The 115884-nt window shown below is 38.6% G+C and overlaps 5 protein-coding genes and 1 long non-coding RNA gene across 14 annotated transcripts; 5 read left to right on the forward strand and 1 right to left on the reverse strand.

Moving 5' to 3' along the window:
• Positions 1–21608: 21608 nt before the first annotated feature.
• On the forward strand, positions 21609–23778 carry LOC309492994 (uncharacterized protein; the record flags this gene model as incomplete). Its single annotated transcript, XM_082162045.1, has 1 exon — positions 21609–23778. The coding sequence occupies exon 1, from the start codon at positions 22165–22167 to the stop codon at positions 23776–23778; it is 1614 nt and encodes a 537-aa protein (XP_082018171.1). The 5' UTR covers positions 21609–22164.
• A 12687-nt stretch (positions 23779–36465) lies between these two features.
• LOC309500466 (uncharacterized protein) lies at positions 36466–53120 on the forward strand. Of its 4 annotated transcripts, none has more exons than XM_082172073.1 (5): positions 36466–36590; positions 42616–42944; positions 43440–44778; positions 52373–52469; positions 52756–53120. In XM_082172073.1, exons 2-4 carry the CDS (start codon positions 42887–42889, stop codon positions 52440–52442), a joined length of 1467 nt encoding a protein of 488 aa, XP_082028199.1. In that variant the 5' UTR covers positions 36466–36590; positions 42616–42886; the 3' UTR covers positions 52443–52469; positions 52756–53120. The 4 variants fall into 4 exon arrangements, with proteins under 4 accessions (XP_082028199.1, XP_082028201.1, XP_082028198.1 ...); XM_082172072.1 differs by lacking the exon at positions 36466–36590 and having other exon boundaries at positions 42611–42720; positions 42805–42944; XM_082172075.1 differs by lacking the exon at positions 42616–42944.
• A 9085-nt stretch (positions 53121–62205) lies between these two features.
• LOC309501272 (uncharacterized protein) lies at positions 62206–95564 on the forward strand. 2 transcript variants are annotated; one of them, XM_082173310.1, is made up of 6 exons: positions 62206–62702; positions 63094–63267; positions 66010–66319; positions 92991–93017; positions 93106–93245; positions 94058–95564. In XM_082173310.1, exons 5-6 carry the CDS (start codon positions 93188–93190, stop codon positions 95215–95217), a joined length of 1218 nt encoding a protein of 405 aa, XP_082029436.1. In that variant the 5' UTR covers positions 62206–62702; positions 63094–63267; positions 66010–66319; positions 92991–93017; positions 93106–93187; the 3' UTR covers positions 95218–95564. The 2 variants fall into 2 exon arrangements, 1 of the variants encoding a protein (XP_082029436.1); XR_014206836.1 differs by lacking the exons at positions 62206–62702; positions 92991–93017; positions 93106–93245; positions 94058–95564 and adding an exon at positions 66785–69088 and having other exon boundaries at positions 63079–63267.
• Positions 70088–77493, reverse strand: LOC309503197. Of its 5 annotated transcripts, none has more exons than XR_014207555.1 (5): positions 76854–77493; positions 76535–76590; positions 76230–76311; positions 75752–75882; positions 70088–70165 (listed from the first exon to the last, which is right to left on the reverse strand). It is a non-coding gene; the product is annotated as an uncharacterized lncRNA (long non-coding RNA). The 5 variants fall into 5 exon arrangements; XR_014207558.1 differs by lacking the exon at positions 70088–70165 and having other exon boundaries at positions 75574–75882; positions 76854–76922; positions 77341–77486; XR_014207556.1 differs by lacking the exon at positions 70088–70165 and having other exon boundaries at positions 75574–75882.
• On the forward strand, positions 79686–87552 carry LOC309500718 (uncharacterized protein). The gene is made up of 3 exons (XM_082172421.1): positions 79686–79791; positions 83781–85062; positions 87468–87552. The coding sequence occupies exons 1-3, from the start codon at positions 79734–79736 to the stop codon at positions 87535–87537; spliced, it is 1410 nt and encodes a 469-aa protein (XP_082028547.1). The 5' UTR covers positions 79686–79733; the 3' UTR covers positions 87538–87552.
• A 1664-nt stretch (positions 95565–97228) lies between the features above and the next one.
• On the forward strand, positions 97229–101179 carry LOC309502147 (uncharacterized protein). The gene is made up of 2 exons (XM_082174413.1): positions 97229–97486; positions 98755–101179. Exons 1-2 carry the CDS (start codon positions 97429–97431, stop codon positions 99564–99566), a joined length of 870 nt encoding a protein of 289 aa, XP_082030539.1. The 5' UTR covers positions 97229–97428; the 3' UTR covers positions 99567–101179.
• The last annotated feature ends 14705 nt before the right edge of the window (positions 101180–115884 follow it).

A 115884-nucleotide genomic window follows, 5' to 3' on the forward strand; every position in this document is an offset into this window, starting at 1 on the left:
CAGTGGGTTTCACACGTTGGATGAGTGGTGAGTACCGAGGTGTGAGGAACAGGGAGAGATGGTCTGATTGTCCAATGTGGGGGAGGGGTGTTGCTTTGTAGGCTCCAGACATGTTGGAATAAACATGGTCCAAAGTTTTGTCTCCTCTGGTGTGACAGGAGACATGTTGGTGGAATCTGGGAAGGACTGTCTTTAAATTGGAGTGGTTGAAGTCACCAGCAACAATAAAAGCAGCCTCAGGGTGTTTAGTTTGGTGTTTGCTAATGGCTGTGTAAAGTTCTTTCATAGCCAACTTAGCATTAGCATCCGGGGGGGTATACACTGCAGTGAGTATGATGGAAGTGAGCTCTCTGGGGAGATAATAAGGTCTGCATTTGACCATTAAAAACTCCACATTGGGTGAGCAGTGACTCTCGGTAGTGGCAGAGTTTATGCACCAAGCATTGTTGATATAAATGCACAAACCTCCACCTCTGGTCTTGCCGGAGTCGTCTGCTATCCTGTCGGCTCGGTGTGTGTGGCGTCCTGCTAACTCAATAGCATTGTCCGGGCAGCTGTTGTTTAGCCATGTTTCGGTGAAAATCATGACATTTGAGTCCATAATCCGTCTGTTGTTAGTGATGGAGAGCCGTATTTCGTCCATTTTGTTTGCCAGAGAACGGACATTGGCGAGGAAAATGCTGGGTAAAGGGAGCCGGTGTGGTGTTAGCTTTAGCTTAGCTCGTAGCCCTCCGCGCCTACCCCGCCTTTGTTTACGTTCTCGGCGCCGTCTGCGTGCACTTCCGCCCGGCCGGGAAGAGTGAGCAGCCTCCGATGTTCTGGAGATCTCTGGGATGAGGCGGAGATCGGCGATAAAACTATTGGAGTTTTGAGTCCAAATGTTCATAAGCTCCTGTCTGTTGTAGATCAGCAACGAACAGCAATTCGGGATGAATAATCCAGTCAAAAGTAGATAAAAAAACGCTAAAAAGCAAATTCTAGAGAGACGCTGAGCCTCGCGTTGTTCACGCGCCGCCATCTTGGATCAGAATAGAAGAACTGAGTGAAGTGAAGGAGGAGAGTGAAGAACTGAGTGAAGTGAAGGAGGAGAGTGAAGAACTGAGTGAAGTGAAGGAGGAGAGAGAAGAACTGAGTGAAGTGAAGGAGGAGAGTGAAGAACTGAGTGAAGTGAAGGAGGAGAGAGAAGAACTGAGTGAAGTGAAGGAGGAGAGAGAAGAACTGAGTGAAGTGAAGGAGGAACATCATGTCAAACCTGGAGAAAAAACTTTGAGTCGCTCAAAGACGAAAAATAAATTTTTAAAGAAAAGAAGAGCCAAGAAATCTTTCACCTGCACTCAGTGTGGAAAGAGCTTTACAAGTAAATGTAGTCTTGAGATTCACATCAGAGTTCACACTGGAGAAAAGCCTTTTAAGTGTGATCAATGTGGGAAGAGTAAGGACCACCCATTGGCCCAACAACGGTATCCAACGGCCTGGCGAAGGTTTAATGCGTGTATGTCTTTTCAGCGCTCCAGTGAAGTTAATTTAATTTCTTGGAACTTAGTTTTAGTATTACTTTAGCTCTATGCGTAATCTGACTCCAATTTCAAATGATAATCAAATTTAGATTGTGTTTCTGATTAGAAAATAATCATAAATATTGATTATGAATTAATTTTGATCTTTGATTATTCTGGGCATCTCATCATTTCAAATATTCGTTCATTACGGACCTAGTGTCGCTTTGAGACGTCACGTCGCGACTGTGCGCTCACGATCACAAACTAGCCAGTCCTGAAATAGTCAGAGGGTGCAGTGCAAGTATTTTACCCTATGCAGCCGCGCACTACAGACCCATAGGTGTAACTTATTATAATAGTCGCAGCGTACAACATGCTAAGTCAGGAGACAGTCAGAAATCAGAAGGTCTTCCAAAGATTTGCCTCATGCTCCATTCAAAGTGCCTTCAGTTTGATCTATCCTGGACAAAGATTTGCGGAAACACCAGACTGCACATTAATCTACTAAAATGAATGATTTCTAAAACTTCAGAATAATTCAAGATGTAACATTTATTTGGCAGGTAATTGTATCATGCCAATTACAGAAGTAAATGATTAAAAGCCAATTCAGAAAAATACATGACATCATTTACTCAAAGATGACTCTAAAATGAAGTAATGTTTTCCTGACAGACATACAGTGGTGTGTCAGGGCTTTCCAACAGGAAACAGACTTCTCTGTCCCCTCTCTTTAAATAACCAGACCAGAACAAAAGGGGTTATACAAATGTTGTTTAGAGTTATTTGGGCCAATCCATTTACCCCAGGGGGGTAGCACTTGGTTTCGGGAGATATCTTAGAGATATCACCCAGAGAGGAGAAACAGGATTCTCATAAGTTCTCAATCTTTCTCATTAAACCAATGACTGCAATGAAATTAAGACCATTTTACCAATCGCACTGGGACACTTAAAATGATACCAAACATGAAGAGGAAAAAACAATATATTCACAAGATACACCATATGTGTTATATAGACATTCTTAATGAACTTTCAGTGACTTAAGGGGGGATGAGTTGAAGTCAAACAAGGGGATGAGGAGATAAGTTTGGGCAGGAAGAGGTCCTGAGCTCTGTCTTTGCTATCTGCTGTCCAGGGTGCATTTTATGGCTTTATTGCAGGGTGCGTTTTGTCTTAGCAGGAAAATCAGTTCTTACACAAACAAACAAAATCTTGAGCGTCACATGAGGATCCACACTCGAGAGAAGCCATTCCTGTGTGATCATTGTGAAAAGAGATTCTCAAGCAAACAACATCTTGATGTTCACATGAGTGTTCATACTGGAGAACAATTAATGAATGAATGTAATTCTGACTTTATAAGACGCAATTCTGACTTTATATCTCACAATTCTGACTTTATAACACGCAATTGCGACTTTATTTCACGCAATTCTGACTTTATATCTCGCAATTCTGAGAAATAAAGTCAGAATTGTGAGATGTAAACTCGCAATTGTGAGATAAAAAGTAGCAAAATGTTTTATTCTGTGGGGGAAACAAGCTTCCATATGACAACATTAAAACATGGATGTAAATTATTTCATGCAATTTCTATAGCATTCTGACCACTGTAATATTACTTCAGAAAACTGTTCATTAACAATAACGAAAAACATACCCGTGATGTCCGTTAGCAAATAATGCAGTTATAATCCAAGTGTTAATATCCTGCATTTTACAGTAATATTGCCTGAAAACATCAATCCAGAGTGTCAGTCATTTTCGGCGTGCTCCTGAAGACCGTTGGGTTCCAAAATGCACATCAGGATTGGTTAGAAAAGAAAAGGCGGTGCTTAGCAGCGGGGTGATTTGAATACACAATTTAGATATCTTTAAAGTAATTTTGACTAGTCAGAATGTTAATTCCAGATATCTTCATTGGAATTCTTCCTAGTCACAAAGCTAAATGCAGATATCTCCAAAGAAAGGACTTCCTAGTCAAAAATCAGTTTTGTAGATATCTTTAAATGAGATTTGACTAGGAATAATTCCAATTTAAGATATCTCTTATTAAGTTTTGCCTAGTCAAAAATCCAATTCAAGGTATCTACAATTGTATGTGTCAATGACCGCTACTTACTCAAAACCTTTGATTGCCGCGTTTCTTTTCCCTGTGAAAAGGGCGTCATTGGCAATGCGCCAGTTAATAAGGCGCTCAGTATCTTCATCGGACCCTACAAGATAAACACGGTACTTTTTTGGCACAACATAAACCCATTAATATTACGAGACAATAAAATATAACTTTAATTAGGGTTAAACATTTGAATTCTTACACTTAAAAACTGAGGGCGCATCTCCGCTGCCATGTTTACATCACCACAAAGCTCCTCCCTCCCGCACGCAATGGGTTGTGGGCAATATTAGCCGTTAGAGTGTGCATTGATCTGCACTTCGAATGTGACGTCATCTCGTTTTATTACACATTTATTAGAACCATCTAACCAATTAGAACCATCTCCACTTCCGGAGAGTGTACGCTGTGCGTGTATGTCTGCCGCTACTCTCCGGGTTTTTACATTTTAATTTGCCTTGATTTACTTTTACTAGTTTTAAAAGTTTGTTTTAATCTTTCTCCAAATTACTATTATTATTATTATTTTATTTTTTTTGAGCTGCCGCTCGATTGCGCTTGTTGCGCGCGTTGAAGTCGTGTCTGGGACAAAACAAAGTGCTCCAAGAGCTCTGCGGCATCTTGTTACACTGTGGATCAGCAAATTGGATTTACGGATTTACATTTTGGGACCATTTTCGGAGTAGCTTCATGCATGACACCTGCTTGAGTGGATCACCGTTTTGCTGTTCATCATCGTGGAGTTGTAATCCGGTAAAAGGAGGTAATCTTCATGGACCAAGCACGGATGAATATTATTGACGGTCATTTGGATGTCTATTAGACTCAGCGCATGGTGAGTGTTTTTCTACGGAGGAACTGAATCATGACCATATTGTTGTGCGGCAGCTGGACTTTATTGACTGTTTTGGGGATTTTCGTCACTTGGAATAGTGTACGTTACCCCCTTGAAATGTCTTCACCACCAGCATTAGCGGTGTGTTAGTCAACTACACTGCTTTAGAACTCAAGCGTTTGAATGGTCGATCTGAGTCTCATCTGACGCCAAGCACTTATTCACGGTGGTTGAGTTGGGGATCACCCGACGTCTGAGATATGTTCACCGGGGCTCCCGGTCAAGTTATCCAGCTTCCACTGCAAATTCTCGGCAGATACCTGTTGTATGGTCTACAAAGCGGTATGTCCCGAGCTGTAAAAAATTACAGCGTGGTGTGAATTTTGACTCCCTCCATTTCGTACCAAAAACCTCACTTCATAAATCCTCTTTATTGAGAGAAAACGTCTCGGTTACTGATGTAACCCTCGTTCCCTGAAGGAGGGAACGGGAGACGTAACGTCGACGTGGCGACGTAATTGGGATCACTTCAGGGAGCCCTATCAACTTCGAGTGTCTACAGAACGAGCCAATGAACGTTGACGTGCGTGAATCGCGTCACGCGCCCCGCGGGTATAAACAGGAAGCGGACGCACGCACACATTGTTTTTCGCTGAGGAGCCGAGATTTGTGACGGCCATGCAGCGATGGTCAGCAACGGTGGCGACGGGACGTTACGTCTCCCGTTCCCTCCTTCAGGGAATGAGGGTTACATCAGTAACCGAGACGTTCCCTTTCAGTCGCTCACGTTCGACGTAACGTCGACGTGACGACGTAATTGGGATCCCATGGAAAACGCCACGGTTGCTGCCAAATCCAGCGCCCTGGGAAGGGAGTGGCGCAGCAAGCCGACACTAGAGCGGGAACTTCGTTGTTACCGGCTGGTTGAAGCGAGCACACAGGAAGAAACCGGCTCAACACGTAGACTATAAAACCTAGCGAACGTGTTGGGTGTCGCCCAGCCCGCAGCTCTACAGATGTCTGTCAGCGAGGCGCCATGTGCCAGCGCCCAGGAAGAAGCGACACCCCTAGTGGAGTGGGCTTTCAACCCGGACGGGCAAGGCACGCCTTGGGCTTCGTAAGCCAAGGCGATGGCATCCACTATCCAGTGGGCCATCCTCTGCTTGGAGACAGCCTTTCCCTTCTGCTGGCCTCCGTAACAGACGAAGAGCTGATCTGAGGTCCTGAGGCTTTGCGTTCTGTCCACGTACAGACACAGAGCGCGAACGGGACAGAGAAAAGCCAGGGCTGGGTCTGCCTCCTCCGAAGGCAGCGCATGCAGGTTCACTACCTGGTCCCGGAAGGGAGTGGTAGGAACCTTGGGCACGTATCCGGGCCGGGGTCTCAGAATCACGTGAGAGTTATCCGGGCCGAATTCTAGGCACGATTCGTCGACCGAAAATGCATGCAGGTCCCCTACCCTCTTGATAGAGGCCAATGCAACCAGGAGTACTGTCTTACAGGACAGGATTTTTAACTCAGCTGATTGCAAAGGCTCAAAGGGAGGTCTCTGAAGAGCCGAAAGGACCAGAGACAAATCCCAAGAGGGTATAGAGAGTGGGCGAGGAGGATTCAATCTCCTCGCTCCCCTCAGGAACCTGATGATCAGGTCATGCTTTCCCAAAGACTTACCATCAAAAGCATCGTGATGTGCGGCAATAGCGGCAACATACACTTTAAGGGTGGAGGGAGACAGCCTTCGCTCCAACCCTTCTTGCAGGAAGGAAAGCACGGCTCTGATCGAGCAAGATCGGGGGTTCTCCTCATGAGAGGAGCACCAGTCAACGAACAGGTTCCACTTCAACGCATAGAGGCGCCTCGTAGCTCTAGCGGAAGTGATGGTGTCAACTACCGCAGGGGGTAGGTCACCTAGAACCTCCGCGTCCCGTCCAGGGACCAGACATGGAGTTTCCAGAGGTCTGGACGCGGGTGCCATAGGGTGCCCCGTCTCTGAGAGAGCCGGTCCTCTCTCAGAGGGATGGGCCAGGGAGGGGCTGTCACGAAGAGCACTAGTTCCGGGAGCCAGGTCCGGTTGGGCCAATACGGCGCAACTAACAAGACCTGCTCCTCGTCCTCCCTGACTTTGCACAAGGTCTGTGCAAGAAGGCTCACTGGGGGAAACGCATACTTGCGTAGGCCCCGGGGCCAGCTGTGTGCCAGAGCATCCGAGCCGAGGGTCCCCTCGGTCAGGGAATAGAACAACTGGCAGTGAGACGTGTCCGGGGCGGCAAACAGATCTACCTGTGCGGTCCCGGAGCGCCTGAAAATCAGCTGGACCACCTGGGGATGGAGTCGCCATTCTCCCGGCAGCACCTGCTGACGTGAGAGCTCGTCGGCTGCACGGTTGAGCAGGCCCGGAATGTAAACGGAACAAAGCGACCTCAGACGCTTCTGACTCCAGAGGAGGAGATGGCGGGCGAGTTGTGACATGCGGCGGGAGCGTAGACCACCCTGGCGGTTGATGTACGCAACGGTCGCAGTGCTGTCCGTACGGACCAGTACGTGCTTGCCTAGTAGCAGCGTTTTGAAACGGCTCAGTGCAAGACGTACTGCTAACAACTCGAGGCAGTTGATGTGCCAATGCAGTTGAGGCCCCGTCCACAGACCTGAAGCTGCATGCCCGTTGTACGTGGCCCCCCAGCCGGTGGTAGAGGGATCCGTGGAGACCACAGAGTGCCTGGACACTTGTTCCAGGGGAACACCTGCCCGCAGGAACGAAGGGTCCGACCACAAGCTGAGAGTTTGGCGACAGTGCGGAGTCACTTGGACCCGGCACGAGCCGCTCTGCCACGCCCAGCTCATTGTTACAATTACACAGCAAAAGTTCTGTGACATTTTTATTTGTCTATGGTAGAAAGCAAATACTGATCCTGACATAATGACATAAAATAAATGTGGAAAATTGAGTAAAAATATAATATTCAGAAGTAAACATTATAGCTGACTTAATGTTAAGCTGACAGAGGGCCCTATTTTAACGATCTGAAACACAAGTGTCAAGCGCAAAGCGCAAGTAACTTTGTGGGCGGGTCTTGGGCGCTGTTGCTATTTTCCCGGCGGGATAAATGACTCTTGCGCCGGGCGCAAATCTAAAATGGGTTGGTCTGAAGTAGCTTCATTATTCATTAGTGTGGTTTGGGCGTAACGTGAAATAAACCAATCAGAGCGTCATCTCACATTCCCTTTAAGAGCAGGCGCACTTGTTCTATAGCGGATTCCTATTATAACGGCGGATTTGCCAGACACGCGCCAGGAGCGGTTCACAGCCGAGGAGACCGACGTTCTCGTCAGGGCCGTAAAACACAGAGAAGTGACGTTGGGGATGGAGAAACACACCCAAATTAGCTTCGGTTAAACAGGCGTATGATAATTTGGGTAAATGTGTAAGCTAGATGTATGCTTTTATAATAAACTATCTATCTATCTATTGTAATAATGTATGATTTGCAAAAATGAAAACTGCTGCTTCTGTGTAGATGAGAGAATCAAAGTGTATGCGCGTTGTGCACACGCTACATTGATTATGGCCAAGCATGCGCCCTTAAAATAGCATATAATAACATGCACAACGCGCCACTGACTTTAGACTAGTGGCGGAATTGTTTTCTAAACCTGCAAAATAGCATGAGGGAACGTTTGCGCCGGAACACGCCTCCTCTTTCGCTGAACCTCCCCCGGGAGCGCAAATGCATTTGCTAGTTTACCGACGTGCGTCTGTGGAGGGAAAAGCGCGCTGTGCGCGGGTGCAAAATAGGAATGATACATGCGTCAGTGTACAAACTCAATTGCGCTGGGTGCAAGATAGGGCCCAGAGTCTTTATATCAGAATGTTTATTTTTAAACCACAACCTTTCTTCGTGCTTCTTTTACAGATACAACCCTCTAATGGCAGAATGTTTATTTTAAACCACAACCCTCTAAAAATGATATATTTAACGATATCATTTGCATTTCTCATCCAAACAACTGCATCTCAAACTTGGCACTGCACTTACTCGTGCCCGTAGCAAGACACCTGTCAAGTTTGAAATCCCTCTGACTAACGGTTAGAGAGATATGCGGTTATATATATATATATATATATATATATATATATATATATATATATATATATATATATATATTTAGTTATACCCTCTGTTGCAGTCCACCATAGTTAATATCTGTTAATTATGTCCATTGGAATGAATGCAGAATCTGAAAGGGTTAATATATAAATGAATTGCCACTGTATTCAGTTGTTGACTATTGATTGAGTTAATGAAAATCAATATAGCATTTATGAACAAATTTGATTGACACACTACAGTATTGTATTGTTTTTCATATATAGTAAACATCTGAAATCAAGGGTTGAGTAGTGGTTGGAGAAGCAGCCAGGACAGGAGGAGGTAGTGATTATTGGTGGAGGGTGAGTCATTTTCTAAATTCTCCCAATTCCATAGGATTGGCTACAATTTTGCAGATGATTTTAGAGCTATAAACAGATGTTAACCTGTGTTACTATAATATAATGAAAACCCATGACACATTGTATGGTAATTGGAATATTTCCGGGTCTTCAGCATGCCAAAGGCCCTCTCGATCATGCATCTAGCCCTGGAATGATACCTGTGGTAGCGGGCCTCAACTGGAGAGGCAACAGGCTCACGGTAGGGGGTCATGATGGTGATGGGTGATGTCAGGCAGGGGTACCCTCCATCCCCCAGGATGCACCGGCCTTCAGGTGGGTATAACTGCCTGCTGTAAATGGCGCTGTTCTTTAGGGTCCTTGCATCATGGACAGATCCAGGAAAGCCGACACAGATGTCTAGGAACTTTCCTCTGTGGTCACATATAGCCTGGAGCTGGACTGAATGGAATAATTTTCTGTTAAAATAACAGGCTGCATTGACCGCTGGGGGCTTTATATGGATGTGGCAACCGTCAATAGATCCAACTGCCGTCCGAAAAGCAGGAGAGCCTGCAAGCCTGGCAAACCCTGCACCAACCTCCTCCAACTCTTCACCCTGAGGGAGACGCACCATCATTTTCAGTAGGCCAAGGATAGCCCTGCTGACCTTGTGCACAGTCGATTTAGGGATGCTGAGGACACAACCTTATAGGACGCAGCATGGGCCAGCCAGTACAAAAACATCACCACCTCTATGTCTTTTGACCATCCATGGTCAACCTGATAAGGCAGTGCCTCTATGAGGTTGTTTACTGATTGTCTGGTCAGGCGTAGATAGGGGCGGAGGTCAGACTCCCTGTCCAAAAACATCCTCAGGATGGGGGCCGTTGCATTCAGCTGACAGTATGGTGTGGGGTTATCAGGCTACCAAACAATAAATAAAAAGGCTCTAGTACAGTGTCATGCAAGTGTCTTTTTTATGTATTTCTTTTGATGTTTCTGTCTTAGATGTATACCTTATTATAAACCCTTATGAAAATAAACACCTTTTACTACACTAGCCATAGTTTAACCACACTGATTTATTTGTAGTAATACTGTGGCTGTACAAATGTTAACTTTATCAGTCCAACCAAAGAAACATGGTTACTACACTTTTACTATAGTAAAAGCATGGTTCATTTTCATGGGGGTATTTTTGAGTATTATACATAAGTATAAAATATGTTAAACAATAGTTATATTATGAACTTTAAATATTTTAACTCAGAAAATAAGTAGCTTTCGTTACACACATTGCACATGAACGTCAGAACCAGCCGCCTCACAAACGACCTGCGTTTGGTTGATCTACGACGACGCCCTGCTTCACTCCTCAATTTTGTAGAACACATTGTAAATGTATTGTTGAAAAAAAGATGGGAATAGTAAATAAAATTATATTGGACATATAAGAATGAATGAAATGTAAAATGTGTTCGTTTTGTGTTCGTTTGTGTGATTGTTTTATCAAGTCAGAAGTCAAAGTCAGTTTGAGATCAGTGAGGGGAATTGATATGGGAATCAGTCTCAAATAAATCAAGTGAAAATCAAATCATTCAAAAATTAAGTGCAGTGCCGCTGCTAGCCATTTTGGTGCCCTAAGCATAATTCCTTTATGATGCCCCCCGCCCCGCCCCCGAGACAAAAAACGTTTGTTTTTGCCAGTTTAACTTTTTATTACCAAACATATAACTCAATACCAATAACATAATAGCAGCTTCACAGTATAAAACTTAAGAACACTAAAAAGAGAAAGTAAAATCTTCACAGCTTTGCTGACTTTGTAAACATATGTAGAATAGCCAACACACACTACACATTTGAAAGTGCAAACTTTTCTTCCATAAATAGAATAGCAAAATAAAAAAATTATCCAAATAATTCAGACATGTTTTTTCCCAAATTCAATGTCACTTTGAATAAATTACATTTATTATACAAAATATTCAAACAAAGAATCTTATACCGGAAAAAATTATAAACATTTAAAACTGAAAGCATGGCAGCCAAGGAGTTCTCCCCCTTTATTCATTATTGATCGACTATTTGATAAATCTAATCTAATCTAATATAAAAGCATAATAGAATGAGGTACAATAATGCACACAATTCAACAGTAATGTTTTCTTTATAAAATTCACAATGACATTTTATATATATATATATATATATATATATATATATATATATATATATATATATATATATATATATGTAACAGGAATTGTTAGCCTACCATGTGCACTGCACTGACTGCTAACTAACTGTTACTGAGAAAGTATTAACCACCGTCACATCAAAATAAACCATAAACTACTGCTCAATATCTAAAGAAAGATAGTAAAGAAAGTAACAGCTAGCTGTCAGTTATTTGTAAAATAGGTAATGTTTAACAGTAAAATCTCAATTTACCTTGCACCGAAGATATAAGTTATAACATAGTTTGCTAACATTAACGTCAGCAAGTTCGAGGCGCATTACGATTAGCAGCAGCACCATGCAGCACATTTCCCGTATTTAAGAATGATTAAACATGGACTTACCTGCAAGTGATGCACGGGCATCATCTCGCAATTTCTTTTTCTTTCTTTTCTCAGATCCTGACTCCTGCTGTCTTTTAGGGGCCATTTCCAAACAAGGCGCCCGCGCGAACAACCGGCACGGACCATCCAACGGGGCAGGGGCGGTACTTTCTAGACTAGAGCAATTAAATGATCTTGTTCCCCCTTTTTTATTACATATAGATGGCTAAAATGTGCCTAATAATATTTCTATAGGCTAATGAAATAATATCGGCATTATATATATATATATATATATATATATATATATGTTTTTTTGTTCATTAGGCTATTTTTGGTGCCCCCTCAGCACTTGGTGCCCTACGCACAGCGCGTGGTGGGAGCGGCGGCGCTGATCAAGTGTCATACTGGAACAGACACGGCTAATGCTTTACATTGAGCCTATAATGAGCCACGTGAGACATTAAATTAATACTAATAAATATGAATATCGTTTTACCCTAGGAACAATAGTGCAACTCTTTGGAACATAACTATTCCCTTTCCCATAACTATTTGGAAAGTTGTATGATATTTTTCAATTTCTGTGCATATAAATATATATATATATATCAATTCTGTGCGTTACTATTTAATGATCTAACTACTTTAGTGATTAATGTAGTTATCATAAGATCAAACTATATTTAGATTAATTTGGACATTATGCTGCTGTAATTATTTATCTCTAGTGGTTGATGAAGATGAGTGTCATTGTTTTGTGTTATTGATGTTTTATGCATGTCATAGTGTGAGAAATAACAGTATTGTCTTTCAATAGAGTAGTTTTACAGGCTTTTATCATGTATCCTGACTCAAATAATGTGTTTCTAACAGCAAACACTCATAATAAAGTGAGATGATCTGCTGATGATCCTGAATGGCTTGTTGAATGAGTGTTGATAGTCTGAGGCTCATCAATATTAACAGATCTGCTGAAAACACTCTTTATTTCATGACAATAGTTCCTGTTTTCACCTCATTTATTATGCTGATGTCTTAAGATCTCCTGTAAATTGACACTTAAAGCTCATTTCATTCGTGTCAGCTAGTGTTGTAGTCAAGACCACCTAAACAGAGTCTGAGACAAGACCAAGACCAAGACTTTGAAGGGTCGAGATACTCAAGACCAAGTCAAGTCAAGACCATGACTGCGTTCGAAATTTATTTTTATTAGGAAATCCCAAAATTGTCATCTCTTGAATATGTTGTTAATTTCTTTATTCTATATCCAAATATTTTCATCCACAAGCAAAAGTGGCTAACTGCTTTGTTTTCCTGTTTTTCTTGTTGAATTTAACTCTCGTTTCAGGTCTATAAATAGCAAAAAATATTTTTTTTTAAATGTATTATAATGAATTATTTAAGAAAATATATAAGATATTCAACCTTGTAGGTTATTTGTTCCTGTGTATAAAATATCATATTATGTATGCAAACCCATGATATATATATATATATATATATATATATATATCATAACATCAGTAAGTCGACAGCCCTACCTAGAGCGGTTTTCCTCAGCATTTGTAATGTCTGCACAATTGGCAGCTGAGCGAAGATTCGCCTTTGGAGAAAACTGTTGATTTTATACTCTAAAAATTGTAAGTATCATTATTAAAAATTAACTAGTGCAAGTCCCTCACTGCATGACACACTTATGATAAAATTTGGAATATACATATGCACCTCTTTGGTCTTTACATTGAGCCAAATAAATATCATTATATTTTAGAAGTGTAATTTATGTTGCATAGAAGTGTCATTTAGTATAAAAACAAACTCAGTAACTGATATATTTTAGACTTTGGGCAGATCAGTGAAGCTCCTCCCACACCAATTGCATCACCAATGAAGCTCCTCCCACATCAGTCACATGGTCAGTGAAGGTCCTCCCACTGGAGTTCGGCAAAAAATGCTGTAAATTCCCATCAGTTACAAGTGAAGACGAGCACCAGAGCATCAGGAAGAGCTGAAATCTGCAAAGACTGAGTTTATTAAAGAGGACAGTGAGAACATGAGTGATCCAGAACCCTGCAGAATGAAACACACTGAAGATCCTGAAGAACAAAGAGGTTGGTGTTTATTCTTCATTCATTCATGATGCTGAAGAACATTCATGTTAGAAACATTCAAGCAGTTCATCACATTTAGATATGCAGTTAAACTATGAAATGGTACAGAATGTTTTTTTTTTTTTTTTTTTTTTTTTTTTTACAAATAATCAGTAAAGGGAGGTTTGAGAATTGTATATTGATTGTCAACATAAGATCAAGCTAAATACTATTTTAACTGTTTTATTTGACATTTATTTTATATCTGGTTCCCAATTTGCAACAACGTTAACTGATTTTTTTTTGTAATTTTCAACAGTTTACAAAATTACTTTTTTTAGGAATGATTAGTAAACACCAAGTTACTGATAAAGTTGTATTTGTCAAATATCATATAAGTTATTCGTAGTTATGAAGATTCTTCTTACAGTAAAGTTGATAACAGGGTTGATGAATCAACCCTGTACAGTTTGTGTAGAAACAGACAATGGATCGAGATTATTTTCTTGTCTTCCCATCATGTTTTAGAAATAGCCCAGATGATGTCACTTCATGGGTGTCGCAATTTGAAGAAATGCTAAATAATAAATAAAGGTGACTTGACTTGGTTGAGTGAAACATGTAGGACACAGATAAAGCAAATAAAAAGAGTTCATTTAAAACTAGTAAAAGCCACGGCCGCTCTACACTTTGAGCATGTAAAAATTTCTACAGACACTGCAACGGTCGTGAAATGATGTCACATTCTGCGGCAGCTTTTTTACAAACATAAATTCAACATATAACAAATAATAATAGTTTAAAAAAGAAACAATCCACTCCACTTGAATGCAAAATGTTTGTATTATTTCTCACAGGGTTATTCACTTGAGCTTGTGTTTCTGGTGTCCCACGTTCACATGCGTGTCGGTGCAAGGAAAAATCTTTTCCTTCTTTTTAGTACAATAAATATCAATCTCAAAGTTGGTGTTAAAATACGGCGGAAACACTTTACAATAAGGTTCGTTAGTTGACATTAGTTAATTACATTAGTTAGCATGACTAATAATGAACTGCACTTATACAGCATTTATTAATCTTTGTTACGTAATGTTAATTTCAACATTTACTAATACTTTATTAAAATCTTGTAAACATTAGTTAATGTACCGTGAACTGACATGAACAAACAATGAACAGCTGTATTTAGGGAGCACCTATTGTATCTGTTGGCCTTCTTCTTCTTCTTCTTCTTCTTCTTCTGACAGGGAGTCTATGGCAGCCCATAGAACCGATCGCGGTAAAGTTGTAATGGTTTGACATTCTGATAGAGGACAGTCCCAACATTAAATACACCAATTTTGGTGTGCCTAAGTCATTCCCTCTAGCGCCACCAACTGTCCAAAGTTTCACTCATTTACATTTACATTTATTCATGTAGCAGACGCTTTTATCCAAAGCGACTTACAAATGAGAACAAATAGAAACAGTTAAACTAACAGTAGGATAACGATATGCAAGTGCTATGACCCTTCTCAGTTTAATCTAAAGCAGACATTTTTGTTTTGTTTTTTTGTTATAGAACAGAATAGAATAGAGTAGTAGAGAAAGTGTTAGTATTACTGGATCAAGTGCTGTCTAAAAAGAAGCATCTTCAGCAGTTTATTGAAAGTGGCTATGGATTTAGCAGCTCTGGTTGAGTTAGGAAGATCATTCCACCAGCAGGGAACAGTCATGGTAAAGGTCCGAGAAAGATTTTGTGCCTCTTTGAGATGGCACCACAAGACGTCGTTCACTTGCAGAGCGCAAGTTCCTGGATGACATGTAAGTCTGAAGTAAAGAGTATCATATTCGTCTCGAAGTTCGTGATTCGTAATAAGATTCGTGAATATGATTCAAAATATAAAGAGTATCAAAAGTAAAGAGTATCATATAGACACTCATATTTACGCTAATAACTTTTGAACCCTAAGGCCAATCAACAAAATTCCTCTGATTTCTGAGCTCATGGCGATTCGATTGCACCCTATGACGTCATTTTCCGTCATATAAATATGTCTGCCATTTTGAATTTTCCCAAAAAGCTACTTTTTCAAACTCGTCCTAGATGGTTTGTCCGATTTGCATGAAAATTGAACCAGGTCATTTTCAGCCAGTGCTGACAAAAAGTTGTACAATTCAAATTGATTCATCAAACCGTTTTCAATAAACGCACGAACAAATTTTACGTAGCACTTGCAAAAACAGTTGTAAAGCTGTATCTCTGCAACCGTGTATCGTATTCGGACCAAACTTGCTACATGTACTCACAAGCATGACCTGAGGCTACATGCTGCGTTTCGGTGCAGCGCCACCTACTGGTCCGGAGATATTAAAAATGGCTATTTTTGTATGGCAAGCCGTTTTAACTTTTATTCATTTCCAGGATATGAATTGTTGATATCAAGAATTACATTTTTGATATCAACAATTACATTTTTTGATATCAAAAATGTAATTGTTGATATCAACAATTTAATTTTTGATATCAACAATTTAATTTTTGATATCAACAATTTAATTATTGATATCAAAAATGTAATTCTTGATATCAACAATTGAGTTCTTGATATCTTTAATTATATTTTCACTAGTGAAATGTCACCATAGGCTGCCATTCAAAATCATTTGTTGATATCAAGAATTGATTTCTTACTAGTAGAAATATAATTTTTGATATCAATAATTACATTGTTACTAGTAAAAATGTGAATTACTGATATCAATAATTCAATTGTCACTAGTTGAAATATTTATTATTGATATCAACAATTGAATTGCTACTAGTAAAAAAATCATTTTTGATATCTGAAAATGTATTTCTGATATCAATATTATTTCAGATATCTAAAATGGCTTTCGTACTAGTAACAATCACATTCATGATATCAGAAATTTACATTGTCACTAGTGAAAATGGAATTATTGATATCAAAAATGAACATTGTTTATGGCAAGCCGTTTTAACATTTAATCATTTAAACCGACTAGTCTCTATTTTCATGCTACTAGTACTTATTTTTTAGATACTAGTATCTATTCCATTAAGTACTAGTACTTATTCATTAGCTACTAGTGCTTATTCTTTAGGTACTAGTGCCTATTCTTTAGATACTAGTGCTTATTCTTTAGGTACTAGTACTTATTCAATAGATACTAGTACTTATTCATTAGATACTAGTACCTATTAAATAGATACTAGTACTTATTCATTAGATACTAGTACTTATTCATTAGATACTAGTTCTTATTTATTAGATACTAGTACTTATTCATTAGTTACTAGTACTTATTATTAGATACTAGTACTTATTCATTAGATACTAGTACCTATTAAATAGATACTAGTACTTATTCATTAGATACTAGTACTTATTCCAATAGTGACTAGTAACTATTCTTTTGTTACTAGTAACAAATAAAAAAATTTGCCATTTACTTCTATGGGGATCTGTCATTCAGATATCAACTATTCAGTTCTGACTAGTATGTATTCCAATTGTGACTAGTACATATATATTAGATACTAGTAGTTATTTATTAGGTACTAGTACTTATTTTTTAGATACTAGTATGTATTCAATAAACACTAGTACTAAGTCATTAGATACTAGTACCTATTAAATAGATACTAGTACCGATTAAATAGATACTAGTACTTATTCATTAGATACTAGTACTTATTCAATAGATTCTAGTACTTATTCATTAGATACTAGTACTTATTCATTAGATACTAGTACTTATTCATTAGATACTAGTACCTATTAATTAGATACTAGTACTTATAAATTAGCTACTAGTACTTATTCAATAGATACTAGTACCTATTTATTAGATACTAGTATTTATTCCGAATGTTACTAGTAAGATTTTTTATTTTACTAGTCACAACTGCTTTTTTACTCGTCTTATGTTATGACTAGTCAGAACGGCCACTGGATAGTTCAATTAAAAATCTTACTAGTAAAATAAAAAATCTTACTAGTAACATTTGGAATAAATACTAGTATCTAATAAATAGTTACTAGTATCTATTCAATAAGTACTAGTAGCTAATTTATAAGTACTAGTATCTAATTAATAGGTACTAGTATCTAATGAATAAGTACTAGTATCTAATGAATAAGTACTAGTATCTATTGAATAAGTACTAGTATCTAATGAATAAGTACTAGTATCTATTTCATAGGTACTAGTATCTATTTAAGAGGTACTAGTATCTAATGACTTAGTACTAGTATTTATTGAATACATACTAGTATCTAGTAATAGGTACTAGTATCTAAAAAATAAGTACTAGTACCTAATAAATAATTACTAGTATCTAATATATATGTACTAGTCACAATTGGAATACATACTAGTCAGAACTGAATAGTTGATATCTGAATGACAGATCCCCATAGAAGTCAATGGCAAATTTTTTTATTTGTTACTAGTAACAAAAGAATAGTTACTAGTCACTATTGGAATAAGTACTAGTATCTAATGAATAAGTACTAGTATCTATTTAATAGGTACTAGTATCTAATGAATAAGTACTAGTATCTAATAATAAGTACTAGTAACTAATGAATAAGTACTAGTATCTAATAAATAAGAACTAGTATCTAATGAATAAGTACTAGTATCTAATGAATAAGTACTAGTATCTATTTAATAGGTACTAGTATCTAATGAATAAGTACTAGTATCTAATGAATAAGTACTAGTATCTATTGAATAAGTACTAGTACCTAAAGAATAAGCACTAGTATCTAAAGAATAGGCACTAGTACCTAAAGAATAAACACTAGTAGCTAATGAATAAGTACTAGTACTTAATGGAATAGATACTAGTATCTAAAAAATAAGTACTAGTAGCATGAAAATAGAGACTAGTCGGTTTAAATGATTAAATGTTAAAACGGCTTGCCATACATTGTTACTAGTAGCAATTCAATTGTTGATATCAAGAATAGACATTTCAACTAGTGACAACTGAATTCTTGATATCAAAAATAAAGGTTTTTACTAGTAAGAATTGTATTTCTGATCTGTGTATTCAGAATTGTAACCAGTAAGAAATCAATTTTTGATATCTGTAATAGTTTTGTCGCCCTTAGTTTTAACATTTAAAACACATGTAGGATATGAATTGTTGATATCAAGAATTCTATTCTTGATATCAACAATTTAATTTTTGATATCAAAAATGTAATTCTTGATATCAACAATTGAGTTCTTGATATCTGTAATTATATTTTCACTAGTGAAATGTCACCATAGGCTGCCATTCAAAATCATTTGTTGATATCAAGAATTGATTTCTTACTAGTAGAAATATAATTTTTGATATCAATAATTACATTGTCACTAGTAAAAATGGTAATTACTGATATCAACAATTGAATTGCTACTAGTAAAATTTTTCATTTTGATATCTGAAAATGTATTTCTGATATCAATATAATTTCAGATATCTAAAATGTCTTTCTTACTAGTAACAATCACATTCATAATATCAGAAATTAGCATTGTCACTAGTGAAAATGGAATTCTTGATATCAAAAATGAACATTGTTACTAGTACATTTACATTTACATTTATTCATTTAGCTGACGCTTTTATACAAAGCGACTTACAATTGGTATATATGTCAGAGGTCGCACGCCTCTGGAGCAACTAGGGGTTAAGTGTCTTGCTCAGGGACACATTGGTGTCTCACAGTGGATTCGAACCCGGGTCTCTCACACCAAAGGCATGTGTCTTATCCATTGCGCCACCACCACCCACTAGTAGCAATTCAATTGTTGATATCAAGAATAGACATTTCAACTAGTGACAGTTTAATTCTTGATATCAAAAATAAAGGTTTTTACTAGTAAGAATTGTATTTCTGATCTGTGAAACTGGAATTTTAACTAGTAAGAAATCAATTCTTGATATCAACAATTGATTTTGAATGGCAGCCTATGGTGACATTTCACTAGTGAAAATACAATTACAGATATCAACAATTATAGTTTTTACTAGTTGAAATTGAATTGTTGATATCAAGAATGATCATTTTAACTAGTGAAAATGTACATGCTGATATCAAGAATTAGCATGGTTACTAGTGGAAATGTAATTTCTAATATCAAAAATAGCCATTGTTACTAGTAGAAATCTAATTCCTGATATCAATAACTATCATTTTAACTAGTGAAAATGTAGTTGTTGATATCAAGGATTCATAATTTATACATAACTTATAACTTCTGAACAGTTTGTCCAAAAATCATAAAATTGGTCTTGTTAGATTCAGGGCAACATGCCGAGTCGACTGATATCCAATTTTACCATTTGTGCCAAAATGCTGTATTTTAAGAACGCATCAATGGATTGTTACAAATCTTGGTATGGGTGATCAACACGATGCCCTGAACAAGTCTGAGAAGTTTAGAAACAGCGCCACCTAGTGGTGAATTTCTTTTTCAAAGGCTTATAACTTTGGGTGTGGTCGACTTATTTTCACGAAACTCATCTCATTAGACTCTTGAATCCTTGCCGAGTCCAACAATACCAAATATGCTAGGTTTCGCTCAGGGTTTGTGCAGCGTTGTGATTTAGCGCTTAAAAAACATTTGGCAATATCTTCGAAACTGCTAGTCTGATCGAGACGAAACCACCGTCAGAAGTTTGGAAACATAAGTCGATAGCTGAACACCAATGCCCAAATGCGCAAATATTGATAGTAAGGGGTAGTAAAATACAATCAAAGTCCGGTGTCAGTCATTTTTTACGTGTTTTTTCATATAAATGTCTATAACTCCGAAGCGAATTGAGATATTTTCACCAAAATTGACACACAGATGTATGGGCTCACTCTGAGGACACATAAAAAAAAATATGGTGCGACTGAGACTCTTGGTGGCGCTCTAATAGAACAAAACATGAAATTCGCATTGACTTCAATACAGTTTTGTGAAATAAAATGCTATACTTAACAAATGCATTGGTGTAATATTGCAAAACTAAGAATGTGCCATCAGCACCATCCCCTGAAGGTACTCAAAATATTTCAAGACAGTGCCACCTAGAGGTCAAAAGTTATAACAAAATTGTCAAAACTGCTAATAACTTTTGAATAAATCTAGCTATTGAAATGCCACTGGTCTTAGAACATAGATACCAAGTTGTCCTTATTTGTATGAACTTCCTGTCCGCCATCTTGATTTTCATTCAAAACCTACTTTTTCGAACTCCTCCTAGACCCTAGACCAAACTAGACCTCCTAGTTTGTCCGGTTTTCATTAAAATCGAATTGTATCATCTCCAGACTGTGCCGACAAAAAGTTATAGATTTCGTGTCGATAGACAAAACCGTTTTCGTATAGTGCAGCAGCAAATTTGAGGCATGATGCCAAAAGGGCTATTCAGGCTTTATCTCTGCAATGCCTTGACATATTGACACCAAACTTTGTATGTGTCATTGTCACTTCAGTCTGACCACATCACATCATTTTTGTAACTGCGCCACCTATTGGTCAAAAGTGATAATCCATTAAATCATATTTTTAATTACTGTTTCTATGATTTTTCAACCATTTTGCCTAAAATCCTTTTTTAAATGTCTTTAATTGCACATTGTTGCAGTTGGTCTGACACTTTCAGACATGTTGGCATGTCTTGTCTTATTCTGCTTGGCCCCGGTAATGGCTGCTTGCAGCTATATTTTTATTAACTAATGTTAACAAAGATGAACAAATACAGTAACAAATGGATTGTTCATGGTTAGTTCATGTTAGTTAATACTTTAACTAATATTAACTTATGAACCTTATTGTAAAGTGTTACCAATATGGTAGTATTGTTTATTTTAATGTTAATATCATGTTAGATAATTGTTTCATTTATCAAATATATGTAATAGTTCTTGCTAAAGAAACATGGGATTTGTGCCTATAATGTTTTAAAAATATTAATTGGAAGATACATTTAACTCAGTTTCAAGGACATATAATCAATTTATAAAAAGGCATCAGATTATCATAATATTTTATAACAGTTGTCTACCTTCTACTATTACATCAGGGCTCACTTTCATGTCCTTTTACTTTATATTTCTCTCTTTGAATTATTTTGATGTACTGAACATTAAATTTAATATTTTTTTCTTTGATTTCAGACCTTATGGAAGAGAGCGAGGAGAGTGAAGAACTGAGTGAAGTGGAGGAGGAACATCATGTCCAACCTGGAGAAAAAACTTTGAGTCGCTCAAAGACTAAAAAGACATTTTTAAAGAAAAGAAGAGCCAAGAAATCTTTCACCTGCACTCAGTGTGGAAAGAGCTGTACAAGTAAATGTAGTCTTGAGATTCACATCAGAGTTCACACTGGAGAGAAGCCTTTTAAGTGTGATCAATGCGGGAAGAGTTTCACAAACAAACAAAATCTTGAGCGTCACATGAGGATCCACACTCGAGAGAAGCCATTCCTGTGTGATCATTGTGAAAAGAAATTCTCAAGCAAACGACATCTTGATGTTCACATGAGTGTTCATACTGGAGAGAAGCCGCATGTATGCCATCAATGTGGGAAGAGTTTCACCTGATCAGAACACCTTAAAGGACACATGAGAATCCACACAGGACAGAAGCCATTCTCATGTGATCAATGTGAAAAGAGTTTCCCATACAAACAAAGTCTTGAGGGTCACATGAAGATCCACACCGGAGAGAAGACGTTCTCATGTGATCAATGCAGCAAAACCTTTCTTAGGGCATCAGAGCTGAAGACACACCTGAGAGTTCATACGAAGGAGAAGCCGCATTCATGTTCTGTATGTGGAAAGAGTTTTTCACGGCTGGATAGTTTACATAAACATCAGAAAATTCACACTGGTGTGAGAGAGTACATGTGCTTTGATTGTGGGAAGACTTTTACTGCAGCGAACAGTTTAAAAAAACACCAGATAATTCACACTGGAGAAAAACCTTACAAGTGTTCACACTGTGACAAGAGATTCAGTCGACCAGAACATCTGAAAACACATGAGATGATCCACACTGGAGAGAAGCCGCCCACGTGTGATCAATGTGGTAAGAGTTTTGCTTTTGAAAGTCACTTGAAGCAACACATGAGGATCCACACCGGAGAGAAGCCGTTCTCCTGTGATCAATGTGGGAAGAGTTTCTCAAGCAAACAGACTCTTGATGTTCACATGAGAGTTCATACTGGAGAGAAGCCGTTTAAGTGTGATCAATGTGGAAAAGGTTTCAGTCAATCTTCACACTTTAAAGGACACATGAGGATCCACACTGGAGAGAAGCCGTTCCCCTGTGATCAATGTGGGAAGAGTTTCTCAAGCAAACAGCATCTTGATGTTCACATGATGATCCACACTGGAGATAAGCCACATGTATGTCATCAATGTGGGAAGAGTTTTACCCAATCAAAACACCTTAAAGGACACATGATGATCCACACGGGAGAGAAGCCATTCATGTGTGATCAGTGTGAAAAGAGATTCTCCTGTAAAAGTAATCTTAATACTCACATGAGGATCCACACCGGAGAGAAGCCGTTCACATGTGATCAGTGTGGCAAAACATTTCTTTGGTCAGCAGCCCTGAAGTCACACCTGACAGTTCATACGAAGGAGAAGCCACATTCATGTTCTGTGTGTGGAAAGAGTTTTTCACTGCTGCAAACTTTACATACACATGAGAAATTTCACACTGGTGTGAGAGAGTACATGTGCTTTGAGTGTGAAAAGACTTTTACTACAGCGAGCGATTTAAAAGTGCACCAGAGAATTCACACTGGAGAAAAACCTTACAAGTGTTCACACTGTGACAAGAGATTCAATCAGTCTGCAAATCTGAAAAAACATGAAGGAATTCACACTGGAGAAAAATCCTACAAGTGTTCACACTGTGACAAGAGATTCATTCAGTCAGCACATCTGAAAACCCATGAGAGGATCCACACTGGAGAGAAACCCTACAAGTGTTCACACTGTGACAAGAGATTCATTCAGTCAGCAGATCATAAAAAACATGAGAGGATCCACATCAGAGAGAAGCCGCACAAGTGTGATCAGTGCGGAACAAGTTTCTCTTTTAAAAGTCACCTGAAGCGACACATGAAGATCCATGCAGTGGAGAAACCACATCAACAGTCTGAAATCACAGTAAGTAGTTTATTTTCATGTGCTGAGAAACAAAGTCTCTTCTGTGTAAGTTAGACACACATCACTCTATAGCCAAATCTCTCCTCTCCACCTATAGCCGGTGTGTGGTGAGCACAGGACACTTTGTTGATTGATTGATATCTATTAACTTGTGTTCAACCAACAGGAATGTGTAATTTGTCAGTTCAGATCAATGCAAAAATACCACAAATTTGCTCTCTGACAGTAGGTGGCGCTCATGTAAAGCAGAAATAAAGCACTATACAGGGCTCTAGACTGCAGGTCACATTTTGCAACTTTTTTTCCTGCCGGTGCGAGAGAGCTGCCATTTCTGCCGCATACAAGACACTTCACACGGCAAACGTGTATAATGCATGTAGCTTTATAATGCAGTGAATTGCTGTTTCTATTTTAAAGTCCATAAAAGTACATCTATCCATCATAAAATTCCTCCACACTTCTTCGGGGGGTTAATACAGGCCTCTTCAGAAGAATGTCAAATACACATAAGATGACTTAAAGAGGCTATATGCAACTTTTTCCCCAAAATAAACGTAACAATAGCCTTTTTATTTGACCATTTATGACTCAAACATCTCCTGATGAGCATACTGACACCTTGTCAGCTCACAGTGGGTGCACCTATAAGCCTGTATCCTATTTTTTCTATTTTCTGTTGGGTCGGATTTTTCGCGCGCTGTCTGCGGATGTGACGTCAAGCGCGTTCATGTTAAACGTTTCAGATCACTCTGCCACCACCGCTAGTCAGCAAACAAACTTAGTTTCTCAAACAATATATGTATTTGACTGTTCTTACCTCTGTAAACATAATGTTGACTTATTTGCAGCGGATGACTTGTGAAGTGTGCACGTACGAGAGCGAGCAGAAAGGAAGAGCAGTTCTGTTTTTTGGCCACAGGTGTCAGTCGCGAGTTTAAATTTCAGAAAATCGCATGTAGCCTCTTTAAGGGTGAGTAAATCATGTGCTAATATCATAGACTGTAAAAAATATGGACAAAGCGACTGTGACGTCACCCATAGACTTCTGAAGAACGGTTTTGAGGCCGTTTATGGGGGGTATGGGCGGCGCCATATTTCAATACAAATGTTCAGAAAGGATAACTTACAGGTATGATGTGTTGTGTCAGATCATGGCCGAGATGTCAAATTTCAGGAATTCCACTCGGCGCAGCCTATGCTCGTTGTCAGCTGTCAATCAAGCTGTCAATCGCGCCCTTATTTGTCATACATTTTATATCTAAATACGATCTAAACTAACGAGTTAGAAAAAAATTCACTCCCCTCACAGTTGTCAGGCACTCGGAACCTATCGAAAAATACAATAAAAGTCCATGGGACCAACCTGTAAAAACATGAATTTATGCTGTGAAAACGGACATTTTAACATGGGGGTGTATGGACATTTGCTCCCTTTTGGGACCTTCCCCTAGCGGATTTTCGATGTATTGCAGTTTTTCGCACTTCCGGGTAGGCTTCATTTTTCAGATTAGAATGTTGCCGCTTGGCTAATATTCATTTTTGAGTGAAATATCCCTTTAAATCAGTGTTATTAACATCGCAGCGAGATCTAGTGAGAAAGCATTTGAATTCAGCGCAGTATTAACAACACAACACAGAATTCTTTTTTTTATTTTTATTTTTTATTTTTTTTTATTGAAAAATATGGCATAATGAAAAATACATAACAGTGAGATAGAGATGACACAAAAATAAAGCCATAGTTAGCTGTTTTCCCCTTTTTTTACGGACAATATGTGTATAACGAGTACACAAAACAAAAAGCGAAGTACAAAGTTCAAAACATTCAGGCATTCACAAATTCACACAAGCAGAAAATAAATAAATACAATAAAACCAATAAGTGATAAATGGGGGCTGTTCCATCAATGAGGGGGTAAAGAATGAAGAGATTTAAAGAAAGTTAAAAAGGGCTGCCATTTACTGTAAAACTTGATGGAATCACCTCTTAGAGAATATTTAATCTTTTCTAATTTCAGAAAAAACATAATATAACATCCCTTAGCCATTGAGCGCTGGAGAGGGCTTTTGTAGATTTCCAGTGGAGAAGGAGATCCACAGTCTCCATCCACTCGCCAGTAAAGATGTGAAAGCAAAGATGTCTAATTGTTTTGATGTAAATCTATTGTAATCCTCTGGGCATACGAATATGGCGAATATGAGGTATCATGATTCAGGAGTTTGTTATAGATTTCTGAAATAAAAGACTTCTGAGAGGGATCCGGAGAGAGAAACTCTTCCCACAATTGGAGTGGGGGTGATGAGGGAAAGGCTGGGAACAAGGATTTAGCGCAGTGTCTGATTTGGAAATAGCGGAGGAGGTGAGATGGCGGGAGTCGGATTTCACTTGACAAGTCTGCAAAGCTACGGAAAGTACCATCTCTATAGAAATCTTTAAAAGTTTTCAGGCCTTTGTCATACCATGTAGAAAACGTGGGATCAGATCGTGTTTTTTTTTTTTTTTTAGTAAAGGAGCTGAAATAGATGGAGAAGTACATTTAAGATATCTTCTAAGTTGGTACCAGATTTTTAGAGTGGAAATTACCACTGGGTTATTTGTAAAGCCAGAGAAGTTGGTAGGGATTGAGGAGGTGAGCAAAGCCGACAGAGAGGATGAGCTGCATGAATGTATCTCTAACTTGCACCATGGGGGATGCGTAGATTTGGACCAAAATGAGATTTTATGAATATGTGTTGCCCAGTACTATTGGATATTTAGGAGAGAGAGAATCCGGCAAGTTTACATCTCTGAAGAATTGATTTACTTATTCTGGACGCCTTTCCACACCATAAAAAGCTAGATATATCCTGATCAATAGTTTTAAAAAAGCGCTTAGATAGGAATAGAGGGAGACATTGGAATAGAAACAAGAACTTGGGTAAAATGTTCATTTTAACTGTGTTGATCCTCCCTATAAGCAACAATGGCAAGCCCCTCCATCTTTGAAAGTCAGACTTAATTTTAGACATTAAAGGGGAGAAATTGGCAGAAAAAAGGGAGGTTAGCTTTCTGGTTACATTAACTCCTAAATACTTAAAACCTAAGGGGCCCAATTTGAAGGGGATATCAGACTGACTTAGTTGACACGCCAGAGCATTAACAGGATAACATTCGCTTTTGGAGATATTAACTTTGTAACCAGAAAATGAGCCAAATTTCTGAATAAAGGACACAATTACTGGTATAGAGCGGCTGGGGTCGGAGACATTGTGGCAGGATTTGCGAATTTTAATAGGTATTTTGAACGTACAAACACACTTCCGGATACATATGCACGCACACACATACATGGAAGCCCAAAGCGCAGAGGACGGAAAGGACGCAAGAATGCCCATATACGGGAAACAGCAATGTTACCAAAAAACCCCTCAGAGACAATGGATGGTTGATGTCGCAAGACTCTGTCATGAGACTGAGTTCCTCTGGAAAAAACCCAAGAAACTGTATTGGAACAATGTAACCCAGTTCTGTATAAATATGACTGCATTTTTACTGTTAAGGGCTGCATTTTTGATTTTGATGTCGGATTGCATCCCTAGAGAGGAATCGAATCTCTTCTAGTATAATCCTGGCTGAATTTCTTTTGGTTTGAACTGCTCTGCTATAATATTGTAACTTGATAAATCTCGGATGGGAACGAGTTCATATTTACTCGAAATTGCTTGAACTGCTGATAAGGTAATTAGTCTTTGTAATATTCACTCATACAGGACTGCCCTGTTGAGATTGAATAAGCTGAAGTTTTATATCCTGTAACATTTACTTTTTGATTTGCTACAAGTATTAATTTTTGTACTACCAGTGTTTTAATCTTTTGTATAAATAAACTTTTATTTCTAAAGACAATCACTGTTAAGTCTTACTTCAGCTTTTACAAACAGTTCTAAGAGCAAAAGACAGAGCAATACATTAATCCTTATTAATCGAAGATAACAAGGGTTCCAAGAGCGATTCGGCTGGAAGGTAAGCATGAATTTAATTCATATGTCTGGTTAATAATGTCTATTATTGTTTCCTTGGGAGTGTAGGGACTACACCTAGATTTACTGGTATAAATGATAAACAAGCAAGTTGAGGGAATAATTCCTATTCTGACCTGACAGCAAAAGATCACCTAGACACAGTGATACTAGGGGTTAATCAGGAACGTGAGAGCAATACCAGATCTCACCACAACATATAACAACATTATATGTGATATACCAGAAAAAATGGAGGAGGATCTCAGATAGATAGACAAAGGCTCTATGGCCAGCACAAAGAGTAAAGGAGATAAAGGACAACCCTGTCGGGTGCCTCGAGATAAAGGAAAATAAGCAGATTGAACGCCATTGGTGGAGATACTAGCTTGTTGGGATATATAGAGAAGGTGTATCCATGAAATGAATATATCACCCAACCCAAATTTATTTAGTACGGCAAGCAGGAAGTTCCATTCGACCCTGTCTAATGCCTTTTCAGTGTCAACTGAGATGACCTCTTCAGGGGTTATTGTGGACTTTTTCGAGTATATTATATTTAAAAGGGTGCGGACGTTGTAAGATAACTGACAGCCCTTTAGAAAGCCAGTTTGCTCTTCTGAAATCATGACTGGGAGAAATCTTTCCAAGCGGCTGGCCAAAGCCTTAGCAAGGATTTTAGCATCCACGTTTAGTAAAGATAGGGGTCTGTAAGAACCGCAGAGGTCGGGATCCTTGTCTTTCTTTAACAGCAGCCTTATGGAGGCAGATGAATAAAAGTAAAGTAGGGCTGCAGCTATCGATTATTTTAGTAATTTTTTTAAAGTATTTTACCAATTATTCCACTGATAAATCGAGTAATCAAACCAAAATGTGGTAACAAAGATAGACCCAAGTGAAACAACAGCCTTTAAAATACAAATTATAATAGCAAGCAATAATTGGTTCAAATAAAGTATCAAAGTAAGTAATCATTTGGGTTTTATTGAACAACACTGTTAAGTTACATGATCAAGGTCACTATTTTTTTTTAAACATGCGATTAGCCTTAGTACTTAGTCTGAAATCATAAACACCAACCTCTTTGTTTTTCAGTATCATGATGTTTCATTCTGCAGGTTCTGGATCACTGGCGTTCTCTCCGTCCTCTCCTTCCAGATGCTTTCTGGCAGTTCTGCTAAAAACAAACAAGTTTCATTTCTAACAGACATGATGAGAGAGGAATAATCAATATTTCAGACTAAGTTGTTTATTCTTGATTCCTCATTCATTCTTCATGATGAAGAACATGCTGATGCTCACCAGATTTACATTGTTTCATGACAAAACTAGTGATTTATAACACAAATCATCCTCATGACATTAAAATAGATCATAATCGTGCACAGCAGTTGTTGACCAGATTTGATGAGATTAAAATAACTGTTGAACTCATCAGTGATCTTGACTTTGAGCTTCGCTTTTCATTTCACATTTGTCTCTCATTTGAAATCTCACATGATTTAATGTTTCTTTTAGACCTGATGGAGGCGAACGGGAAAGGAAAAACAGAAGCCTAAAAAACTCTTCACATGTAAATCAAGTCTGAAGAATCTCATGAGGATCCACAGCGGAGAGAAACTTTACACATGTGATCAATGCGGGAAGAGTTTCACTCGGGCCTTCGTTCTGAAATCACTTCTGCCTTCTCATTCAGAAGAAGAGCACCAGAGTGCATTAGTTTTAGCAACACCAGATGGCCAGTAAAGCTCTCACACGATGCCCACTACACACACACACGCACACACACGCACACACACACACACACACACACACACACACACACACACACACACACACACACACACACACACACACACACACACACACACACACACACACACACACACACTTTGTATTTAACTCAGAATATAAATCATTCTTAAATGTATCACATTCCTGTAGGCATGCATGTTTTCCCTTTTTATTGTGAAGGGTTGGGGTCAGAAATCCCTTGCCTCTTCAATTTAATATATGTATATATATATTAAATGTATTCTCTTGAATGATTACTTTATTCCTATTAAGAAAATCAATAATCAAGTATATGCATGTATCATTTCCATATGGTTTCTGTGAGTGTTTAACAAGTTTCTTTTAGGTGCATTCCAGTGTATGTCCCCAGGTTGTGTTCGCATGCCTTTTGATGATGATTCTCTTGGGATTCAGAGAGCGGCGAGAGAGACTCTGCACCCATTTGTGGCTTATATATCCATATATCTGCATCTATATATGTGTCTTACTTGACTTGTATAAGTTAGAAGGTCAATGTATACATCATTTTACCTTACTTTCATTAAGTGAATTTCCTCATGTGTATCTTCTCTAGGGAGTAAAAGGGATTATTGTCGTTCCTGATTTTCTAAGGAGTGAAATATGTTATCAGTCTGTTATGGTGGACTGCTCTTCTGATAATGAGCTCAGGCCTTCTTCAACCTTGAAGATAACTGTTGTTCGTCAGTGTTCTGTGTGTGCGTTTGATATTCATTACAGGTTCTGAACTCTGTGACATGCAACATATGGACTCAAGACGTCTTTCTCGGACCCTGGAAGGTCACCACGGACTTAAATCTTGGAATTGGGCGACAACTGTTTTACGACGATATACCCACTTATCTATCTGCTATGAATTATTGTTTAGACTTTATGTTCTCTTAGCCAATCAGAAGCAAATGATTGTGTAATGCATGTCCTTGGAAAAGGTATAATTGTTGTGAGATTTTTGTGTAAAGTAGAGTTGGCTTGCGACCTCCTTGTGAGAGTTTGACGCTGGCTCTACCAATTTAACTGCAAACTATTCTTCAGTAAACTTTTACTTATTTGATTGAACTTCACGACTCCTGGGGCCGTATTCACAAAGAATTTTAAGGCAAAAAGTAGCTCCTAACTGGCGAATTTAGGAGCAACTCCTAAAAATAATGGGCGTGTCACTCGTAACTTTAGGACTCCTTATTTTTTTGACTAAGAGTAATTCACGAAGCATTTTAGCCCTAAAAGTAGCACCTAAGCCTGGGACAGCTTAAAAGAAGTCGAGAGGACTCCTAACTCACTAAGACCTATTCACAAACCGCTTTTTGTGGCATTTCACGTCGCAATGTTTTGAAATGCGTATGCGACGGCTACAGGAGCTTCCAGTCGCGAAGGAACAATTTTGCATTGTAGGCATAACTAGGGATGCAATAACGCCACCAACAACAACCAAAACTAGGCTACTCATTGCATGTAAACTAATTGCAACGTTTCATTGTGAATCAAATTAAAATGTTCTTCTCTTTGCAAACGTAGGCAGAGGCATATAGTGACAGATTAATTCAATAATGTTGCAAAGATATTGCATCAATCCATATGTTTCATTAGGCTACTAGGCTATTTGTTTTGCCTTACTCTTTATTCATTTAGGCTATTTATTCAGTTATTCATCATCTTCCGTCCTTCGCACTACTTGTGTAGCGCACGCATTCTCAAGACCTGTCACCTGTCACTCATTATCGGGGAGGGGGAATCATTCCCGCGTTACAATCATCAGCCAATCAAGGTGGTCACTTCAGTCAAGCTCGTGCATGAGTAATGACGTCATCCATAGCAATGAAGACTCACTCTTAGTTTAGGAGTTGTCATTTTTCTTTACTAAGAGTAGGTCTGAAAGGCATTGTGAATAACTTTTAAGAGAAAACTCCTAGCTAAAATCTTTTAGTGCGATTTAGGAGTACTCCTAGTGGTAAGATAAAATGTTTTGTGAATATGGCCCCAGGTCTTCTTTCATCATATCTGGTTCTGGGTCTTACCACTGTACCCCCCTTACAATTGACATAGTTGTGATTTCCTAGTGTGTAGTTTGAACACTGAGTGCTTATGTTAAAAAAAATTTATCACTCACAGAATGCGGTCCTGTTACCGGACCCCCTGTTAGACTGATAAGAGTCTTACAACCCCAAAAGGAATCTGCAGAGGGCTGCGACAGCTCACTCGATTTATTTTTGAGGATTTTATAAAAATATGTTAATCCTATATATTCTATATAGATATACCAACTTGAGAAATATATCTAAACATGTATCTAATTTTCTCATCTAATGATTTTTCCTGCTATGTGGTTTGGCCTTTGTATTCTTGTAAACTTTTGGATTAATGTGTCAGACCTGTTTACATACTATGGTTTATACAAATCATATGTGTGTCATGTTTAGTCTCTATAAACTCCAATCTTCGTTCCCCATTTGTTAATTTACATCACATTTTGTTAACTTTATGACGCATTAGGATTATAAGCATCTAAAAGATTTGTCTGTTAAACATCCAATCAAATTACATGATTCAGAGGTTTGCCCGAACAAAGGGTCATAAAAACTTTCCCGCCAAAGGAAAACGGTTCTTATTGGTTAACATCCACCTAGAGGGGTTGTTCGCTTCACACTTTATAGGTTACTTTTTCACGTTTCGTCTCTTCTTCACGTTTGGTCTTCTCCATTGTTTTGTTTCTTCATGTTTTCGTCGCTCTTCGTTTTGCTTCTTCGTCAAGTTGGTTTCGTTTATCTAAAGTTTGTTCTCTCTCCGTTTTGTTTTACGTCTTTCCTCGTTTAGTCTCGTGCTCATTCATTTCTACCTACGAGTGAAACGGACTTTAAACTAAGTTTCTGGCAACTCTTACAAGTAAACCGTTTGAACTCCCCGCGAACTACACGAGCTCCGGAAGAATTGAAAGAAAATTTACAACTAAACGGACAAGCACACGCGCGTATTCCTGTTCAGCAACAAAAGACCAATGCAAGTATGGTGGACAAACAAATTATTAGATGTCGACATTAATTTTGTAGGCATTCACAAATCTGGGGCCGTATTCACAAAGAATTTTAAGGCTAAAAGTAGCTCCTAACTGGAGAATTTAGGAGCAACTCCTAAAAATAATGGGCGTGTCACTCCCAACTTTAGGACTCCTAATTTTTTTCACTAAGAGTAATTCACGAAGCATTTTAGCCCTAAAAGTAGCACCTAAGTCTGGGACAGCTTAAAAGAAGTCGAGAGGACTCCTAACTCACTAAGACCTATTCACAAAGGATCTTAAAATGGCCGTGCGACGCAGTGTATTGGAGACACTTAATGACACGGAGTTAAAACAAAGATACCGCCTTAACCGTGAGGGAATACTGATTGTTGTGGATCTTGTGAGGGATGCAATAACAGCGCCAACTAATCGCAACAACCCAATCAGTGCCGAATTGAAATGTTTGACAACACTTCGCTACCTGGCAACGGGAAAAATGCAATTGTGTAATGCCGACGATCTAGCGATATCCCAGCCATCGGTAAGCAGATCCATCCACCAAACCATCAATGCACTCTGTAGACCCCATATTATTCGACAGTTCATAAGTTTTCCTTTGGACATTCGCCAACTCCAAAGAAACAAAGCCAGCTTTATGGATATTGCCGGTGTGCCCGGAGTGGTCGGTGCTATAGACGGGACACATATTAAACTAATTGCACCACGTCAGGATGAAGACGTGTTTGTGAATAGAAAGAAAACACACGTGCCTGAGAATTGACGTCATCCATAGCAACGAAGACTCACTCTTAGTTTAGGAGTTGTCATTTTTCCTTAGTAAAAGTAGGTCTGAAAGGCGTTGTGAATAACTTTTAAGAGAAAACTCCTAGCTAAAATATTTTAGTGCGATTTAGGAGTACTCCTAGTGGTAAGATAAAATGCTTTGTGAATACGGCCCCTGATCTATAGCCCTTATGTATATTCATAATTGATTGTAATTTGTTGTGGTTAATTATTTATATACAGATATATAAACACACAGGCTATGTATTCCCTTTTTGGGCGATTTAAAGTGTGTAAGTGATAACCAGTATGATTAGTTATTGATTATTATACCATGGTCTGGGTGAATACTCGATTCTGACTGGCTGCAGGGTGTCCATTAAAAAGTGATAGAGGACACCTAAATAAACTGTCCGGGCACAGGCATAACCAGGGAAACCAAGTTATTGTTTGTAACTTGTAACTTTAGATTTCGATTGTAAAACTAATTAAAATATAAACTAATGTTTTAAAAATGTGTTTTTTGGAAAGTGACCAAGGTATAAGCAGGTTAATGCCCTTCGAGGTGTCCATTGTCAGGTATTAGAATAGAATAGAATAGAATTGGGCATTTATATAGCGCTTTCATATGTATACTGTACACCCAAAGCGCTTTACAATCATATCAGGGGATCTCTCCTCAACCACCACCAGTGTGCAGCATCCACTTGGATGATGCGACGGCAGCCACAGTACAACGGCGCCAGTGCGCTCACCACACACCAGATATAGGTGGAGAGAGGAGAGAGAGTGATAGAGCCAATTCAATGTAAGGGGATTATTAGGAGGCCATGATTGGTAAGGGCCAATGGTGGAATGTGGCCAGTTACACCCCTACTCTTTACGAGAAATGCCATGGGATTTTTAATGACCACAGAGAGTCAGGACCTCAGTTTAACGTCTCATCCGAAGGACGGTGCTCTTTGACAGTATAGTGTCCCTGTCACTACACTGGGGCGTTAGGACCCACACAGACCACAGGGTGAGCACCCCCTGCTGGCCTCACTAACACCTCTTCCAGCAGCAACCTGGTTTTCTCAGGAGGTCTCCCATCCAGGTACTAACCAGGCTCAGCCCTGCCTAGCTTCAGTGGGCAACCAGTCTTGGGCTACAGGGTGGTATGGCTGCTGGCACAAGTATTGTGTATGGCTGCTGCAGGTATTAATGGACTTCTGCGCAGCGTCGGACGGTTCACGCCTCGCCGTCGTCCATTAATACCTGACAATGGACACCTCGTCAGGCATCAACTCTTACTTAATAATTGATGATTAATAATCAATAGTTGTACATTCCCCTCATTTGAGCTGGTGTCGCTACACCAATTTTATTTTCTGCTGATTCTTCTTGCTTCAGGAATAATTACATAATTTCAGCCAAGTATTACGTTTGCTTCAGAGGCTCCCAGCAAACACAGAGCAATATTTAGAAAGTAGGAACTAATACAGCACAGATTTATACAGATGCATCTAAAGATTCAGAGGGTAAAAAGGGTATTGCAGCTTACATCCCTGATTATAAAATCTCAATTAAAAAAAGAACATCAGATAATTTGTCCATATTTGCAGCAGAAATGACAGCCATTAATATTGCATTGGATAGAAGAAGTTAGGCCCCCTAATATAAGGCAGCTATTTGTTCTGATTCTATGTCATCTCTCACTTCCATTCAAAATGGAGAATCATCATGCCGACAGGACTTGTTGAATGAAATTAATAATATCATATTTGCAATTAGTCAACAGGGAATATTAATCCAGTTTGTATGGGTTCCTGCCCATAAAGGAGTTGGTGGTAATGAGGAAGCAGACAGGCTGGCAAAAGAGGCTACTAAAGAAGAGGAAGTTCAATTAAAGGACAAGTTCGGTATTTTACACTTAAAGCCCTGTTTACAGATCGTATCTGATGAAATAGAACGGTTAAGATAAAAATTTGGACACATGCTCCTGTCCCGAGAATTTTAGGTTTATTTCGCTTCCCACCCCCCACCCCCACAATGGTTGTCTATGTGCACTGGAAGATTCCTTCCTAAAAACACATTAAACTTTCGTTTACCGAGTGGTCAGGGGTGTTCACTGATATGTTCACTCAAAAATCGCTGAAAAAGATGCATTCCAACAGGTTTTATCGTAGTTTTTGTCCAACTCCATTGACTTGTAGGACGTGCTGTGAGAACGCAGCACCTTTACGGTATTACTCCGCCGCTTCTTCTTCTGCTTCTTCTGTGTATTCAATGAAATGCCCGTGGTTTGCTTGCAATTGGCAAAGGTGCATTATCGCCACCAACTGGGCTGGAGTGTCTATTATTCAAGCTCTCAACGGAAGAATCACGGGTGTGATGCGTTTGGCAAAATAGGTCCACAAAAGCGAAATAAACCTAAAATTCTCGGGACAGGAACATGTGTCCAAATTTTTATGTTAACCGTTCTATTTCATCAGATACGATCTGTAAACAGGGCTTTAAGTGAAAAATACCGAACTTGTCCTTTAAGCATTCCACTCAGTAAATCAGAAGTTAAGGTACTACTCATTAAACACAAAGTTAATAAAATATGGCAAGCTGAATGGGATAAGGATACAAAAGGTAGACACTTATACAATATACAAAAATATATCTCAAGTTGCAAATAATATTTTTGATATGTTTGAATAACTATATTATAGTTATTCAAACAGACAGGAAGAGGTTTGGATTACAAGACTGAGAATAGGCCATACTGGTTTAAATAACAGCTTATACATTTTACACAAACATCCATCTGGGAAATGTGAGAATTGTGGAGTGAGAGAGGATGTAGATCATGTTCTTTTAAGGTGCATACGCTTGTACAGACAAAGAGAGAAACTAAAGAGGGAAGTGAATGCAGTAAATAAAACCTTTTCTTTAGAAACTGTATTATGTGAGCCTAGATCAGAAAACATCACTAATGCTATGATAACATTTATCAAAGAAACACAACTAGCAAATAGGATTTGATTATTATTATTTTGTGTGTGTGTGTGTGTGTGTGTGTGTGTGTGTGTGTGTGTGTGTGTGTGTGTTAATGACATCCATTCGATTGCACCTCAGTCCAGTAGATGGCGGTAATACACTTGTAAACTGTCATAAAACTTAACAGAAGAAGAAGAAGAAAGGTTTCGTTTTGAGTTAGTAGTGAGAGTGACCACGGGCAGCACATCGTAGATATTTCTGAAGTGCATAGTTGTCGTCTGTGTCGTTATCTGTGCATGTGTGCGTTCAGAGACATGTGAGTACCCTGGTGTAAATGTTTACAAAGTTCGCTAGCATTATGCTAATGCCTAGTATTACTAGTGTTACACTACTAGTGTGTTTATTTGTACTCACCTGACATTGTACAGTTATTATCGGAGTGTTTACAATGGTTGTGTAATAGAGAACTATGTTTTTGGGTTGCTGAACTGAGACCCAGCAGTAAAAGGCTGTTCTTTAATTTAATAAGGAGCTAATGTGTGTTATCTGGTATATTATTGGTTATTTGATATAAGCAGCTAAAGTTACTTGAAGGGAAAGTTGCACTAATTAGCATTTATTAGCTTTACTTGTTGCATCATGTCAGCACTGTCGTTTACTTGTATGCTGATATTTTTCTTTGTATTGTTTATTGTAGAACCACACATACTGTACACTCAGGAAGACAGATAATCATCTGCTGGCTGTCAATAAATCCACTGAAGAGCATTAGAGCATTCGATTGCATTCTTACCGATGTACCACAGTGGTCATTCTCAACTAGCTACAGTTACAGTCCTAGCTATCAAGTCACCATTACAGACATAAGTGGTTGTTTCACCAGTGTTTGATTAAAACGATTTAAAAATCTAAATGTTATTAAGCTGCGATTTTAATAGATATAAAATATTAAACTAATTTTAAATGCATAGCAAGCAATGCATTTTATTAAAGGAAAAGAGACTGCTAAATGTTTTGCCTATAATGAGCCACGTGAGACATTAAATCAATACTAATAAATATAAATAGTGTATTACTCTTGGAACAATAGTGCTTTGTGGTGATCTTTATCTGATCATTTTCATAAAATGTTAATGACTACTTTTTAGAAAACCACTTTTATGATCCCAGACTAAGGTTACAATTAAAATTTCTGGATTGTTTTGAAAGATTAATATAAAGTGATGTTTATTTCAAAGTGAATTTTTTTTTTTTTTTTTTTGATTACATGATTTGTCAGTGTATTTTACAGTTCTTTAAAGTAGGTAATGCGGAATTGGTGTTCATATTTTACTCTCTTAGTGTTCATGTTGTAACATGTTTAAAGTGTTGAAATTAAGTATATTGGTGTTGATTTCCGGATTTCAAATTTACTGTGTATTAATTCATGTAGTTATTATAAGATCAAACTAGGCTATATTTAGACTGATCTCGACATTATGCTGCTGTAATTATTTATCTGTAGTGGTTGATGAAGATGAGTGTCATTGTTTTTGTGTTATTGATGTTTTATCCATGTCATACTGTGAGAAATAACAGTATTGTCTTTCAATAGAGCAGTTTTACAGGCTTTTATCATGTATCCTGACTCAAATAATGTGTTTCTAACAGCAAACACTCAGAATAAAATGAGATGATCTGCTGATGATCCTGAATGGCTTGTTGAATGAGTGTTGATAGTCTGAGGCTCATCAATATTAACAGATCTGCTGAAAACACTCTTTATTTCATGACACCTAATTAATTATGTTTTCACCTAATTTATTATGCTGATGTCTTCAGATTTCCTGTAAATTGACACTTAAAGCTCATTTCATTGGTGTCAGCAGACTGAGGGTATTTGTTGGCTACTATCCATCCATCTTCTTCCGCTTATCCGGGGCCAGCAGTCTAAGCAGAGATGCCCAGACCTCCCTCTCCCTAGACACTTCCTCTAGCTCTTCCGGGGGGACACCGAGGCGTTCCCAGGGCAGCCGGGAGACATAGACCGTCCAGCATGTCCTAGGTCTTCCCCAGGGTCTCTTCCCAGTGGGACGTGCCCGTAACACCTTCCCAGGAAGGCGTCCAGGAGGCATCCAAAACAGATGCCCGAGCCACCTCAGCTGGCCCCTCTCGATGTGAAGGAGGCTCTACTCTGAGCTCTTCCCGAGTGACCGAGCTTCTCACCCTATCTCTAAGGGATCGCCCAATAGGGCTGGACCCGAATATTCGAAAATTTGTTCGGTGGGTTGGTATTCGATTTGAAAATTTGACATTCGAATATTCATTTTTTTTTTTTTTTTTTTTTGCACACCTGGGATCCCCCGCAAAACGGTTCTCATTCGCGCTTGAATAAGGCCGGCGACACACCGGGTGCGTGGCATGTCCGTTTTCATTTTGGCTCCCATGTTAACAGGTTGGAGTTTGCACACTGCCTGCGTGAGACACGCGTCAAAATGCGTGCATGCTAGAAATAGAACCGACGCCTGAGTGTTCCAGCAACGGGAGTGTTCTCTGGCTAGAGCGCAGAACAGCGGAATTTGTGTTTTGGGTTAACCCCCTGAGGTCTACGGTATCGCCGGCGATACCAGCTCGCTTTTTTTTTGTCAATGTAAAAGAAACTCATAAATACTCTGTTGACTTTGATTTTCCATAGGAGTTTCATACATCAATCGATTCTGTTAAATGTGTATTATTTTTGAGTATACTCACAATAAAAACAAAGTGTTGTGCTTTTTGCCAAATAAAGAAAAATAAACACGAAGCGAGTTCTGCCTTCTCTCTGCCAGTGAAGTCCATTCTGAAACGCGTCCGAAAATGAACAATAACTGAGCGAATACTCAGTCAAACAGGCATACAGACACACAGGCATGAAGCTTGAATTCTCTTCTTTTAAATGAAGTAATTTATATGAAAAACAAATATTCTCATCTTGTGAAATCTGTATTAAAAGAGAGCGATTCCAGTCGAGCTCATCTCATCTCATTACGTTATAATCGGCCACGCCCACGGAGAGCGCGCGCTATTCAAACGCAAATGACTGAGACGATCCCATACAAACTGTGAACGCCCCCATATCAGCTCGAGAAAACACAAGTTTATTCAGATAAGTGTAGTTGTCTACACTGTCTCGCAGCGCTGTGAGGAATAATAATAATGGAAAACTTACCTCAGAAGTGCTGGTATTTCGAGGAGCAACGGATGGAATAATGTAGTAAGTTTTTTTTTTCATTCTCAAGTAAATCGCGTTTCTGTGTGAATGAATGAACGTCAGAGATGCGCTGTTTACCACAACTCGCAAAAAGACGGTTTAAATTTGAATTGCGTTTCTGTGTGTGAATAAATGATCTGCTTTTAGCAAACTATTTAGCTATACTGAGTAAAATTGATTGAAATATGTTGAAATAAAATGTATTTGTATAAGCAACGTATTAAACTGCAAATTAACATTTATATTCCTTATAATAAAAACGAAAGACCTATGTTACAGACATATGAAAGACAACATTTCGTTGATTAGTTTTGGATAGATTACACATTTTTACTGTAAAATATCTGCCACCTCAAATAAGCTTTTGTTTGCCAATTTTTGCTAATATGTTAAATATAGTATGTTTTGTCAATGTAGGCTATATTCGAAGTTTGAAATATGTATGATAAAATGTATACTTTAGTTTTTACAAAGAAAGATTACACTTCAATTGTTGTTGTAATTGTAACCTTTTTAATAAAAAAATATATATTTACAAGGTAGATGTAAACAAATTTTAAAAGGTAAATATAAGCATTTTCTTTAAATAATTTTTATTGTGTTTTATTATTGACAAATTTGGGGAGAGGATACATATTCCAAAACTGAAAATACAGTATGAGAATTAACTGCACAATTAATAGACATGTTTTCCTTGGATATTATACAATTTGCAAGCAAAATTTGTGAAAAAAAAAAAATTGACATGCTTCCAACTGTGAACCAATTTGGTAGAATATATATATATATATATATATATTGCTCTTGCATTCTTTCTTGTGGCTATAGGTGACACACCTGAATGAATGGCTCATTAAGTATGCGGGCCCCATTGTCTCCTGAGGTGTGAACCACTACATATGCATGATGCTGTTGAATGGTTGACGCCCCTTGCGCATATTGCCTTTACAAACAAAAAGTGTTTTACAAGATTTAAATCAATGTATTGTGTTATGTGAATGATAAGGGCAGGATGATTTTCACATCATTTTGAAGAAAAAATTCTAGGCAAAGACATCTATTAGTCAAAAGTCTTATTGACACGTATTTAGTATGTGTTTTGTGGCCTTATTTCAGAAACTTTAGTTTTTAGTTTTTTCAATAACCATGCATAAACATTATTCTCTCAAAAATACAAACATGTACATGCATGTTGCTCACATATTATGGTAGCCCTGTTTGTGCTAAATAGAGTGTAATTATACCTTTGCCATTAATATGTTTATAAGCAACTGAAAAAAGCACAAATGTCAGGGCATGTCAGAACATCTCAAGGACCCCAAAAACCCCTCAGACCTCAGAGGGTTAAGCTGCGTTGCTTTGACATTGTGGAAAATAGAATAATTGAAACAAAATGTATTAGCCTTTTTACCCGTTATTATCAATCTAAATTAATCTCGTTTTTAATTTAACTTAATTTAGTTTTTCTTTATTTAAAGCTACCCTTTACTGTGTCAGTAATTTGTTAGTCAGAATTTTTTTTAGACTACCTTAAAAGTATTGCTTAATTTAACAGACCTGTGTGTGTGCGTTTTATATCACTAGTGCAGTGTCCGTTCTCGGACGCGTTCTCTGCCTGTGTGAGGTGCGCCGCTTCCCACTCGCGCTGTTGTGTAGTTTACTAAAAGTTTATTCATTCTGAATGTGTTGCGTCTCGCGGGTCCATCTATATTGCACCAAATGCGACACTGCATGCACTCCCTTGTGAAGTCGATTGGATGAACGGTTCTCGAAATAATAAAAATGCAAACGGACATACAGACACACAGATTCCTGCCTTTATTAGAGAGAAGAATATGTTCAGCACCCTCTCTCCGAAGCTTTGAATATTCGATGTTCATTACTAGCGAAGCTTTTAAGCTCAAAAAATGGTATTCGGACCAGCCCTATCGCCCAGCCACACTGCGGAGAAAGCTCATTTCGGCCGCCTGTATCCAGGATCTTGTACTTTCGGTCATGACCCACAGCTCATGACCATAGGTGAGAGTTGGAACGTAGATTGACCGGTAAATCGAGACCGCTCTTTCACTCTTTCTTCACCACGACAGACCGGTACATCGACCGCATTACTGCAGAAGCTGCACTGATCCGTCTGTCAATCTCCCGTTCCATCCTTCCCCATCCTTCCCTCACTCGTGAACAAAACCCCAAGATACTCAAACTCCTCCATTTGAGGCAGGAACTGAGGCCACCAATCTGAAGTGGGCAAACCACCCTTTTCCGACTGAGGACCATGGCCTCGGGTTTGGAGATGCTGATTCTCATCCCAGTCGCTTCACACTCGGCTGCAAACCGTCCCAGTGCATGCTGAAGGTCCTGGTCTGATGGGGCCAACACGACAACATCATCCGCAAAGAGCAGAGACGTAATCGTGTTGTCCCCAAACCTGACATCCTCCGGCCCCTGTCTGCGCCTAGAAATTCTGTCCATAAAAATTATGAACAGAACTGGTGACAAAGGGCAGTCCTGCCGGAGTCCAACATGCATCAGGAAACAGTCTTAATGACGGCAATGCGAACCAAGCTCCTTCCTGCCTCAGGAGTCCCACAAGCCAACCAGCGACCCTCTCGTTCACCGGGGTGAACTCCAACACGTGGTGGCTGAGCTGGGGGGCTATAAGCAAACCCACAACAGCCTGCCACCTCTCACCATGGGCAACTCCAGAGTGGTGAAGAGTCCATCCTCTCTCGAGGAGTGTGGTTCCAGAGCCCATGCCATGCGTAAAGATGATCCCACTTTCACATGCGTATGAATGGAAGTCAGTGCAAAGAAAAGTGTGAATGGCCATTAATAATTCAAAATGTTTTTAGTAAAATAAATATAAATATCAAGGTTGGTGTCAAAATATGGCAGTATTGTAACAATGGGATTTGTCCCTGGATTCAGATTTGATAATGTTTTAAAAAATAATAATTGTAAGATAAATTTACCTCTTTCATGGAAAGTTTCAAGGACATATAATCAATTTATAAAAATGCATTCTGCAAATGATCATAATATTTTAGGAGTGCCATTTATTTGTTGCATAGAAGTGTCATTTAGTATAAAAAACTCAGTAACTGATATTTTTTAGATTTTGGGCAGATCAGTTCCTCCCACACCAATTGCATCATCAATGAAGCTCTTCCCACACTAGCACATCATTGGTGAAGCTCCTCCCACAGCAGTCACATCATTGGTGAAGCTCCTCCCACATCAGTCACATGGTCAGTGAAGCTCCTCCCCCATCAATTATCCAATAAATGCTGTAAATTCTCATCAGCTACAAGTGAAGACGATCGTCAAAGCATCAGGAAGAGCTGAAATCTGCAAAGACTGAGTTTATTAAAGAGGACAGTGAGAACATGAGTGATCCAGAACCCGGCAGAATGAAACACACTGAAGATCCTGAAGAACAAAGAGGTTGGTGTTTATTCTTCATTCATTCATGATGCTGAAGAACATTCATCTTAGAAACATTCAAGCACTTCATCACTTTTAGATAAACAGTTTAACTATGAAATGGTCAGAATGTTCTGGGTTTTGTATGTTCAGTAAAGGGAGGTTTGAGAAATTTTTATATGGATTGTCAACATCAGATCAAGCTAATACTAATTTAACTGTTTTATTTTACATCTGGTTCCCAATTTGCAACAACGTTACCAGAATTTTAGAAGATTCTTCTTACAGTAACGGTGATAACAGTGTGTCAGATAAATTTACCTCATTCATGAAAAGTTTCAAGGACAAATAATCAATTTATAAAAAGGCATCAAATTATCATAATATTTTATAACAGTTTCTACTTTCTACCATTACATCAGGGCTCACTTTCATGTCCTTTCACTTTATATTTCTCTCAATTAATTATTTTGATGTACTGAAAATTTTATTTAATACATTTTTCTTTCATTTCAGACCTGATGGAAGTGAAGGAGGAGAGTGAAGAACTGAGTGAAGTGAAGGAGAGTGAAGAACTGAGTGAAGTGAAGGAGGAGAGTGAAGAACTGAGTGAAGTGAAGGAGGAGAGTGAAGAACTGAGTGAAGTGGAGGAGAAACATCATGTCAAACCTGGAGAAAAACCTTTGAGTCGCTCAAAGACTAAAAAGACATTTTTAAAGAAAAGAAGAGCCAAGAAATCTTTCACCTGCACTCACTGTGGAAAGAGTTACACAAGCAAAGATGGTCTTGAGCGGCACATGAGAGTTCATACTGGAGAGAAGTCGTTCTCGTGTGATCAATGCGGCAAAACATTTCTCAGTGCATCAGACCTGAAGAGACACCTGAGAGTTCATACGAAGGAGAAGCCGCATTCATGTTCTGTGTGTGGAAAGAGTTTTTCACGGCTGGATAGTTTACATGAACATGAGAACATTCACACTGGTGTAAGAGAGTACATGTGCTTTGAGTGTGAGAAGACTTTTACTACAGCGGATAGTTTAAAACGGCACGAGAGAATTCACACTGGAGAAAAACCTTACAAGTGTTCACACTGTGACAAGAGATTCAGTCAATCATCACATCTGAAAACACATGAGATGATCCACACTGGAGAGAAGCCGCACACGTGTGATCAATGTGGAGAGAGTTTTCCTTTTAAAAGTCACCTGAAGCTACACATGAGGATCCACACTGGAGAGAAACCATTTAAGTGTGATAAATGTGGGAAAGATTTCAGTCGATCTTCACACCTTAAAGGACACATGAGGATCCACACCGGAGATAAACCGTTCACATGTGATCAATGCGGCAAAACATTTATCTCTGCATCACACCTGAAGTCTCACCTGACAGTTCATACGAAGGAGAAGCCGCATTCATGTTCTGTGTGTAGAAAGAGTTTTTCACGGCTGCCATATTTACATAGACATGAGAAAATTCACACTGGTGTGAGAGAGTACGTGTGCTTTGAGTGTGAGAAGACTTTTATTACAGCGGAGAATTTAAAACGGCACCAGATTATTCACACTGGAGAAAAACCTTACAAGTGTTCACACTGTGACAAGAGATTCAGTCACTCATCATCTCTGAAAACACATGAGAGGATCCACACTGGAGAAAAACCTTACAAGTGTTCACACTGTGACAAGAGTTTCAGTCACTACTCATCTCTGAAAACACATGAGAGGATCCACAGCAGAGAGAAGCCGCACAAGTGTGATCAGTGTGGACAGAGTTTCTCTTTTACAACTCACCTGAAGCTACACATGAAGGTCCATGCAGTGGATAAACCACATCAACACAGTCTGAGATCACAGTAAGTAGTTTATTTTCATGTGCTGAGCAACAAAGTCTCTTCTATGTAAGTTAGACACACATCACTCTATAGCCAAATCTCTCCTCTCCACCTATAGCTGGTGTGTGGTGAGTAGGGGTGTAACGATACACAAAACTGACGGTTCGGTACGTCCCACGGTTTTGACGTCTCGGTTCGGTTCGGTTCGGTTCATTTAGGTGGAGTGGGGGGTTTAGAAAGCTAAAATTGTTTTTGTTTTTAAACAGATAATTTAATTAACAAATTGTGTCCTTGTCTTTAAATTAATTCAATTACAAGTAAACGTTTCGCAAGGATAAAACTAATTATCTGCTAATGCTGTAAACTAAATAGGAGCCCTTACTTGCACATTACTATAACATTAAAGCTTAACAACAGAGCCAAGACTTTTAGCCTAAATTCAGTTGCTATTTATTTTTAGATATAATAATAATCAACACTCAAGTAACAAATTGTATGAAAACATGTAAACTGCACATAAGGCAGTTTTTACATTAACATATGTTTTTACTCTAATTTATTATTGAAATATAATAATTTACACAGTTGCTGTCATTTTCATGACAGATATTTTAAACATACATAAAATAATCAAGATGTCATTAACAGGTTAAGTAAAATATAATATATAGGCTAATATAGTGCATTTATTTAGTGAAAGAGTTCATTTCCTTAGCAAACCAACAAGCTGTGGACACTGAATGACTTGCCTGAGGTAAATAAAGCTATGTGAAAAAAGAAGCGTTTTATTGACATATTTCCGCTGTTGAAACACTGACTGAGCGATTACACGAGTTATGATGCCTTTCAGTAAGTATACTGTATCTTTCAACATACCTTCAGGTGTCCATTCATGTTTATTCTGTAACTGAGGAAGAGAATCGCGTTTACTCGCGCTCCGCGCTGCCGCTTGAAATGAGGAGCCTAGTAGCCTACGGTGATCTGTCACGCCACATCAAAGAGCGCCAAAACGACATTTAATGTTTGAATTTCGTCATCAAATAGACAGAATTTGAAAGATTACACCTTGCTTATTATCGAATGTAACAAAACACTGAGCTTATTGCGATTAAATGTGGTTAATGGTGGTTAGGCAACGCTGTATTCGTTGTGTACACATAAGACATGAGGTCCAATGAGCCGGGACAGCAGGGGGCGGGGCAGCAGGGGGCGGGGCGGGCGTGTTCGGTACGCCATGAGAGTATCGCGATTCGTATCGTGGGTGATGTATCGCGGTTTTTCGGTTCGGTTCGAATATCGTTACACCCCTAGTGGTGAGCACACAACATTTTTTTGATTGGTTGATATCTATTAACTTGCACTCTCTGACAGTAGGTGGCGCTCATGTAAAAGCAGAAATAAAGCACTATACAGGGCTCTAGACTGCAAGTAAATGGAAATTCATTATACTCCATTATAAAGCTTGGAAGAGCCAGGACATTTTTTTTTAAATATAACTCCGATAGTATTTGTCTAAAAGAAGAATGTCATACACACCTAGGATGAGTTGAGAGTGAGTAAATCATGGGCACTGACTTGGAAACCAGGAGAAACATTGTGCCTTGAACGAACAAGTTCATGAAGTTTTAAGTAATATGGCTTTTAAGTCCACAGATCACCAATATTCCCTATGGATTTAATGTAGTAATGCTAACTGTAACCATGGTATTTTGGCAGAAATAGACAAATGTTTTTACATTATTCATTTCAGGGTTCGTACATCCTTTTGAGAGTAAAATTCAAGCACTAATCAAGGACTTTCGAGTCCATCACACCTTTTCCAGCTCTTCAATTTTTTTAATATTATCCAGTTTTAATGTGATGACCAAAACCATGATTTGTTCATCCTTAAAAGATTGTTAAACTAAACATTGATTGTTAAACCATTTGTAAAACTAAATGTTTCAAAGTGTAGGAAAACAGTAGACCGAATATTTAAAACTACAGTTATACTTAAAGGAATAGTTCACTTTAAAATGAAAATTCTGTCATCATATACTCACCCTCATGTTGTTTCAAACCTGTATGAATTTCTTTCTTCTGCTGAACACAAAGTAAGATATTTAGAAGAATATCAGTAAGCATAGAGCGTGCAGCGGGGCCAGACGTGGGCCAGCGCATTCCTGCTCTTGGAGAAAAACTCCGGGCAGTGAGCGTTTTCTTGAGACGCAAACAGGTCTATTTCCGCTCTGCCGAATGTCTCCCACAGCAGTTGGACTGTCTGCGGGTGTAGAGACCACCTTCACACTCGAGGAAATCCCCAGGCTTACACCTGACTGGTACCAGTCGGTCACTCTCCAAGGTTTCAGTGCTGACATGCATTTCTGATCGACCTTGAGGCGAAAAAGACCGGAAGTCCACGCCTGGTGCGGTACTCGCGCTTTTAGCCAGAACTGCAGCGGGCACATGCGAAGCAGACCCAGCTGAAGAACTGATGATGCTGAGGCCATGAGACCCAGCATCCTTTGAAACTTTTTGAGCGGGACTATAGCGCCGCGGCGGAATGTTTTCATCATGAGTTGAATAACCAGTCTGCGCTGCGGCGATAGTTGAGCTGTCATAGACAGCGAGTCCAGTTCTGTGCCCAGAAAAGATATTCTCTGACTGGGAGACAGTGAACTTTTCGCCCAATTGACTTCAAGACCCAGATTCTCGAGATGCTCGAGTAAAATGGTCCTGTGTTCAGTGTTGTGGGTAACGCGTTACAAAGTAACGCGTTAGAGTACTCTAATTACCTTTTTCGTGAAATGTGTAACTTAACGCATTAGTTTCGTGCGTTAAGTAATCAGTAACTTCGTTATTTAAAAAAAAAAGTAATCCGTTATTTTAAGGAAAGGAAAATCCCGACTGCAGCCTGCTTTTTGTCAGACAGTAGGCCTAGGTCTACTGTGCCACCTGCGGATGTATCAGCGGAGCCGAAGCGCTGTGATCGTAAAGTCAATGGCTGCGAATTTTGATTAATATGTTCTGTGATAATAAATAAATAAAACGCCATGTGGAATAGCCTATTGCTGACTGTCTTTCCTGTTATTGTTATCCTGCAGTGTTAATTTAGTCGGATGACTGACGTTATTCATTGTCAGGAGTCATGACTTCTAGGTGCATTTAAGGCGAGACACGGCAGGCAAAAACATCGTTTTTTTTACTGGTCAATTTTGAGATTTTTGGCTATTTGTCTTCAATAGCATGTCTTCTTTCAGACTGTGGTGAAAAAAAGTCCAAAATACACATGTAGGTCTTTATTTTACTACACTTTGTCTGTTTGCGTCAGTAGATTTCGCATAAATTCAACAAAAGTTGTCGTTGTAAATCATCCCGCCAATCCGCGATCTCTGTCTGCTCTCTGTCATCACAGGCACCGCTGGAAAGCTCTCTCTTCACTGTACAATGCTGTCGGATCCAAATATGGTCATTTCCTTTTTATCAGCAACCAATCGCGAAAGTAAAAGGGCTGAATACGCAATCTCATTGGCTGATGATAAATCTTTAAAGCCCGTTTTCTCAAAATGACCTTTCTCTCATACTCCAAGTACGAAATCTCCACTTCAGTAGTACCTATATACACCAAACTTTCCAGTCTTGTACCTAGTTATATTATGAAGACATTTACAGAGGGATTTGTAAATATATTATTCCTAGCCTGATATACATAACATTTTATTCCAAAAAACATGGCGAAAATCATTTTTTTAAGGCTATTGATAGTATATTCTGATTTACAGGATAACAAAAGTAGATATCCATAAATCCCTCTGTAATTTTTTTCCCATCTAATATGTGAACACAATGAAAAAATAATTTTTAACCTGGCTTTATCCAATACTCAGATTTCGTTTTTTAAAATATATACAAATTAGCGCATATTTAATTAGATATTGCCTAATTTGCATATTTAAACATTAAATTACAGAAAACTTGTAATACATTTTTTTCTCATCTTAATGTAGGTAATCAACTGGTAAAGTTTCATGGTGATATCTGCTAGTTAAAAATGTTACCCTATTCACCTGTAGTGTCTCGCCTTAAAGGGGCCGGGGGCTGTGTCTGTCATATGTGAGCCGCTGCAAACGGCTTTTAATTTTTGGTAACGTATGAGTACTCTAACGCATTACTTTTATGAATAGATAACGCTGTAACGTAACTGATTACTTTTAATTGATGGTAACGTTGTAACCTAATTAACTACTTTCCAAAGTAACTATACCCAACACTGCCTGTGTTCTATCAGCTCTGAGTGTGACTGAGCTAGAACCAGCCAATCGTCTAAGTAGTTCAAAATTCGTATTCCCAGAAGTTTCAGGGGAGGGAAGGCTGCGTCCATGCACATTGTGAATGTACGGGGTGCTAGGGACAGGCCAAATGGTAGGACTGTGTATTGATATGCCTGGCCCTCGAAGGCGAATCTCAAAAATCGCCTGTGACGTGACGCTATTTGTATTTGGAAATACGCGTCCTTCAGATGTATTGACACAAACCAGTCCCCTTGGCGAATTCGCGAGAGGATTTTCTTGGTCGTGAGCATTCTGAACCGGCATTTTGAAAGCGCTTTGTTCAGCTGTCTTAGATCTAGAATTGGTCTGAGACCCCCGTCTTTTTTCGGTACCAGAAAATATCTGCTGTATAGCCCCCCTTTCGCTCTGAGCTTGAGATAAAGGCTCTATGGCCCCTTTGCTCAACAGTTTTGCAATTTTGGCACGAAGTAGATGTGCTACTTCGTTTTCTACCGTGGTTTCGATTCGCGCCGCACAGCGGCGGGGGCGTCAAGCGAACTGTAGCGAATAGCCTCTTTCTATAATGTTCAGCACCCATTCTGATACCCCAGGAAGATTTGCCCACGCATTTGCATGAATAGCTAGGGGTTGAATAAGATCTGGGCTCTGGCCGTAACATAGTGGCGGCCGGAGAGCTTCGGTATGCTGTAACATAGACACTGCACTTGCAGCGTTCGAGGCGGGGGGCGCGCTGATAACAGCGGGCAGCTCGCCCGCGCTCAACTCTCTCACGGCGGGTAGCTGAGAGATGGCGAGCGCTTGTGGCCCGTGGGATTTGTCATGTCTGTGAGTGAATGTGGGCGCGGGACAGCGAGCACATTTGCACTGAAAACACCGTCGGCCTGAGCTGACTGTATGTGTGTTGGTTTCATTTTTATGGAAACTGAGAGACATGCAGTGTGTAGTGTTTGTGGGCACTGGGATGTGGGCACGTTCACTACATTTAGAGCGCAACCGACATGAGTCGATTATTTTTTTTTGTGCGCGAGCCCTGTGGGGCGGGCTGTGTCTGTGTGTAGGAATGGGCACTGGGCAGTGGGCATTTTACTACACTCATAACACCATCGGCCGTGGCCAAACATTTAATGCACAATCGACGTGAGACGATTTTATTTGTGCAGGCCGTGTGTGGCGGGCTGTGCTTGTGTGTAGGAATGAGCACTGGGCAGTGGGCATTTTTACTACACTCAAAACACCATCGGCCGTGGCCGGAGTACCAGAAAATACACTCTTCATGGGATTTATCTGGGTCGCCGTAAAAACAGCGTTTATGTGCAGGCAAGCAGGCTGTGTTACCGACTTGTTTACTGCAGAATACACTGGAACAGTCGCATTTACTGGAACTGAACAAGCGAGACGTTTTGGTGGAAGTTCGGCCGCAGCGGGACTTGAACACCCTCGTTTCCCTAGACTGGCTAGGAAGATTTGAGTTGCCATAGAAATAGTGTTTGGGTGCAGGCGAGCAGGTTGTACAACGTGCTCGTTGGCTGCAAAATACACATCTGCAGTCGCCTTTTAAGGGAACTGACAGAACGAAAGCATCGACGGCATAATTTCATCTGCCGGCAGACCCGGGATTCGAACACGGGTCTCTCGTGCGAAAGCCTAAGATTCCGCCACTGAGCCACAAGGGGGGAACACATAAGTTTTCAGTTTGCGCGAGCATATAAGAGAGCGTCAACATGTATTGTGACGGCGTTTGTTTGCAGGCGTGCATGTATTACAACGGGCTCGTTTACTGCAATATTGACATTTCCAGTCGCTTGAACTTCAGAGGGGAATGAGAAATGTGTGAGAAATGGAGGTTGGTCCAGCCTCAGCGGGACTAAAAACACTCTCTTCCTCTCTCCACCGGTGAGTGACGCACGTGAGGGGGCGGGGTAGCTTTCTTGTAAAGTAAAAAAAAACTTTTTTGGGACTAAAACACTCTTTTCTCCTTTCACCGGTGAGTGACGCGTGCGAATTGAGCGCGGGGAAACTCTCCTATGACGTAAAGAGAGCTAGCCGTGTGACTGTCCGCTTCTGACATCCCATGTGAGCGGCGCAGTTTGCACGGCTCGAACAGAGGGAGAGGGGGGCGACCATTCAGCAGCTGTAATCCTCCATAAACGTGGCTTCTTTGTTGTCATCTATGATGGAAGCGGCGGCAGACGGCGGCCGCTGTCTGTTAATGAGAGACTCGAGCGAAGCTGGCGGACGAACCGGCGAGCTTTTGCGGGTTGGAGGAGGTTCCGGGACCCGCTGAGTACGGCGCTTACGGCGTGGCACCGCAGTGGGCGGAGGTGCAGTCTTCGACGAAAGAAGCCAGGCGAATCCTCAGAGTCGCCACGGACATCAGCTCACAGTGTGGGCAGCCGCCGTCGGTGAGCGCGAGAGCTGCATGTTTCTCACCCAGGCAGGAAATGCGATGACATGGCGGTCCCCGTCGCTGAGTGGGGCTCGGCACGAGCCAAAGGAAGGGGCATCTTGAAAAAGACGCCTGGCTCTTTTAGTGCAATGAGAGCGTGTGTCGTGGCGGCGAACACTCACACACACACACACACACACACACACACACACACACACACACACACACACACACACACACACACACACACACACACACACAAACACAACAGAGGAGAAAAGGATATAACGCCGGATAGCGCAGCAGGAACGGCGACTGAAGGCGGCGCGGCCAGCGGCTTCAGATGCAGTGGCTCGTCCCGCTGAAAAGGCTTTTTCTGACGGCGCGGCTTCTTTCTCTCAGGATCCAGCGATGCGTGAGCTCAGCTGAAGAGATAAAAAATCAGCTAGCTAGCCCCTCGAAGCTAAATTTATAGCCCAAGGCCACGTCCATTTTGGCGGGACGTCACGTAGTAGGCGCGAAGCGCCCCCATTGGAGCTGACGTCACGATAGGGCCCTATTGATAGGCTGCTGCAGTTGCCGCATGGCAGCCAATAGGCGCGCGAGTCGTCTCGCCTGTGTCTGCATGCTGCCGCAACGCGGTTTACATTATTTCAAAAATTAAGGATAATTTTTTGGCTTCAGTATCTCGCGGAAAAGAGATTTCCCCTAGCGTAAGACTTACACAGTACGAGAGAACCTCTCGTAAGAGAACTTGGCTTGTGTTGTTTCAGCACTAGGTGATTTATGTTAGTTTTGTTTGTTGTGGCTTTGACAAAACCTGATAATCTTAAGTTACATGATCAAGGTCACTATATTTTTCAACATGTGATTAGCCTTAGTACTTAGTTCAGAGTCTGAAATATTGATTATTCCTCTCTCATCATGATTGTAAGAAATGAAACTTGTTTGTTTTCAGCAGAACTGCCAGAAAGCATCTGGAAGGAGAGGACAGAGAGAACGCCAGTGATCCAGAACCTGCAGAATGAAACATCAAGATACTGAAGAACAAAGAGGTTGGTGTTTATTCTTGATTCCTCATTCATTCTTCATGATGAAGAACATGCTGATGCTCACCAGATTTACATTGTTTCATGACAAAACTAGTTATTTATAACACAAATCATCTTCATGATATTAAAATAGATCATAATCGTGCACAGCAGTTGTCCACCAGATTTGATGAGATTAAAATTACTATTGAACTCACCAGTGATCTTGATTCAATCAGTGATGAGCTTCAATTTTCATTTCATGTTTGTCTCTTATTTGAAATCTCATTTGATTTAATGTTTCTTTTAGACCTGATGGACGCGAACGAGAAAGGAAAAACAGAAGCCTAAAAAACTCTTCACATTTAAATCAAGTCTGAAGAATCTCATGAGGATCCACAGCAGAGAGAAACTTTACACATGTGATCAATGCGGGAAGAGTTTCACTCGGGCCTTCGTTCTGAAATCACTTCTGCCTTCTCATTCAGAAGAAGAGCACCAGAAAAATTACACTGGAAAAAGCCTTTCATGTTTAGGGTGCTGAAGGAGAGGCCGTAACACTTTCAACAGAGACATGAATCTGATATTAATTGTAACTCGTTCATTGTTTGAGATCTGTCTCATTAGTTTTAACTTTATGAATTTTTGATTAAACTCATTATAATTTTATCAACAGCTTGTTGTTATTATCCAATTTTATTGTCTGCTGATTCTTCTTGCTTCAGGAATAATTCTATAATTTTCAGTTCTGAAAGCCAAGTATTACGTTTGCTTCTGGGGCTTCCCAGCAAACACAGAACGTTCCCCTAACGTAAAAACGTTCCCCGAACATAAAACACGCAGACGTTTTTGTATAATGATCTGTACAGAGCTCTGAAACTAGTTTATGCTGCATTTAATAAAATTTAGCAATTAGTTAAATCCAAGCGTATTACATTGTGAATGTGAAAAGCACAGAAATCATAAATTCTTGGGTTTGTTTATATCTTCATTTACTGCTCCTCTGCTCTGCACACGCTTCTCCAACACGTGTTGTTGTACACAGTGCAGTGTTTACGGGATCTACGTCAGAACGCTGCCTCGTTATTGGCCAGTTCTGCGTCAGGATCACACGCATATTTATATTCTGACGTAGAACAACTTGAACAGCGTAGGAAGAAAGAGAAGAAATTGATAAATAAAGTTGTTATTTTTGTTTTGTTTAGTTTTTGCGCACACAAAAATATTATAGTTGCTTCATAAACCGCAGTCTGTAAGTTTTGCCTCTTTGTCGCCATCTCTGTTTGAAATCTGCTATTGCATTTATTTGTGTTATTATCTTTACGTGCATCAACACGGATGAATAATGTCTTGAGGTGTATGTGTGGGCTGTCAGCCAATGCACCATTGTGGATATTCACTGTACTTCAGAAATACAGATACGACCTCCAGGAATTATTTCCAAAATAAGAAGGAAAATGTCATCTGAACAGGTAAGTAACATGTCAGCCACTTTTGTTCTGATCAACTGATGATTAAATCTTACGATCACAAAGTTTGCTCAGATCACGTCAAACCGTGTAAATTATTATTGTTATACTTTGTTCTCAAATTGTTCATGTTATCAACACTACGTGACTTATGTATTTAAGGCTATAAATGATCGGCCACCTGCAGCAACCTCACACGCAAAAAAGCCTACTAGCTGCGACTCCTTCTTTATGTATACAGACGTGACGTAATGACGCAGAGACGAACCGCAGCAAGCTCATATTTTCCGTGGAAACCCACCAGTACCACTCAAATTAGAACACATGAAAAGCTCACCGCTGTGAATCAGGCTACGGTAAGGAGATGAAAATGTTGTAGGGGTGGGTCTAAAAGACAATTTTCACCTGAGATTCAGACCCAGACAGCAATCTAGTGCTACCAGATGTGGGCCGTGTCAAATAAGTCTCTTACAACGACTTTGTTGCTAAGTACTTATTTATTTAACAGCTTGCAACAGACACAGTCTTAACAGACACCGTCTCAATATGTCTCTAGCTACTGGATTCAAGTCCCGCCCCCTCTTACTCTCAACCTATCCTATTGCCAGGCTAGGTTGTCAATCAACGTAAATATCTATTCTCTATGACAGGCCGGATCACTCACTCACTCACTCACACTCACTCAATCACTCACTTACACACACTCACTCACTCACTCACTCACTCACTCACACTCACTCACTCACTCACTCACTCACTCACACTCACTCACTCACTCACTCACTCACTCACACTCACTCACTCACTCACTCACTCACTCACTCACACTCACTCACTCACTCACTCACTCACTCACTCACTCACTCACTCACTCACTCACACTCACTCACTCACTCACTCACTCACTCACTCACTCACTCACTCACACTCACTCACTCACTCACACTCACTCACTCACTCACTCACTCACTCACTCACTCACACTCACTCACTCAATCACTCACTTACACACTCACACACACTCACTCACAAATTTTTAATGACACCTTTTCAATGTTTTCAAGGATGCGGAGTGGGTGGGCCGTGTCAGTAGGGTGATACTGCGAGCACAGAGACAAACCTCGGTTGGTATGAGGGTTGCCTTGAGCCAGGCTGAGGAAGCTGTAAGTTTCATTGCGACACAAAGAGTAGTTTGCTTACCACCAATGTTTTAAATGTAATACAGTATTTCACAATTGCTAAGACACATTTCTTGAAACCTTCACCCATATTCTCAAAACTTTAAACACAAAACCCAGTCTTTAAACTACATTCACAAAACCCCTGACTCTTCTGGCAAAATCAAAGACGTGCCTCAAAACCATTTGATCTGTTCTCAAATTCAAACAATGCTTTCAAAACATAAACACAACCAGTCAATATATAAACACTCATCAGCATTCATTAGACACTACATCAAAAAAATTGAGAACACAGCGTCCAGGGCATGTAGTTACAGAGAAAAAAATGTTTATTGCATATAGAAAATAATGTTGCCATAAATAAAAGTAAATAATTCACAACTCAGTACAGCAAATATATTGCATACTGTAAGTACTGCAAGTAATACAGTATTGAATGTCTGTATTTGCAGTATAAAAATAAAGTAAGCCCAATGAACAAAGACAACTCTAAATGAAAAGTGTATTACACAAAATATTGTGCAATTGCAAAATCAATGAGTCAATGAGAGACTCATGCTGTTGGGAGAACAAAGGAGTCCTTCCACCCTCATTTGGTAGTCTTGCAATTCTACAAAAGGGAAAATGCTCTTACAAATGTATACATACAGTAACAATAGTAATGGACATCACATGTAAAATGTATTGTAAATCTTTTTTTCTTTTTTCCCCAGTCCCCTGACAAACTGATGTACTGTATCAAATGTATACAGTAAACTTTCAGTCGCACAAATTAGAAAAACAATACATTTACCCTTTTCTCTTCTCTGAATGTCCTGATTATGGTGGCGACAGAGAATTGCTCAAATTGGGTTGTACTATTTGTCCTGCTTCCCTCATTGTCATTCCATGAACAAGAACATGGTCTATCACAGTTGCCCAAATTTGATCTGAAATTACTATCCTTGGTCTTGCTCTTCGTTGTCCTTGTACTCTTCCTCCTCGTCCACCACCTCTTACACAAACTCTTCCTCCTCTGCCTCTCACATTGTTTCCATCCATTGTTGGAATCAACATTCAACGTACCTGGGCCCCCTGTGTACTCTGAACTGACTTATATTCTAGATAACTGATTTGATCACATCATTAGAAACAAGTGTGAACAATTTTGAGTTGTTGTGTGTAAACGATGACAGCGGTGTTGTAGTTGTGTTTAACTTTTGCCACATGTATTTACCATTTTGCAACACAGTGCAAAATGTGTTTTAGTGAGTGAGAATGTGTTTAGAGTTTTGCAAAAAGAGTGGATGAGATTTACAAACAGTGTCTTAACTTACCTAAACTTGTTTAAGGTTTTGCCTACAGAGTGACTGATTCGACAAATGGGTTTAGGACACTGACCATTGGGTTCAGAGAATGGGGTTTAGTGTTTTAGCAATTGTGAAATACTGTAACTTGTTGGACTTTTTTTTCATACATATTGCACCAGAACTACCAGACAATCAGGCCCCACAGTGTTCAGGAAGAGAAAGGCTGCAACCGTTTTTTTCTTTCTTGTTCTGGTGATGCGGTCCACAGTGTCTCCCAGGACATGAACCAACTTCATCCGATGTGCATACCTACACAGATACATGTGCACATAATGAGTGTATACACTCAGTTACATCTTGTCAGTCACAGTCATTTCATGATTAATATTTCCTTTTAAATTTTATTTCAGCAGGTATAGACTGGGCATGTCAACCAGCCAGGATGTGAGTAGGGCGGTTGGGGTGGATGCCAAACTTTTATCAGCACACCAACAGGACTTAATCAAATTTAAACTTGGCCCGTAGCGCCGGTGCGGTCCTTGATGAGGACTTGGTGGAGGCAGCCGAGCTCTTGCCCTCTATGGCTGGGTATGTCTCTTCATTTATCAAGGACATAACACAAACTATTTGTGCATTATATTACTATAAATGTTGTATTCCTCACTTATACAGGACATGTTCGGACGAGGGGACAGCAGCAGTTGCATCTTGTCAATCACAGTCATTTCACGATTAACATTTCCTTTTAAATTTTATTTCAAATGTTGTAGTCTTCACTTATACAGGACTTGTTCGGTCTTTCTGACAGTTTTTGGAGGCGTTTCCTGCCTCACTGCAGGGCCAGCCTCCATCTAAGAGGCAGCGCAGTGAATCTGGCTTTTCTGGAGACAGAGCGTTCTATGATGAGTGGCAGCTTTCACAATATGCTCAAAGGAAAGACTATATTCTCGTTAAGTCTCCAAATCTATCAATACAGCATTGGCACCCATTACTTCGACATTGATTCACTGTGAAAAATGACTTGCATGAGTAAAGTCTTGTCATTCTGTCTTTCAGGTTACTTCAGTCAGTGGAGGCCTATACCTGCAAAAGTGGCAAGGGTGATTGGTCAGGAGGGGTGGATGACCAATTGCCCCAAAGCAGAGGAGGTATTCAAGATGTGGAAGCCGTCCACCAAGCAGGAGGTCGAAACCTTCTGGGCGCCACAGCAGTCATTCTATTCTAAATCACTGACCGATCAAATAAGCTTTGGCGAAAATTTTCAATGCAGGAAAAACCCTGTAATGGGTTCCTGACCACTATTTCATGGACAATTAGGAAGAAAACAAATCAAAGCTTTTATGTAACTCAAATATTTTTTTTATTTTTTTTTCACAAATAGGCCTATTTTAAATTTTTTTTAATTATTATTCCATAATTTAATGAGGGCCCAGTTGGGCCCAAAGGTTTTAGCCGCTAACTAATATAATGAACTTTATGCCACAAATGTAAATCATTCACTTATTGTCTTAGATTTTTTTTGTCATTCAATTCAACGTATTGTGTACAACTGTGTCTTCAAATTGCTAATTTAACTAATTTAGCTGACACAAGTGGTTAATATACTTAGTTTGGACTGTTTTTGTTTATTTACTACAGGTGCCCTCATTCTCTCAAATACTTAAAGCCCTTCACTGGCCAATAAATATTATGTTGTGAATGGATCTGATCAGCTTTGTTCTTTTGTTTCCCCAGAACAACCAGTACATTTCTAAAATAATCTGAACATTTCAGAGGCAACACTGGATTACAGTAAATTACCCGTGAAGGGGGTGGATTGGAATCCACTGCTGCTTCAATGTAATGAGTGATTGTAATCAAGGTATTCATCAATATTTTCCTTCTAAATATCGAATGAGTTGAATGACTTCTCTGGAGATTTTACTTTGTTATAGAAGTTACCAGTGTGATTACTGAAATGTTATTTTCATGTACTCTTTAATGTCAGTATTTGATATCTGGATGCAGTAACAGTGCTTGCTTATTTAGGCCGGCTTCCAGAAATGAAATAAGGACTTGGTTTGTGTTTGAAAAAAGTCTTCAACGTGTTAAAACATATAGGGGTCATTGAAGCCAATAATTTAAGGGATAATTTCTTTGTTAAAGTATTACTTTCCAGTTAGACTAAAGTGTCCTATCCCTGAGAGAAAGAACTTGTTATCTTGATGTTTATAGTTAGAGCCTGGCCAAATCCTAACCTTGGAAAAGCTGTGTGTCGGTGTGTGTGTTAGTCTTCTTGCTTACAGGTTAAAGGTGTCATGACCCACATTTTGCATTTTTCCACGAGAATCAATGTATGTTATGATTGCCTAACGATTATACACTGGCCGGGAAGCCGATATTTAAAAGTGAAGCGTTTGTTTACCTCAGGGTTTGTAAAATATCCCACGTGCACGCGCACTCAAATACGAGATTTTGATTTCTACCCTGGCTTGACGTCACGACGGTGGAGGATATGCCATATATGGACAGCGCAGCAGGAAGCCACGTGTGACATTGACACTGTAGTGGACATTATGCATCAAAGTGTCAGAGTCAGGATGGTACTTTAGCAAATAAGCCACTTCACTGGACATTAGTGAGTCATCTAATACACTGTGACTCACTGAAAAGTACATAAACATAGTTTTACATATGATACATTGTTATTATGAAGTTTGCCCTCAACGATAAACAGACAAGAAAATGATACAGCTATATTTTAATAGAATTGTATATTAAATAACTATGACAACATATCATTATTATATATTTTTTTTATAGAGTAGATAAGGATAGATAAATAAAACAAACAGTCAAGTAATAATAAACATAAATAAAAACATCTCGTTACTTGTCTAAAGAAGAAAATATTGAATGTCTAAATAACCACAACGTGAAACAAGGCAAAAACACCACATGATAGTAAACGTTTATCTCAATAACCGCTGTTAAGCTGATAAAAAAATTACACTACATCTCCGTTAATGTAATTCTACATTTAAATAAAAGGTAAACCTATGCGGGAGAAAATAGCAACAAATGTTTTAGCTCGTTACTGATGTTAATGTACGTCTCAGTCAAAATTATTGTCTTTACCATTCAGAGACATCTTGATGTAGACGTCCATCCAACAACTCAACATCTTCACTTTCTAGCTCTGGTTCGGAGTCCGGCTCAAACATGTACGGTTGAATCCCATAGGTCGCGGCAGGGTCTGGTTCATTGACAACTTGCGCCATGATGTCAGTTTGTAATGATATGCTAAAGAGTTACCTGCGCTGTCAACCCCCCCTCCTTCCTGCAACCAATCAACGCGCCCCTCATTTGCATTATTATAATGACCGTCCACGACAGCCAAAACATCGCATCAGATCTCGCGAGACAATAATGCCTTTAGAAATAAGGGTCTGAGGAGCTCTGTGTTTATTTTTTTTCCACTTTTTTTTTTTAGAAGTGCCTGAAAGACTATAATAGAGCGTTGGGTATCCAAGGTAACACGAGGTCATGACTCCTTTAAGGAACCACTGGCATTATTGGAGATTGACTGAGTTGTTGTTCGGGACATATGTTGGCGCCTAGCAACCCAAATCTGCAACCTGGAGGGTCACAACGACGTGCCTGACTTCAGGGTCTGAGCGTCAGCTGCATAATCTAAGGAGATATGCTTCCATCTATCTGTATCTATATGTGTGGAAAATTACTATGTTTATCTATTTCTTAGCCAATGAGAATCATTCAACCTGTAAGCAATGACGTAGCTTAGACCTTGGAAATGGTATAACTGTTGTGATCTTTGTAACTGTAAGCGGGACGGCCTACAAACTCCTGTGTGAGTCTTGAAGCTGAACTTCTGCTGATGAAATTGCAAACTATCTTCAGTAAAACTTTTCTTAAATTTGTTTATAATTCTGACTCCAGGTCTTCTTTCAAACATCTGGTCCTTGGGTCCTAAATGGTTAACCCCTAACACCTGCACCACATGCAAGTACTTTATTACTATCAACTTTTCTGCGTCAAATTGTATTGTTTGACTGTGTACTTGTGTTTTTTAATCAGTTATTCTCTGAAAATCTTCCCTCATGCTCTCATTCATATTATTTTTACATGTAAAATAATATCACAGGTTTGGTAAATTGGCGCCAATAATGCTATGCATTTTTTCTTATACCTTAATCATTTGCATTTGATTATAAGACATTTGAACTCTGAATTATAACTTCAAGTTTAGTATTTTTCGACAAAAAATAAACAAATAATAAATAAAAGCTATTATATGGCTTCAGAACACTTACAACACAACCCATAACACAAGAGTTGTGGACTCATTTGATTATCTTTAGGATCTTTTCTGGGACATTTTTGGAGCTTAACAGAATATTTATCCATTTTTACATAAATTGTTGCATTGAATTGAACTAGACAAGTGTACATAAGAATGGTTTCATGAATGATTTACACAATTTTAATTTTTTTTCTGCTTGTTTCATGCAGTGAAAGCGAACGGTGACTGGGGTTGCATTATGCCTGAGATTTGCTTTTGGGTTCCACAGACAGAAAGTCAAACAGGTCTGGAAAGTAACAAGGCTGAGGAAATTATTTTAAGTTCACTACTATCTCTTTAATAACATTACTAACAGTCAATTTTGTACAGATCAACTTGGTCCCATAGTGACATTTTTGACCACACACGAAATTGCAGATTGTGTGGATTCTTATTGAAATGACTGGAATCCACCAGTGAACATTCACAGAACAACAGATCATTTTACTGCACCTTAACTCTGTTATAATGGAAAACGTTTTCTGCTTGTTATAACATAAGGATCTACTTCTACTTACTCTATCTTGTTTCTAGTGAGAATATCAACAACCATTTATGAGCACTGTTGATTCAAGTCACACATTTAAGCTTTTCAAAAGCCGTAGTGTACATTACAGTCTCCAGTCTCACGGCATCCCAGACTTCAATATTTTATGATTCAAAATAGCTGAATAACTAACCATCTGAGATTTCGGTATAGAGATAAAGGTTATGATCATAATTTTCTGGAATATTACAGCACAATGAGCGCCAGGATGTGGAGTGTTACGTGGATCGTGACGTGTTCTGTGACGTGGAGCGCAAATGCGCAGACCCTGGCGGCGCATGCGCGTGAAGTTTTGGTTGTTGTTGTTTAACCTCCTTCGCCATTAAAGGCTTGACTAAACCAGTCTCTCGTGTCAGCGGTTCTCTGTACCATCTGATAGAGCTTTTGGATTTGGAAACAGTGACGCCAGATTTAACAAGCTTAACAACAAGTTAAGTGAAGATGCACATTCTTAATTAGGGTAGTCAAAATGTTAATGTTTTTAAATTGATTAATACATGGAACATATGTGTTTCCATGCATTTTGTTGAGATGTCTTTTCTTCTATAGCCTATTGTATACACATGGTTGATTATTCATGTTGCTTATGTGTTATACAATTTTTTTGTGTATTCTATTCATTGATGTTAATCTATTACTAGCTTTTTTTCCCAGTGCATGGAAGTGTATGTATTAAAATGTATCTAAAATATGTAATAAACAATTCTTATTTTGTATTTGGTTCAGTCTGTTTATTATTATAGAAGTTAATGGTAACCATAGTAACAACATGAAATTAATAAAAAAAATTAATAAAACCCCAAAACTGTTCTACACAGTGCCTCATATAAAAGTTCCTCAGGAAACCTGTGTGGTTCCTCAGAGAACCGGCCCTTTTTAAAGGGTCCTAGAGGATCTACAGACGGTTCCACCGGTGTGGCAAAGTGAAGAACCCCAAAAGGTTCCTCCAGGCACCTTTTATTTTTACAGTGGTGGTGCTTGTAGTTTGTTTGTTAATAGTTTGACGCAATGGGTTTCAGGCCAGGTATATTGTTTGAGGGCACCTTTAGGTTATTGGTGGTTGAGCACTTTTTCATTGATGGACCTCACCTCACACTATAACCCACATGGTGCAAGCTTCTATCTCAATTCTTTTGTAGAGCATGCTGGGTAAAGTTACTGTTGTCCACTGTGTGCACAATATTTTAATTAAGAGAAAATTGATGTAGCCTGGCATAAAGTTAGTGTGATACTTCGGAGCAACAAAAAATATGTCCTGTTGCTTCCTTATCAACAAATTTCAAAAAGCTTTTTCTATCCTAGAGATAATATACCGTCTAGCTTGTTTCAAGTAACACTTATCTTTGCTGGCATTCATAGGTGACTACCAGTCCCGCAGACACAGAGGCCCAGCTGTCTCTCCCCATCACTCCAAGGATCATCATGCTCGGTAAGTTTTACATTCAATGTTAACGAATCCTTTGAATGTATAAGCACAAGCAAATAAAGTCTAGTCTGGAAAACACTAGTGAATGCAGTTTGTGTCGTGTCATTCACCAGTCAGGAACAGCACAGTCACTTCAAAAACTTAAGTTATGTGGAGTACTCTCTCATCCTTAGTAGCCACCTCTAATGTCGTTATTGCTATTTCAGATTGCTTGCTATGCCTGTGTCACTTTTTCTGTTTTTCTATCACCAGTTACTGCTGCTAATGCACTGCTTGGAAGATGTGTATGCTCCCTGCCCTGTTTTACATTTACAATCATTTATGTGGAGCAAATCTTTTAGAGAATGTATTGCTATGAAATATAATTTTTGTGATGACTCTTGTCTGTACTAAGGAGAGACAATCCTGATTGCAAACAAATGGATGCTGTGGATTGAGGGGAGGGTCATAATCCCACCTGGTGCTCACATGACTGACTTCACCACTGCCTTGGCCGCTCTCTTCGCCTGTTACTGTGTATTCAAGAGTATCAGGTGGAAGCCAGCACAACACTGGAGTTTGTTCAGAGGTATTTATTATCTTAAATAGTTCGATTGAAAGAAAGATTGAAATGTAGAAGCAAATTGACAATTGAAAAGCTGTTCAAAATCACCTTCTTCATTTAAAATGTTATGTAAATATTTGAGTGTCTAAATAGTGTAGGTTAAAGCCTCCTTACAACTTGAATGCTAGAGAACAGAAGGGCTGTTGGGCCGAGGGCATGTACACACTATATTCCTTTTCACATAAAAACCTTTGGGAGAAATTGAGAGGACGCAATGCGTAGATGGCTGGGGAATATGATTTGCCCTGATAAAACAAACAAGGAGAGTGGTTTATGTCCCGTAAACAGTTGTGATTTGCTAACCAGTTACTCATTATATTTTAATAAAAAAAAATATATATATAAATACATACGGAAATTTCCCCTGAACTTGAATCATGATGGCAGCCTCCATTTATAGAAAAGTCTGGATTTAGGCTCATTTGTCTGTGGTGTTACTGTCTTTCCTGGTAACACCACAGACTCTATAGTAACTCCACAGACAATATACACAATATACACAGACAGTATTTTTAATAAAACACATAGGACATCCATAATCATCTCTCTTGTCAGGTATGGCAAGATTAACTGCTGCTGAAAGGCAGTGTCTTTATAGACAGCGCAGAGATGCAGACCCAGTTCGAAGAGCAGAGTTCCTTCAAAAGAAACAGCAGACCGTTAATAAAAGAATAGGAGATCTCCCAGCGAGGGGAAAGAGAGCAGCAAGGGAGAACTGGAGAATATATAAGGCAGAATACAGGACAAGAAAGCACAGAGAGTCACAACAGGGCACCTTGACTCCACCAGACACACCATTAAGGTCAGATACCCAGCACATCAAGCTTAGGTTTTAGGCGAATAAAAGGGATTGGAACTGAATATCATATTTAGTATGTAAATAATTCAATTTCTTTTCTTAACCATTTGTAAGTGATGGCGATTCATGTCCAGAGGAGATGGGGGAGAAATACTGGAAATACCGTGTTCAGCTCTTAAAGTGTCAGTTCTTCCAGAGGCCAGTTGCTTTAGTTCAGTTCAGTTTGCTCTCCTTTGTCTATGAGCTTGTTTTTGCATTACAAAGTCGGGTTGAGAGTGAGAAACAGGTTGCGGGTTGTTTTAATTATATTATTTTAATGCAGTTTTTCTAAAATGTTCTTTTATCAGAGTAGATAGGCCTACTTCTTGTAATCCGACTTGTAAAATCATTATTTTGCTCAGTAAACTTTTAATTGTTAAACCTTTTAATGCAATATTACATCTGTGGTGTTACTTCAAAACATATCTGAAATGTCTTTGCTTCAGAGCCATTTAAATCTTATAATTGAATGTTTTTAGACTGTAAAGTGGTTTTAATTGTTGTATGTTGAGCAATTAAACATTTCTTTTAAAAATTAAATTTAAATGATCAATGAAACTTGAAACAATGAGTCCTTAAATTAATTATTTATTTATTATTACCTAAAGTTGCATATCCCTGCTAATTTTAGAATGAACCAAAATGTTATTTCAAATATTGTTAACACCATAGATATTGTAAAGAAGGACTTGCTATTTATGTTCGGCGTAACGGGGATCAGCCAATCAGCGCTTTCGTTTTGGGGTCACCGAGAGGACACTTGTTTGCGCTGACTGATAGGTTTCGTTTTGAGTGATGCTGCCTTCACGTGCTATGGAAAAGATGATATTTTCCACTTGTGAACTGGTATTTACCAGTGTGTTGTGTTCAAGTGCTTTTGTTGTCGTAATGTAGTACCCGCAAGGTCTGTGTCAGTAGAGTATCTTTTTTATCTTTACAAAAAAAACAAAAAAAAAACAAACCTTAAGTGTGGTGCTTTCTGATGATTAAAACATAATTAATAATTTAAAAAAAAAATAAAACATGACATAAAATGATTAAATATGAACCAAGGAAATTGCGGCGAAGTTGAAAATTGAGTGTTAACGCATTATATTACAATCGTTAATGACACAACATTGTATAGGCTACAAAAACTATCCGCTAACAGTATTCAAGACTCTTGCGTTGCTCTCCGCCATTTTGAAAAGGTCAAAGGTTATCTCATATCGGCAACTCGTGCATCAAAATATTCTACGAGTTGCCCAGTTGAAAATACCACATGAGGGGGTGTTCATGTGCATTTTCCATGTCGGCTTTTGGTATTTACCATAATTACCATAGCACGTGAAGGCACCATTAGTAGTGAGAGTGAACACGGGAAGATTAAATCAATTATCAAAAAGAATATATGGAAATTATGGCAGCAGTTATGGCACAAAGATACCAAAGGTAGGCATTTGTATCCAATTCAGTCATCAGTGAGTAAGGGAAAGAGTGTCAGGATGGAGCAGAGGTGAAGAAAACATGATTACAAGGTTACGATTGGGGCATACGAGGTTGAACAATACAAAGCATTTAATAAATAAACATCCAACAGGGTTATGTGTGGTATGTGATGTTAATGAAACAGTCGAACATGTTATGATGTACTGCAGGAAGTATACAGCTGAAAGATATGAGTTGAAAGAGGAACTAGAGAATAAGGGTGAACAGTTTGCAATTAAGAATGTATTAAATCCGGAAAGAAACATCAAATCATTATTGTTGCAATATTCTTGGAAGAACGGGTCTCAACAAGCGAGTGTAAGTGTTAATATATTTTTTATAAGTTTTTATTTTTATTTTTTTTTAACTTTCTCTTTTCTCCTTCTAATCCCGCTTGAGAGGATGAGAGTGGACGGAGGATCTGAACACGCAGCGCCGAATGAAACTCTATGAAGACTCTGGGAGGGTGGAGGAGAGAGAAGAGAAAGGGAAGGTTGAAGGTGTTTGAAGTTGAGTTGTGAGGTTAGTCAGGAGTTTGTAGGTAGAGCGTAAATGGTCCATTTCAAAGATAGGTGGCGATAATGCACTTATAAGTCTGCGATCCGCCGTAAAGCAAGAAGAAGAAGACCACGGGCAGCACATCGTAGATATTTCTGAAGTGCATAGTTGTCGTCTGTGTCGTTATCTGTGCATGTGTGCGTTCAGAGACATGTGAGTACCCTGGTGTAAATGTTTATGTGTATTTTGGTGCCTTAGGTTTTTTATGAGTGTTGTCTATTCTGGGATACTAATTTGCAATGCAGTATGTTATCATAAAGTTCGCTAGCATTATGCAATGCCTAGTATTATAGTGTTACACTACTATTGTGTTTATGTGTGTAAGTTACTCACCTGACATTGTACAGTTATTATCGGAGTGTTTACAATGGTTGTGTAATAGAGAACTATGTTTTGGGGTTGCTGTTACTGACCCAACAGTAAAAGGCTGTTGTTTAATTTAATAAGGAACTAATGTGTGTTATCTGGTATATTTTTTGGTTATTTGATATATAAGCAGCTAAAGTTACTTGAAGGGAAAGTTGCACTAATTAGCATTTATTAGCTTTACTTATTGCATCATGTCAGCACTGTCGTTTACTTGTATGCTGATATTTTTCTTTGTATTTTTTATTGTAGAACCACACATACTGTACACTCAGGAAGACAGATAATCATCTGCTGGCTGTCAATAAATCCATTGAAGAGCATTAGAGCATTGGATTGCATTCTTACCGATGCACCACAGTGGTCATTCTCAACTAGCTACAGTTACAGTCCTAGCTATCAAGTCACCATTACAGACATAAGTGGTTGACCAGTGTTTGATTAAAATGATTAAAAAATATAAATGTTATTAAGCTGCAATTTTAATAGATATAGAATATTAAACTAATTTTAAATGCATAGCAATGCTTTATTAAAGGAAAAGATACTGCTGAATGCTTTACATTGAGCCTATAATGAGCCACGTGAGACATTAAATCAATACTAATAAATATGAATAGTGTTTTACTCTGGGAACAATAGTGCTTTGTGGTGATCTTTATCTGATCATTTTCAGTTTCTGCGCATATAAAATGTTATTATTTTAATGACAACTTTGAGAAAACCACTTTTATGATCCCAGACTAGGGTTGGGTATCGAAAACCGGTTCCATTTTAGAACCGGTAACAAATTTCCAAAAACCGGGGATTTGATAAGACGCACACTTTACGATTCCTCTTATCGATTCCTGGCTTTGGGACAGTTGCAAATTCGTTATTTCAAATGTAGGCGCGCTGCAAGCACGCTCATAATAGAAGTGACGTGGGCTTGACGAGCGTGCGGTGCGTGGCGCTCGTTTTTGCAGGCGCGCCTATGCCTCGGCGAGATGAAAACATCTCAACTTTTCAGAATGCCGCAGGTCATGTGACAAAAAACAACCAACCTTTCTGTAACATCGAAAGCTCGGCCGATCAGCTGATCATAGCTGAACAGGGCGGGTTTTTATTTCTCATCGCCATAAATATATCTAGTAGCCTAGTAAAGCTAGTGCAAGGGCTATAAATCAATTCATTCTTTGCTGATACTTCCTCGTCGTCATCATTGAGAGCGCAGTTCATAGCAACGACAGATGCCACGGGAGTGCAAAGCGCTTGTGGAAAGAAGGAGAAAGCGACGCGGCCGTGCTTTTCCATGCATTTGCAGACGCGATATGTGAACGGTCCCTAATGTGGCTTAAAATTATTTTTGTTTTGTTTAAAATGGAGATCACGATTACATACATCAGACAACTACTCAGAATAACATGTTTAGTCTAATAGTCTATTTTTTTTTTAAACTCATTTGAATCATTAATTCAAACACTAATTAATTCAGTGTCTCATAAATACTTGTTTAATTAATGAATGATTCACCGTTTTTGAACGAATCTCTCGAGTCTTCTTTAGTAAATAATTCAATGAAAAAAACAGTCGATTTTTGCCACCTACTGGAGTAATAATGTAATCAACACCTTTATATGAAGAGACTCCTTTCACTTTAGCCATTTTATTGGTTATTGCTTAAAATTGGCAAGAATAAAAGGTAGAAATATTTATTCAAGTATTTGCCCTTTTTTCTCCCTCCAAAAAATATTGGAATGGCAAACAAGAATCGATTAGAACCGGATTCGATAAGCAGAATCGAAATCGCTAAAAATGAAACGATACCCAACCCTATCCTAGTAAGTTAAGATAAGTTACAATTTAAATTTCTGGATTGTTTTGAAATAAAGTTTTGAAAGAGTAATATAAAGTGATGTGTTAATTTAAAAGTGAATTTATTTTTTCAGATTACATGATTTGTCAGTGTATTTTACAGTTCTTTAAAGTAGGAAATGCAGAATTGGTGTTCATATTTTACTCTCTTAGTGTTCATGTTGTAACTCTGTGTCGGTGTTGAGAGAGGCAATACTCTTGAAAGTGTCGAACTCACACTTTGAGGGTTGTTTCCATATTTACACTTTTAAAGTGTTGAAATTAAGTATATTGGTGTTGATTTCCAGATTTCAAATTTACTGTGTAGTAATTAATGTAGTTATTATAAGATCAAACTATATATTTATATTAATCTGGACATTATGCTGCTGTAATTATTTATCTGTAGTGGTTGAGGAAGATGAGTGTCATTGTTTTTTGTGTTATTGATGTTTTATCCATGTCATAGTGTGAGAAATTACAGTATTGTCTTTCAATAGAGCAGTTTTACAGGCTTTTATCATGTATCCTGACTCAAATAATGTGTTTCTAACAGCAAACACTCAGAATAAAGTGAGATGATCTGCTGATGATCCTGAATGGCTTGTTGAATGAGTGTTGATAGTCTGAGGCTCATCAATATTAACAGATCTGCTGAAAACACTCTTTATTTCATGACAATAGTTCCTGTTTTCACCTCATTTATTATGCTGATGTCTTCAGATCTCCTGTACTGACACTTAAAGCTCATTTCATTGGTGTCAGCAGACTGAGGGGATTTGTTGGTTACTATGTGTACATTTATTTCTGTGTTTATGATTTAAACTGTTTTTCTTACCATTATATAGATAAGGAGACTATATATAATATATTATATATATATGATATATTATATATATGAATATATATAAAGAAGCAGAATAATGTTAGGATTAGCAATTCAAATAATGAATGAATTGTTATTTCTCACAGGGTTATTCACTTGAGCTTGTGTTTCTGGTGTCCCACTTTCACATGCATATGAATGGAAGTCAGTGGAAGGAAAAGTGTGAACGGCCATTAATAATAAAACAAACTCAGTAACTGACATCCCTGCTGAAAAAAACAATAGAAACCATTACAGAATTGCTAATGGTTTCCACTACAAAACCATTACAAACCATCAGCCGTTAACCATTAAAACCATTACCAAGTGGAGTCCATTACGTAGTGTGTTTTGGGCCAAATTCCATTAGGATTTATTGGTTTTAAGGGTTTCCATTACAAATTTGTATTGGTCTGTATTTTAATGGTTTCCATTACAGTTTTGTATTGGTTCTGATGGTTTCATTACAAATTTGTATTGGTCTTGAATTGCACATATTTAATGGTTTCCATTACAGTTTTGTATTGGTTCTGATGGTTTCATTACAAATTTGTATTGGTCTTGATTTGCACATATTTAATGGTTTCCATTACAGTTTTGTATTGGCTAAGATTTGTAGGTTTAATGCTTTTAGCTGTTAATAATTAGGACATTAATTATATTTTTAATAAATTAATGTGAATTATAACTACTATTATACACAATTGACATAAACTTCACACCAACTTTTCAATAGCTTACAGCTCAGGTTTTGTTTTGCAAAGAATGAAGAACTTGCACCTGAAATAAAAATTATAGTATTAAGACCTGCTTTTTTTTACTCAACCCAGCTGGAAATAAACATCTGACACAAAACATTAATATTACATTTTTATTATTTGATTCACAGTTATTCTTTTACATTGTGTGGCTTCACTGGGGCTGACTGATTAGACCTGCAAAAAGAAGGAGAATTCATTAGGACAATGTACCTCTTAAACCACATTAACAGTACATAAGATTATCCATACATACATTATACATTTAAATATATTCATCCAACATCTTTGGGCATACTTTGATACCCATTTTTCTGTGGGTATCATGACAAAACCAACAACAAAAAAAACATTAATATGCAGAATAAGACCATTTTAGCTAATTTAAAAGTAGAGGTCGACCATTATATTGGTTTTACTGATTAGTTGGCACCAATAGGTAGCAGGCAGGCTTGGCAGAGTTACTTTAAAAATGTATTCTGTTACAGTTACAAATTACTTTTAAAAAAAGTATTCAGTAACAATCCAACTACCACAATATGAAAGTAATGTAATCTGGTTACTTTTGGATTACTTTAAGGTCACATATATAAATAAAGTTAACGTAAAAATGCTTTTATTTATTAAGAATTTGGTCCAGTGTACAATATTTGCAAAATATAAACTATTCAAGAAAATGTCATATAGCTGGAAGTAACTACAGTGCTATGCATAAGTTTAGACACTCATGCTAAAGTTGACTAAAAAAGAGGAATAAAAAAATCATCTTTTGGAAATTGAACTTAATGCCTTAATTAAAAAAAAATAGGAAAAATCCAACCTTTAAGGACACCAATTTTCTTTGTGAATGAATAATGTATCGTAAATAAATAAATGTTAAATTCCCATAGAGGCAGGCAGATTTTTATTTTTAAAGGCCAGTTACTTCATGGATCCAGGATAATATGCATCCTGATAAAGTTCCCTTGGCCTTTGGGCCATCCTTAAAAATATTTTGGTTTGCAGTAACAGCAAAAAAAAAGAAAAAAAGGGACGGTAGGTAGGTCTATATTTTTTTATATATAAAAAAAATAATATAAAAAAGTATATATATTATTATTTTATTTATTTTTTAAATCGGGGTCGGGTCGGGATACATTTTTCACCTATGTCTAGGGGCTGTTTACACCAGGCCACTTCATGCGTTTTCTCAGATCGGATTCCAATCTGATTTATCAAAACGATTCCATTTACACCTGGTTACATAAATGTGTGTTGTTTTTTTTGCTGATATAAATCCGATCTTCAATTCCCGCTATATGCAGATTTAATGGAGCGCACGTCACCGAAAGCAACGAGATACATTATTTTATTGATCATTAGCTAAAATTTCTGAATCAAAGCCCGCAATAAGAGAAAGCGGAAACAGCCCTGGTAAGATCATTTCGTTTCTTTACATTTAATGAAGATGATTGTGTGTTAAGCGTCTGCGACTTACTTTCACTTTGATTTGCGATAGTTTGCACGTTGATGCTCAGCTTCTCATCTGCGGCGAGTGTGTTGCAGTAGCGTCGTCATATCTGACTAAAACATGACATATAGCCTATAACACGCTCTCGCATGTTTATTTTTTAATCAACAACATATAAAAATTAAATAATCTTTAGAGTAAAGCCGCAGCCATCATTACCAAGCGCAAACCATTGACAGTGAATGAAACGAAGCGAACTTAGCTTGCAGGCTGTAGTGTGATGCGTTAACCAATGGTGTAAACATAATCATAGATGACGCGCCACGGGTTTTTATTTAAAAGAAAGAACGTAGCTTATGTTTGTATGTAGGTCTAGGCAATTTATATTCACAATACTTAACTAATATTATTTTATTGCATTTGTATTAGTTGTTTTAAGAGTTAAAAAAAATCGGTCGGTCTTAACGCAAGTTTACAACCGGCAAGTCGGTCGGACTAAAAGGGAAAAAAAATAAATAATTGGGTCGGTACTAAATTGACAGGGTCGGTCGGGTTACGGCAAACAAGAATATTTTTAAGGATGGCCGAGTTAAAATAGCCCCACATCATCACATAGCCTTCACCATACCTAGAGATTGACATGGTTTTATTTCAGTTAGCCTAATAGCTGGTTTGATTTGCATTGAGAGATGATCTTATGGAAAGTACTCCATGCCAATCTCTAGGTATGGTGAAGGCTATGTGATGATGTGAAAATGAATATTCGAATGTGGAAAAACGCCCTCGGTAGCAGAGGCGCGGCTGTCTGCTTTGCGAGTGGGCGCGCTGCCTGAGGGGTCAGGGACAGGTAACAGGAAGAAGCGTTAACGTTAAACAGAAACATTACTAAAGTGTAGGCTACTGTACTGACTGAAGAGATATTGCATGAATAAGGTAGGTTAGATACAGCAGTTTCATGCACTGCAGGCTTACACTGGTTTGATTATTTACCGTTTCATGTCAAGGAAAAGTTCCATGTTTACCACAGCACAGCTCGCTCGGAGCGTTCAATGTCGGTTATATATACTGTAAAACTTCAATTAATGTTAATAATATTTGTTTCAATCACTGAATGAAGCCTGCTATATAAGAGTCGCGACCTTCAATTGCTTCCACAAAACTCTAGATCAGCACTCAACATTTGCTTATTGTTGTTGTTCTTTTAAACCGTTATGCGCAGAGAGCGTGACGAGCTCATTCGCGCCGCAAGACCTCCAGACGTGCGTAAACGCGTCTTTACATTAACTTAACATTGAAATCACTCACGCCAGACGCTCTATTCGCTTGAGGACTCGATGCTCTATTCGCTCTACCTAGCTTGAGGGTGAGGGCGAGAGAGAGAGAGAGAGTGCCTGTGAGTGAGCGAGAGTGAGGTCTGCGGTCTTGGCCATTAGTTGATTTACTTGTTTTTGTGTAGGTAATACGTTGTCAAATATGTTTAAACTTAAATAAACTACCTACAAGTAGTTCTGTCTCTTTGTATTAATTTGTCCTGTTATTGACGTAATGCGCGTCATTGACAAAATGCGGAGCCAGATGTTCGAATAGTTCGACTATAGGCTATTTGTTTTGTTTTTTTAGAGGGAATAGTCGAACGTCATTTTTGAGAAATTTTGACAGCCCAAATGAGTATTACATGCACACAGTGTTGCCTTGGGCTTGCGCGCTAGTGACCGACAACACAGAAACGAAGAGACAGCTAGCTGCCCTGCTGGAGTTACGCCGTATGCCGGTGGAGCGTGTGGCGACATATAATACATCGTTTTATTTTAAAAAAGGAGCTTTACACACAACCTTATCAGAGCTTATGATAATGACCTGTATTGTTATATATTTATGTAGTCTTGATTTGGGTGTGTACAGTGGTTTTACATTTAAAAGGGTTGTAAATCTAGTTCAAGTAGCCTAAATTTTAGCACACCATAGTCAACTTTTGCTGTAAAAATGCTGTGTGGCTAGTAACTTTGGAAAACCACTAGCCACATTGGCTAGTGAGCAAAAAAGTTAATGTCAAGCCCTGGTTATCAGTATCGATCCTCCTAATATTCCATATGTGTCCCCGTAAAACGGTGTCCTCATAGACCAGGATTCTGACAAACTAACACAACACACTGAGATTCTCTAGTCAAGTTAAACATCAGGAACATGTTCTTATGATGTCCCCATAAAACTGTCCTCATAAAACAGGTGTAAGACACACACAACCTGACATAATAAACACCCATATTATGTGATGCATTGAAGCCATGAACATATTGTTTTATCATTCATACCTATCTGTGGTAGTGATATTGCAGTGTAGGCCTCTGTGAAGCCAGGCAGTGGCGGATTTAGCAAATCGGGGGCCCAAGGCGAAGGTAGGTAGGCTATGGGCCCCTCCCCATCCAATCTTTAAAAGAGAACGAAAAAAATATGTACCGACTGAATGGTGGATAGGCAGGAAAAGCTAATCTACGGGGAAGTAAAGGTTAGAGAGGAGAAAAAAACGTCCCCTTTAACCCTGCATACACTTCTTTACTCCTAAACAGAAACATGTTACAATGTTTACATGGTACAATATCTGGTAAGCTATGTTTTTTTTTTTTTTTTTTGCTTGACAAATTTCACCATTTCGATTCAATTCTTGTGATTTGATTCAATATTGACTCATTTGGAAAAATATTAGGTAACGTTTCACAAGATAGGCGTTACTTTTTCTCAAGAAAAAAAAGCCCTATCAGCTGGTATAATTTAAGGTTAAAATAAGTAATATAGTACACATATTTAGCCAAATACTCTCTATAGCTCTTTTTTTTCTAGCCAATTAAATGCCTTTCCTGAGGTAAATGTTATGTGACGATTGTTCTCCAGCTGTTTTACCTCTTTCCGCGGTTGAAAAACACTTATTGATCGATATTATGAATGAGGAATATACATTTCGGTAAGTTATACTGTATCTTTCAACATTGTTAATTCGTGTTTATTTACTATTAGCTAGAGATGATCAGTTCACGTGCGGCTATAGGAATCTGTCACGTCACATTAAAATGGCAAAACGGTATTTATTGTTTGAATTTCGTAATAGAATTGACAGAATCTGAGAGCTGATATTTTTTTTAAATATCATGATTCATAAGTAAACTGCTCAGTTTTGTATGTCGATCTGCGTGTCCTCTTTGCTTCACGATTTTTCTGTGCATTGGACGTTGTTGTTCCTGATCTGTATCCCCAACAGTAGCCGTAAAAAAGTTTGTCATCTTTGGCAGCGTTCCCAAATACTTATCAGCGTCTTTTCACTTTTTTCTTTTATTTTAGCCGCTTGGGTAACTTCGAAACTTTAAATTTTCGCGTTTAGACTCGTCTTGCTCTGTTTGTGTATTTCCCAGTCCTCCTGTTACTGCGTGTTGTTTAACTTTCGCGCCGCGCACCTTTACAGACTTTTTGCTTTCCTCCCGCTTCCTCCTTTTTTCAGCACCGCTTGGGTAGCTAGCTTCGCTTCATTTTTACTCTGTCTACTACTCTGTACACTCTGTCTGTCAATCACTTCTTTTTCTCCGTCAGTTTTTTGCCACAGCCTTGTCACTTTCGCAGATGCGCAGTAAGTGAGATAATGGAATAGTCCAATGTAGTGAGGTGGGGGGCCCCCTCCTGTCTGCGACACGACAATAATGATTTGATGCCATTTTTCGCAAACGGAGTTTTAGAAATATATAATAAAAAAAAATAAAAAAAATAATAATAATTAAGCATAAGTTAATAGGGCATTTTGGGGGCCCCTAGGTAGCTCGGGGCCCAAGGCAATTGCCGACCTTTGCCTAATGGTAAAGTCCGCCCCTGAAGCCAGGATATGTAAAGACTATGCCGTGTTATTTTACAGTTGATTACTCAATTTCTGTACCTAAATTAGACTTACCTGGAATATGAGGCAAAGCTTATTTCACATCTTTGTTACATTTTTTTACCTATGCTTGCAATTTATTATTTTCTATGCAGATGCAAACCCCTACAAAATCACACCAATCATTCTAGAATGATAAATTATTTCCAAATAGCGCTATTTAAGTCATTTGGTGAAATAGTTTTTATTGAGATATTGCATTATATATTGCAGAAAAAATGAAATATTGCAATATCAGTTTTTTTTGCAATATCGTGCAGGTCTATTACCGTGGGTCATTTTTAACCTTTAATATTACCTTATAATAATAAAACAAGTAAAATCATCACTGTAAATAACACATAATGTACCTGCTTTATTAAACAGTGTCACTTAAGCATGGAAACACTGAACTCACCTTTATAATGATGGCTGAATCTGCCCTGGAGCTCATCTTTGTCATTCTCCCGAAGTGCAAACTGTATGTCCTCCTCCAGATCTTGATCTTCTCCTTCACTGACTCACTTCAGCCATTATCTCATGTGTCTGCTGTCAAAGAAAAAGACCCTCAATAATCCTGACCATTGCATTTCTTTTGACATATTATTCAACAAGCTTAAACTTAAGACATAAACTGTGTTTAAGTGAATACTCTCCAAGCTCCAAGGAATATATCGTAAATTAAATTCGGGAGAACCGACCACAAATGTGCAGCATATATTGTCCTTTTTCATACTCTTACAGCGGATTGCAAAGGGAAAAAAAAGAAAATGATCAAGAGGAAAAGAAAGCAGCGACTGAAAAGAGCTCTTGCCATAGATATTCTTGTTATAACATGTCACGTTAAAATACCAAGTATAACGTTATTCTATAGTGGCAGCTATTGTGAAACTCACATTCTTCATCTACTGAGTGTGGATGGCATCAAGGTCTTGTCCTGAAGAATCACAGGGCCAAACGATAGGGATTATGTCTCATCTGATAACAAGAGCATAGCCATAGGTTTAAGAACTCTAATGATATCTTTACCCCCTGATATTGCATTGGGGATATAAATTCAGACATTTTAAAGGCTAAGAGTATGAGCCACAGCTGGCCAGATATCTGTGAAAAATAACTTGCGTGCCTGAACCACATTTAGCATTTAAAAGTAAAAAGAATTTAAGTATTTATCAGTAAAAAATACATACAAAATAAATACCCCTGAGTTGGACAGTATGGTGTCTGTCTCACTGGCCAACATAATTCAAAACAGACCTAGAGAAATAAAAATAAAATATACCAATGACCATGATATCCTGTTATCATAATAGTTAAATTAATTATTATAACTACGACCATTATAACATTATATTTGTCGCCTATTATTTAGCTGATTATTTAGCCTACAGGCTTCTCAAGGACAATCTGACCTGGGGTTAATGATTTTAAAATGTGAGACTTCTTTCAAAAGCATAAATCTTACAGACCCCAGACTTTTGAACAGTAGTGCATTGTATGTTTGAGGTGGTTTTGCTTACTAGTCATATGGTTTATAGCCGTGGAGATTGTCTTGGACAGGGGGTGCAGCAGGCCTTCAGCATGATGATCTAGATTAGAACATAACATGCAGTTTGTCACAGAGCCAACAATGTCACATAGGATTTACAATAGAACATTTACAAGCTAGAGCAGAGCTGAAATGCAGAAAAGAGAAAGAATTATATATATATATATATATATATATATATATATATATATATATATATATATATATATATAATTCTTAAGATAATGTATTGTGAAATAAAGTGACGTCACTGATTAACAGTACAGTGCATTCTTTTAGGTTAAATAAATTAGCTTACTTCCAATCACCCATTGACAAATTAACGTTTACCAGCAAAACAAAACTATCAAAAATTGTTATCTACACAAAGATGTGGTTACTTAAACCCCCAAATTTTCATAAACAAGAGCTCCAGTCTATAGTTAGCCTTAACTTAACGTAAATTAGGCCTAACTTACCTCTTCTGAAAACGGTTGAGATGCTAACGGACTTTTTTGAAGACACAAAAGACCATTTCTATAAAGTAAATATTCAACAGAAGCGTGTCAATTACACGTAATAAAGGTGTCAGGGACGTTTGTATGTATTATTTGTGTGAATTTGTTGACTAAACTCACCTGAAAGCAGTGAAAACAACAGCGAGAGACGCGAGTTTTGCTGTTTGTCAGTTGATGACGTTTCGACGTTTCCCCGTTTCCATCTGCTCTCGCGTGACGCGCTCGCTCCAGTGTTTGAATGTTCACGCGCATTAAAACACTTAAAAGTCACGCAGCACTTAAATAAACATCTAGAATTAAAACATATAACATAATTTAAAATACCATTAATATTAAATCATGAATTTTAAACTCATTGTGTAGGTCTATGACTCATTCATGTGCAAAATGTCAGACCCCAGTTTATATGCCAGGTTTTGTTACAATACTAATAATTGCGTTATATAACAATGGCAAACAAAACAAGAAACATTATTATTATATATATGTGATTATATATACATACATATATATATATATATATATATATATATATATATATATATATATATATATATATATATATATATATATATATATATATATATATATGTGTGTGTGTGTGTGTGTAAGATGTTCATCAGCTTGGCCAGGCTTACCACCAAATTGTCCAGGCTGGGAAACCAGCTTCATCATACATGCCAGCTGGGAGACCAGATAAAACCAGCTAAGCCAGGCTGGGAGACCAACTAAAGCCAGCTACTTCCATCTTAAACCAGCTAAGACCAGCCAACCAGCTTAAGCAGGTTTTAGCTGGATTTTTCAGCAGGGAGGCCAGGTGTTGATGAGGAAGAGAGCCAAACAGCCAATGTAACGGGTAACGTTACGCTATCGAGCTTATTATCCAGTAGGATTGTCTCGATTATTTTAATAAATTTGATTATTAAAAAAGAAAAAGAAAAACTTTAGTAGCCTACATACGGCGGAGGTGATCCAGCAAAGTCTGACATACTTATTGAAGAATAACTTTTGATTTTTAATAGACAAATAAATAAATAAAAACCCAGAGAAAAGGAGAAGAATTCTCATCGGATATCAAAATAAAAGTCTTCACACAACATATACCTGTTAAATAAAAGTATTACAGTGAAACAGATGAGACAGTGGTCATAAGTTTCATATTTCTTTGTCATTTTATTTTTTGTAGAGCCTATTTTTAAAAGGTTATTTAAAAACTTTAAGAAAAGCATTTTGAATAGCTTGTAGCAGTGTGCTATATATTGTGTACTGTTGTTAAACAGTAGCCTAGTGTTCAAAGATACATTTCAATATTATAAAATACATCATTTGTGATATATATAACTATGAACCTACGTGAATATGTGTATGAGCAGACCTACACACAACCATACCTTAAACAGAGATGTTGCTTTTAAAGGCATGCAGTGGAACAGAGTCAGAGAGAGACCATAGGACAGGCAGCACGAAGCAGAACACTACTGATCCCCTGTCAGTGATTGACCTACAGCCTGACATGGACACTGCTTTGACTGCCACAGGAACTACCACAAAACCTGAGGCCATGCTCATGATTATGAGCCATGCAGCAAAGCATAAAATAAATGGCTGCCAGTTACATGATTTACTGCAGTTGATAAATAAATGGTTTGGGCAAGAGGTTGTACCTCGATCCAAGTATCTTTTTAACAGAGTGTTTAAAAACAGTTGTGAGAAAGTAGAATTTCAGTTCTACTGTGAAAGTTGTCACTTAAACATAGGAACAGTCCAGGAAATCAGTGACAAACAAATTATATATTAATATCATCAAACCAAAGAAAACACTAAATTTGTTGGAGACTTAATGGTTCATATTGGTGTCCAGTAGATACCAACATGTAACCTATAAGTTGCCAAAGGTGTTCTATTGGTCCTTAATGGTATCCAATAGAAAAAACATGCCACCAATAGAAGAAAGCAAATCACCAATAGAGACCTACTAGGACCATTACAGTTTCCATTAAAACCAATACAGACAAATAGACAAAATATGCCACCAATAGAAAAAAGTAAATTACCAATAGAGACCCACTAGGACCATTACAGTTTCCATTAAAACCAATACAGTTTCCAATACAACCATTAAAACCATTAGCAATTCTGTAATGGTTTCTATTGTTTTTTTCAGCAGGGATATTTTAGATTTTGGGCAAATCAGCTCCTCCCACACCAATTGCATCATCAATGAAGCTCCTCCCACAGTATTTCTCCAATAAATGCTGTAAATTCCCATCAGCTACAAGTGAAGACGAGCATCAGAGCATCAGGAAGAGCTGAAATCTGCAAAGACTGAGTTTATTAAAGAGGACAGTGAGAACATGAGTGATCCAGAACCCTGCAGAATGAAACACTCTGAAGATCCTGAAGAACAAAGAGGTTGGTGTTTATTACATTCAAGCACATTTAAATTAACGGTAACGCTTTAGATTACAGCCCGGAAAGTACTGCGTAATTACGCCGACATTACAGCGTAGCCTACCTTTCGGTAATTATAGTGTACTTAGACCTGCGCGGTACACAATTTTCAGTCCCGCTCCCGCAAAGATTAGTCATTTTTAGTCCCGCTCCCACCCGCATCTGTGATATTATGTCCCGCTCCCAGTGTTGTGCCTGAACGCGTTCATATTTTGGGGGAACGTGAACTGAACGTAGGTACTCTATTACTGCCTGATGAACGTTACTGTGAACTCGTTCATTCTGGTGTCTGTGAACGGCACGCTCTCTCAGTTTAACTTCGTTCATAAGGGTGCAAGATTTCTATAGAAATGTATTTGTCCCGTTCGGAACCTCCGTTGTCCCGTTTATTGACGCTGATCTAACCACTGATGTATGACTGAATCTGATACAACAGCAACACTTGATCACGACACCGGTCATCATCCAATCACAGTCCACTCTCACGCGCACCAGACCCAGAGATCAGACCATACGAATAACAAACTCTAAATTGAGAATTAATTATTATTTTGGGACAAATCATTGTTTGATTTGCGCACAGAATCCTCCGCTGTCTGGTCGCTTCGATCCGGACTCGTGCTACCGGCAAATCCCTTTCACTGTCCGACTGGGTTTTGATTTCGGCAAATCAGTTTTAACGAATTCAAACAACGTGATTATTGTGAGTCCAACATACATCCAGCCACGCAAGAAAGCATGAAATCATCCTGAGGGAATAATATACTGATGTGATTTGCTGCCCAAGAAACATTTCTGATTATTATTAATCAGAAATGTTTCTATAAATAAATTTTAATATTAAATTTTCTAATATGTTCAAATATTAATATAAAAAAAATGTAATATTACATTTTTTAATATAAATTTTCTTTCTATAAAAAAAAATAAATAAAAAAAATAAGGATTCTTTGATGAATAAAAGGTTCAAAGTAAATTTATCCGAAAAAAAAAAAAAACGTAACATTATAAATGTACTTGCTGAATAAAAGTAGGCTATTCATTTATTTAATTTCTTTAAAAGTAGTGTATAATTACAAAAGCTTTCTATTTCAGATTTAAATGCTATTATTTTGAACTATGGGTTGTGTGTAATATGACTTTAATCAAAACAAATGTGTTGTCTGAAAACTTTTTAAACACATACGAACCTGAAATGACATATAGGCCTACTGTGTTATGTTGGCCTAGCCTATAGCCTACAAATATTTTGAGTGTCCCTCATTTTCCTGTAAAGAACCATGCACGACTGTCCCGCATTTGTTTAGTTGGCAACCCTACCCTCAATGCTATGTAAACCCTGGTTGGATAAGGATTTTAAAATTGGATATGAAGATGAAATCTGACACATAGTTTCAGTGTTAAAACTGATAACATGATTGCTGTCTGTGGTTTTATATGGGCTGTGGCAATAATTTTAAAAAATAATAGCTTGCAGCAACATATGGAAAAAAAGAACTGAACTAGTTCATTTTTTGGAACTGTGAACTTTAGTTCAAAATTTTGAAGTTTGAACTATGAACTGAACTAGTTCATTTTAAAATTTGTGAACTGAACTTTGAACTAGTTCATGTAGAAAGTGAACTTTCCCAACACTGCCCGCTCCCGCCCGCAAATGCCCGCAAGACGGCAGGCAGGATGTATGTTCACTTTCTGTCTCACGAAAGGTCTTGAAAAAAAAAAATTGATTTGTGTCCGTTGTATGTTAACACCTTTTGGCATTTATCACAGCAGGCAAAAGGTAGTTGATTCCCCTCTCCATCATGCACAACCGAAAAAGACTGCCAAATGTCTGATTTGAGGTTTGGTAATATTTTTTTGTAGTAGGCCTAAATGTGCCTTTATTTAGAGAAGTGCTTACATCTGAAGCGCTTAGGCCTATATCTGAAGCACTAGAAGTGCTCTTTTCCTCGTCCATGCTGTCTATTTTGAACTTGAAGCTTTCGAATTCGAACACGGAGCAGCGGGAAGAAACTGTCTCTAAACAAGTGTGCGTGAGATTAGGTCCCGCCCCTCCCCAAACGACAACATCCAAGTTTAGGCTGCTTAAAACGTTTTTATTGCTGCCAAACAGAATCTCCCTCACAACTACAAATTATGTACGTAGCGCTACTTTAATCATTTATATATTTTACTTTACACTCATATTTAATTTGCGGGAGTGCAGCGTATCATCCCCCCCGCCCGCACCCGCAAGTGCACCTTCATCATCCCGCCCGCTCCCGCAATGACCTTTCAAAATTTGGGACTCCCGAGGGAGTGCAGAACTCTAGTACGTACGTGTAATTATAAGGGAACAATTTATAATATTAGGGGAATAAAGGGGTAACAACCAGGAAAAATACAAATAATATGCAGTATTTCATAACTAAGGGCTAACTATTTTAATATTACATGGTATGTATGACCTATTTGCTAAAAATGTGGAAAATTTCAAATGATTTATACAGTAAGTAATTCATAACTTCGGGCTAACTATTGAAATATTAGGCCTACCTGATATGGCCTATAAGCTACATGCAAAACAACAATCTTATGTTTGAGAGCAATTTAGCGAGAACACACATCCACTGAATTGGCTTGATCACACTCCTCTCCACATATAGCTGGTGTGTGGTGATCGCACTGGCGTCGTAGTACCATGGCTGCCGTCGCATCATCCAAGTGGATTCTGCAAACTGGTGATTCAGAAGAGAACTCTGATATGGTTGTAAAGTGCGCTGGGTCTTATTTCAATCATAATCATACACCATATATTTTGGGAATAATACATGGGTATTAAAATTAACCACGGGGTACATATTCTATCATTTCATGATGCATGATGGAGATTACTGAACAACAAAACCTGAAATTCAGGGGAATGAGTTAATGAGTTTCTGCTATGGTTTTATTTAGAATTTTCAATATAGGTTACTTACCTTAAGAAATAAAAACAGCAGTACAGGATTTTGTTGGGTCATCAAGCAAAATTTAAAATAGGCAAGGCAACTATGGTGAAAACAAGGCAAGCCAAACTAGAACCATTTTCACAGTTACTGTGTAAATATACCATTGTTTTGTGTTGTTACAGTGTAAGTCAAACTTGTTACCCCCTTGTTTCACGTAGTTACAGAGCTAAATTGCTCTCAAACATAAGATTGTTGTTTTGCATGTAGCTTATAGGCCATATCAGGTAGGCCTAATATTACCGGTTTTCCACGTTTTTAGCATATAGGTCATACATACCATGTAATATTAAAATAGTTAGCCCTTAGTTATGAAATACTGCATATTATTTGTATTTTTCCTGGTTGTTACCCCTTTATTCCCCTAATATTATAAATTGTTCCCTTATTATTACACATACGTACTTATAAGTACACTATAATTACCGAAAGGTACGCTGTAATTTCGGCGTAATTACGCAGTACTTTCCGGGCTGTAATCTGAAGCGTTACCAAATAAACAGTTCAACTATGAAATGGTACAGAATGTTCTGGGTTTTCTTCAACAAATGGTCAGTAAAGGGAGGTTTGAGAAATTATTTGATTGATTGTCAACATCAGATCAAGCTAATACTATATTTTAACTGTTTTATTTTACATTTATTTCTGGTATATCTGGTTCCCAATTTTGCAACAACATTACCAGAATTTTAGAAGATTCTTCTTACAGTAACGTTGATAACAGCGTTGATGAATCAGCACTGAGTGTGTCAGATAAATTTACCTCATTCATGGAAAGTTTCAAGGACAAATAATCAAAAAAAAAATAAAAAGGCTTCAAATTATCATAATATTTTATAGCAATTGTCAACTTTCTACGATTTCATATGGGCTCACTTTCATGTCCTCTCAATTTATATTTCTCTCATTGAATTATTTTGATGTACTGAAAATTTAATTTAATACATTTTTCTTTCATGTCAGACCTGATGGAAGAGAGCGAGGAGAGTGAAGAACTGAGTGAAGTGAAGGAGGAGAGTGAAGAACTGAGTGAAGTGAAGGAGGAACATCATGTCAAACCTGGAGAAAAACCTTTGAGTCGCTCAAAGACTAAAAATACATTTTTAAAGAAAACAAGAGCCAAGAAATCTTTCACCTGCACTCAGTGTGGAAAGAGTTCATCAACCAAATGTAATCTTGAAATACACATGAGATTCCACACTGGAGAAAAGCCTTATGCATGTGATCAGTGTGGGAAGAGTTTCACACAATCATCATCCCTTAAGATTCACATGAGGATCCACACCAGAGAGAAGCCGTTCACATGTGATCAATGCGGCAAAACATTTATCTGTGCATCAGAGCTGAAGAGACACCTGACAGTTCATATGAAGGAGAAGCCGCATTCATGTTCTGTGTGTGGAAAGAGTTTTTCACGGCATCAAACTTTACATAGACATGAGAAAATTCACACTGGTGTGAGAGAGTACATGTGCTTTGAGTGTGAGAAGACTTTTATTACAGCAAACTGTTTAAAACGGCACCAGAGAATTCACACTGGAGAAAAACCTTACAAGTGTTCACACTGTGACAAGAGATTCAGTCGATCAGAAAATCTGAAAACACATGAGATGATCCACACTGGAGAAAAACAGCACACGTGTGATCAGTGTGGAGAGAGTTTTGCTTTTAAAAGTGACCTGAAGCGACACATGAGGATCCACACTGGAGAGAAGCCGTTTAAGTGTGATAAATGTGGGAAAGATTTAAGTCGATCTTCATCCCTTAAAGAACACATGAGGATCCACACCGGAGAGAAGCCGTTCTCATGTGATCAATGCGGCAAAACATTTATCTGTGCATCAGACCTGAAGAGACACCTGACAGTTCATATGAAGGAGAAGCCGCATTCATGTTCTGTGTGTGGAAAGAGTTTTTCACTGCTGCAATATTTACATAGACATGAGAAAGTTCACACTGGTGTGAGAGAGTACATGTGCTTTGAGTGTGAGAAGACTTTTATTACAGCGGGCAGTTTAAAACGGCACCAGAGAATTCACACTGGAGAAAAACCTTACGAGTGTTCACACTGTGACAAGAGATTCAGGCGATCATCATCTCTGAAAAAACATGAGAGGATCCACACTGGAGAGAAACCGCACACGTGTGATCAGTGTGGAAAGAGTTTCTCTTTTAAAACTCACCTGAAGCGACACATGAAGATCCATACAGTGGAGAAACCACATCAACACGGTCTGAGATCACAGTAAGTAGTTTATGTTCATGTGCTGAGCAACAAAGTCTCTACTGTGTAAGTTAGACACACATCACTCTATAGCCAAATCTCTCCTCTCCACCTATAGCCGGTGTGTGGTGAGCACAGGACATTTTGTTGATTGATTGATATCTATTAACTCGTGTTCAACCAACAGGAATCTGTAATTTGTCAGTTCAGATCAATACAAAAAACAAATTCTCTCTCTGACAGTAGGTGGCGCTCATGTAAAGCAGAAATACAGCAGTATACAGGGCTCTAGACTGCAAGTAAATGGTCACATTTATGATGAGAGATGAGAGATGGTCACTGCCGATGAGAGAGAGCTGCCATTTCTGCTGCATTCGAGAAACATCACATGGCAAACGAAAGCAGAATGAAATCACACTACTCGTTTGACCTGCGCAGCGTAAACAGTTTATCAGCTCTGAGCAATACTAGACAGCGGTTTATTCGTCGTGGGACGATCTCGATCACGCAACAACATTACTATGCAGCGCTGGGATCCATTGAGAAAGCATTTTAAAGGGATATTTCACCCGAAAAGGAAAATTAGCCCATGATTTACTCACCCTCAACTCATTCCTAGGTGTATGATATTCTTCTTTCAGATGAATACAATTGGAGTTATGTTAAAAAAAAAAATGTCCTGGCTCTTCCAATCTTTATAATGCAGTGAATTGCTGTTTCTGTTTTGAAGTCCATAAAAGTGCTCCACACTTCTTCGGGGGGTTAATAATACTCCTAGGATGACTTAAGGGTGAGTAAATCATGTACTAATTTTCATTTTTTAGGTGAAATATCCCTTTAATTCAGTATTAATAATTTGCAGCGAAACATTGCAGTGAGATCTAGTGAGAAAGCATTTGAATTCAGTGCAGTATTAAAGGGATAGTTCACCCAAAAATGAAAATTCTGTCATCATTTACTCTCCCTCAAGTTGTTCCAAACCTGTATGACTTTCTTTCTTCTGCTGAACACAAAAGAAGATATTTTGAAGAAAGTCGGTAACCAAACGACTGATGGACCCCATTGACTTCCATAGTAGGAAAAAAAAATACTATGGATGTCAATGGGGACCAGCAACTGTTTAATTACCAACTTTCTTTAAAATATCTTCTTTTGTGTTTAGCAGAAGAAAGGAAATCATACAGGTCTGGAACAACTTGAGGGAGAGTAAATGATGACAGAATTTTCATTTTTGGGTGAACTATCCCTTTAACAACACAACACACAATTCTATGTTATTAACCATATACTGTAGATCAGATCAAACAGCACTGAATTGGAAGCCAGGAGAAACATTGTGCCATGAATGAACACGGTTCAAGAAGTTTTAAGATATATGGCTTTTAAGTCCACAAATCACAAATATTCCCTGTGGATTTAATGAAGAAATGCTAACTGTAACCATGGTATTGTGGCAGAAATAGACAAATGTTTTTACATGATTCATTTTAGGGTTTGTACATCCTTTTGAGAGTAAAATTCAAGCACTAATTAAGGACATTCAAGTCCTTCACACTTTTTCCAGCTCTTCAATTTTTTAAATATTATCCAGTTTTAATGTTATTTTTAATGTGATGACCAAAACCATGATTTGTTCATGCTTCAAAGATTGTCCCCATTTGTAACACTAAACGTTTCAAAGTGTAGGAAAACTTATACTTGGCAAACCAACATATTTATTTAAAAATGTACTATAAACAGTAGATGGTGGCAGAGGACCGCTTATTAAAGTATAAGCCATTTCCACTCCATAATAGTTTTTTCTAGGGCTGCCACTAACCACTATTTTTTGTATCGATTAATCTATTGACTAATTTAGTAAAAAAATGTATACAAACATAACAATAAAAAACAGTAAATATTAATAATAATAATAATAACAACAGCAATAATAAGTCTGAGAAAGTCAGCATGTTCTGAATGTCAATATATCCACATGTTCTGGGCTTCTGTTCAGCACAGCTAGATGAAAAAAATAAACAGAGGACTTCAGTAGTGAAACGCCAAATGAAATCAAATTTCTATGAAATCTTTTTTTAAAGCAAAAGTAAAATAGGGCTGCAGCTATTAATTATTTTAGTAATTTAGTATTTTACCAATTATTCCAAGTAATCGTACAAAAATGTGGTAATAATATAGATCCAAGTGAAACAACAGCCTTTAAAATACAAATATATAATAACAAGCAATAATTGGTTCAAATAAAGTATCAAAGTAAGTAAACATTTGGGTTTTATTGAACAACACTGTTAAGTTACATGTTCAAGGTCACTTTTTTTTCTTTTTTTTTTTCTTCTTTTTTTTACATGTGATTAGCCTTAGTACTTGAAATATTGATTATTCCTCTCTCATCATGTCTGTTAGAAATGAAACTTGTTTGTTTTTAGCAGAACTGCCAGAAAGCATCTGGAAGGAGAGGAAGGAGAGAACGCCAGTGATCCAGAACCTGCAGAATGAAACATCATGATACTGAAGAACAAAGAGGTTGGTGTTTATTCTTGATTCCTCATTCATTCTTCATGATGAAGAACATGCTGATGCTCACCAGATTTACATTGTTTCATGATCAAACTAGTGATTTATAACACAAATCATCTTCATGACATTAAAATAGATCATAATCGTGCACAGCAGTTGTTGACCAGATTTGATGGGATTAAAATGACTGTTGAACTCATCAGTGATCTTGACTTTGAGCTTCACTTATCATTTCACATTTATCTCTCATTTGAAATCTCACATGATTTAAGTTTTCTTTTAGACCTGATGGACGCAAACGAGAAAGGAAAAACAGGCCTAAAAAACTCTTCACATGTAAATCAAGTCTGAAGATTCACATGAGGATCCACAGTGGAGAGAAACTTTACACATGTGATCAATGCGGGAAGAGTTTCACTCGGGCCTTCGTTCTGAAATCACTTCTGGCTTCTCATTCAGAAGAAGAGCACCAGAAAAATTACACTGGAAAAAAGCTTTCATGTTCAGGAGCTGAAGAAGAGGCAGTAACACTTTTAACAGAGACATGAATCTGAAATTAATTTGAACTCATTCATTGTTTTTCAGAGATCAGTCTTGTTAGTTAAAATTTTTATAAAAAATTTTTGTACTTCAAGTTATGATTGATTATGATTATGATTGATTAAACTCATTATAATTTTATCAATAGCTTGTCGTTTTTGTCCAATTTTATTTTCTGCTGATTCTTCTTGTTTCAGGAATAATTCCATAATTTTCAGTGTTGAAAGCCAAGTATTACGTTTGCTTCAGAGGCTTCCCAGCAAACACAGAACGTTCCCTTAACATTAGTTTTTGGTTCCTGTTTGGTTATTGTTTTGGGAACTAAATAGGGGTGACCCCGAATAGTCGAAGATTCGATGCTTCGATAGGAGGAGCCTGATTCGACTACCGATCTCACGGTCGAATCTTCGCAGAGGTGTTATGAAACGAGGATCATGCCACTTTGGCTATATGAGGGCGCTCAATGTCTGATTTCACATAGAACTACCGGATTTCTGTCAATACATTAACATTCAGCCTATTATGATAATGCTGTATATAAAAATGTGCAAAGAAAGAAGCTTTTAATAAATATTTTTTTAACGTGCGTGAATAAATCCAAACACCCCGTGACAGATTTAAGTTTCAATCCGTGACCGACAGAGGAGCGTCTTGGCGGCAAGGATTTAAATTTTTAACAATGTCTGGGATAAGAAAATCTAAAGTGTGGATGTACACCATCAGAAAGGATATTCTCCAAGGCTGGATTTAGCATCAGGAAAACCCAGAATATGAACGCAATGCGTTCCTCCTATAGTAAAGCATTTTCATATTTTAATTTAACTATTTTCGGAGAAAATACGCACAATTTCGCACAATTTAAAAAGACTCCAACAGACACAGACAGAGTGAAAGACTGGATTTGTTCTCTCGATCAGGTAGAGAACTGTACAAGTGATTTCAAAACTTTTCAGCTGGTTCTAATTTTATTTTTGGATGCTGTGAACATTTTTAGCTAAAAAGACTGCCTCTCCAGTTTAGCATTTATTGTTGTTTCTGCAGTTAAAAAGACAAAGTTGAAAATTCTGGCTACTATCGTTATTTTAATAATTTCTTTATTTTTATTTTATTTATTGATCTGTCAAGGTTATCTAATCTAACTATTTGTGGCTTGTGTTTTGAATATATGTTCCCCTGCACTTTAGGCATTTTGCACACATTTGCTCCTCATCTTGTGACTTGATTCTGATTTATTTCGTTTTGTATTTTTATTTATTAGAAAGGTATATTCTGTTCTAATTTAATTTAGTAAATTAATTGTTTATTTTTTCGGTGCATCGATGTTGTGCTGTACTTAGAGCCTGCTCGCACAGGTAATTTAGCCGATTTAATTTGATTTGCATGTGAAATGTAAATCCTGTCTGCAGTGTGGACTTTCTGGAGTTATTAATGTTATTTCTTAGTTTTATTGATCCAAAATATTTTTATACATTTTCTTCTATATCTTTGTGTGATTTTCTGTACTTCGCGGCTTTGAAATGTTAAAGCCCCGCCCCCATACACATGATTCGACTATTAGTCGACTATAGGCAAGACTTGACGATTCTGATTCGACTATGAAAATCCATAGTCGGGGACAGCCCTAGAACTAAATAATAATATTCTAGGAATGCTCTTTTTATTTTTTTGCAACAATAAAATAATGTTCCCAGAAGGTTGCAGGATAGTTATTTTTAACAACATAGACATTTTTAATATTAACATAGAAATAGTTACCAAATACAGAACGTTCCCCAATGGTTATTTATATACATATGTAAACTAACTTTCCAATTAAAACGCTGCAAATGTTTTTGTATAATTGAAGTAACTGCAAGATCTGTGATTGCCGAGTTATTTCTATATCGGTGATGGAGCCTGTGTACAATTTAGATACAAATGTGATAACTCCACATGGGGCCATGCCAATTAGACCTTTAAAGGTGGTGTGTTTTTTATAGTTGGAAAATGTTTCCGACTATTATCACTCTCACCTGAGGGCAGTAGAGCTTGAACTTGTCAGGCATTGGGGCCTGCACTTGCTCTCGCCTCATCCACAATGGTAGCGAGCCAAGAACCTGGTAAAGGTAGCTTGTCCATGTTAGGATGATGCGACTAACAGTAGACAAGCTGACCTCGAAGATGGATGACAAGGTTTTCTCCTGAAGCCCAGCTGCAACACGACAGAGAAACATGAACAGTTCGTCAATGAGCGAAAGTTTTCGCTGAGGGCTAGGTGTCTCTTGTGCTGTTCGCTGTGCCATGGACCAGTACAAAAGCCTTGAAGCAGAAGGGTAAATTGACAAAACACAGTGAAGACCTCCTTTGAGCTGAACCTAGTGTAGTAACGAAAGTCCTCATCTGTGACACAGAACTTGAAAATCAGAGGCTGCTGCTGCTTAAAGGACAATTCCGGTGAAAAATGAACCAAGGGGTAATTAACACATGGTTACCAAGTCGATCGTTCCCTGGGATGCGTTTTCATGATAATCGAATGTAAAGAGTTTTATCTTTAAAAACAGATTAGCTTATAACACTAGTATATGGGGCATAGAATAAGTAAAAGTAAATCGCTAGTTAATACCACTGACAAGGCTCAAAATAGCCTCACACTAACACGGTAGCATAATGAGGGTCCCTACATGCAATCCGAAGCATTGAGAACTTTGTAAGTGTACAGACAGTTTAATAAGAAGATACTTTATAAAGACAGTACATTACGCGTATACAGGCAGGAGCCATCTTGGAAAACAATCTCGACTAGTCGAGTCACAAACGCCGTGCTACGTGAGCTGGTCGATAGAAATTACGTTTGTGAAATCTAACGTAGCACGGCGTTCGTGACTCGTTCGTGATCGTTTGGCGGAGCATAAATATGCTATTCGTATCAGTAGCCCAGACTATCAGATGGCCCAACACTTCTTACATATGCACAACAAGAATGATTCCCTACTAAAAATAGAGGTCTTAGAGCATGTGAGACCTTTGGATAGAGGTGGTGATAGGATCCGTAGACTCAACCAGCGCAAGTCATTTTGGATCCATCAGCTGGATGCGCTTCGATATCCAGGTCTGAACGAGGACATAGAGTTTATGTGCTTTTTATGATATGTTTTCTATGCCCGAATGTTGATTTTGCCTTGTACTTATTTTTTTGTTTATGTTTAATACATGATATTTATCTTAATTTCCTCTCCAGATAACCTACATTGAGGGAGATTTCTTTGGAGATATTTGTCTTTATTGTTTCTTTGTTATTTTCACCTGCTGTGTTGCTCATTATGTTGGTTTCCCCTATCCTGTAGACCTGATTGCTTTATTAGGTTAATTGAATTTTCTCATATTATGGGTGGGACTTAACTTATAATTTGGTGTCATTTTCATTCTCTGTGTTACTTTGCCCTGAAGAAGACCACTTGTTGGTCGAAACATGTTGGCTCGTGTATTTTTAAAATGACTTAAGCCATATTAAATAAAGGCTTTTTAACTTTATCCTTCTCCTCATTGAAAATTTGACTGAGTGCCTGGGACCTGTTTTTCGTTTCTTTGGATTTTTGCAATTAATGCAGCTTTGAGAAAATCAAACAATATTTAGATTCATATGGACATATAATGGTGTAGTTATTTACCTGAGTGTCATGTACGTTTTTGTATTATTGACGTTTTATCCATGTCATAGTGTGAGCAATAACAGTATCGTCTTTCAAAAGAGCAGCTTAACAGGCTTTTATCATGTATCCTGACTCAAATAATGTGTTTCTAACAGCAAACACTCAGAATAAAATGAGATGATCTGCTGATGATCCTGAATGGCTTGTTGAATGAGTGTTGATAGTCGGAGGATCATCAATATTAACAGATCTGCTGAAAACACTCTTTATTTCATGACATTAGTTCCTGTTTTCACCTCATTTATTATGCTGATGTCTTCAGATCTCCTGTGAATGGCCACTTAAAGCTCATTTCTACAGAGTACCTAAAGGGACATGGTGGAAAATATTTTGCATGGGAGGGAAAAAAAGTCAAATCTTTTGCATTCCCTCTCAAAACTTCTGCGTTCCCCGTGAAACTTTGCGTTCCCTCTCAAAACTTTTACGTTCCTTCGCAAAGATATTTGCGTTCCCTCGCAACACCTGTTGTGAGCTCGGACAAACACGTCCTGTTTAATGTCCCGCTGGCAGTGTTTCAGAGATCCGTACATTAACAATGCATGGTTCATGTAGTTCAGTAAAGTTGGCAATATATTCACAGATCTGAACTTCCCGGATCAACAGCTCTTGAGCTAAACTTTGTTCAAACACAAATGCCAGCTATTTTCAAATTATCTCTATGAGCAGCGGAGAGACACGTCCTTAGGGAAAGTCTGCAAAGTGCACAACCCAAAAATAGTCATTAACTTCAATGTTAAACACTGTAGTGTAACCAAATTCAGTTTACACATCAATGGTCGCCTTCTGGTCATACTACAACACTTAGTATAAAATATGCAAAAGCACATTTTATCAAACTATAAAAAATATTCAATAACTTCACTGTAACACACCAAATTCAGTTCACACATCACTGCTATCCTGCTGGTTATACGTACAACACTTCCGGCTGCCTATTTCAGGGATGGAAATGCTCAAATATGGTGAAGCCCTTAGTCTCATGTTCACTGCTTAAAACACACATATATATAAAGCACTTGGCTTTGTTACTTGGATAATAAAGTTTATTTTCAAGACTTCAAGAGGGATTTTTAAAGAAGTGACGACTCCAGTTGAATGAGCATCAGTTACCGTAATTTATGATAGATAGACATAAATGCTTAGAAATGTCAATTAGTATAAAAACAAACTCAGTAACTGATATATATTTTTGGATTTTGGCAGATCAGCTCCTCCCACATCAGTCACATGGTCAGTGAAGCTCCTCCCACATCAGTCACATGGTCAGTGAAGCTCATCCCACAGCAATTCTATAATAAATGCTGTATATTCCCATCAGCTACAAGTGAAGACGAGCATCAGAGCATCAGGAAGAACTGAAATCTGCAAAGACTGAGTTTATTAGAGAGGACAGTGAGAACATGAGTGATCCAGAACCCTGCAGAATGAAACACACTGAAGATCCTGAAGAACAAAGAGGTTGGTGTTTATTCTTCATTCATTCATGATGCTGAAGAACATTCATGTTAGAAACATTCAAGCACTTCATCACATTTAGATAAACAGTTAAACTATGAAATGGTACAGATTTTCAACAAATGGTCAGTAGAGGGAGGTTTGAGAAACTTTCATATTGATTGTCAACATCAGGTCAAATTATCTCCCTTATTTACACTTATTTTATATCTGGTTAAATTTTTTCACTACTATTTTAGCAAAATGTCGGACATCTTCTAATATAGTTTACAACATTGTGTTTAAATACAGTGTATATATTTTAGATTATTATTTTTTAAACAGCAAACTATCAAGTAAATGAACTTTCCAGAATGGCTGACAGAATTGTAATTAAATTACTTTGTGCACCGATAAGACAGAGCATGCAGAAAACCTTCTACCACACCATTGGATTCAGACGTTGGGAGAATTGTTTTACCTCGTTAAAAAATCCTAACAAATACTGAGAGATAATTTTATTTGCACACCACTAGGCACTATTGTATAAATGTTAATATTACATTAAGTAATTGTGTCATTAATCAAATATATTTAATATTTCTCACTTCAGAAATGTGATTTGTGCCTAAAATGTCTTGAAAAATAATAATTGAAATATCAATGTACCTCATTCATGCAATCAGTTAATGAAACCAACACCAGATTTATCATAATATTTTATAGCAATTGTCTACTAGTACTTTGTGCCATTACATCAGGGCTCACTTTCATATTTCTCTCTTTGAATTATTGATGTGCTGAAAATTAAATTAAACCTTTTTCTTTTATGTCAGACCTGGTGGAAGTGAAGGAGGAGAGTGAAGAACTGAGTGAAGTGAAGGAGGAGAGAGAAGAACTGAGTGAAGTGAAGGAGGAGAGTGAAGAACTGAGTGAAGTGAAGGAGGAGAGTGAAGAACTGAGTGAAGTGAAGGAGGAGAGTGAAGAACTGAGTGAAGTGGAGGAGGAGAGAGAAGAACAAAGTGAAGTGGAGGAGGAGAGAGAAGAACTGAGTAAAGTGAAGGAGGAGAGTGAAGAACTGAGTGAAGTGGAGGAAGAGAGTGAAGAACTGAGTGAAGTGGAGGAGGAGAGTGAAGAACTGAGTAAAGTGGAGGAGGAGAGTGAAGAACTGAGTGAAGTGAAGGAGGAGAGTGAAGAACTGAGTGAAGTGGAGGAGGGACATCATGTCAAACCTGGAGAAAAACCTTTGAGTCGCTCAAAGAGTAAAAAGACACTTTTAAAGAAAAGAAGAGCCAAGAAATCTTTCACCTGCTCTCAGTGTGGAAAGAGTTACATAGCCAAACAAAGTCTTAATGTTCACATGAGAGTTCACACTGGAGAGAGACCATTCACATGTGATCAATGCGGTACGAGTTTCGCACAAAAACAACATCTGACCAAACACAAGAGGATCCACACTGGAGAAAGGTCACATATGTGTGTTCAGTGTGGAAACAGTTTCACAATCAAAGACAGTCTTGTGCGTCACATGAGGATCCACACCGGAGAGAAGCCGTTCACATGTGATCAATGCGGCAAAACATTTCTTAGGGCATCAGACCTGAAGACACACCTGGCAGTTCATACGAAGGAGAAGCCGCATTCATGTTCTGTGTGTGGAAAGAGTTTTTCAGTGCGGGGTAATTTACATAAACATGAGAAAATACATACTGGTGTGAGAGAGTACATGTGCTTTGAGTGTGAGAAGACTTTTACTAGAGCGGACAGTTTAAAAGAGCACCAGAGAATTCACACTGGAGAAAAACCTTACAAGTGTTCACACTGTGACAAGAGATTCAGTCACTCATCACATCTGAAAACACATGAGAGGATCCACACTGGAGAAAAGCCACACATGTGTGTTCACTGCAGAACTAGTTTCAGAGACAAATCATCTCTTAAGCGTCACATCATGAGAGTTCACACTGGGAAGAAGCGGCTCAGGCTTTCACTCTGAAATCACTTCTGCTTCTCACTCTGAAGAAAGACCATTTAACTGTGATCAGTGCGGTAAACAGTTTCATTGGGCGTCAGTCCTGAAGAAACGCCTGAAGATTCACACAAAGGAGAAGATTCATTAGTAATATTACAGCAGAAAAGACACGGCGGTGTGTGTTTCAGTGCTGAAGTCCTTTACTACAGAAGATGAACTGAAAGAGTGCCAGAAAATTCACACTGGAGAAGAAGGCCATAACACTTTTAAGGGGCTGTTTACACCTGGCCACTTCATGCGTTTTCTCAGATCAGATAGCTATCCGTGAAAAGACCAGGTGTAAATGCCCTCCGAAATGCATTCGAGGCGGATTTGAATCCGATCGCACTCAAACCACTTCAGGAGGAGGTCTCCTGAAGAGGTCTCCAGATGAAACGTTGTTCCCTGAAAATAATTGCAGATACAATCAGATAATCAGATACAAGCATTCACTGGCCCTGTAGTATACGTTGAGTTCATTCAGACCTGAGCGATTTTGTGTTCGTTTGTGTGATTGTCTCGATGTTTGTGTGAGAACTGTTACTGAATGTCACGTCAAGAGTCAAAGTTTGAGATCTGTGAGGGGAATTGATGGGAATCGATGTGTTGCCATTTTTTATTTTGACCTAATCTCTGTTGACATTTATCTTTGGCAGATTACGTTGTTAAAATTTAAATATATTGAATAGATACTTCTAAATACTTAATATTAACCCTTTAATTAGAACTGATTTAATGATGATCTAATAATTGTATTGCAATTAATGCAGCTTTGAGAAAATCAAACAATGTTTAGATTCATATGGACATATTATTGTGTTGTTTCTTGAGTGTCATTAATGATTTTGTATTATTGTTGTTTTACGTCATATTGTGAGCAATAACAGTATTGTCTTTCAATAGAGCAGTTTTACAGGCTTTTATCATGTATCCTGACTCAAATAATGTGTTTCTAACAGCAAACACTCAGAATAAAGTGAGATGATCTGCTGATGATCCTGAATGGCTTGTTGAATGAGTGTTGATAGTCTGAGGCTCATCAATATTAACAGATCTGCTGAAAACACTCTTTATTTCATGACAATAGTTCCTGTTTTCACCTCATTTATTATGCTGATGTCTTCAGATCTCCTGTGAATGGCCACTTAAAGCTCATTTCTACAGAGTACCTAAAGGGACATGGTGGAAAATATTTTGCATGGGAGGGAAAAAAAACTTTTACATTCCTTCACAAAGATATTTGCGTTCCCTCGCAACACCTGTTGTGAGCTCGGACAAACACGTCCTGTTTAATGTCCCGCTGGCAGTGTTTCAGAGATCCGTACATTAACAATGCACCGTTCATGGAGTTCAGTAAAGTTGGCAATATATTCACAGATCTGAACTTCCCGGATCAACAGCTCTTGAGCTAAACTTTGTTCAAACACAAATGCCAGCTATTTTCAAATTATCTCTATGAGCAGCGGAGAGACACGTCCTTAGGGAAAGTCTGCAAAGTGCAAAACCCCAAAATAGTCATTAACTTCAATGTTAAACACTGTAGTGTAACCAAATTCAGTTTACACATCAATGGTCGCCTTCTGGTCATACTACAACACTTGGTATAAAATATGCAAAAGCACATTTGATCAAACTATGAAAAATATTCAATAACTTCACTGTAACACACCAAATTCAGTTCACACATCACTGCTATCCTGCTGGTTATACGTACAACACTTCCGGCTGCCTATTTCAGGGATGGAAATGCTCAAATATGGTGAAGCCCTTAGTCTCATGTTCACTGCTTAAAACACACATATATATAAAGCACTTGGCTTTGTTACTTGGATAATAAAGTTTATTTTCAAGACTTCAAGAGGGATTTTTAAAGAAGTGACGACTCCAGTTGAATGAGCATCAGTTACCATAATTTATGATAGATAGACATAAATGCTTAGAAATGTCAATTAGTATAAAAACAAACTCAGTAACTGATATATATTTTTGATTTTGGCAGATCAGCTCCTCCCACATCAGTCACATGGTCAGTGAAGCTCCTCCCACATCAGTCACATGGTCAGTGAAGCTCGTCCCACAGCAATTCTCCAATAAATGCTGTAAATTCCCATCAGCTACAAGTGAAGACGAGCATCAGCGCATCAGGAAGAGCTGAAATCTGCAAAGACTGAGTTTATTAAAGAGGACAGTGAGAACATGAGTGATCCAGAACCCTGCAGAATGAAACACACTGAAGATCCTGAAGAACAAAGAGGTTGGTGTTTATTCTTCATTCATTCATGATGCTGAAGAACATTCATGTTAGAGACATTCAAGCACTTCATCACTTTTAGATTAACAGTTAAACTATGAAATGGTACAGATTTTCAACAAAAGGTCAGTAGAGGGAGGTTTGAGAAACTTTCATATTGATTGTCAACATCAGGTCAAATTAGCTCCTTTCTTTTACACGTATTATATATCTGGTTTGACATTTTTTGCAACCATGTCACCAAAATGTTGGACATTTTTCAATATAGTTTACAACGTGTTTAAATATATATATACATATTTCTTTTTTTCTTTTTCTTTTCAAGCAGTAAAATGAACTTTTCCAGAATGGCTGACTGGATTGTAATCATAATTTAAGCAAAAGCATTTATTTTTATTTTTTTATTGTTACTAATAAAGTTGTTTTTCTCATAAATTATGGAAGTTATTGATAGAAATGTATACAGTTATATAGATTACTATTCTTACAATAACTTTGGTAACAGGGTTGATAAATAAGCACTACACATTGTGTGTAAAAACTGAGACAATGGATTGAGATTATTTTCTTGTCTTCCCATCATGCAGTATATATATATCGGCAATCAGCCACCCTGCTCTCCAAGATATCGGCATCGGCCATCACAAAACCAATATCGGTCGACCACAAGTTTTTGCTGATGTATCAATAATTGTAAAAATTTCACTGACATTTAAAATGACCCATATCATGAAATAAGGCTTTGATCATATCACCCACCAATAATCGCGTTAAACAACCGTGATTTCAATATTGACAAAAATAATCGTGATTATGATTTTTGCCATAATCGAGCTGCCCTAACCTCCGACTAATAATCAGACTGATGAGTTTGTGACCGTGAGATCCGTGTTAATGGCCCGTGGGAAACTCTAAGTGGCATTAACCACAGAACGAACGAGTAAAATATAAAGAGTTAAACAGAATAATCAAATGTTTACTTAAATGATTGGCTTTACAACCTAAATTTAAGGATGTGAAAAATAGAGTCATAAATACCTTATTGGACTTAAATTACTTTGCACATCGAAAAGTCAAAGCATGCAGTAAACCTTCTACACCACCATTGGATTCAGACGTTGGGCCATTTGGGTGGACCTTGCATTTAAAATTTGTCTACCTTCTTCTATCACATCGGGCTCATTTTTATGTCCTTTCACTTCATATTTCTCTCTTTGAATTATTTTGATGTACTGAAAATGAAATTACACTTTTTTTTTCTTTCATTTCAGACCTGATGGAAGTGAAGGAGGAGAGTGAAGAACTGAGTGAAGTGAAGGAGGAGAGTGAAGAACTGAGTGAAGTGAAGGAGGAGAGTGAAGAACTGAGTGAAGTGAAGGAGGAACATCATGTCAAACCTGGAGAAAAACCTCTGAGTCGCTCAAAGACTAAACAGACATTTTTAAAGAAAAGAAGAGCCAAGAAATCTTTCACCTGCACTCAGTGTGGAAAGAGTTTCACACGCAAACAATATTTTGAGATTCACATGAGAATTCATACCGGAGAGAGACCGTTCACATGTGATCAGTGTGGGAAGAGTTTCACAAACAAACAACATCTTGAGCGACACATGATGACCCACACCGGAGAGAAGCCGTTCACATGTGATCAATGTGGAAAAACATTTCTTAGGGCATCAGACCTGAAGACACACCTGGCAGTTCATACGAAGGATAAGCCACATTCATGTTCTGTGTGTGGAAAGAGTTTTTCACTGCTGTGCAATTTAAAAGTACATCAGAAAATTCACACTGGTGTGAGAGAGTACGTGTGCTTTGAGTGTGAGAAAACTTTTATTACAGCGGGCAATTTAAAACTGCACCAGAGAATCCACAGTGGAGAAAAACCTTACAAGTGTTCACACTGTGACAAGAGATTCAATCATTTAATAAGTCTGAAAACACATGAGAGGATTCACACTGGAGAGAAGCTGCACACGTGTGATCAGTGTGGAAAGAGTTTCTATTATAATAGTCGCCTGAAGCGACACATGAAAATCCATGCAGTGGAGAAACCACATCACCGCAGTCTGAGATCACAGTAACTAGTCCATCTTTATGTGCTGAGCAACAGAATCTCTTCTAAGTTAGTTTGCTAACAGCCACGTTGAGCGACAGTAGATTTTGTCGGTTGATTGGTATCTATTAACTTCTGTTCACACCAACAAGAGAGTTCAGTCTGATTTTCACATGCGATTTGTCTGTTCAGAAAAATTGTGCTGCACATGTCCTGAAAGTGAGGCCAAATTTTGATCGCCCTCTGGTGGCTGGATGCAGTATAGATCATAAACCTATGACCTGATATAGACGATATCAGTTTAGCATATCTTTACACGTGTCATATCTGCAGTGTAGATCTGAAGAGGGGGGTATCTCCTATAATAGACTGGACTGAGACTAGACGTCTCTCGAGCTGTCACAATCTTAGATCTTTCCATGTCACTGAAAAAGTTGCCAGGCTCCGCCAGCATTTTTGGTCATTTTCACAAAATTTTGATGAGATTAAAACTTTGAGCTTCACTTTTCATTTGACGTTTGTCTCTTATTTGAAATCTCACTTGTTTTACAGTTGCAGTCGCAGTCCTCTCTAGCAGTATATAATAGTTTTGTATGAGGTACAGAGCACAATCCAAGGATTGGCCCACGCTGGGTAAAGGCTTTTCTGGTAACAGCGATAGGTGAGCCTAATAAGAATCAGTTTGGGAATTAAAGTATTTTTTACAAATTAAAAGTCATGAAAATGTTTAAATTGTCTCTGTGACTTATTGGTGTACAAGATTACAAGTGCTAAATTTAAGTGATTCATTTTAACTTGGTTATATCATTCTCAGTGTCCGTTTTAACTTCAATTCGCATTTTTTTTTTTGTATAGCGCTTTTCACAATACATATCATTTTAAAGCAGCTTTACAGAACATGCATGTGTCTACATTAAAACTTAGAATGATCTGTTATCAGAGGTGACTGTGTCTAAGTTATATATTTCAGAAATGTATGCGCAAATGACGCAGTTAGCTAACAATGCATTCATTTAAACAAAGTATTAATTTAAGGTAGAAACAATGAGCTCATTGAAGTAAAGAGTACATGTTGTTAATAAGATTATATAGAAAAATTTTGCATTGGTGTTTTTTTAAAAGACTGAAAAGACTATATGAGTCTGTAAAAACAGATTTTACAGCTTTGTAATATTACAGCTTTTCTGCTGTAATATTACGAATGAATCTTCTCCTTTGTGTGAATCTTCAGGTGTTTCTTCAGGACTGACGCCCAATGAAACTGTTTACCGCACTGATCACAGTTAAATGGTCTTTCTTCAGAATGAGAAGCAGAAGTGATTTCAGAGCGAAACCTGAGCCGCTTCTTCCCAGTGTGAACTTTTTTGGCTTCCGGTTTTCTTTTCTTATTCACGTCCATCAGGTCTAATAAAAACACATCATCATTCGAACTGCTTTTGATACTGCTTTGACATTTTAGTAATAAATACATTTTTCGTGATTACACTTGTCTGTTATGTTTTTTCTTTATAACTGTACATATTTTTAATAAATGATTATGGGTCTGTTTACATGTTGGAGTGGGCTTAGTGGCTAATTTCTAATGGTATATTGTTACTAAAAGTGTAATTTTTCTTCATGTTTCTGTCCATTACGTTTTCTTTTTTCTTTTTATACTCTCTTCAAAATGGTTATATTTAGGTTAGGGGTGGGTTAGAGGATCTACAATTTATCTATACAATTTTAATAATATCTCTATGTTAAAAAATATTTGTAAATTTTTTTTTAGCTGGAAATACGTAATACTTTTTATGTTTCAGCATCTATCCAAATGTACAAAAATGTACGTTTTGCACCTGAAAATGTTACGTACATTGAAATTATTACGTAATACTAATGAGACCAGGCTGAGCGGGCAGAATGCTAGATCTAACAATTTGTAGCTGATTATAATAGCTGTCTTTTTTTATCCTCCAAATAACGCTGCAAACATCAATAACGGCCTTTAAGTTGTCAATGCTGGCTAAAGACCATGAAATAAGAGAAATAACCCAAGGCTAGCTGTGCATTAAATGATTTGAATGCACTCCGCTTTGCGGATGCCGTAAGACATAGTATTAGTATTTTATAATGGATTTCGCCCAAATTTTCAAAGATCTTTTAAAAAGTCAAACCTTTTGAAAATCACTGAATAATTTGCACATTTATGTACGAGCATGCACATGTCAGCGCTGGCAAAATCATCAACCATAACCAGATCCGCTGTCTGGACTTTTGAGGTACCGATAACTAAGAATCTAAGAATCTGTCACATGACAAATGAACGAAACACTCGGGAGGGGTAAAGTAATCATTTTCCTCATAAATTATCTTTGGATACATTATAATGATTTTGGAATATGATCAATATTGCGTAGGAGGACGTTTTCAGGGCATTTGGCTGTTGAAAATATAACATTTAACGCCTCTCAAATGAAGGAACTTACTTGAATAAAGATTAGTTCATTTTGACGAACGCAATTGTACGAGAGAGTTATTAAAATGACCCAATCTTCCAATACCAATAACAACCTGAAAATTTTAACATGTTTCCCAACACCAGCCACGGTGAAATGTGGATTTAGCTGATATTGAAACGCAAGTAACTTTGTGGGCGGGTCTTGGGCGCTGTAAAATAATTATAAATAAAATAATTATAAATGAAATAATTAATAATATAATTATGCTATTATGAAATGTAACCTATTGATGCATTGACCACGGACAGCTTACAGGGACCCTGTCAAATAGTTCACAGGTGGGATGCTGTTTTCGACTTTTTGAAATTTTCAGCTGTTGAATTAAGGGTACAATTCAGCACAAGTGGACCTATGGACCTATGGAACTCGAGATATTGGGGGGCTCAACTCAGGGGGGCCACTCACCCGTATCTTTCCAACAACTCACCTGGCCATATCTCGGCGCCTGGTGGCGCTAGAGACACGGGACCAAGTCCAATCGACCAGTTGCGGCCCAATTGCTATGGCCACAAGATTTGAGCTCAATAGGGGAAAAAATAAGGGTGGTGCACTACCATATCTCAGTGCCTGGTGGCGCTAGAGAGACGACACTGAGCCCATTCAACTGCGTGTGGCCCAGTTAGTACACGTACTGAGTCTCAGCTCCCTAGGACCTATGGAACTCGAGATATTGGGGGGCTCAACTCAGGGGGGGCCACTCACCCGTATCTTTCCAACAACTCACCCATATCTTTCCAACAACTCACCCGGCCATATCTCGGCGCCTGGTGGCTATGATTTAAGCAATAAAACATTTATAGTTATGAAATATGACCTTTTAATGCATTGACCACAGTCTGCCTAAAGAGGTCCCATCAAATAAGTTACATTAATAGGTCATAATTATACAAGTTTTATTGCTTAAAACATGCAGTAAAGAAACGATTGCAGGTGGTCGGGAGGTCGTCCCCCTGTGGCCGCTGCCCAGATTGCGAGAGAGGGGGCCAAAATTCGTTGGGGTACCACGGTCCCCCGGGGCCCCTGGGCCCGAGGTGACGCCTCCGTCCCCGAAAAATCACCTAGGGGGTGGCGCGCAACGGTAGTAGCCTACCAAGTAGCGCCAGCTAGGCTCTTCACGGACCCTAGACCGGCGGCCTTGGCCTAAAGGGAGGAAGAGCATGCCACTACGCTAAAAGACCTGATGGCTCCGATGCTTACCAAACTATTGAAACTGACTGAATATGGCACAGCCCTACCTAAGATATTTTTCACCAGCCACCACTGTTTGTATGTCAAGAATGTGTTGTGATGTGGGGGGGTGTTTTCAGTTCAGAGTTCAGTATAGTGATAGCTTTGGGATAGAAGCTGTTCATGAATCTCGTGGTACGTGTTATGATAGATCTGTAGCGTTTTCCGGATGGCAGCAGTTCAGATAAATGATGGGCCGGGTGATAGATTCTTCAGAATGTTGTGTGTTTTCTGTAGACAACAAGAGGTGAAAATGTCATCCAGTAGGGCTCTCAAGTCTCACGCACTGGGTGCATTGGAGACACGCATTTCAACCCGTTCACACGCTCACACACCAGACCTTTTATTTCTCACGGAGATTACATTTCCAGGATAACGCCCACCAAGTTGCGCCGCTATTAGAGGAATCTAGTGAGTTCCAGGATTTCAACATATTGAATACTTTAAGTTTAATTTTGATCATGGTCACAAAACAAATCCTTAATCAGTTCTTTACACATGGTGCTCTTTTTAGATTTCAGGAACTACTTCCTTTCCATGGGCCAGAGGAACAGGACAAGGTGAGTGAGTTGTTCTGGAGTATCAGCTCATGCATATCCCCATGCCCCAAGATCCCACCACCTTTAACATTCAGGGTGAACAGGGTAACGTTCATCTTCAGGGTGAAGTCAAGTCAAGTCATCCTAATTTAGATATGTAGATGTATGTATATATGTATACAATGTAGATTGTTTCAAAACAGCTTTACAGAGACAAACGTATAATTTAGGGTAACATAGATTGTGTTACATCCCTTTTGGTCTGTCTGTGTTTTAATGCTGTTGTGGGAGGTGTTTGTTTCTATCCAGGAAGAAGACCAGATTGGTTCCTGCAGTCTGATTGGTGCCATGCCCTGATTGATCAGCTGACTCCTGGACGTGTATAAATGCCTCCTTTGTTACTGTTTCATTAGCCTTTTTTTGTGCTCACATGCTGTGTTTTGCTGGCCTGACTTTGTTAACTGCTGCTAGAGTGTAAAGATTGTTGAGAGTGTTTATCTTTGGAGTGTGAATTTGAGTGTTTGGACCACCGCCTGTTTAACGACTTTGAGTACAGATTACCCCCTTACATTTCTTTGTTAGCATTTATGATTGTGTATATATTGTACATGTCACGGGGTGACAAACAGCTCCAGATCTGTACGAGTGTTGGTCGTCATGACAACTAAACGGCAGATTGGCGACAGGTGTAGGGACTTCACTCTGAGCGTCTGATTGAGGCCACTCCTGCTTTTAGAGAGGATAAAACACACGAGGAGGAGAAGGCTCGGGGTGTTGTGCCATGCTGTGGTGCTGTGTTGTTCTTCTGCCCTGTTGATCTGGATCGTCCTCCCCCCCCGATCGTTGGTGGTCTCTCTCTCGTGGGGAATTGGTTATGGGCACTGCAGTTGAGGGGTTGTCTTGAAGGAAGAGGAGCGTTGTTTGAGAGGACGCGAGGACGGCCCAGAGGAATGAAACGCGCTGACTGAGCTGGAGAAGAGAGAGATGAGTAGTTAACAAACTGAATCTCATAATTGCATTGTGTTCTCCACTAAATTGGGTATTGGATTGAAGTGTTTGGAGCATGTGTACACCCTTCACCGAGTGAAATACTGATTCTTTGTCGATTTCTCACCTCCTCTCCCCGATTGGAGTTCAGCGAAGTGAAGTCCGTCTGTGACCGCGAGGAAAAATCTCTCGAGTGTTCTGTCCGCCCCTGGCGATCATCAGTGCGGTAGACCAGGACCTGCGGGTGAGTGCTGGCCTTATGCGCACTAGAAGAGTGAAGTTGCAGTGTTTAAATTGACGTTTCCCCTCACGATTGCATGCTTAGAGTTGGATTGCAGTGTGTGTGTGTGGAAGAATATCTTTATTGCTGTGCAACCGCCCATGCGTCCTGGGGGTCTACTATCTACCGTGAGAGCTGAGTGAGATTGCTTACATCTACTTGCGGTGTCTAGAAAGAAGAACCTCTGCGAGATAACATCACCCCATTTGAGAACTGTGTATTGCTGTTGAAGTTGATTCTGTCTGTTCTAGAGAAAGCTTTGCTCTGTCTGTGACTTGGAGTCTGCTGCAGCCCTGAAGCCCAACTGCACGGTGTGAAGTTATCTGTCCCCTGCAACCCACGTGAGAGCTGTGTATTGCTGTTGAAGTTGAGTCTGTTTGTTCTAGAGAAAGCTCTGCTCTGTCTGTGACTTGGGAGTCTGCTGCAGCCCTGAAGTCCATCTGCATGGTGTGAAGTTATCTGTCCCCTACAAGTCACGTGAGAGCTGTGTATTGCTGTTGAAGTTGATTCCGTCTGTCCGGGAGAAGCCCCGCTCAGCCTGCGACCCGAGTCTGCTGCAGTTTTGAGCCTACCTGCATGGTGTGAAGTTATCCGTCTCTTGCAACCCATGTGAGAACTGTGTATTGCTGTTGAAGCCGATTCTGTCACCTGTGACACTCACCAACAAACACGGTGAGTAATGTCTTGTCCTGTTATTATCATGCGTCGCGTCTGAATACGTTGTTGTTTTTGGAGCTCTATTGATTTGATTTATAATTCTGGATTTTTCTCGCTGCCTGCTGTGAGTGTGTCTGCTTCGGTGCTGTAAGCTCCGTCTTAGCCTCGTATTTCCTTGTTTTGAACCATCATTTACTACAATTTCTAGTTGTTTATATTACTACTAAATACAGCTTACCCATCCCTGACATCGCTAGCTTACGTTACTACTAGCACAACACGCTAGTAATTCGCTAGCCTGTAAACGCGCCACCCGTGTGCGCTCAGCTATTTTTATTTATTTATTTTCTCTCGCGCGCTCGCGCCTTTGAGTTCAGAAAAGCTCAGGTGAGTAAGAAACACTCAACAAACACGGTGAGTAATGTCTTGTCCTGTTATTATCATGCGTTGCGTCTGAATGCGTTGTTGTTTTTGGAGCTCTATCGATTTGATTTATAATTCTTGATTTTTCTCTTTAAACTCGCTTACAACGAACATTTTCTACTTTTCCTCACTGAGAAGCACTAATGTTACTGCTCAAACCTCATTGTTACAACGCGGACTGTTGAGCAGACGCGTCTCAAGCCTATTAGTGATCCAACGCTGCATACTCTTAAAGGTTACGTCCGTGGATCACGGCTGAACGCGTCTTCTCCACACTCACTTCTAAACAAACATTTTTTTTTTTCGCCTATCGTGCGTCTACTCTACACCCCTACCACTAAAAAACCTCATAGTTACAACGCGGACTGTTGAGCAGACGCGTCTCAAGCCTATTAGTGATCCAACGCTGCATACTCTTAAAGGTTACGTCCATGGATCACGGCTGAACGCGTCTTCTCCACACTCACTTACAAACAAACTTATAATATAAATTAGTATTAATATTGATAGCATCACTGGTAGCTTCGTTGCTAACTCACTGTCCATCTGTTAAAATGGCGAATATATCAGATGTAAGTAGTCTACCGCTTGGTGCAGGTGAGGACACATTTGAGCTGCACGCACTGCAGTCTGAGCTGGAAGCTTTTGAGAAACAGATCCACGACCTTTTATTGAGACAGGCCGAGCTGAGAGACCGGTGTTTGGCTCTTGAAACATCACGCGCCGATGCACACAAATCAGTGTTTAACGTTACTAACCCGCTGACTCCGACCGCGTCTACTCCGTGCGTTCCTCAGCATCGGTCGAAATCAGCCATGGTCTCGTTCACTCCGGCTCCAACACGCCACCACGAAGCCTGGGTGGTTCCGCAGCGGAAGACGCGAGTCAGGTTTAGACCAAGACTTTCTCCGACCCTCCCGGTTTTCGAGTTATCGACACAAAACCGCTTCTCCCCTCTACGCGAAACAGAACGCGATGCTGTGATCATCGGCGATTCCATCGTTCGGCATGTACACGCTACGTTAGGTAAAAGTAAGGTGCAAAGTCACTGCTTTCCTGGTGCTCGTGTTTCTGAAATCGCTGCTCGCGTTCCCGAGATCCTGAACGGTGACGAGCGCGTCGGAACTGTGGTCCTGCACGCGGGAGTGAACGACATCAGGCTGCGCCAGACGGAGATTCTGAAGAAAGACTTCAGGAATCTAATCGATACGGTACGCAGCACATCGCCTGAAACAACGATCATTGTGTCAGGACCGCTTCCCACGTACCGACTAGGGCATGAAAAGTTCAGCAGATTATTTGCGCTAAATGAATGGTTAATGTCATGGTGCAATGAGCAGAAACTGCTCTTTGTAAATAATTGGAATCTGTTTTGGGAGCGTCCTAGGCTTTTCCGTGCTGATGGCTTACACCCAAGCAGATTCGGAGCGGATCTTCTGTCAGATAACATCTCCAAAATGTTAAATACCCTTTGACTAGTAACCAAAAGTCCAAATCATAGTCTCTGCTGCACCAATTCAACTGATATAAATACTAGTGTAGAACATTGCATAGAAACCGTGTCTATTCCTCGTTTAGTGAGATCAAATAATAAATCTAATGCAGGATCTAGGAAAAATCTAATTGTTATTAAAACAGAAAATGTTGCTATTAGTAAACAAAAACTATTTCTAAAGCTAGGTCTTCTAAACATTAGATCACTCACACCTAAGGCAGTTATTGTAAATGAAATAGTCACAGATAATAGCTTCGATATACTTTGCCTTACTGAAACCTGGCTTAAACCAAATGATTATTTTGGTATTAATGAGTCTACTCCTCCTGGATACTGTTATAAGCATGAGCCCCGTCTGATTGGTCGTGTCGGAGGTGTTGCAACCATTTATAAAGATATTCTAAATGTTACCCAGAAAACGGGTTATAAGTTTATTTCATTTGAAGTACTTGTACTAAATGTTACGCTCTTAGATGTTAGAAAAACATCCCTATTATCTCTAGCCTTGGCTACCGTATATAGACCGCCAGGGCCTTACGCTGATTTCCTAAAAGAGTTTGCAGATTTTCTCTCAGACCTATTAGTCAATGTCGATAAAGCACTAATTGTTGGAGATTTTAACATACACGTAGATAATCCAAATGATGCGTTAGGAGCTGCGTTTACAGATTTATTAATTTCATTTGGGGTCAAGCAAAACGTCACCGGACCAACACATCGTCTTAATCATACACTCGATTTAATTATATCACATGGAACCGATCCAACCGATATAGATATCATTCCACAAAGTGATGAAGTCACTGATCACTACATGGTAACTTGCATATTACGTACTGCTGTAATATGTCATGCGGCGTCGCGTTATCAACCAGGCAGAACAATCCTCCCATACACCATAGATAATTTCTCAAATTGCTTATCTAATTTGTCTCAGCTGCTGCCTGAACCCAAACAAACAGATGAACTAGAAGAACTAACTAGCACTATGAGCACCATTCTCTCTAGAACATTGGATGTGGTTGCACCTATTAAATTAAAAAAGGTCAGAGAGAAAAATAAAGCACCATGGTATAACAATACTACGCATGTTTTAAAGAGAGAAACCCGTATTTTAGAGCGTAAATGGAAACAAACTAATTTAGAGGTCTTTAGAATCGCGTGGAAAGACAGTATGTCACGTTATAAAAAGGCCCTAAAAGCGGCCAGGGCTGAGCACCTCCGCAAACTAATAGAAAACAACCAAAACAATCCAAGGTTTTTACTTAACACCGTGGCTAGACTAACAAATAAACAGACGTCACCCGAACAAAATATCCCGTTACAGTTCAGTAGTAATGATTTCATGAACTTCTTCACTGAGAAAATAGAAAGCATCAGAACCACAATTGTAAACGTTCAATCTCCAATCGCGCCTTATAATTCAGCTTCAATTATCACCCCGAAAGAACAATTACAGTGCTTTACAACTATAGAACAAAAAGAGTTAAATAAACTTATCACTTCATCTAAAACAACAACATGTTTATTAGATCCTATACCAACTAAACTACTGAAAGAAGTGTTACCTGTAGTGGAAGATCCTCTCCTCAATATTATTAACTCGTCTTTATCTTTAGGTCATGTTCCAAGAACATTTAAACTGGCAGTTATAAAACCTCTCATTAAGAAACCACAATTAGATCATAATAATCTAGCAAATTATAGACCCATTTCAAATCTTCCATTTATGTCTAAAATATTAGAAAAAGTGGTGTCCGCTCAACTGGGCTCTTTCTTGCAACAAAATGAGATCTATGAAAAGTTTCAGTCTGGATTCAGACCGCATCATAGCACTGAAACTGCGCTCGTTAAAATCACAAATGATTTACTTTTAGCTTCTGACCAAGGCTGTATCTCAATACTAGTTTTACTTGATCTTAGTGCTGCGTTCGATACTATAGATCATACATTACTCTTAGATCGACTACAAATTTATACTGGTGTTCAAGGACAAGCACTAAGCTGGTTCAAATCATACCTATCTGACCGCTACCATTTTGTCTATTAAATGGAGAAAAATCGATCATAACTCCAGTAAACTATGGAGTGCCGCAGGGATCTGTATTAGGCCCTCTGTTATTTTCAATATATATGATGCCACTTGGAAATATTATAAGGAAACATGGAATTAGTTTCCATTGTTATGCTGATGACACTCAAATATATATTTCATCACGGCCGGATGAAAACGCAAAATTTTCCAAATTGACAGAGTGTGTTAAAGATATAAAAGATTGGATGACCTGTAATTTTCTTTTATTAAATCCAGACAAGACAGAGGTAATACTTATCGGTTCAAAAAACCGCCCACAAAACCTCGCACAATACAACTTTAACATCATAGGATGTCCTGTTACTTTATCCTCTACAGTAAAAGACCTGGGTGTTATACTCGATTGCAACCTGTCTTTTGAAAATCATATTTCATATGTTACAAAAACAGCATTTTTCCACCTTAGAAACATTGCTAAGCTACGTAATATGCTATCAGTTTCTGATGCAGAAAAGTTAGTTCATGCATTCATGACCTCGAGACTGGATTACTGTAATGCTTTACTAGCTGGTTGTCCTGCATCCTCAATAAACAAGCTACAGTTAGTCCAAAATGCCGCCGCTAGAGTTCTTACTAGATCAAGAAAATATGATCATATAACACCGATTTTATCAACACTGCATTGGTTACCTATAAAGTTCCGTATTAATTACAAGGTATTGCTACTGACCTATAAAGCCCTAAACGGCTTAGCTCCAGTCTATTTAACGGATCTTCTATCACCCTATAATCCATCGCGCTCTTTAAGATCACTAAATTCAAGGCTTTTGGTCATACCTAGGATATCCAGAACCACCAAAGGAGGGAGAGCATTCTCACATTTGGCTCCAAAACTCTGGAATAGTCTTCCTGATACTGTTCGTTGCTCAGACTCGCTCTCCCAGTTTAAAACTAGATTAAAGTCGCATCTCTTCAGCCAGGCATTCATATAATCCTACAGTTCAAACTACAATCCGGCCTCTAGCTCATAAATGCCAGAGGAGAACTGGCCCCCGACTGAGCCTGGGTTCTCCCAAGGTTTTTTTTTCTCCATTAGGTCACCTGATGGAGTTTTAGGACACCATTAGGTCACTTGATGAAGTTTTTCGGTTCCTTGCCACTGTTGCCTTTGGCTTGCTCAGTTGGGGATATTTTGGGGATATTTAATTTAATTTTATCAATCAATAAATTCCTCTTGAAACAAACTTTGTTGTATTATTTTAATTTAATACTGTGAAGCTGCTTTGATACAATCTGTATTGTGAAAAGTGCTATACAAATAAACTTGACTTGACTTGACCTGTCTAACGCTCTCCCATTGAGAGTCTGGCACCAGTCTGTGAAGGGAGTGCGCCTTGATCCCTCTACTCACCTGTGATACTCACCTGTCTACTGCTCTCCCACTGTGAGTCTGGCACCAGTCTGGAAAGGAAGTGCACTTTGGACCCTCTACTCACCTGTGATACTCACCTGTCTACTGCTCTCCCACTGTGAGTCAGGCCCCAGTCTGTGGAGGAAGTGAGCCGTGATTTCTCTACTTACCTGTGGTATCCACCTGTCCAACGTTCTCCCACTGTGAGTCTGGCACCAGTTCGCGAGGAAGTGAGCCGTGATCCCTCTACTCACCTGTGATACTTACCTGTCTACTGCTCTTCCACTGCGAGTCTGGCACCAGTCTGGAAAGGAAGTGCACTTTGAACCCTCTACTCACCTGTGATACTCACCTGTCTACTGCTCTCCCACTGTGAGTCTGGCACCAGTTTGCGAGGAAGTGAGCCGTGATCCTTCTACTCACCTGTGATACTCACCTGTCTGCCGCTCTCCCACTGAGAATCTGGCACCAGTCTGTGGAGGAAGTGAGCCGTGATTCCTCTACCCACCTGTGATATCCACCTGTCTAACGCTCTCCCACTGTGAGTCTGGCACCAGTTTGTGAGGAAGTGAGCCGTGATCCCTCTACTCACCTGTGACACTTACCTGTCGAACGCCCTTTCACTGTAAGTCTGACACTCACATGTGAAGGAAGTGATCCCCGTTCTCTCTACTCACTTGTGATACACACCTGTCCAACGCTTTCCCACTGGGAGTCTGACACCAGTCCGTGAAGGAAGTGAGCCTTGATATCCTTACTCACCTGTGATCCTCACCTGAGATTCTCGCCGGTCCATACCCGCGGCGGTGCTGTTCCGGGTTCCTGGGAAGAAGGAGACAAGGAATTTTAGATTAGGATTTCTTAATTGCTTTTTAATAGAAAATAAAGTTGCCATTCCTTTTACTCCTGCCTCTTGCCTCCTCCTTGATACGCTCCTCTGGGTGACAGTGGTTTAGGGGTGAGCGCTGTCTGGCTTGGCCCACCCCGACCTGTGACATACATAGTAATTTGGGAGGTAGGGAGACCAATGCCACCTTTTTAATTTGATATATTTTTGTGCCTGTTTTGGATTAGGGAGTTAGGGAAGTTATTTTATTTTGTGGATTAGGGCAGTAAGAGGTCTATTCCAAAGTAGTTGTTTTTGTTTGTTATTTAGGCCTTGTCGGCTCCTGAGGTAAAATTCCATGGTGTCAATAACCTGTTAAAACTCAATAATAGTGTTTCATTCACTTTTCCATAACAGAAACCTTTTTTTTTTTTTTTTTTCATGTTAAGTCCTTACCCTAGACGGGTGTAACAGATTGTTTTGGCTTTATAGCAGTTCTTTAATACATTTATTTTCCAGCTAAAGTTAGTTTTGATTGATTCGCTTCCGTCGAAACAATCATTTGTTATTGAATTAGGGTCCGCTAAGACGACACCATTCTCTCTACACAGACTTTAAATGCGAACCTGTGAGAAACGCTGATGGCGCTCACATGAGCATTAAGAATTGGTTCTATAGTTATGTGCGTTTGAATATATGTTCGCAGGTTTGGAATTCCCTACAGATCAAGCCTAAACAAAGTACTGGTCTTTCCTTATAAATTTGATACATACTTTTATTTTATTTTGTCATTTAGGGGTAGGTACGCAAAACAAATTTCCGGCAACGCTTTAACTGTAGAGTGGTAAAGAGATCCTCCATAGGGAGAGACTAGTTGGCACTTCAGCACTGCGTTGTCATTGGAGTCGAAGGTCCTTCATCAGATCTGGATACGGCCTGGATCCGGCAGGCTGTGGGAAAACCTCGGGATAAACAAAGACACTAAAATTTACATAGATGCCATTCTTATGATGTAACGAGTACATCAGGATTTATGGGAAGTGTTCCCAGTTCCAGCTGACCTAATCTATGCAGCCTAACATTGAATTATAGAAGTCTATAATGTATTATGTGAATGCTAGGCCAAAGAGATGTGTTTTTAGTCTAGCTTTGAACTGACAGAGTGTGTCTGTTTCCCGGACAATGTTAGGAAGATTGTTCCAAAGTTTTGGTGCTAAGGATCTACCGCCAGCGGTCAATTTTGATATTCTAGGTATTATCAACTGGCCGGAATTTTGAGATTGCAATAGACGTGAAGGAATATAATGCGTTAAGAGCTCGCTCAAATACTGCGGAGCTGAACCATTTAGTCCTTTGTAAGTAATCAGCAAAATTTTAAAATTGATGCGATGTTTAATAGGGAGCCAATGCAGTGTTGACAGAACCGGGCTAATATGGTCATACTTCCTGGTTCTGGTAAGAACTCGAACAGCGGACAGGTGGTAGGGTGATTGGAAGGGAGGAGTTTGGAGACTTCTGCCTATGAAAGTAGAGAGAAGGAGGGTAGAATGTGTGTTAGCTGGTAAGATGTATAGATGAAGTGTGTTCTTGACGCATCTGTCAGTGCAACACTTCTGGAGGATGTGAATTTGTGGTTTCACAAGCACTAACTTAGTAGCCTAAAAGCTTCATGGTGCACACACACACGCATAGCAAGCATTCTTGGCCCGGATGTGGCCTCACGCTGGCACTGCTGGCCTCCTGTGCAATGGCATGAATCCTGGCATGAATGGCATGAAATTCACAACCCCAGAAATGTTGCATTGACACATGCATCGTGATCACACTTCATCTAGATTCTAGAACGACTCTTATTTGACAAACAAACTAAATGAATGCCCTGGAGATGTTTTATTTATTTGTAGTATTAGGTAGTACATATTCATCACCCAAACAAAAACTCATATTGCTCCGTGACTGACTCGCTTTGGTCAGGTGGTATTTATAGCAAAGGGGGCGGAGCTTTAGATTCTAGAGAGCATTTGATTGGACAGAAGATGTGATGAGAAGCTGAAGTGTGCCATTATGTCATAAAAATCCGTCATCCATTTTAGCGGAAGTGAGGGAGTTTTGAATGCTTATATCTCCTGAATGTGAATTTTGTCATTGGTTTGGAACACACCAGCTTATTCATAACCTTAAGCCTAACATATTAAAAGCTAAAAAACTTGTTTTGATTACAAGACTAACACAATACGATTGTGGTTATAGTTAAACATCTAAATTTACAATATTTCTCACAAAAATAAAGAGACATCAGACACACAATTTTTCTATTTTTAACTTCAGTCCCCCAAAAATGTGAAAAGTGTCATAAATGTTACATTTATTAAATTGTTATGAGGGACACATGAGCAGTAGGTAGATGTTTGTTTTATAGCAAGTTTTGTGTAAAATCATCTTTAAACCAAGTCCATTCTCTGTCCATTACAGAGTTGAGAATAAAAGGTGTTTAAATCTGAAAAACACTGAAATTAATAAAAGGTCTTATGCCTGAAGTGGGAAAATATGATTTTTTGGAGGTTTAATATGTCTAATGATGTGGGCTATTTAGCAAATGATTTATATGTAAAATTGAAGTTGAAATATTATCGAATCCTAGTATTTACAGAATGACTGTAAACATCTAAAGATGTTGAAAAGTTTCTCCTAGTATTTTCCCTCAGACTCTCGACGCTTCACTCTCCAGTCCAGCGGGTGGCGGTAAGTCATGCGTTTGTTTTCAAGATGAGTTTACAGCTTGATCTCTGGTGTTATACATTGTGCTACTGGCTTCATTCAAACTCTTATTAGTGCACTTTTCCTCCAGAAAGATTTTGAATCGGGTCAATTCATGCCTGTAATATTCCCATCTGAGCAGGAATATGTAGTGATGGCCAAATGAAGCGTTTCGAAGCATTATTGCTTTCTGATACAATTGTGTCGAAAATGGTTCATTACTCGAAGCTTCATTCATATAGAAATTGCAGCACCATCTCCTGGTGAAGTAAATGTAATGCAACAAAGCTGACAACCATAAAATGCAAGTAGGTTTATATGTTAACGCCCCGTTTATTACGTGTTTACCGAGGCGATCAAAGCTGAAACAGTGTTAGTGCTGTGAAACTCATTTATGTAGGCTAGGTGAATTTTACAGATACTGATGAATTTCATGTGTTCACCTTGATAATAAAATATTAAGCATGATGTGTGTGTGTAATTATTTCTTTAGACAATGACAGAAGATCAGACCAGCTTAAAAAAAGTTGGAAACCATCACAGAAATACTAATGGTTTCTATTAAAATACCAATAGGAACCATTGGCTTTTACCATTTAAACCACTACAGAATTCTTTTTTGTAGTGTGTTTGGGACATATTCCATTAGGATTTAATGCCCCCACCAATAGAACCCAACACATATCAGTAGAGACTCACAGAGACCACTATAATTCCCATTACAACCAATAAAATTCTCATGAAAACCATTAAATCCAATAGAATTTCGGTAATGGTTTCTATAGTTTTTTTTTTTGTTTTTTGCAGGGCACTATAATGTGTGAAAGCTTTATCTTGTTTAGCTGTGGGAAGCAGAACTCTATAACTTGTTAACTTGGTGGGACTGATATTTTTGTATGTTGAAAAGGATGTGCTTGTGTAACTGGTCGTACTTGTATAATGTAGCAGAGGGTTTTTGAAGTTTCTGTCTTTGATGCATATTTTTATGCAACAATGTTCATATGTTCTCTAATTAATAATAAAAAAATGTGGCAGAGGGTGTGCTTTGGGTACATGCAGAAGGCTTAGACAAAGTGTTCATTAAATGGTATGGTTTTTATTCAGAAATATTATTTTCTTTGTCTTTGGTGAAAGGTGATATCTTTTTTTTTTTTACAATTTCACCAGCTTTAGAGACACCGACTACTGACACCTACTACTGTTGCCATGGT

Source organism: Leuciscus leuciscus, assembly GCF_965113295.1.
Source record: "Leuciscus leuciscus genome assembly, chromosome: 1".
NCBI classification, from domain to species: Eukaryota; Metazoa; Chordata; class Actinopteri; order Cypriniformes; family Leuciscidae; genus Leuciscus; species Leuciscus leuciscus.

What these genes read in the sequence shown, in the direction of transcription:
- LOC309500718 (XM_082172421.1), top strand. Translation starts at nt 79,734, where the DNA reads ATGAGTGATCCAGAACCCTGCAGAATGAAACACTCTGAAGATCCTGAA. An exon ending in AGATCCTGAAGAACAAAGAG is followed by an intron (nt 79,792 to 83,780) that starts GTTGGTGTTTAT and finishes CTTTCATGTCAG; the next exon opens with ACCTGATGGAAGAGAGCGAG. An exon ending in CAACACGGTCTGAGATCACA is followed by an intron (nt 85,063 to 87,467) that starts GTAAGTAGTTTA and finishes GTTTGTTTTTAG; the next exon opens with CAGAACTGCCAGAAAGCATC.
- LOC309502147 (XM_082174413.1), top strand. Translation starts at nt 97,429, where the DNA reads ATGAGTGATCCAGAACCCTGCAGAATGAAACACACTGAAGATCCTGAA. An exon ending in AGATCCTGAAGAACAAAGAG is followed by an intron (nt 97,487 to 98,754) that starts GTTGGTGTTTAT and finishes CTTTCATTTCAG; the next exon opens with ACCTGATGGAAGTGAAGGAG.
- LOC309500466 (XM_082172073.1), top strand. Translation starts at nt 42,887, where the DNA reads ATGAGTGATCCAGAACCCGGCAGAATGAAACACACTGAAGATCCTGAA. An exon ending in AGATCCTGAAGAACAAAGAG is followed by an intron (nt 42,945 to 43,439) that starts GTTGGTGTTTAT and finishes CTTTCATTTCAG; the next exon opens with ACCTGATGGAAGTGAAGGAG. An exon ending in CAACACAGTCTGAGATCACA is followed by an intron (nt 44,779 to 52,372) that starts GTAAGTAGTTTA and finishes GTTTGTTTTCAG; the next exon opens with CAGAACTGCCAGAAAGCATC.
- LOC309501272 (XM_082173310.1), top strand. Translation starts at nt 93,188, where the DNA reads ATGAGTGATCCAGAACCCTGCAGAATGAAACACACTGAAGATCCTGAA. An exon ending in AGATCCTGAAGAACAAAGAG is followed by an intron (nt 93,246 to 94,057) that starts GTTGGTGTTTAT and finishes CTTTTATGTCAG; the next exon opens with ACCTGGTGGAAGTGAAGGAG.